Below are 144,179 nucleotides of genomic sequence, written 5' to 3' on the forward strand. Positions count from 1 at the left end.
AAGGGATAAATCAAGAGATTGCAGGTTTGCGTCAAATGTCAAAATGAATACTACTTATAATTCAAAACATACAATATACACCATAAAAATCATCAGGAACTTTTACAAGCACATTACCTGAAACTCAATGTGTCTAGGATTTTGGATGTACTTTTCCAAATAAACTCCATCATTTCCAAAAGCAGCTGCAGCCTCACTCTTTGCTTGCTGCAAACAATCAAATTGAAGCAAAACAATAAGCCGATGGAAACAGCAATGTAATACAAAAATATAATGCTCATTTAAGGATAACAAGACCAACTAAACTAAGAGCCCAACCATACAAATTTATAGTGAAATTTATCTGACACAAAACTTAAACAATATCTCCAAAAATGATCAACGAAACACTTTCGGAGAAGACAAACAATAAAAGAAGGCATCAGCAAAGCAACAAAGTAAGAAGACAATGCATTGGGTACAGTACCTGCAACAACTTCACAAACTCCTCAGGTTCTTTAGCAAGACGCATGCCACGTCCTCCACCTCCTGCTGTGGCCTTCAATAGCAAAACATGCTTATCTTTTAACAGAAACAATAACAGACAAAAATCTATATTGGCTTTCCTTAACTCAGTTTTTGAAAAAAAATATTCGAGTTTATATGTAACACACTTATAATTGAAATCGTTTAGAATTGTTTCTGCCAAATGATGAAACTCATCCAAAGATCAGAGATAACAGTTAGAACTCATTATAGTTAGTAGTTACTAGGAACTAAGCTGCAAACTTAAATTTCTGTAAGGAACTGCATGCTTGACTGAAACTCAAAATTAAAACCTACAAAACTTTTATTCTAGCTTCATTGAGTTGGTACATCTTCATAGCTTAGCATTATAGCAAGGAAATTGGGTAGCGTACTAGCATCAAACAGATACAATTCATGAGCAGCTATTCTATGCAATAGGCATGTGTTCCTCTAAATTAATTTTCTATGTTAACACTAAAAGGTCTGCACTGTAAATTCTAGGACATAGAGGGGTATAATGAGTTTTAATTATCATGAGACATAATAAGACAAGATACTTTACCTTGATCATTACAGGAAAACCAATCTCATCTGCAAGCCTGATTCCTTCCTCTGTGCTCTGTAAAGGAAAAAAAGAGAGTACAATCAAGGAAATATTAATTTTTATGACCACCTAGTTCAGGAGGCGTTGAAACTTATAATACCTAAGGTTAAAGTACATACCTGTAGTAATCCATCACTTCCAGGTACAGTTGGGACACCTGCTTTCTTCATTGTGTCTCTGGCAGTCGATTTATCACCCATAACACGGATGCTCTCGGGCTGCAAATTGTAATCATAATTTCAAACATTTGTCCCACATGAGAACATGAATTAACTAATAAGTGACTAAATATAGAGCCAAGTGCTTCATTACTATTCACTCTAAGATGTATGGAACAAGTGCAATATAATGTATAAAACCAAATAAAATTAACTAATAAATGATTAAGGGGAGGGATCCCCATTTTTTCAAAAAAAATGAGGACACGCTCCCCACCGTTAGATTGACTTTAATGAAATTGTGTGGTTGAGATTAAAACACAGGCCATAGAATCTCAACCACAGGATTTCATTTAATTCAAATCCAACGGTGGGGAGCGTGTCCCCATTTTTTTGAAAAAATGGGGATCCCTCCCCTTAAGCAATTCCTTTATATATATATATATGTGTGTGTGTGTGTGTGTGTGTGTATCATTTCTGTCTAAGGGAAAAAATAATTTTTTCCAAGTTGAAAATTATATTCATTAATCACCAAAAAGCTAGCTAATAAATCAATCTAATATATCGCATGAACTTATCACAGAAATGTTCTCTTGGTCACTAACCCTTGGAATTGATATCAAGGGTTGAGATTAAAACATTAAAAGCACATCCAATTTATTATCCACCCTTGATATATAGTCCATTGGTAGGTGACCATAAATTCTTGGTCACCAGGTTAGCAATAGAATTGGACTCAAGCTTATCATGTTCACATGGCACGGACCCAGGACTTCACAATGTGGTGGGCTGAGCCTTGGAACTAAATAAGAGAATGGAAGAGAGAGGGCTGAAATGAGAGGCAAAACGAAAAAGAAATTTCCTTGAAATGGGATGGGACTATCACACACCCAAGCCACCGCCTTTGACCATGCCTCGTTTACATCTAAAAATTAGAATTAAGAGAATAGCAAAAAACTTACTAGCTTGAAGTTTTTAACGTGTTATTTTTATTTTAATTGAAGTACTTACCTTAGGCCCAATAAAATTGATTCCATGTTCTTTGCACATTTCAACAAATGATGCATTCTCAGAAAGGAAACCATATCCTGGATGCAACATTGTACATTTCCGACTGATGGCAGCAGATAAAACATTTGGAACAACTAAGTACCTGCAGAAAGACATATCAAAATGGCCAAGCTTAATCATTATCATCTGTAACAGAAGCTGGGACAAAAATTTATTATCGTATTAACATAAAGAATGTAGTTCACAGGTAGAGTAGTAAAACAAGGCAGGCCGGCTTGAGCATGGCACAATTCAAATGGGCATGGAAGGGCTAGGTCACATCCTATGTTGTGCCATGCCAAGCAAAAGGCATGAGGCATTTAAAACCATTAGTCCATTACTGCAAGAATCTTTGTTTTCAGTTTCTTTATTTCACATCTTTACAAACAATGATTATCTATCCGTGATGTTACTATGTGTTTTACTTTCACATCTTTATAAGCAATGATTATCTATCCGTGATGTTATTATGTGTTTTACTTTCATCCTCGACTTCTTTCCAACAGAAAAAAAATAATAATAATCACATATTTGTAATCTTGCTAGCCACATCTTAGTAATTAAGATAACTTTATAATTGGTACTAAGTGAGATACAAAAAGAATTGTAATGAATGATCAGATCACTCTTCCGTAATTACTGTACATTGAATAATTAAAAAAAGATATCATGGTTCCTTTCGGATTCCTAACTCATAAACTTAAATGGTTTTCAGAAAGGATTCATTTGTGATAGTTACAATGTTGGTTTTTGGGGGGGGGGGAGACAAAGAACAACGTAACAAAATTTAACTGATCGACCACTTACGATTGACTGCTTGCTGCTTCACCAATACAAACTGATTCGTCAGCCAATTTCACATGAAGTGCATCCTTGTCTATTGTTGAGTAAACAGCCACACAAGGTATTCCCATCTCATGGGCTGTTCGAATAACGCGAACAGCAATTTCCCCTCTATTTGCCACCAGAATTTTTTCAGCATGACATGTAGCATGAAGAGCTCCCCCATGCTTTCTGGATTTAACACTAACTTGAGCACCCTGAACTCTCTGCCTTAAAAAGTTGACTTTATTTCCCACCATAAAGCTACATTGAGAACTGCGGATCTCTCTAGTTCTCCCAAAAAATAAGCCCTTTCATTGACAGAAGAAAACGAAAACCAAATGTAAAGGAAAATGTGAATAAACAACAAATTAAGTATGGAGATTATAACAGAAGCATTAAGGTACAGGATTCTGAAGACATTAAACAAGCAGACCTTTGTTTTGTAATGCTATTTATCTAGGAATTCCAATACGTTAACCTAATTAGTTAGAATCTTTCACTTAATATCTGTTTTACTGCATTGAACAAACAAAGGTAAAGTTTTGAGCTTTTCTACAAAACTGAAGATATAAAAGGTAATTATCTACCAAGACATGTTCTTCAGTCCATATAAGAACCTAAACCAAACCTCAAGCTAAGTAAAACACATTTGAAAAGTCGATCCGTTTCAACATATAGAAAGCTTGCATCAACCTTGAATAATTCACTATCACACCAATCATATCGGGATTAAGATCAATTGATTAGCCACTCTAATTCCAACAAATTAGAACACCACATGGCATATGAAACCCAGACCCAATTCAAAAAAATGAAATAAGCAAAGGGTAACAGCGGTACTCACCGGAGTTGGCGTGACAGTCTTGCAGATGGGCATTGTGGCGTCCATTTTCGAAACAAAGCGACCTGAGTTACACCAAATAAACAAAACCAAATACCTCAGTCACCGCCATTGCAGAACAACAACAAAAAACAGTATAATTTGTTAGAAATTGTAAAACTCTTTCGACAAAATCGAGCAGAAGCTAAGGAGGAATCAACCATTCGCAATTTCGCATGATTGTAATTCTATCATAGAAAGAGACCACAATCCAAAAAATGGGAAGTTGCTGCCATTTCGAAACGATTCAAATGCTATAAATTTGAAACTGGTACAGGGAAATACCTTGCTGAATTGGCCCAGATCAGGATCAGATTGAATGAAGAAGAAGAAAAGGAAGCCTCTTTGGTACCCCCAAGAGAGAGAGAGAGAGAGAGAGAGAGAGAGAGAGAGAGAGAGAGAGAGAGAGAGAGATGAGAAGGTGGGAAGGTCCGAGGGTAGATATAAAGAGAGTAGAGTTGTCGATAAAAACGAGGGGAGCGAGTGATTGAAATCTCCGCCCACAAGGAAATGGGAAAAGTACCGCCAGCCCTGACAGCCGCCGCCCTCCCCCTTCCCCGGCGGCCACTCCACTCTCTATCCATAATCCTCAAAACGAGATATAAAACGAAAAGCAAAACATTAAATCGAATTCACAGACTAACCTTACAATGAGTTTAGGTTACTGTTGTTGCTGTTGACAATGCCAAATTGCCAATGAAGAAGAAGGAGTGTGGGCCGAGCTGGGCGGTGAAGGGAGGAAGAGGAGTGGAGGACGGCTGACGGAGGAGAGCTAGTTAGATTGCACGGCTACTACACAGCCACTGCGGTGGCGGTGTTCCGATGCCGTGAAGGTGTACTTAAAACACTTACTAGTAAGTCCACACAACAATCACTAACAAGTGGATTAGCAAGTCATGTGTAATGTGTTACAAGATATAAAATATCGATGATATCGTAGTCCAAAAACACGGAAATATCAATGGAAATATCGGGATTTTATCGATATCCATAAAAATAATATGGAAACCACGGAAATTGTAAGAAAAACTTGGAAATTTTTATTGAAACTTTGCAGGATGTTTATTTAGTCAATTATCTATTAGTTTATCACAAAAAATTGGAAGGAAATGCATTGCATGATGAATTTAACTGATTTAAGTTGATTATATAGCGAGCTAGCAAACATTATGAGTATAGAAAATATGTAGTAATTAATGAAAGAAGTTTAAACACACCATAATCATTTGTATATAATGAATTAGTAAAAAAAGAATTCAAAACAAAACCATATATATAAATATTTTAGCATATTTTCACAAAAACATAAGTGATATTTTAGCATATTTTAGCATATTTTCATAATAAAAGAATGATAAAATGCAAAAAAAGTATCCAACAAACAAGTCCAAAATTTAAAAACACATAATTTTGAGATAATTGATTTTACATCCTACTTTAACAAAAACGAACGCCTAAGACAAAGAAACTAAAAGAAAGGAAAAACATAAAAGAAACAAATAAATTAAAATAAACAAATAATAAAACAAAAAGAAAAAAAAAAGAAAAAGGAAAGGGCTCACCTGGATTCGAAATCAAGACCTAGAGCCATGGAAAAAACGCATCAAAAAGAAAGAAAAATTTGATGGGCACAAGGGTTCGAATTGGAGAACTTGGGGATTGTGAGGACATGTTGACCAACACGTCCAAGCCCACACCGGTGTCAATTTTTAGCAACAACTATAATATATGCGAATTTAGCAGCTTATGTTCATTTCAGAAAAAAAAAACCCTAGCACTTTCTGTCTTGCCTCGAGCCCAGAGCCCCAAATGGCTCTTTGTCTTTCCGTGTCAGACTTTTCCCATTCAACAAACATGGCATGCACACATGTCATGCATCCATGTGGTGAACTTCTTAGGATTCCAAAATAAAGGCTAAGATGTGCCCCATTTTTCCCATTTCTGATTACCTTTTAGAAATCCTAGGCCTCTCTCAGAGATATCTCTCAATAATTCAAGGACCTCCTTTCATTTCACTCGGCCCTCTCTTCCCATTTCTCTCAGACCTCTCTCTCTTTAAGATCAAAAAAAAAAAACAAATAGCTCTCGTCGGCGCCGTCTCTCTCTCGAAACTCTCATCTCTCTCCTTTCTCTCTGCACCGAGACCCACATACACACACGCACACCATCGCACCTGTTTGAGGAAGACACCCATCGTCATCAGCAACCTTGTCTTTCTCCCTCTCATTCTCGTCTTTGCAATTCGGCGACACAGGAACCCTCCGGCGAGTTTCTTGAATTTCTCCGGTTAGGTAAGCTTTGGTTTTACCTCATTCTGTTCTAGATTGAAGCTTAGATGTGAAATTTAAGTTTTATCTCGTGTTTTTGCAAGGTTTTTGGGACGAAATCGGCTCGGGAATAGGCACACCCATCTCCGGCAAGGCCGTGGGTGTCAACGAACTTTCCGAACACCTCCGACCGTTTCACGGCAAACGGAAGTTATAAAAACATTCCTCTCGTCTTGTATTTCATTTTGATACCTAGATCGGAGTCTAGGGTGCTCTTTTACAGTCGGCCGGAGCTGTAGAAGCTCCGGCGTTCTTCTCCGATTCGCACATCTCCAAAATATCGCGATATTGTCGATATTATCGATAATGTCGCGATATTTTGACGAAAGCTCAGTGGATAAGTATTAAAATATCGGTAACTCAAAAAACTGATATTATCGATGAAATATCGCCGATAATATCGGCATTTCATACCTTGTGTGTTACCATATAAGTGAACGACATGTGTCGCAATGTAAAATGGGCACGTAGAGTATATATCATATTAACAAAACAAAATTATTATATACAAATTATCTATTCTAAAATTGAGGAAGGCTTTGACTGTAGCTTAGCTACAGTCAAAATTTTCCCCCTTGATTTTGCTGTATTTACACACTGCTGCCACCAAATCTGTGTTGGGCTGGGGTAATTACTAAAAGTTAAGAGGGTAATATTGTCCGTAGGTGCCCTAGGCCTATTTTGGGTTGCTGGTTTTGGGCCAGGTGTGGGCTTCGGAAGTGGGTTGTCCAATGTGTTGGGCTGCGTTGCACAGAAAGAGTCAAAATGACTCTTTTGCCCTCTTCAAACCAGATCTAACGGACAGGATCTGGAGGCACTTTAGTCATTCTGTGTTTAGGGGTGGTTGCTGTCGATGTCGTCAGAGGCATGGTTGTCAGAGGGGTTGATGGGTTGCAGGTAGAAAGAGAGTTGACGAGAGGGGTTCCGGGTGGACAGAGTAGGGTTTGGGTGCGGGATTACAGGGAGAGAAGGTGAGAGGGTGGGTGCGATCATGTTCGATTTGGGGGTAAGGTTTTGGGAAAGGGACGCGTGTTTGCTGCAGAGAGAGGGGGAGGTATGGTTTGCCCAAGGGGTGGGGTTGTGGGGAAGGAGGTGTAGGTTGAGGTGCGGGTGTAGGGTTGGTTATTTCCACACCAAAAATCATCATCCTCTTTTCAGTAAATAGAATTAGTACTAGCTGAACAGAGTTCCTCTCTGCAACTCCTCCTCCATTACTGCATTCGAATTTTCTACAATGGTGAGTAATTCAAACGCTTCTTTTGTTCGATCGTGTTTATTTAATTTAATTTGAATTCTTTCCGATTTTGTTTTCGGTGTATGGTTTATGAATTTCCATGTTTTCGGTATTTATATGCAGCTGATTGCTTTCCTCGCTTTTTATCCATACCGTTTGGTTCAAAGAATGAAAACACGCATTGACCTGAGAAATCTTAAGAGTTGTTTACAAATTAGTAATTAACTTTGTAGTGTGGATTGCTGGTGTTTTGTTATACTCTATACAAAGGCTCTTGATTGTTCCTAATGGTTCTCTTGCCTAATAATCAGGTGAACATAAAGGTTTATGTGGATTTACGTGTTGGTGATGTTATCCGTTTTGGGCTGTGTGAGTATCTCCTTATCTTAACTCTCACTCTGCAACGCGATTGACCATTTCTTCGATCTCTGTTTCGTTTTCTCTTCAATCCTGCTTTGCAATCTCCTTTGTTCACCCCACCTTCTCATCTCCGTTGGTATTTCCACCAACCAATGAAGAGCCCGGAGTTTGAACATGAAATGGCCAGGAGGCCGCCCAGTGCAAGGTAGCTTTTCTTTTTTTTACTTTTCTGGCTGAAATGTCTATGTGGGTTTGACCTAATTACTGCAATTGATAAATTATTGGTTTTGGTTGATGGTTTACCTTGCGTTGGGTTTTTCTTATGGGTTTTGCTTGCATTTGGTTTTGGCAGGTATATTTGATCTCCCTTGCACACCTCGCCTTCTCATCGTCGACGCACACCTTACCAGAACTTGAATCAATGGTAACATATAAATTGTATAAATTGTATGGATTGCAGGCCTATTTTAATCTTCGTTAACGAAATTAGCGTTTAAGTTGAATAATTCATACTCTTTTGATATTGGAAATTAGGATCTGATTTCTCAATCCTATGCTTCTTTGCTGTATAAGATGAGTTTGGTTATATTACTAAAAAACGGGATATTTTTTTTTCAGTGAGAAAGTGAAAATCCCTAGCCTTTAGATTTTCAAGTATTTTGTCAGCAATAATAATTTGTTTTTTCAGCTTTATATGTGTGTCTGTCTCCAAATATGAGGATCTCTTAATTTGCTTATGTAGCTTTTGTGATATGATGATCTCTTAATTTGCTTTTGCATATCTTCTTTGCTTCCTCTGCTAGCTCTATATGTGATTCTATCTCCAAAAAATTATTCCATATTTCCTATTTTTATAGGAACCAAATCATTGAATACACATGGAAAATTAAAAGGGTTTTAGTTTTTGGATTGGTTTAAATTTTGTTGTTGTTATTGGTTGTATTGCTGTCAAATATTTGATGGGAAGTTTGAAATGGAGAACTTGGTTGATTGGGACAGAGAGAATCCGAGAGCTGTAGACTCTGATTTACTGGCTTCGCAATGGAGAAGTTATTTCTCGGTTCACTTCCCCAGCGTAAACCAACTTCTCTGTTCAGTTCTCAGATATGAGGTTTCTGAGCTACCTCTTTTCTGGAATGAAACATTTGAATAGTACCCACGGGGATATCCCATTAATTAGGTCAGTTTTTGTTTAATTGGGATTCTTAAATTTGATATTAGAGATTTTAATTTGATTGGGTTTTGGATTGCATTGTACACTGTTTCGGGTATCTTTAGCAAAATAGGATCTTTTTTTGGGGATTCTAGAAGTTCAGTTGAACGCTAATATTAAAATTCTAACCCCGGTGGTGCCTCTCTCTATTTGAGTTTGAGTTGGGGATGGTGGACAATGAGCAATTTGGAGATTTATCGTAGTGCAATTTGTCATTTCCACGGACCACCTATAATACTGGCTTACATTTTTCTTCTTTTTTCTTTGCCTATAGTAATATTATTGTTTATTTCCAAGATTTGAGTTTGTCATTCAGAAGAGATGCTTCATTCAGAAAATTGAAATTTCCCAAATATTTGTTAATAGTTGTATCCCTTGCAGAAGGATTTAATTTTCTTGGATGTCTACTTTTGAGCTTTAAGTTTTCATGTATCCAGCATTACTAGACCAAAAAAAGCGCAGTGTCGTGGAGTAATTAGGACTGTTTATGTTCCTTTTTTATTTTATTTTTTATGTTGAATTGACAAGTGGTTTTAAATAATGGATAATTTTTTTACTGGATTTAGTTTCTGTGTTTGGCTTGAGAGTAAATTCAGAGAGCTAAAATGCTGTAAAGTTTGAATATTTACGTTTAATGTTGTATTGGGTTTGGATTAATTTTGTTTGTTTGATATTAGAAATTGAGTGATAGGGAATTTGCGCTCTTCTCCCTTTTGAATAGGGTTTAACTCATTTCTCATTTTCTGTTTGGTTTTCGAGAAAATCGAGGGAAAAAAGATAGAAGATTAATGAATTCACTGAATTGAGTGCTTTAAGTCCATTTATGATTGAAGTTATTCCGTTTGCTTTCATTTCTGTTTTTGTTCTTTTGGGTTTCGAGCACATTGAGGATGGTAAAATCAATTATTTTGATTTTGGAAGTCTACTTTGTTTTTCAGCTTTAGTGCTTGGGAGAAGCAAAAATGTGATTTCATGTATGGTGGTTGTATTTGTCTGTTATTTGAAAGGAATTCAAACAGAGATAGAAGGGAGAGGGTAGGTTTGTTGTCAGTGAAATTGAAGGATGGTCTGATGTATCCTTGCAAGTGAACTATATGCTTGCACACCCTCATCCAATGGAACCTGTAACTGATAACTGCAGGTTTATCCTAATTCTCACTAAACTGGAGCATATCTTTATTGGACTCGTGTTAAAACATCATGCGCCTACATTACTCTCAATAAGATTCCTTTACATTAAGTTTATTGAGCAGTATAATCTTATTTAAGTTTTAATTGTGCATTTTGATTTGTATCTAGGGTGACTGAATGTTACTTGTTTTGCAGATATTTTGTTCTACGTGTAGAGGGGAACATTGGTGGGCTTATATACTTTCTAACCGTTGCAATCTCTAATGATTTAGTGAATCCTATTATCCTATTGTTGGAACAATTCAAAGAGTGTTTTAGCTTGTATTTCCCTTCGTTATTGGCTCCTAAGATAGATTTCCCCCCTTACCCAGTTCACTGTTGTGCATTTGACCTATAATCATACATGGGAGATATTGGGTGAAAAATTGTAAAAGGATGTTTTGAGAATCATCTAGAGAATACCTCTTTAATTCTCACTTTCTCCTTAAGAGTTGTAGTTTTGGGCAGTGCGATGGTGAGATATTTTTAAATTCGTTCCAATTATAGTAAAAGGTAGCATGCTTTTCTTCCCGTGGTTCACCCATCTCTTGGTTATTTAAATTCTCATCAGCTCGGTTCACCCATCTCTTGGTTATTTAAATACTTATCAGCTCGATTCCCTCATCTTTTGGTCATTCAAATTCTTTAGAGATGCCTGTATTGATTTGTGATTTTGTTGGATTTACTCTGGTGAAATGTGTGTTATCTGCATTGGTGCATTTTAGGGCGTGACTCCATTCGTACCATCTTTGTAGTGCATCTTTCTGTGCAAATTATTCATACCTGTTGTGGCTAAGGTTTTAAAACCCGCAGCAAAGCGCGGGCAATTTTTCTAGTATCACACTAGACTATTATATTCACAATAGAACGTAGGGGTGGAAAAAATTCCCCAAAATCCCAAACCAAACCGAAAAAATCCTGATCCCAAACCAAAAATTTCCCAAACCGAAATTTCGGTATGGGATTCAGGATTGGCTTCTCGATATTTCGGGAATCCCATACCGAACCGAAAATATATAATATTAATTATTATATATATATATATATATTATTCTTTTATAATTGATGCTAGTAGTTTCTAATTCATACTCCGCAACCTGGAATGTCCTACATCTTGCATATTTTTCATGTTCTGTTTGATATTCATTTGGATTTTATTATTGTTGCTGCCATGACTGATGATTTCAGAAGGCTTGATTCTTTTGTCTCTTAACAGATTGCAAAAAGGATTAAATTAATTTGAATTTTGACTCTGATAAAAACAGTAAGGCATGCCAGTTTTAGATTAAATGGTAGTGTGAATGAAATGACATTCCTAGTTCATGAATGTGTTCTTGAATTATATATTTGAACAACAATTCATAATTTCATATTTCAATTTGGGATTCCCGATTTGTCCCGAAATCCCGAAAATTTGGTTTGGGATTGGTTTTTAAATTCCCGTCCCGAAAAATTTTGGTTTGGGATTCGGGATACTAGTTTCGGTATGGTATCCCATACTGAACCACCCTAATAGAACGTAAGATATTCTGAGTTGAAGAATAATTTAATAAAAACCAAAGCAAAATCGAGAATAGTTTAACCATATGGTTGATACCGTATACACCTAGAATAACACAATACATTTTATCTTAATCATTTTTTTCTATTTGACAAGACATTATTCTAACTGAGTCTAATTTAGATGGACAAAGAATTTTAATTTTGATGCAAGAGGGTAGACTTACATGAAGGAGACAAAGAAAGTATGAAATAAAAGTGCTTTTGTCACAAGCATTTTAGATTTTACCTGGCAAATTCAAAGGCTTATTTGTTTTCTGCTAATCAGGTACGCTTAAAATAAAAGAAGATATTTGAAACGTTCACAAAGCATGAAAACATTCCCCATGATGCATAAACCCCTCTATGTTTATATTTTCCTTTCGATATATATATATTGTATATGTTCATATATTTGTCCATATATATATATTTGTTTCATGCATCGCACAATTAAATTGTTATGTGGAATTTGTGAGTCAAATTATATAAAATAAATTAGAAGCAAATATGGGTTTCCTAAACCCTAGAGGATTTTGAAAAAAAAAATGGATTGGAACTTGGGATTTTGCGGCACCACTGCCGTGGCAACACCACTGCATCACCGTGGATTGCATTGACGAGATGGACCACTTGCGCAACCCTATTTGGGTCTGCTACTACCTCGGATAGCACCAAGCCTTAGCTTGGGTCCATGTCACACGGGCCTGCAGCCCTGCCCTCTTGTCTTGGCCCACAGCATGCATGTTGCAACTTTTATGGTTGCTAGGCTTTGCAGATGCTCTGCGCTCGTATCACATGTATCCAGCCCTTGCGGCTGGGCTCTTTGTGCCACACCTACAGGCCAGCTCTTGCTGGGCCTTGCTCCCGTGCCTACCCCCTTGGTCCAACACGTCAGCCTTAATGGCTGGGCCTTTACCCCCTTACCCAGTGACCTGAAGATCACACCCGAGGCTTTTTGGGTCATGCCTTTTTACTCAAGGCACCCAACCTGAGCCCAAATTATTTTTGGGGCTATATTTTCGACCCATAATATTATTTAGCTTCTACAATCAACCTCGTATGGCCCGATTTATTGAATTAATTAAAAGTGACCTGCAGTCCATTAATCTGATAATGAATCCAAAATTATTGGCCTGAAGATCACTTTTGGTCATTAACGATTCAATAATTTATTTTTATACTTTGAACCGTCGCATACTTTCGTAGTAATGAAGTTCTCACACTTGAGTTCTTGAAGAACCTCAAATCCACTATATTCAAATTAGTATATTGCATTCTGTGTTTCTTGCAGGAACCTCTCATTATGAACTAATTGTTCATAAAACTAAATTGAACCTGTAGTTTCAAATTTAGTGCCTTTGAAACCCGAAGTTTTCATTCAAAACATACCACATGAAACCTGCAGTTTTCATGCATAAGTTAAACCAATACATGTCTATAGAACCTGTATGTTCTACGATATATGTCTATGGCTTACCATATGACTACTCATGTTTTTCCCTCTTTTTTAGGGACATGTCGAACTTGAACAAACTCAATTTCTCTGTTTTAGAAGTCTATGGAAGAAACTATCTAAAGTGGGTTTAAGACGTGAAGCTCCATCTGACTGTAAAGGGTATTAGAGCCACCATCTAGGCACCTATCGTCGACAAACCTGTTGACAAAGCTCAGAAGGTTACTGCAATGATCTTCATTCGAAGACAAATCCATGATGCACTGCAGACTGAGTATCTCACTGAGGAAGACCCACACACCCTCTAGCTTGCTCTGGCCGACCGTTTCGATCACCAGAAAGACATATACTTACTTGAAGCAAGACACGAGTGGCAGCATCTTCGCTTCCAGGACTTTTAAGTCCGTCAATGAATACAACTCTGAAGTTTGTAGAATCCGTTCATTGTTGAAATTCTGCAAATTGGAACTCACCAAATTAGATCTCCTGGAGAAGACATATTCAACCTTCCATGCCACCAATATTGTCCTGCAACAACAATATAGGGCATATAAATTCACCAAGTTTTCGGATTTGATCTCTATTTTACTTTTCGCTGAAAAGTAGAACCAGCTTTTGATGAAGAATCATCAAGCTCGACCCATTGGCTCGAACGCCGTTCCTAAAGCGCATGCGACCTATTTTAGGAGCCATAAATGACGAAAGAATCGTCGTGGAGGTGGCAATGGGCGGCAAGCCCAACCACGGGCCTAAGGTCAACAGAATGCTGCACCTAAGGGAAGAAATGTGACCCAGCAGCGTCCACCACTCACCCCTAAGGCCCCAAACTTCAAGAACAAGGGCAAAGCTCCCGTTCAACCAGTTTCTACTGAATTGGGCATGTACTATCGTTGTGGATCAAAGGATCATTGGTCACGAGTATGCCGAGCTTCCCTTGAGGCTATTGCCAAGTATCATTCTCGTCGTGAGTCTAACTTTGCACATGTGGATCATCTGGAAGATGCAACTATATCAATGGAGATATCAGATTTTTAGGAGGCGTCAGCGCCTATGGTGAATAAATTAGACATGTTTTTAGGGTGTTTACCCCTAGTGGCCGAACCCACTAGGAGTGGCCGGCCCTACCCCCTATTTTTCTAGGTTTATGGTTTAATTTTGAACAACTTTTCTAAGTATTTGGAATAATTTGTTTGGTTTTGGTTTGTTTTGAATTATGGATTGTTCTTTGAATGGATATTATTTTCTCGAATTGCTTAATTGAATGAATGGACTTATATTTATACATATGACCAATTCAATCAATTTATTTCTAGGTGTGTCTAGTGGGGAAGTTAGTTGTATGGCAGATAGTGCAACCACTCGCACCATCTTGCATGAATGACACTATTTTACTAACTTAATACCCAAGAAAGCTCTTTTGACAACTCTCTCAGGCTCATCCAACCTGATTGAAGGATACGGAAAGGCACATATCATGTTGTCTAATGATACAATCTTGACCATTAAGGAGGCACTCTATTTTCCACGTTCCAGAAGAACGTTGTTGAGTTTTAGAGATATTCAAGATAATCAGTATCATATTGAAACCACTGAAGATAATGGTTCTAAATTTCTTTGTATCACTTCATACGAATATGGCCAGAAGCGTATTCACGAGAAGTTGGAACGTCTGCCAAGTAGGTTGTACATCACAACCGTTCACGGCGTAGAAGCCCACAGTGTGGCCGACCCTATGCTTGAGTTCTAGGACACTTTGTTGCTTTGGCATGACTGTTTGGTACATCCTGGACGTGATATGATGAGCCGTATCCTTAAATCTTCATACGGGCATAGGTTACATCCCTATGTTGGACTCCCGCCATGCAAAGCGTGTTCTTTAAGGAAGTTGAATACTCAACCTTCATATACAAAGATTATTCACGACCCCCCTAAGTTTCTTTAGAGGATTCAATGGGACATTTATAGACCTATCCAACCAACCTACGGACCATTTCAATACTTTATGGTGTTGGTTGATGCATCGACAAGATGGTCACATGTTTGCTTGTTGTCCACACGCAACGCCGAGTTTACTAAACTCCTAGCTCAAATAATTAAGCTAAGGGCTCACCACCTTAATTATCTGATTAAGTTGATTCGACCGGATAACGCTGGAGAGTTTACGTCACAGACTTTTGACGATTATTGCATGTTAGTAGGGATTAATGTGGAACATTATGTGCCCCATGTTCGCACCCAAAACGGCCTGGCAGAAGCTTTCATAAAGCGCCTTCAATTGATAGCTCGGACTTTGGTTATGAGAACCAAATTGCCAGTATCTGCCTGGGCTATGTAATATTGCACGCATCTATGTTGGTCCGCCTAAGGCTTACCGCTACTCAACCACATTCACCATTATAGTTGGTCATTGGATACGAGCCTGACGTCTCGCATTTAAGGGTGCTTGGGTGCGCCATTTATGTGCCAATAGCGCCGCCACTACGTACCAAAATGGGTCATCAGAGAAAAATGGGAATCTATGTCGGTTATGATTTGCCATCAATTGTTTGATACTTAGAACCCTTGACATGAGATCTCTTTACCACACGTTTTACGGATTGTCACTTTGATGAGACAGTCTTCCCGTCGTTAGGGGGAGATAAGCATGCTAACGTTCCCGTAGAACACCATGAATTGTTGTGGTATGCTCCCACTATGTCTTATTTAGATCCCCGCACTGCCTAGTCTGAAACTGAGGTGCGACGAATTATAGATCTTCAGAGCATTGCTCAAAACATGCTGGATGCTTTTAATGATCTAGCAAAGGTGACAAAATCACATATACCCACTGCAAACACACCTGCAAGGATATATGTACCTCATCTACGTTAACAACCCGCCTGGGAAGGTCGGACCATCTCCGAAGGTGGGGTGGCCGCACCCTCTACGCGGCAAGGTACATTGGCGACTAGCCAATCATTTGCTCTGACCCTGAAGTGTGGTAGATCCTTTGGTTCAAAGGATTCACAACCCCGGAAGAGGAAAATGGCACCAACTAGTGACCTTAGTTTGAATCCGATCATCGCTCACTCATCTGTTCCAATGCATGAGGTTATTCTAGATTACGGTGATGCTTTAGATGAAACATGTTGGCCTCCTGAGAATTATGAGATTTCGATCCACTACGCAGTATTGGATGAGGTTTGGAATAGGAATGAGATGATCGTCGACAATATATTCGCATACTCAATAGCTACTGACATCATGCTTAGCAATGACATTGAACCACGTTCCGTCGATGAATGACGTTGTAAAACCGATTGGTCAAACTGGAAACAAGCAATCCAGGTCGAACTTGATTCGTTCGCGAAACGTAAAGTGTTTGGACCTATCATTCCTACACCACCACGTGTGAAGCTCATTGGCTACAAGTGGATTTTTGTGAGGAAGCGTAATGAGAATAATGAAATAGTGCGATACAAAGCAAGCCTCATAGCGTAAGGCTTCTCTCAGCGCCCTGGGATTGATTACGAGGAGACGTATTCCCTAGTAATGGACGTAATAACGTCCCGCTACCTAATCAGTTTGGTAGTTTCTGAAAAACTGAATATGCAGCTTATGGACTTGGTAACCGCGTATCTCTATGGGGATCTAGATATGGAAATATACATGAAAGATCTAGAAAGACTTCCATTGACTGGTTCAAATAGTTCTAGACCACAAAACACTCTTTCAAGTAGGTTGAGGAGGTCACTCTACGGATTGAAACAATCCGGGCGGATATGGTATAACAATCTAAGTGAATATTTGACAAGTCAGGGTTATGTGTGATGTGAAATTTTACTGACACACAAATTAAACCCTATTAAACACATAATTGTAGTATTAAGCAAGTAGGGATCGTTATAACCGAGGATTAACTAGGGATGCTAATCAACACAAATAAGACTAAAAAACACTAAACTAGACTCTATAAACTTCAAACTGACTTAAATGACTCAAAACAACAACAAACAATAAAAAAAGACTCAATTCTAGACCTAACAAGTGATTTTGACGAAAATAAACTTAACTTGACTCAAAAGATTAAAAGAAAACAGATTATGACTCAACTAATAAGACTTAATGAATGGGGGGTTGTTTTTGACGAATTTAAAACTTAAAACAAGAAACTTTGCAGAAACAAACAATGAAAACGAATTTAAGGTGAATTGAAAAGGGTGAAAGGCTAGTTAGAGGGTCCTTCTCCACACATGACATATGCATACAAACCAATTTCCAATTATTATTCCTTTAGACTATGAATGACAACACCCCAAGTTAACCGTGATAGCACAAATTAACCATCAGATTTTCCTTAATTCATTGAATTGGATGGAATACGCATCGCAACCAAATTATCCTTATCAAGTTCCCTAACTATGAAAAACATGATAGAAAGACATATCAAAGGTCATTAAGTTCTTTGAAAACCATAAGCATTGATGAAGCATTCGTAACTATGAAAAGCATGATACTCCTGCCTAGAATTTACTTAACACAATCATGACTAATGACACCCACTACTTGTGAATATAAGTTCATAACGATTAGGTGAAACTCCCTTATACTCTGGCATCAAATTCATGCATGTAAATTAAGTATGCATCCTCAATCAACATACATAAACAAGTTTTGATAACTCAGATAAGTAAATCGCATTCAAGACTCAAGAAACAATAACTGGATGTAATCAATTCATATAAAACATATAATCATGGCTTCAGATTCACCTCTAACTAAAACGAAATTAGTTCTACATGTTTGCAAAAATTAACAACGAAATCAACATAATTGTAAAACTAAAACAAGGATAGAAGACAACCTAGAGACGCTCTAGCACTCCCAAAAGCTTGGGCACATGCACGGCACAAAGGCTTCTCCCTTCCTTCCTTCCCCTTGCTGCGGCACACCTTTGAAACTCTCTGAAACTCTCTCAATTGCTCTCTTGTATGTGGTGTATGGTGGTGTAGAAATATATAGGGGTGGTGTGTTGAATTGTGCCACATAAAATATGTATATATAGGCCTAGGGAACTCGACACAAATCCTGAGATGAAAAGGATAAATTTTGACACAATTCTTGAAGGAAAAGGACTAGGGTTTGGCACAAAGTAATGGAGGAAAAGGATTACACAATCCTAGAGAAAAAGGACTAGGAAATTTGGCCAAAGCTTCTAGAATGGAATATATGGTAGATTTCTAGAAGAAAAGCAATATAAGGTGCGGCACCAATCTAGGGCAGGTGATAAAGCTTCTAGAAAGGGGTATTTAGGTGATTTAATGTGTAATTGATCCCCCTTTGCAGCTGGAATTAAGGTATGATAAGATTAGGATAGGATAAGATAAGATAAGGTTAGTTTGGATAAGATAAGGTTGGATAAGGTTTTGGATAAGATAAGGCAGTTTGGATAATGTCTCATTCTTTTGAGCTGATTCCTTATCTTCAATGTCTTGAATTAATTTCTTCAACTCTTTAGCACATTCCTAGCCTCTCTTGAACTTCAAATTCGTCCATGCCTTGTGATGTGAAAAATAAGTTAACACACAAATTAACCCTCTTGTTGACAATTGTAGTATGGATAAGTAGGGATCGTTCTTAAACCGGGGATTAGGAGGGATTGCTAAAACACTCTAAACTGACTTGAAAACGTAAAAACAAAGTTTAAAACACTAAACTAGACTCAAAGAATGCAAAACTAAACTCTAAAACACTAAAACGAACCAAAAGAATCAAAACAGCAACCAAACACTCAAAACTGCCTAAAAACCACTTTCTGGGCAGTTTTAAACACCAAGCATCAAATTGGACGAATTTGGGTTTTAACTTGTACCAAAACACTTAAAAACATAAACCAACACACTTTCCAATTAATCTAGGAATTCAAAATAATTGGGGACTTGATTTGGACGAAAATAAACTTAAATGGCAGATTGTAAGAAAAACAGATTGTAATACAAAGTTATGTAGAATCAATGGATGATGGAATGGCTAAGGGGTTCTTCTCCACACATGAAATATATGCAACGTAAATCAATTTCCAGTTATCAATTCAATAAGTTATGAACCTCAACACTCCAAGTTAATTAGGTCCGCTTAAATTAACCTTCAGATTTCCCTAGGATCATTGAATTGGATGAATATGCATCGCGAACAAATTATTCCTAACAAGTTCTTTATATGAACAGCATGATAAAGACACAAGTTAGAATCATTACGTTCTTTGGAAATCATAAGCATCGACAAGGCATTCGCAACTATGAAAAGCATGATACTCTTGCCAGGAATCTACTTAACACGATCGTGACTAGCGACCTTCACTACTTACGAATATAAATTCATAACGATTAGGTGAAACAAATTTATATCCTAGCATCAAATTCAAGCATGCAAATTAAGTGTGCACTCTCAATCAACATACAAGAATAAGTTCTAAATCAAATGGTTAAGCAAATTGTATTCACGACTTATGTAACAATAACTGGAAGTAATCAACTCATTTCACATATATAATCATGGTTTTGAATACACCCTTATCCAAAAACGAAATTAGCCAATCATACTTAAAGCAAAACAAAGATTACATGAATTAAACATTAAAATACAAAGAAAGAAAACACCTAGAATGCTCCAACTTGGCAGCAAGTGCATCCAAGATTCCTCATTTCCCTTGCTTGCGGCAGATTGGGTTATGGACAAGTTTTGGGTAGTTTTATGGTGTAGAATGGATGGGGAATGGTATGGAAAGGTTTAGGGTGAGTGTGGAGGAGTGTTTGATGGTTGGAGGGTGGTAGAGAACTCGGCAAAGATGGTGGAATAAGGTGGAGTGGCTGTTATGTTTTCTAGGCACTAGAATGATGTTTTTAGGGTGTTTTGCTGCCTAGGGTGAGTATGGACGAATTTTCTGCATGAATGATGAATATGGGAGGTTCAACCCTTTGCCAAGGGTTGTAAACATGTATATATAGGCCCCAAAAAACCTAGAGAATCAGATTAGGCAGTGGGGAAATGCACAGCAAGGAGGGTGAATTTGTGGTGTGCAATGGTCCAAGGATGAAAATGGAGCAATGATGCAAAGTATGGAGGGTAAAATGGAGTGGTATTTCAGCTAGGGAGCATGAATGATTGTGTTCATTGCATGGAAATGAAAAGGGGAGGTGAAATGTTTCAGAAATTAGTTAAAGGTGCAGCAACATGTGTTGCACAAGGCATTGGATCCCAAATGTGGATTATGGTGCATCAATTGGTGCATGGAATGGTTGTGAAATCTGATGGGTGAAGGGAACAAGAGGTATGCAGCAATTGAGTGTGATAATTGAGTGTATTGAGGCATGAAATCAGAAATATTTTAGGGGACAAGGATGATTAAGCATGCATGGGAATCCAAAGGGAATGCTATGTGGATTGCATGGCAAGGATGTGTGTCCTTTTGTGGCTGAGTTCTTGATCATTTGTACATTAATTCTTCATATTCTTAGCCTCTTTAAGTCTTCAATTTCGTCCAAACCTTGGTTCCAAATATGTGACATGCATTCCAAGCTCCATTTTGCTCCAAAATGCTCCAAAATGCATCTTTTTGCCTACTTTGTCCTTAAAATCTGAAAACACACGAAAATGACTTTAAACATTAAAATAACTAAGGAAACACGACATAAATGCACAAGAACAAGCCAACTAAGTCGCATAAATATGCTCCTATCACCTTGTGCTCCATATGTAAGCTATCCATTCCAGCCCAAAACTGCTCTAAAATGCTCCAAAACGCACTTTCTTGCCAACTTTGTCATTTAGACCTACAAACACACGAAAATGGCTTATATCACTATAATAAACAGAAACTAACTATGAAAATGCAAGAAAACAAGCTAACTAAGTTGCATAAATATGCTCATATCAATGTGAACAACGAATTATGCCCATGCGTGTTCATAAAGAAGTCACATTTTGGATTTGCAATCGTTGCAGTTTATGTCGATGACATAAACCTCATTGGGACTCCCACAGAGCTTGAGGAAATTGCTGCACACTTGAAATCAGAATTTCAGATGAATGATCTTGGGAAAATTCGATACTGTCTCGGCCTGGTGATCGAGCATTGCTCGGATGGAATCTTAGTACATCAATCGAACTATACCCAAAAGGTGTTGCATCGTTTTAGTGAGGATAAAGTCAAGCCTTTGAGTACACCCATGGTCGTTCGGACTCTAGATGCTAAACGAGATCCTTTCCGTCCAAAGGAGGATAAGGAAGAGATTTTGGAACCCGAAGTTCCTTACTTAAGTGCAATTGGGGCTTTATTATACTTGGCTCAATGCACTAAACCCGACATCTCCTTCGCTGTGAATCTATTGGCAAGATACAACAATGCGCCCACTTGCAGACACTGGAATGGTGTTAAAGACGCTTTTCGCTACCTCAAAGGTACAACGGATTTGGGCTTGTTCTATACCTGCGAATCTCCAAGTGTTGTTGCCCCCTATGGTACTCGGATTGATGCTCACCTTGTTGGTTACGCAGATGCTGGATATCTGTTTGACCCACATAGAGCACGTTCTCAAATGGGTTATGTCTTTACCGTTGGAGACACCGCTATATCTTGGAGGTCTACCAAGCAAACGCTAGTTGTGACTTCGTCTAACCATGCTGAGATTCTCGCCCTACATGAAGCATCACGTGAGTGCTTTTGGCTGAGAGAAGTTATGGGACATATTCGAAGCACTAGAGGTCTTACATCAGTCGTTGACTTTCCTATGACGATCTTTGAAGATAATGCAGCATGTATCGAGTAGTTGAAGAAGGGATACATCAAGGAAGACAACATCAAGCACATAGCGCCAAAGTTCTTTTACTCACACCAGCAGCAGCAGCATCCGAACATTAAAGTCAAGCAAATATGTTCCCAGGACAACCTGGCTGATCTCTTCACCAAGTTATTGCCCAAGTCTACTTTTCAGAAGCTCGTCCAAGGAATCTGTATGCGTAAATTATCTGAGTTGAATCGTTTGTAGTTCTTTTTTTTAGAAGTTATGTCTAACTCAGGGGAAGTATCTAGAAGCATACTCACATGATCTTAATATACTCTTTTTCCTACGATTAGGAGCATTTTCCCACTAGGTTTTTGCTACCTAACGAGGTTTTAATGAGGCACCCATCTTAGGATGATCATACTCCGTTGAGTTCACTACCTTCGTCTAGTTTGACGTTTGTTTAAGACATTATGCATACTTCTCACTTTTATCCTTAGTCTATGGGTTTTTCCCATGCCTTGGGTTTTACCATAGCGAGGTTTTGTAAGTTGTACTAAAAATGCATACTTCAAATAAATTTGAGACTCGCGATCACCCGTTATGCCGATGACTTCATCAACTATTCTACCTTATCTGCTAAAGATCTGATGCGATGGTTTGTTGAGTACTTACACACTCAAGGGGGAGTGTTGCAATCATATTTAGAATAGGAATGTGATTGTGTAAATCCTAATAGATATGGGAATGTATCTTATATTCCTATTAGGAGTAGATTACCTATTAAATGTTGTAATCCTAAAGGGAAAGGTTTTTACCTATCCTACTACTATAAATAAAGACACAATGGGGTGAATCAAACACACCTCACAATTAAATCAATCTCTTTTCTCTCTAACCATAGTCGGCCCCCTCTCTCTCTCTAAACCCTAGATTGTTCAATCAAATAGACCTACAACACTTTATGTAATTTCTTATTTATTTTTAGAACTTTATGCAATTTCAAATTTATTTTTTGTACTTTATTTAAACACATCAAATAAGATTACATAAACTCACCAAATAAAATTGCATAACCTCACCATATAAACTTAAAAAAAAAACACACTAAATAAGATTACTTAAACTCACCAAATAAACTTAAAAATAAAAAACACCAATTAAATTTACATAACCTCACCAAATAAATTAAAAAAAAAACACACTAAATAAAATTACATAAACTTAAAAAAAACACTTTATTCTTCAACCACAAGCTCAGTTTAATTATCTTCACCTTCTTGCAATCCCCACTGGTGCTCAATCAAGTCATTATGGCAGGTTATGTGCCAATATGGCTCTTGCACTGAAGTGTACCATTGAACGATCAATTCATTGTAACGTCCATCCCGTTCCAATGGCTCGTGTTGCACGGGATCTTTGGTCTGATCATGAGCACAGTAGATACATGTTCTTGAGTTGTTCATCGGATCCGGCTCGTAGTCATCGACAGCATCATAATCATACTCATCTTCCACAATCATGTTGTGAAGAATAATACACGTCATCATGATGGATCGAAGAGTCTCAACATCAAACATTCTAGCAACAACCTTGACAATCACCCAACGAGCTTGCATGATATCAAAACAACGCTCGACATCCTTCCTACACCCCTCTTGACATTTTTCGAAGTGTTTTTCTTTTTCACTCTGTGGATGTGACATTGTTTTGACAAACGTTGACCACCTTGGGTAAATGCCATTTGCAAGGTAGTATGGTCCCTCGTATTTATGACCATTAACCCAATATGTGCATCTCGGCGATTTTCCTTGCAGAAGTTCATCGAACACTGGAGATTAGGTAAGGACATTTAGGTCATTCATCGAACACTGGAGATTAGGTAAGGACATTTAGGTCATTCTGAGCTCCTGGAACACCAAAAAAAGCATGTCAAATCCATGTATCAAATGAAGCCACCGCTTCTAAAATGATACTTTTGGCTTATTTTCTGTCGCCATAAGCTCCTTGCCATGCACTTGGACAGTTTTTCCAAGTCCAGTGCATGCAGTCGATGCTTCTAATCATGTCAGGGAAGCCTCGCATCTCACCCTTCCTCAGAAGCCTTCGCATGTCCTTTGGCATGGGTTTCCGGAGGTACTCATTAGTGTAGAAGGCTTCAATTGCAGAGCAAAACCGCATCAGGGACTCCATAACAGTTGTTTTTCCCATCCTCGTGATCTCATCCACTTGATCTGTAGATGCTCCATATGCAAGCATTCACAAGGCAGCCGTAATTTTTTGCTCAGGAAAAAGACCTAGAACATGAAAAGCATCCTCTTTTTGCACAAAGTATGGATCATGCTTGCAAATAGCACTCATGATTTTGTCGAACAAACTTCTTTGCATTCTAAAACGACGTCTAAAAACATGATAAGGGAATACGCTATTAGGAATAAAATAATCTTCCAAGAGATCTTTACCTCGTATTTCCCTTTTTCTATCGAAGTTTGCGGTACGTCTAGGTTTGACTATCTGACCCACAGCTTCCATGACACGGCGGGAGGCCCTCTGCCTTCTATGGTTATCATCCTCATCCTCCTCCATTGCGAAAGCCTCATCTCCACCTTCCTTGAGATTGACCAGTTCTTCCTGTTGTGCCAACAACCTTTTCTGTTGCTCCTTAAGCTGTTTATACACTCTCCTTGAAGAAGACATTGTAAGAACTTAAGATTTGAAAACGATGAAGAAGGATTCTGAGCTAAAAATAAGGATTGAGTTTGGTGTGAGGATGGATGTAGGGATGTAGGGTTTATATGGACAAAAAAAAAGAAAGGATGAGGTTCTGGACAATGCCATATGGCACTACGTGATTGGTTGAAAATCTTATCGGAAATCTATCCACAAAATAGTACGTTCGGATAATGACACGTGGCGTGATAAGATTGGTTGAAAATCTTATCGTAATCTTGGCTAAATTATTGTAAACAGATAGCGACACATGGCGTGTCGGGATTGGTTGAAAATCTTAGTGGAAATCTATTCACAAAATAGTACGTTCGGATAATGACACGTGCCGTGATGAGATTGGTTAAAAATCTTATCCGAAATTAAAACTATTTTATTTATTTATTCTTTTAAAAAAAATTAAAATATTTTAAATGGGCTGGGTGCCAGCGCATTTTGTTGGGGTGGAGATCGTTTGTGCCAGCGCATTTTTTTAGGGATGGAGATGCATTTGGCCTATTACTGTTCATTGGGGTCTATCATTGTTCACTGAATGAATTAAATAGGTTGGGTGCTAACGCATTTTTTTAGGGGTGGAATTGCTCTGATAAACTCGTCTGCAGCCTAAAAATTTAACAAACCAAAGCATCAATCACGTTAAATTATAAATACCCATGAGCAAAAGTTGACCTTCATTATCAAGAATCTTTCATTATTTTTTGGACTGCTGGGTTTTGGCTCCCAGTACAAAGTAAAATCAAAGCAACTTTACATAGCGAATGATTTATAAACAAACGACTGCAAACTGCAATTTCTTTTTGCTTTCGTGTGAACAATGAAAGACTGATGGAAAGCAAAGACATACTTATTCACGAAGGCATCAAGATTAATTAATTAATTCAAAACATTTATTTATTTTATAGAAAAACATATAAATATATATATATATATATATACATATCTCTATTTTTTTTGTCAAAAAAAAATATATATATATATATATGTTATATATAATAAAGCCCTAACATTGTTCATAAGAACAGTATAATGACGGCATTGCCCCCGTTTTTCTGTTTAAATTGTTTTGTCTTTTTCTTTCTTGCACAGTGAAATGACCAAAAAGGCAGAACATACGTGCTGCTTTTATACGATAATGCGTTGTCATCTACTGTGCGTGTCGTCTCCCTTTTTCTCTAGTTCACAGCGATCGCAACCCCCCCCCCACTGTGCGTGTCGTCTCCTCTCTATTTGGTTTACCTTTTCACTGCCCGATAACTCTCGCTGCCTTTTTCTCTAGCTCACAGCGATCACCCCCCCCCCCCCAAAAAAAACCTTCAAACCTTCAAACCAACAAATTCAATTTCGCACCTCTCACACCTAATCTAAACCCTCACACCTATCCCTCGTGACTTCACTATCAAGTATTCGAGGTATGGAACTCTGAATCTTCCTTGACAAATCTTTTCACCTTTTCATTTGGGTTTTTTTGAATTTCAGAAAATATTCTCTTCCCAGGGTTCGATTTTTTTATTTTTATTTTTAATTTTAGTTGTTTTGTCCTAATTTTGATGAGAGCAATTTCACCTCTAAAAAAATACGCTAGCATCCAGCCCATTTAATCTACTAAGTGAACATTGATAGACCCCAATGAACAATAATAGGCCAAATGCATCTCCACCTCTAAAAAAATACGTTGGCACCCAGCCCATTTAAAATATTTAATTTTTTTAAAAGAATAAATAAATAAAATAGTTTTAATTTCGGATAGGATTTTTAACCAATCTCGTCATGCCACGCGTCATTATCCGAACGTACTATTTTGTGAATAGATTTCCGCTAAGATTTTCAACCAATCCCGACACGCCACATGTCATTATTTGTTTACAATAATTTAGCCAAGATTACGATAAGATTTTCAACCAATCTTGTCACGACACGTGTCATTATTCGAACGTACTATTTTGTGGATAGATTTCCAATAAGATTTTCAACCAATCCCGATGTGTCACGTGTCACTTCCTGTTTACAATAATTTAGCAAGATTTTGATAAGATTTTCAAACAATCACATAGTGCCATGTGGCATTGTCCAGAACCTCATCTTTTCTTTTTTGTCCATATAAACCCTACATCCCTACATCCATCCTCACACCAAACTCAATCCTTCTTTTTAGCTCCGAATCCTTCTTTATCGTTTTCAAATCTTGAGTTCTTATAATGTCTTCTTCAAGGAGAGTGTATAAACAGTTTGAGGAGTAACAGAAAGGGTTGTTGGCACAACAGGAATAATTGGTCAATCTCGAGGAAGGTGGAGATGAGGCTTTCACAATGGAGGAGGATGGGGATGATGACCATAGAAGGCAGAGGGCCTCATATTCCCTCCATGTCATGGAAGTTGTGGGTCAGATAGCCAAACCCAGAAGTGCCACAAACTTCGATAGAAAAAGGGAAATACGAGGTAAAGATCTCTTGGAAGATTATTTTATTCCTAACAGCGTATTCCTTGATCATGTTTTAGACGTCATTTTAGAATGCAACGAAGTTTGTTTGACAAAATCATGAGTGCTATTTGCAACCATGATCCATAGTTTGTGCAAAAAGATGACATTTTTCATGTTCTAGGTCTTTTTCCTGAGCAAAAAATTATGGTTGCCTTGCGAATGCTTGCATCTGGAGCATATGCAGATCAAGTGGATGAGATCGTGAGGATGGGAAAAACAACTGTTCTAGAGTCATTGATATGGTTTTGCTCTGCAATTGAAGCCCTCTACACCAATGAGTACCTCCGAAAACCCACACCAAAGGACATGCGAAGGCTTCTAAGGAATGGTGAGATACGAGGCTTCCTTGACATGATTGGAAGCGTCGACTACATGCACTGGACTTGAAAAAACTGTAAGTGAGTGGCAATGAGCTTATGGCGACAGAAAGTGAGCCAAAAGTATCATTTTGGAAGCGGTGGCTTCATTTGATACATGGATTTGGCATGCTTTTTTTGGTGTTCCAGGAGCTCAAAATGACCTAAATATCTTTGCCCAATCTCCACTGTTCGACGAACTGCTGCAAGGAAAATCACCAAGATGCACATATTGGGTTAATGGTCATAAATGCAAGGGACTATACTACCTTGCAGATGGCATTTACCCAAGGTGGTCAACATTTGTCAAAACAGTGCCACATTCACAGAGTGAAAAAGAAAAACACTTTGTAAAGAGGGGTGTAGGAAGGATGTCGAGCTTTGTTTTGGTATCCTGTAAGCTCGTTGGGCGATTGTCAGGGTTGCTACTAGAATGTTTAATGTCGAGGCTCTTCGATCCATCATGATGACGTGTATTATTCTCCACAACATTGTTGTGGAAGATGAGTATGATTATGATGTCATCGATGAACACGAGCCGGATCCAATGAACAACTCAAGAGCATGTATCTATTAATAAAAATAAATAAGAAATTACATAAAGTACTAAAAATAAAGACGAAATTACATAAGAAATTAAATAAAGTACTACATATAAATACGAAATTATACAAAGTCTCTGGAGTTAGGATATGTGGTGCTAGGATCTTCGTTGCTAGGATTTGTGTAGCTAGAACCCCCTCAACTTGTTTCCGCATCTCTTGCACGCCTCATTTGCACGATGTCTCTTTTTTCCAATGTCTAAAAATATTTTGAATTCGGAGACAGTCTTACTAAAGGCTTGTTCATAGTGTCACGATCTGCTTAAGCCATCCTTTATTCTCTAAACATCTCATTTTCTCGATTAAGTGCTTCTCTAATCATCTCGTTCTCTCAATTAACTATTTCTCTTTGTCTCTCAGCCGCCGTATCACGTCTCTCAGTAGTTGCTAATATTGCTGCCATAGCAGCAGCTTTTTCCTCATTTCTAGCCGTTTCCCACGCCATGCTCAGTTCACCTTGGCGAGCAAGTTTGTCCATATATTTAGTGTAGTCATTTTGGGAAGAACTACTTTTTTTCTTTAATGCCTTTTTACCTTGAGGCCTGAGGGACTGACGAGTCGGTTGGGTATCCGACACTTCTTCAACCGTCTTTTCCGTGTCTTCAAATGTGTCGCCTTTTTGTTCGGCTGTGTCTGCTTCTGGCGAACTGTGTAGACCCATGCCGTGCATGACAACTTCTGGACCAGTTGCCACAATTTTGTATTTGGGGCAATCTTTGACAATTTGCCAACATTCCCATCTGCTGAATGATTTGTTCTGGTTCTTTGCATTGTAGAATGCTTGTGCTTGTAGGGTCTATAAATGTGGGATAAGACAGCATTAAAAAATGCGGGTGTAACACAAATAAATAAATTGAAATATTGATGCGGGTGGAATGCATATAACTAAATAAAAATATTGTCACCTAATCCGCTAAACTTGTCCCACTATGCATATTACTGGAAGCATGAGAGATGACGTTTTTCCAACAAGTAAAGGATGCGTTGAGTTTTTTCCAACAACCTTGAAGACCTTGACTACTTCTGGCATGTTTTCCATGTACATCGCAAAACGCTTTCGTAATTTTACTCCACATTTCTCGCTTATCTATCTCATTACCTGTAATCGGGTCATGAGTAGTGTGAACCCAACATTCACATAGCATAACATCTTCAATGAGCTTCCACGAAGTAATTTTTTTCTCTAAAAGTGTAGAAAATATTGAAATGTAGAAAGTGTAGAATGTGTAGAAAATATTGAAATGTGGTGTAAGGTGGAAGATGAGGGTTAGGTATTTATAGAAATTTTTTTTCTTCATAATTTTTAATAATTTTTAATTTAGTTAATTAATTTGGACCGTTGGATTTGAAAAATATTCAAATCCAACAACCTATAAGGTGCCACGTGGCCAACGGTCATAATTCCAACCGTTATGTTTTTTTTTTAATTTTTGGGGGAAAAACGTGGACCGTTAATCTGTGATCGGACGGTCCAGATCAAAATTCAAATTCAAATTTTTTTGACCGTTGGTAATCCAACGGCCCAGGCCGGGCCATATAGCCTCCCCATCTGATGGTTGAGTGCGCCTGCGCATGCGAGACCCTGTCTAATTCCTTGTCGGCTACTCGCGCCCAGTCGGGCTTGCTTGCCACGCGCCTGGCGCAAAATAAAATTGAACTTCCGTCCAACGCCACGTTGGCGTCAGCATGGCATCATATAGGTTGATCCATGCATCTATCGATTTTGGGCTGGCCTAAAGACTAGCTTGTGTTGGGTGCCAGCCTATCTGTTGGGCTGGAGTGGAAAGCCTGGGTGCCTGGCCATTATTTTGGCTGGGTGCTGGCGTATCAGTTCCCTGGTGGAACTGCTCTGATTAGATTTTGAAATTTCTTTTTTCCCAAATCCACATCGACATGGGTTTATGGTTGTTTTAAGGAAGTGGAAGAAGACAATGGCATCTGCTTAACTCAAATCTTTTCTTTCAATGGTAAATTAAAAATAAGCAAGCGTATGCGAAGTTGGAGGAATCAGCAGTTGAAGTTGAGCACTTGCCTTTGAAGGCACAAAAAGGGGGTGTCTGGTAAAGGATCACCTCACCTCACCTTTATATATATTTTATGTTGAAATTTGGTTTTATTTTCTTATTTGGATTTTCAGATTGAGTAAAGTTTGATGCTTTATGTGTTTAAGTGGGCGTGTGATTTTTTTTCAAGTCATATTTTAAGCGATTTGTTTTTGTACACGGTATGAGTCAGTAAACATAATGACAGGAAGAAGACTATGGTTTAGATAAAACAAGTTAATTTGCAGTCTTCTGTTAAGATCATATGTATTTATAGTGTTCTGAAAAGATTATTTGTGTTCCTATTCTTTGCTAGAATGCTTTTGCATAAATTTCTTACATTTCTACACATCTATTCTAATCTCATGTATATTTGCTTGCAATTTTGTAGCGGAATGAAGATAGATCCTATCCGAAGTTTATTACCTTTTCAGTCGATTGAAGGGTTGATAACATCCATAAAGGTTAGAGATGAAGCGTTTGATGAAGGCAAGCCATCTTTGTAGACTTTTCAGCTCATGCAAGTTCCTTGGCTCAAGCACGCTTTGAATGGCCTTGATCTTTGACTGGTCCACTTCAATGCCATGGTGCTTGACAATGAAATCGAGGAACTTCCCAAAAATGACGCCAAATGCACGCTTCAACGGGTTCATTTTGAGGTTGTAGTGTCGTAGTTTGACGAACAACATTCATAAATCCTTCAAGTGATCGGATCTTTTCTTGGTCTTGACAACTACGTCATCTACGTAACATTCTACGTTTTTGCGTAGCATGTCATTGAAGATTTTTTGCATTGCACGTTGATATGTAGCCCCAACGTTTTTCAAGCCAAATGGCATTACCTTGTAGCAGTAAATACCTTTTGGAGTACGGAAGGCTATTAGTTCCTCGTCTTCGGTAGCCATGCGGATTTGATTGTATCCATATGAGCTATCCTTGAATGATAGTGCCTCATGGCTAGTGGTCGCATCCACTATGATTTCGATGATTGGCAAAGGAAAGTCATCATTCGAGCAAGCATCGTTGAGGTCTCGGAAGTCTACGTAAACATGTATTTGTCCAGATTTTTTAAGGAAAATGACGATGTTGGAGATCCATTTAAGGTATTGTACCTCTCGAATGAAGCTAAGGATCAATAACGTCTTTGAGTTTACTTTATCGGCTGTGTTCCAGGCTTAACTGCAAGACGATGCACAGCGATGGTAGGGTTAAGGCCGGGCATTTCTTTGTAGGTCCAAGTAAAGACGTCTTTGTACTCCAAGAGCAGTTGGTAGTAATCCTCGATCTCATTCGCACTTAGCAGTGCACTTACGAAGATAGGCTTCGGTTTCTTGCTTGTGCCTAGATTGAGCTCCTTAAGATCATCAACCATGGCTTGCCCCCCATCCTCGAGTTGTGGTGGCACCTCAGTGATGTCCTCCTCGTGATGTGGAAGACGTCTTGGACCTCTTCTTAAGTGTCATCCTATTGAGCTTGTTGGCGTGAAGATTGGCTAGTGTGGATGATGGTGCGTCTCATTACCTTCAGTGGACCTTTTGTGTCAACCTCCAAGGTTGCTTGGCGTTTCATCTTTGAAGGAATCGAGCTTCGAACGTTACCTTTTCTACTAGACTGTCAAGCTTTTCTTCATTTGGCTTTGTCTTCCTCTTTCTAGAAGGCTTCTTGGTTTCTTTAAGTGCTTTCAAGGCCGACCGTCATGGAGGAGAGCTAGTTGTGTTGCTTTGTTTCTTGGGTTTTGACAACCTTTTGAATACAGAGATTTGAGGTGTTGGCATGTTAAGCCGTTTGAAGATAGAAGTTTCGTCTTGACCACCAATACGATCAAGTGCCAAAATTCTGGGTTTTGAACGACTCAACCTATCGAAGACTGACATTCGAGGGGTGAGTTCAGGCTTCTCTTGATCTTTTTCAACACTTACACTGATGTGTTGAGTGCTAGCATTTTTCACTTTGCTTGAAATCTTCACGGGTGTATTTGGTGTGAAGCCAAGCCTAACTTTATTGTTGTCAACTTCGTAACCATGCTCCTTCAACATCTTTAGAGCCTCGGTAAGGTCATGTTCTTTGTTGTTGACGGTATTTGCATTCTTTTTTCCAAGATTTGAAGAGGAGGCGAAATCGTACCCAGCCTTTGACATGAGTTTGTAGGCTTTTGGGTCAAAACCTTCTTCAGTCCTTTTGGTTGGAAGAGATTTTGGTTCTGCCCCATTTGGCAGGGGTTTTACAAAACCTTATGATGGTTTTGAAACTTTAGCGTTGCCTAGCTGTGTAAGAGGTAAAACTTCATTTATCTTGAGCAACTTTACATCATCCTTGTGTAGCTGTTTGTTGGCTTTGCTTGCTCCAGTTTCAAATGGGAATTGCCCATTCTTTCTTCTCGACATGGGGATGTATCGGAAGACAAGTGTGTTTGATCATTTTGAGGGTGTCACACTCCCTTTGGTTGTTGTGGGTTTGGCAGGCTCATCATCGTCTTTGTTTGAAGATGGCACGGCTTCCCCTTCTTACTTCTTGGGCACGACTTTCCACTCTTGCTTTTTGGGTGCGGCTTTGCCAGTGGATTTGATCTCCTTTGGAGGAGCTTCGGGCACTGATAGGAGCATATTTATGCGACTTAGTTAGCTTGTCTTCTTGCATTTTCATAGCTCGTTTCTACTTATTATAGTGTTTTAAGCTATTTTAGTGTGTTTGTAGGTCTAATTGGTAAAGTTGGCAAGAATGTGTAATTTGATGCATTTTGAAGCACTTTTGGGCTGAATTGGATTGCATGCATGTGGAGCACAAGGAATGGACGTTTTTGAAGATCAAATGAAGTTATGAACGTGCTAAAGAGATGGAGAAATCGATTCAAGACTTGGAAGATGAATACTCAGCTGTAAGGGCACCTAAATCCCTTCTAGAAGGCCTATCCCTTCACTTAAACACATGCCGCACCACCCTTTCTAGAAGCCCTAGAAAGGTGGCGCCCCAAAGCTTTCTAGAAGCTTAAGAACCTGCCACAAGACTTCATTTCTAGAAACCCTAAATAGGTGCCGCACCTTATACTTTTATAAGCCTAAAAATCTGCCACAAACCCTAGTTCTTTTCCACCTTGGATTGGGCCAAGCCTTTTTCTACAAAACCCTAGCCTTTTCCCATCAGGATTTGTGAAAACCCTAGCCTATAAATATAAGTTTTTTAGCCAAAATTCGTACACCATCCCCTTACCATCAAAACACATCTTGCCGCACCCTTCATTCACCATTCTTGCGATCCATACAATTCCATACACATTCAGCCGCAACATTTCACCCTCATCAACCATCATTCATCATCCTACACAAGAATACACAATCCATCATCCCCAAAACCACCAACCACACCTTATGCCGCAGCAAGGAAGAAGGAGGAGAGCCCTTGGACGTGCTTGCCATTCGAGTTAGAGTTGCTGGAACATTTTAGGTGTAATCTTTCTTTTGTTTTCAATTTTTAAATTCAATAATCTTTGTTTTGTGAGTATGAGGAACTAAACCCCTCTTAGGTAGGGGGAATTTTGAAACCATGGCTATATTTGCAATATGATTTGATTACATCCAGTTGTGATTTCATGAATTGTGAATTCAATTTACTTATCTGTTTGAATTAAAACTTGTTTGTGTATGTGGGTTGAGAGTGCACACTTAATTTGCATGCATAAATATGATGCTAGGATATAAGGGAGTTTCACCTAATCGTTATGAGCTTATATTCATAAGTAGTAAATGTTGTTAGTCACAATCATGTTAAGTAAATTCCTGGCATAAGTATCATGCGCTTTCATAGTTACGAATGCCTTGTCAACACTTATGATTTTCATAGAACTTAATGATCTTTGATTGTTTCTCTATTATGCGCTTTCATGTAGGGAACTTTTGAGGAATAATTTAATTGCGATGCGCTATTTCCATTCAATTCAATGACTTAAGGAAAATCTGAGGGTTAATTTAAGCGTACCTAATTAACTTGGGGTGTTAAGGTTCATGGTTCATTGAAAAAGCAACTGGAAATTGTTTTGTATGCAAGTGTGTCATGTGTGGAGAAAGACCTTCTAGCTAGCCCTTCATCCATAGTTTTTCCCAAATTCGTGCAAGTCTGCCTAGTTTTAATTTATGCTTAGTTTTACTTTATTTTCGTCCAAAACCAAATTCCCCTTTACTTTAGTGTGTCTAATTAATTAGAATCTGTCCTAATTGTGTTTTTAAGTGTTTGGAGTTAAGTTAAAACCAATTTTCGTCCAAAATTATGTTTAGAGTCAGAAACTGCCCAGTTTGTGTTTTTAGGCAGTTTTGAGTGTTTTTAGCTTATTTTGAGTCTTGTGAACTTGTTTTGAGTCTTTTAAGTCTAGTTAAGTGTTTTAAAGCTTAGTTTTATCTATTTGAGTCAGTTTAAAGTGTTTTAGCAATCCCTCATAATCCCCGGTTTAAGAACGATCCCTACTTACATATATACTACAATTGTCAAAAGAGGGTTTAATTTGTGTGTTAAGTTAATTTTCGCATCAGGCACCATTTCTTTATCCATGTAGAACTTGGTGTTCCTGAAGTGTGATTCAGCTTCAGTGAATGGCTTGGTGTCGCCTTGTATCACCTTCCCTCATTCTCGATGGAATTTTAAGAATTGGCGGAGGATGGATGGCATTACTCCATTTTATGGATCCAAGGCTTTCCTAAGGGCAAGCTGTAGGAAGTTCGTGCATCAATTATGTGAAATAGCGTGCTTGACTTGAGTTCGCCAGTGGTCATCTCGGCTCGGATCATACCCATCGCTCTTTGTCCTCCTTGGTTAAAACCTTATATTAGGAGGGGGTTTCAGGATAGTTCATCTACCTTAATACCGATTATGGTCATTGTTGATTTTGGCATGATGTTTATGGCTAATCCACCATCCACAAGCATGCGGTTGACTTTATGCTCTCTCACGTACCCAGAGATGAAAATAAGACGGTTGTGAGGCTTTGACCCTAGTAGTAAGTCTTCGTCAGTGAAGTTGATTGTGTCATTGGTGGCACAGCATGTGGCATATTCATGTGGCCAAAGTTTTATGCCTTCGTCCTTACTTTCTTCCACCTCGTGGTCGTCGGGACTCGCCAAGATCGCTACTAGTGCTCTTCGTATCTCCTTGGGCAATCGCAGCGCTTCATCGATTCTAAAGTGTGTTGACAAGCCTTCTTTGGGCGTGAAGGTCTTCTCTTCCTTGATGGTGATAGCTTTGCCTTTCGAGGGCTCTTCTATCTTTATTTCAACCATGTGGCAAGCAACGGTAGTGCACTATCGGAAGAAACCCTTCAGGAAGTACCCATGCAAGGAGACGGGAATGCATGGCTCTTACTCCATAGGTTCCCTAGTGTACGTTGGCTTAGCAACTCTTACATTTCTTTTAGGCTTCCTAATGTTGTGGCGGCGGTGCATTCTCCCTTGCTCCACCTTTGGCCATGTGACTTGTGGTCTTGGCTTCCTTGTCTTTTTGTAGGTCACCAGCGTCTAACCTTTTTCATCGTCGATAGGTGCATCTTGGTCCTTTACCCCCAGCGATGGTTGTGCAGAAATTGTCGGGCAGCTTGAGCATGGACGAGAGTGGGCATGCATCACTTGGAGAGGCACGAGATCGAATGATCCAAACACAATCGTAGTAGCGTAAGGATTAAGCGTTTGCTAACCGGATGACTCATGATACGATGGTATTTGCAGTACCTAGGATCGTTAACGCGATTCATCTCTTCAAGGCGCTTACATTTAGGTAGCTCGATTACTTTCTTCTCCAAAAGTTCGTCTAGCATTGCGGCCACGTTAGAGTCCGAAAAAGGGTACGTCTTCTACTCATGTTCCCTCAAGGTTTTTTTGTACCTATCTTGGGTGCGAGAAGGCTCACCTCTCCTCATCTCCTTCGTTTTGTTTCTGAATGAGATCTTAACGGGTGCGGATGAGGGCTTGATGGGGGTAGCATTGACAGTAAAAGCTTCATTGGTGGGCTTCTTCCTAGTCTTGTCCATCTTCGGAATAAACACCTTGTCCTTTTTTAAGTCGGTGATTGGCTCTTTTTCCCATGATTGGCGATACTCAACTCCATGTTGTGGGATCGAGTTGCCAACTCCTCAAACGTTCTTGGTTTTATACCTTGGAGGATGTAATGTAACCCCTAGTGCATGCCTTGAACACACATCTCAATGGCGGAGGTTTCAGAAAGCCGATCTTTACAATCTAGACTTAATGAACGTCATCTGTTGATGTAGTCGAAGACAGGTTCGTCCTTCCACTGCTTTGTACTTGTCAGCTCCAGCATGCTTACTGTGCAGCGAGTACTGTAGAAGCGGTTGAGGAATTCTCTTTCAAGCTGATCCTAGTTGTTGATAGATTCGGGCATAAGGTCGATGTACCAGTCAAATGCTTTACCTTTCAGTGAGCGCACAAATTGCTTGACGAGGTAGTCTCCCTTCGTCCCAGCATTGTTGCAAGTTTCGATGAAATGGGCAATATGTTGTTTGGGATTGCCCTTTCCATTGAATTGCATGAATTTTGGCGGCTGATAACCCTTTAGCATCCTCAAGGTGTCAATCTTCTTAGAGTAAGGCTTTGAATACAACAAAGAGTCATGTGAGCTCCCTTCATAGTGCGTCTTGATGGTGCTAGCGATCATCTCCTACAGCTGCTCGATAAAGAGATATCCTATGAGCGTCGTTGCTTGGTCCAGCTTCTCCTCGGCTTTTTCTATTGGAGGCTCATCATCTTCTTCAGTTTGCTTCTTTTGTAGGTCAACCTTTGGGTCACGGTCAACTTTTTCGTCATGTTGCACCTCTAGTCAGCTAACGAGTATGGCAATTTGCAAGTTCTTTTCCTCTATGGTTGCAGTTGCTTTATTCATTTAAGCATGCTGCTCCTCGATGGAAGTTGCACCTGTAGTCATGACTTGCATGGCTACGGGATATGAGCTGCTACTTGAGTCGGCATCAGAAGTCAATGACTCGGAGTACCTCCTTAGGCTTTCTTCCTTTGGCGCCCTTAGCGAGGCTAGGGTGATCACAGGCTCATGCCTTGGGTGCTCTTATTCATTCGGTAGAGTTGATGTAGGGGTGGAAGGCACGGCAGAGAGAGCTCTTGCCTTACTTCTCGTTATGACACCCAAAGAGCCACCACTTGCGGCAAGGATGTTCTTGTTCTTTGCATTGGTTGCAAGAACAGCTTGATCATTTCTTGATGCCATGTATTTTTCTTATGGATTTGAAGACAGAGATGTCCTACTGGGCGTGCCAAATTTGTAAACACGAAAATTATGTAACAAATGAAACGAAAACATGTGTACAAAATATATTTGTATTGATTTGAATTTGTAGGTTACAATCTCTGTTTACAATTTTGCTTTAATTCAGTCTTCAAATTTGACGTAGATGCGTAGGTTTCCAAGGATCGCCATGACTTGATCTTGGACGAACGATCAAACGGTTGCTTCAAGTTTTGAGCTTTAAACGATGCATGGATGGTTTTCACCTCAAAGCTATGGCAAAGGTAGTGTTGGTGTAGTATTTCGTTGATTTAAGGGTCTTGGTGACTTGATCTTGAAACAAACGTTGTTACAAGTTTTGAGCTTACAACAAAATCTTAAAGAAGTCGGCATAAGTGCTTGTTGATTCTTCAAGGAGAGTGCTTCGGCTTTGCTCAAAAGAAAGCTTCGGCTTTGGTTGTACGTTTTTTGAAGAGAGCTTTGGCAGCGTATTTGTCTTCAAAAATTTGTGCAGAGGTTCTCCTTGTGTGCATTTTTCAACCCCCTTGTGTGTCTTGGGTCCTTGTATGTATAGACTTCCGAAGCCATGCCTTTGGATGGATTTGGCCTTGATTTGTGTCTTGATTCGTCCATGGGAGAATTTGTGTCTTAATTTCAGCCACCTTCCTCATATTGGCCGAAATTTATAGGCTTTGTTGCCTATTTGTGAGCAATCTTCAATTCTTGCTTGTTTTGTGAAGATGCTTTGGCTTTATTTCTGGTTTTGAGAGATTTTGGGCCCCTTGCCGATTTTAAGGGGGATTTTCTCATTTTTGCCTAATTTTGGGAATGTTTTACACTTCCTTTGCTTGATTTGTGCCACATGTCATTGATGACTTGTTCATTTGTGATGAGTCATATGCCACATGGAGCTTTGTAATGCATCATTTGTATGCAACGAAATTTACATGTCTGCACATTCATAGTAATTATTTAAATAAATATTGAATTACATACAGTAACAATTATAATTATAATTTAATATTTAAATAACTATGAATATATAACTATTATGTTGTAATAAATATTTAAATATTTAAATTATTGGTAAATATTCATATAACTATTATTAATATGTAGTAATATGCAAGCGTATACGAGGTTGGAGGAATCGGCAGTTGAAGTTAAGCATTGGCCTTTGAAGGCACAAAGAGGGGGTGTCTAGTAAAGGATCACCTCACATCACCTTTTTCTCTTCTTCTTTTTTTTTTTTTTTTTTTTTTTTTTGTTTAAATTTGGTTTTATTTTTTTATTTGGATTTTCAGATTGAGTAAAGTTTGATGCTTTATGTGTTTAAGTAGGTGTGTGATTTTTTTTCAATTCATATTTTAAGCGATTAGTTTTTGTACACAGTATGAGTCTGTAAACATAATGATAGGAAAAAGGCTATGGTTTAGATAAAACATGTTAATTTGTAGTCTTCTGTTAAAATCATCTCTATTTATAGTGTTCTAAAAAGATTATTTGTGTTCCTATTCTTTGCTAGAATGTTTTTGCATAAATTTTCATACATTTCATACATTTCTACACATATATTCTAATCCCACGTATATTCTTTTGCAGTTTTGTAGTGGAATGAAGATAGGTCATATCCAAAGTTCATTACCTTTTCAGTCTAATAAAAAGATCAGAGTCCGTGTATGCAAAATTTGGAGACCTAAAGTTATAGGAAAGGATATTATGTTTGGCAATCTTCAATGTATATTGGTTGATGAAATGGTAAGAATTTTGTTTTTTTAGGTTTTTAATTTTGATAATACCATGATCCATGAATTTATCAATAATGTTGACCTAAATTTGGCAGAAAAAGGTATATATATTTTAGTTATTCGCAAACATATAGGTGACCTTTCCTAAGAAATGGAAGAAATTAGATATCTACATTAAATGGTTATTAATTAAAAAATAAGTAATAAAGCAAATTTGAAAATATATGTTGAATAGGTTTAAAATTATGATCGTTACCAAAAAATTTTGAATGAGATTTAGAGGAAGACCAGATAGATTGTTCTCCACTCTTCTTCTTATCTCCCAAATAAGAAATGTCATCACTCCGTCTTAAAAACATCTTCCTGGTCATCATTGCCAATGCTTGAATTAGATAAGAAGGAAGGCCTACTAGATTTCTCTTCAAACCTCATATCACCAAAATGACTTTACACCAGTGTTGCTCGACTGTCTCTTCACACGCACTTCACCCATAGGATTGCATTTGGAAGGCCTACTTGATTTATCATCTGATCTCATATAACCCAAATAAGGTGTTTTATCAGGTTTCGTTCCAGTTTGCACCAAACTTACATACACATTAGTGTTGCTGGACTCTCTTTTCGTACTCACTTCACTTAAAGAGTCATGATTTTATTAACTGTTGTATGATATGTTTGTCTAGATTATACTTCTCAACTATTGTGTAACAATATATTAATCATTATTAATAGCTTGCAGATTCTTAAATTCTCTTATAAATGAATAAGAAAATCATTTTATTGGATTATATATATATATATATATTTTTTTTACTTTAAATGATGTATTGTTCATATTTATCTTCCTAATTTTTTTAATTTATTTTTAATCATGTAGAAATATGCAATTCAAGCCTCTGCAAAAGAAATGGATTATGAGTACGTTGCTCCAAAAATTAAATCTAATCATATTTATGAGATCACACACTTTTCTATCAGTCATTGTAAACCATCTTACAAAATTGTCCCCCATGACGCGCAAGTGTGCTTCAATACAAAAACAAAATTTGAAGAGTTACCAGATGTTCATCCACACATTCCCTCACATTAGTTTTACTTACTTGATTATTCTCAGTTGTCTTCTCGTATCGATCGATATGATATTCTCACAAGTAATTGTACGTGTGTGTGTGTGTGTATATATATATATCAGTTTAGTATCATTTTGTCAATATCTTTTTAAGCATTTTGAGATCTGACTACAATCTTTGGACAAATTTTGAGATGTTCTGGGACGCATCATTGCAATAAAGCCTTTGGAGGACAGAATGATCGGTAATGAGAGAATCGAGAAAATATGCGAAGTTAAGTTGCAAAATATCAGGTAAATAATATATCAAGACATCAAAATTTCTTAAAATAGCTGCACATCTTATTCAAAATGCTATTTTTTTTTCTTAATATCCATTCACTTAGGAAAGAAGATGTTAACCTGACGCTGTGGTGACACTGCAAGGACCTTTGATTTCAAAGCTCTGGAACACTTGACACCACCAGTTTTAGGTGTTTTTACAAGCCTTAAGGCTAAACGATTCAAAGGTATGAAAATTTTCGATTCTATTTTCAATTGTTCATATTTATTGTATAAAATAATGATTTAATTCCTCATCTATAAACAACTAGAAAACATTGTGCTGAATAACAGTATTTTCACAATGATTTTCATCAATCAAGACATTCATGAGGTAGCCCCTTACAAAACAATGTTAGTTCCTAAGTTTTAAATAATTTAAAATATTTTTTTCATGTTGAAATTGAGTATGAGGGGAAAAATATGGATATACCTATTTACTAATGATATGCATATAAATATGAAATTGTTATTTCAAGTAAGCACATCTGGAAATACAACGTTTATATATTTATTTTTAGTTTACATGTTTCTAAAATTAAAAAGGCTATGATCTAGCTTTTTTTAGTTTAAGTCTTACCAAATACTTCGCTACAACTACCTAAAATTGTATGTTACAAACTAGCAGACTTTTTTTTTTTAATATTGTAAACTTATGCAAGCTATGTGCAAACTTGGCAAGGTTTGTCTGGTTGACTAGAATTGTTTAAAAAAAAGATGTATACTACATATTGTTGTTGTTGCTGTACAGTAGATGAAGTGGAATTTGTTTTCCTTTAAGGTCAAAATAGATTAGTTTATTAAAATTCATGATATTTTTTTTTCTTATTTGCAAAAAAAAGTCTCTCATAAGAATGTGTCCATTTTAGTCTGCCATAACAGCATTTGCATATACATTTGGACAAACTTTTGAGAGCCCACACTTCAGAATCACAAGCTGACATACCCCGACCAAGATCAAGGCATGCTGGCCGTCACGTGAGGGTGACGTAGCCATGTGCACAGTGCGGAAGCAATAAAGATAAGAAATATATGAATATTTAAAACCAAATCTACCTAGAGTGCACTACTAAACAAGAAGTGATAGGAGTAAGATACAAAAGTAAATACTCCTAATCAGTGCATAAAAAGTCTAGGTGCAGTCCAGTAGGACAAGTACTAATTATACAGTACCATAAGATGTCCTACAATTATTTTGATAGGTCAGAACCGCCGAAATCCTCAAGGCCACCGATAGCAAGCTTACCTAAAACCTGGAGGGGCGCAAAACAGAAAACGTGAGTGGGCAAAAACAAATGTTTTACAAAACCATTTCATTTATCAACATTTATAACCCCTCGCTGTAAAACATGTATAATTTTTCCCAGAATCAGAATATAAGCATATACATAAATATATATGTAAATATATTAATTCAAATCATGCTTCACAATATCATATTCATATGTATGTCATGCCAAGATATAACAGAGTAAGCAATTCAGGTGAGAATAATTTCATATAAATATAACATGTTAGCCGGAACCCCTGTGGTAGTCTGTACGGCTGAATTCATAGCTCAAAAGTCAATCTAGCCGTAGTCACTACAATGACCTATACGGCATTATACTGCACAAGAGTCGGAACCAAATGAAAAGGTCTGTACGACAATAATGGGTGTAATATAATTATGCTCAATACTACTCACACATAATAGCTGGGCGATAAATCGCTAGTCACCTACGAGTCGGAACCATTTAAGATGGTCTGTACGACAGGACTGTGCACCTAAATTGGATCCAATATGAGCATATGGTGTGGGAGGTGACATAATAAACAGGCATGTGCCATATCTCTGGCTAAATCACAATCACCCTAGGTGCAGTTCTATGAGCTCAACATTATTCAATCACATATCGCACCATTGATAATTCACATAACCAAACATAACTCACCTGAGCTTACCTGAGCGTCCATAGCACCACAATTATATATATAATGCATCATATATCAATTCATATACGAATTATAAATTTATACGCATGGCATTCAAGGCATACTCTCATTTAAACATATTTTCTGGGAAAATATCAAGTATATTAATATATACTAAAAACCAAAAGCCCACTCACTGGTATGTCGAAGGGTCGTAGCCCCCGAGTCACCCTTGAACGTGCTCGTCCTCGGGATAAGTCTCACCAGTTTTAGGACCTAAATCCTACGAGATTCGCTGGAAAGCTCCTCGATAATCCGGCCAAAACCTACAACTCGCCGTTCTCGCTATTCCGACGTCCAAATTCTTCCAACGAACCACTCCTAGCCTCGTGGGAACCTCCTTAAGCTATCTATAAGCTCCAAATTCCTTAAAACCTCTTTGACGTCGATCCGTGAAGTTTGAAAGGGTTTTGGGTGTCATCCGTACTTGAGGGAAGAAGAGAGAGTGAGTCCGAGGGTGAGAGAGTATGGGAGAGAAAAAAAAGAGGGATAGTGTGTGTGTGTGTCCCACGTGGTCACCCACAAAACCAACAACCAAGTCCTTTTTAGTTCCAAATAATAAGGACTTAAAAAATTAGTCCACTCCCAAACTTAAATCACATAATCACACAACACGTCCAAGGGCAAAATAGTCACTTCACATCGTCGAAATTAAATATTCGGGACGGGCTGTGACACAAGCCATGTTTGTATATGCATTAGATAGTGATGCAATAAATTTATAAAAGTATGAAAGTTATTCTTTCAAATTTCTGATGGTATAATATTTTAATTTTTTTTTTTCAATTGATCAATGCTTAATGAACATGTTGTTAGTATCCCTTCATGGTTTAGATTTTTATTCTATTTTATTTGAATACAAAAATATATGCAGCTTTGTTTGTCCGACTCATTATGTAAAATGTTGTCAACATCAGCAAGGCAACTAATGGGATCAGAACAATTAGAAAATGTTGAAAAAATATTTGTTCAGGATCTGAATGTTTTGGATCCAGATTTGTACAAGGTAAACAAACTTTTCTCAATGTTTTAGAATTTTAAAAGTAAAGTATTTCCCACATGAATTTAAATAAAAATCTAAATCTAAATAGAAATTAGTATATACATGTAGGAATTGTTTAGAATACAAGTTAAATGATACTAATCTAAATAATAAAAGTATAGTTATTGAATTTAAATAAAAGTATTGTTTAGAATACATGGGGAAGACGATCTGGGTTTTGCATTTTATATTTTTTTTAACTTTTCTTTAAATAATTATTTTTTTTGAATTTTTAATTTTCATTTAGATCCCTTAATAACACGTGGCGTCTAGTCATTGTCCACATAAGCACCACATCATTAATTAACGGCAGAGTTAACAGTTTGACTAACGGATGTATAAGACTATTTCAAAATTAACACTTTAAATATGACTCTGGGACGAAAAAAACTTCATGTATCAAATGTTGAAAACCACGAAATTTGAGGGTAGTAAACTGATATTTACCAAAAAAAAAATTATGTGCTTTAAGCACCTGCTTTTTTATTTTAAAAAAAATGTGCTTCTAACATAAACGCATTTACTAAAAACGTTTTTAAGCATAAGTGCTTTTTAAAGAAGCATTTCCACATGAGCCCTACAACTCCTTTTTTTTTTTTTTTTCCTTTTTCTCCCAGGCTCACCATTTGGGATGATTTTCTTTCTACTTTGCGAAATGAAAGTTTCAAAGTTCATCTGCAAAAAAGTATTGTATTGAAAAGAATGATTTCATTCCATTAATGCATTCTAAGAACATCATTCCGCATAGGTCTCCCGAATTTGGATGTATACAAAGAAAAGAGAGACAGATAAATTATAGGCCAATGGAATCAACTTGATACAATAGCAAAAATTATAGGGAACAAATAGAAACTTAACTTATCATGTCAGCCTAGAGAACTAAAGATAACTCACATGGCAACCAGTCATCACGACCGTGAAGGGAACCTTTGTCTCCACCATGCCTGAGATGGCCTGCAGGAAGAAATCTACAAATACAGGGAATTTGCAAACATGATACCTCGCCGGAGGCTTTCGCTTGCTCCAGTGAATTTCTCTTCCAAAGTAACTTCCCCCACAGCATGAGCAGCGGCACGCAACTGAAAATAAAACCCAGTCAGTTAAAATCACTAGATAATTTAAGTGCTACCTCAAGTACTCAAGCAATTAATATTTGGCATATTTCTCAGAACTAGAAATAAGTCGTTCACAAATTTCCATGCATATCTAATCTGCACTCTAAATTGAACTAAACCTAGCAGAAGCAATTTTCAGGATACAAAAATTAATCAAAAGGGCAGAACAAGTTTAAGCTACAATCCCCTTTTTCAGTGTTCAGCATGCACTTTCCAACTTGGGATTTGAGAGAAGGTAGAGATGCAATTTGAGATCAGAACAAAAACGTGATATTTAAGCAAAGGTGTTTAGGAATCTCACATACATGTTAGTAAAATATTTACCACGTAAAACTCATGCAAATGATAGTGCAACATTGCAGTGCACACGCTAATTGCTTACTGACTTCCTAAATGTTCAGAAAGACAACAAAGATCAACAATATCTCATTTATTCCATAGCTATTGAAGTCATGTGCCAACCCCTAGTAGTGAAAACTAAAGAATCAATGGAACAAAAATTTGCCATGCAGTTCATACATGCATTTTCTATGAACATTTGTTTTTGCTACAGATTTTTGTTCTCTGTAGGTTGTGAAGAGATTTTTCCAGAGGTAAGACAAATGGCTTTGGCAAGGGTCATTTCTGATCATTGTCCAATCCAGCTAGATACTAACAAGGTGAAATGGGGGCCAAGTCATTTCAGATTTGAAAACATGCGGCTACAACACCCAGATTTCAGGAACAATTTCAAAAAATGGTGGCAATCTGAGCAGGTGGAGGGTTGGGAGGGTTATAAATTTTTGAGCAAGTTAAAAGCTATCAAAAGAAAGTTGCAAAGATGGAGTAAGGAGATTTTCGGTGATGTCGAGAAAGACATTAAGGAAGGTAAGGCTAGCATAGAGGATTTAGATAGGAGAGAAGGGATGGAAGGGCTAGATGTTGCTGCTAAAAGAAAGAGGGAAGAGTTATTTTTCCTTATGGAAGATCTGGCTTATAAGGAAGAAGTGAAGTGGAGGCAAAGAGGTAAAATGGAATGGGCTAAAGAATGGGACGGTAATACTAAATTTTTCCATAGAATAGCAAGTGGGAGAAGGAAGAGAAACTATATAGAAAGGTTGGAAGCGGATGACAGGGGAGTGGAAGAGGATGCAGAAGAGATAGAAAAACATATCGTTAACTTTTTCAAGTCCCTGTTTAGTAGCAACGAAGAGGCATGTTGGGGCTTGGAAGGCATCAATTGGGCCTCAATAAGTGAATCTGAGGCAGCTTGGCTTGAGAGGCCTTTTGAGGAATCAGAAGTTCAAAGAGCAGTTTTTGATTGTGGAAGGGATAAATCGCCAGGACCAGATGGTTATTCCTTGCAAATGTTTCAACATTGTTGGGAAATCTTCAAAGTGGATATTTTGAAGGTCATGGAGGAGTTCTTTGAGACAGGGATAATAAATGCGGTGACAAATGAAACATTTATTTGTCTAATTCCGAAAAAGTCAGATTCTTTGAAAGTTACGGACTTCAGGCCTATAAGCCTAATTACTGGTTTATATAAAATTGTGGTGAAAACCCTGGCTTCAAAATTATGGGATGTTATGGGCAGCACAATCTCTCCACATCAAGGAGCTTTTGTTAAAGGTCGACAAATTTTGGATGCTGTCCTTATTGCAAATGAGGTGGTAGAAGAGGTGAGGCAGAAGAAAGAGGAAGGATTGGTGTTCAAAATCGATTTTGAAAAGGCTTATGATCATGTAGAGTGGAGATTTTTGGACGAAGTCTTACAAAGAAAAGGCTTTGGCAATAGATGGAGGAAATGGGTGTAGGGATGTCTAAGTTCTGCAAATTTCTCCGTTTTGATCAATGGAAGACCTAGGTGAAAATTTCAAGCTTCAAGAGGTTTGAGACAAGGCGACCCACTATCACCTTTTCTTTTTACCTTAGTAGTCAATGTTTAATAGAGAAGGCTCAAGAAAATCATCTGATCAAAGGTTTATGCATTGGACAAGAAAGGGTGGAGATTTCTCATCTTCAATTTGCTGATGACACCATTTTCTTCTTGGCGGAAGATGAGGAAGTTTGGAACAATTTATTAGAGGTGCTCAAATTATTTTGTACTATTTCAGGGTTGAAAATCAACAAAGCAAAGTGTTCTTTGGCTGGAATAAACTCAGATTGTGAGAAATTAAAAAGGATGGCAGATTCTTGGGGTTGTGAGGTGGGTAGTTGGCCAATAAAGTACTTGGGTCTCCCTCTTGGGGGTAGGCCAAGAGCACTTATGTTTTGGGATCCAGTGGTAGAAAAAATGGAAAAAAGACTTCAAAGTTGGAAGAAGGCCTTCTTATCCAGAGAAGGTAGATTAACTTTGATTCAATCTGTTTTGGGAAGCTTGCCAATCTACTACATGTCCTTGTTCAAAATTCCTTGCGGGGTGATTGGACGCCTTGAAAAACTAATGAAAGGGTTTCTTTGGGAAGGGGTGGAGGAAGGAAAGAAAAACCACCTGGTGAAATGGTGTTGAAAAAACGCCCACACTAGACCTTGTTCTTTGATGTAACCAACGGCAATAGACTAAACTAGCAAATATAGAAAAACTTAGAAACACACAAGAATTATACTGGTTCGGCAGTACTTATGCCTACGTCCAGTTGTGATTTCTCTATGTAGAGAAATCACCGCTCTTTTGATTAATAATAGAGATTACAGAACTTTTGCAAACCCTAGAACTAATCTCTCTCTCTTGTCTTTGCTGTCACAGTTTTTCTCTCTCCCAATTTAAGACTTGCCGCACCCTATTTATAGGCATAGGGTGCAGTTTACATGTCCTTTACAGATTATAATTCCTATTCTAAGTGGAATAGGAAATTAGACTTCCTTTCCAATTCCAAATAGACTTCTAGGATTTCTAATCTAAATTGAATAAGGAAACTAAGATTCTTTCCTAGCCCTTTTAGGAGAAGAATTGGTGCACCTTTTTTATTCCCTAAAACAATCCTAAACAGAAAAGGACATTAATTGACGAGCCAAAACCTAACAATCTCCACCTTGGTGAGTCAAACCAAGTCTTGATCGTTGCACCCCAGAGTATCTTTGAACCTTCTTGAAGCAGCTCTGGAAATCTTCAAGAGTCTACACCTTGGCAATCTTCTTCTTGCCTCATTGCACCTCAAGTGAGGAGGTGCTCCACTTTAATCAATCAACGAGATTGATCAAGTTCAAGCAATGCTTGAACTTCTTGGCCGGCACTATCTTTGTAAGGAAATCTGCGGCATTGTCATCCGTATGAACCTTTTCAATCCAAATTTCCTTAGACTCCACCCAATCTCTGATTCTGTGATACCTTGCTTCAATGTGCTTTGATCTTCCAGATGTGCTTTGATCTTCCAGAAAAAACCTGATTCTTTGCCAAGTGAATGGCACTTTGACTATCACACTTCAGCTTCACACAATCTTGAGTGATTCCCATTTGACTTACCAAGCCACTAAGCCAAATCGCTTCCTTTCCAGCTTCGACCAATGCAATATACTCTGCCTCTGTGGTCGACAAAGCTGTAATTGGTTGCAGTAGTGCCCTCCAACTGATTGGTCCTCCTGCACATGTAAACACATAACCAGAAGTTGACCTTCTCTTGTCCAAGTCCCCTGCATAATCGGCATCCACATATCCTAACACCCCTGCACTTTCCTTTTGCCTCTCAAACATAATCCTTTGTCGCCAAGAACCCTTCAAATAACGCAAAATCCACTTGACTGCATCCCAATGTTGCTTTCCTGGATTTGCCATGTATCTAGAAACGACACTGATTGCTTGAGCTATGTCGGGACGTGTGCATACCATTGCATACATGAGGCAGCCCACTGCATTAGCATAAGGCACATTCTTCATTACTTGTTGCTCTTCCTCGGACGTAGGACACTGTTGCCCACTTAACCTGAAGTGAGCCGCCAAAGGAGTCGAAACTACCTTTGCTTCTTGCATGTTGAACTTCTCAAGAACCTTCTGGATATACTTGGCTTGTGATATCCAAATCCTTCCAGCGGTCCTATCTCTCTGAATTTCCATGCCAAGAATCTTCTGTGCAGCACCTAGATCCTTCATGTCAAACTCCTCGCTCAACATCTTCTTCAAGTCTTGAATTCTAGACTTGTCTTGACAAGCAATTAGCATGTCATCCACATATAGCAATAGCAATATGATCATCCCATCTTGGAACACATGATAGTACACACAACAGTCATATAAACATCTTCTAAAATTGATTTTCAGCATGAATGAATCAAACCTCTTGTACCACTGTCTTGGAGACTGTTTCAGGCCATACAAGGACTTCCTTAGCTGACATACTAGGTTCTCTTTCCCATATTCAACAAACCCTTCTGGTTGAGCCATGAAAATCGTCTCCTCTAGATCCCCATGAAGAAATGCTGTCTTCACATCCATCTGCTCAATCTCCATGTCATGCTGAGCTGCCAATGCTAAAAGCAATCTGATAGAAGTATGCTTGACTACAGGTGAAAAAATCTCATCATAATCCACCCCTTCCTTTTGTGAGTACCCCTTAGCCACGAGCCTTGCTTTGAATCTCACGGCATCTTGTTCATGTAGTCCTTCCTTTTTCCTAAATACCCACTTGCATCCAACTAGCTTTCTGTCTTTAGGCTTAGGAACCAACTCCCAAACAGAGTTCTTGTAAAGAGACTCCATTTCTTCTGTCATAGCACTTATCCAACTATCTTGCTCATCACTAGCTATAGCTTCTCGATAAGTAGTCGGATCTCCTTGACTAATGTTTAGAGCATAATTAACTTTGTCTTGGTCAAACCCAAATCTGTCAGGCTTCTTCTTGTTCCGATTAGGTTTGTCTAGTGCTATGCATCTCTGGAATGCAGGTGGATTGTTGGTTGGAATTCGAACCCTTTGGGATGTCTGGCGGATTGGAGTGCCTTCAATCTGCCCTATTTCTTGCTCCACCTGATTCCTAACTGGTGAACGATGTTGATGCTCCTCTTCTTCCTCAAAACCATCAGATTCGGCCTCTTGCTCAATTTGCTCCACCTGAGCTTCTTCTTCATCTGAACTGATTAATGGAATCTTTGTTGCTTCAATTTCAGCATCGTCCGTCTTCTCCCTACTGCTCTCGACTTTATTAAGAGGCATGGTTGTCTCATCAAAGACAACATCTCGACTGACAACCTTTTTTCTCTTGTTGAAATCCCAAAGCTTGAAACCCTTAACTCCTTTCTCAAAACCTAAGAATATGCAATGTGTAGACTTCGGTTTGAGCTTGGACCTTTCATCACTTGGAATATGTGCATAAGCACTACAGCCGAACACCCTGAGCTTGGAATAGTCCACCGGCTTCTCAGACCATACCTCTTCTGCACTTTTAAAACCGAGAACTGTAGATGGTGACCTGTTAATCAAATAACTTGCATGATTAACAGCTTCTGCCCAAAAACTATCGGGCAATCCTGCATGAAATCGCATGCTCCTCTCTCTCTCCATGAGAGTTCGGTTCATCCTCTCAGCAGCTCCATTTTGTTGGGGATTCTTCTTTACTGTGAAGTGCCTTATGATGCCTTCTTGCTTGCAGTAATCGGTGAACTCATTACTTGTATATTCACCTCCATTGTCACTTCTCAGGTACTTGATCTTTCTTCCAGTTTGATTCTCGGTTTCTGTTTTCCATTCCTTGAACTTTGCAAAAACCTCAGATTTCTGCTTCATGAAATAAACCCAAACCTTCCTAGAAAAATCATCCATAAAAGTAACAAAATACCTGGCTCCACCATTTGATTTAGTTGGTGTAGGGCCCCAAACATTTGAGTGAATATAGCTGAGTTGCTCTTTGCTTCGGTTATCTACACTGCTACTTACGAATGATACCTTTCTTTGCTTTCCGAGAACACAGTATTCACAAAAGTCCAGTTTGCAAGATGACACGCCTTCCAAGAGGCCTTGCTTGTGTAATTCTTGCAACCCTTTCTGGCTTATATGCCCGAGCCTATGATGCCAGAGTTCAGTCTTGTCTTCTACACTCTGATTTATAGAAACAGCTGCTCCCCCGACTATAGTGGTCCCAATTAACTTATACAACTTATTGGGTTGTAGGTCACCCCGCATTACCACTAGCGATCCTTTGGTTACCCTGAGTCTTCCTTTTTTAGACTTGTACTCATAACCGGCCTCATCTAAAGTACCCAAGGAAATCAAATTCTTTCTTAGTCTAGGAACATACCTAACGTTCCCTAAAGCTCGTATCATCCCATCGAACATTCTGATTCGAACAGTGCCGCTTCCTCTTACAGGACATGAAGAATCATCCCCCATTAAGACTTCCCCGCTGCTGACTTCTTTGTAAGTATCGAACCATTCCCTTACTGCACACATATGAAAAGTGCATCCGGTATCCAAAATCCAATTGGTGAAAGCCTTGGAGCCTGATGTTACTGAAAGAAGCTCCCCGTCACTCTCATGCTCGGTGACTGCACTAGCTGAACCTGAGCTTCCTTCCATCTTGGCTTTCTTCTCTTTCCAAATCTTGCAGTTCCTCTTCCAATGATCGGCTGAACCACATTCGAAGCAACCTTCCTTCTTTTCCTTTTTCTTTTTGGATTTTGACCTACCTCTATTGCCGATTTTCTCTTCCTTTGTCTTTTCCCGCCCCCTCTCCTTGCCTTTGGCATAAAGGCCTTGAGAGCTTTCAGTTATATCATCCAGTTTAGCATATGACTGAAGAGCTTGAATTACATCTTCAAGCTTCACGGACTCTTTTCCAAACATTAGAGTTGTTCGAAAGTGCTTGAAAGACGAAGGTAGAGACCTCAGCAAGATGATAGCCATATCATCATCTTTGTAAGTTTCTTCGACCTTCTGAAGATTAGCTATGCAATTCTGGAACCTGCATACATGATCTTCAATATCACCTCTTTCTTCTAGTCGAAGCCCGAATAGTTCGTCTTTTAGAAAAAGTTTATTGGACACGGTTTTGCCCATATAAACATTCTCCAACTTTTCCCATGCTTCCTGGGCAGTCATCTTTTCGGTGATGTGTGACCGAACTGATCTTGTGAGATGGATCTCGATGGAACTCTTGGCCTTCTTGAGAACCTTAATCCATGCTGCCTCTGTCATGTTTTCCGGCTTCTTACCATCGAGTGCATCATCTAAGTCCTGCTGTATCAGTACGTTCTTCATCATCCTTTGCCAGTCCGTGAAGTCATCCTTGCCGTCAAAGGGCTTTAACGCAGGTCCTTGATCCGCATTCATCTTCCCTTTTGACATCGTAGAACACCTTGATCCTAGCTCTTGATACCAATTGTTGAAAAAACGCCCACACTAGACCTTGTTCTTTGATGTAACCAACGGCAATAGACTAAACTAGCAAATATAGAAAAACTTAGAACACACAAGAATTATACTGGTTCGGCAGTACTTATGCCTACGTCCAGTTGTGATTTCTCTATGTAGAGAAATCACCGCTCTTTTGATTAATAATAGAGATTACAGAACTTTTGCAAACCCTAGAACTAATCTCTCTCTCTTGTCTTTGCTGTCACAGTTTTTCTCTCTCCCAATTTAAGACTTGCCGCACCCTATTTATAGGCATAGGGTGCAGTTTACATGTCCTTTACAGATTATAATTCCTATTCTAAGTGGAATAGGAAATTAGACTTCCTTTCCAATTCCAAATAGACTTCTAGGATTTCTAATCTAAATTGAATAAGGAAACTAAGATTCTTTCCTAGCCCTTTTAGGAGAAGAATTGGTGCACCTTTTTTATTCCCTAAAACAATCCTAAACAGAAAAGGACATTAATTGACGAGCCAAAACCTAACAAATGGGAGATAGTTATTAAAAGTAAGGAGGAAGGGGGTTTAGGTGTGGGGAATTTGAGGAAACGGAATGAAGCGTTTCTGGCTAAGTGGTTGTGGAGATTCCCAAAGAAACCAAATTCTCTCTGGCACAAGGTGATAAGAAGCAAGTATGGGCTGCAGGATAATGGGTGGAATGCAAATCCTCCATTGTGGGGTTCAAGTCGCAGCCCCTGGAAAGATATTTCGTGTGGTTTCCAATTGTTTCTACAATGCTGCAATTTTGAGGTGGGCAACGGGGACAGGGTGAGGTTTTGGGAGGATGGTTGGTTGGAAGGGGGACCATTGAAAGAGCAATATCCTAGATTATTCTTGCTATCGAGAATGCACAATCAGAACATCTCAAGTTTTGTGGATCTTTCTATCAATTCTTTGAGCTAGAATTTTGATTTAAGGAAAAATTTGAATGAGGTGGAGATAGAAGAGGCGGCTAGATTATTACAAAAAGTGGAAAATGTTCGCTTGTCCCAATCAAGAGCGGATAACAGAAGGTGGAAACTGGACTTATCAGGATTGTTCACTTGCAAATCCTATCGCTCTTTCTTGAGCAACAATGGGATTGTGCAACATTTTCCACCCTCTTCTCAGATTTGGAAATCAAAAGTTCCTCTGAAGGTCAAAGTTCTTGTGTGGCTAGTGGCTAATGGGAAGCTCAACACTTGTGATTAAATTCAAAGGAGAAGCCCTTTTATTTGTTTATCTCACCATTGGTGCAGTTTGTGTAAAGCTAAGGAGGAGAGTGTTAACCACATTTTTCTCCATTGTTCTTACACGATTCAACTGTGGTGGAAATTGTTTCAGGAGGTTAGAGTTAGTTGGGTCATTCCAAAGGGTTGTTTCAAGCTTCTAAGCACCAATTTTGAGGCTCTAGGAATTGGGAGGAAAGCTAAAACTTTGTGGGGTTGTCTGGTGTCAGCAGTTTTTTGGAACATTTGGTTGGAGCGTAACAAAAGAATTTTTGAGGATTATACTGGTGTGGGGGTAGCAGATCTATGGGGAAGAGTAAGACATTGGGCAGCCCTCTGGGCTTCAGTTTCGAATGATTTTAAGAATTACTCTCTTTCTCACATATTGTGGGATATGTTAGCAGCTGTAAAGTGATTTTGGTTGAGGTTTTGCTACTTGTAATCAGATCCTCTCGAGAGATTTTCTTGTTTTGTTCTTGGTGGATTTCTTATCCACTTCTGTGTAATTCCACTTTTCTATTTTAATAAAATGTTATAGTTTCTTCTCAAAAAAAAAAAACAATTCTTCAAGAAGAACAGGAACTTGAATTGGAAAAGAAATTGAAAACCTCCAGCAGGAAGCATCCAAGCAAAAAAAAATAAAAAAATTAGTAAATACCTGGTTCAAAAATTCATCAAGTCTTCTAGCAGCTCTAATGATACTACCCTCAAATATATCTGTCATTTGTGTAACTTCCGCGAAACTTGCACCCTGATAGAATATTTATTAGAGAAAGAAATATGGAAATATTAGTCCTTAGTACTTACTAAAACAACCCAAAAGTTTTCTTTTATTTTTATTTGGTTGAAAAAGTCAAAGGTTACAAGGTGAAACCTCTAATGAAAAAACACTACCAATGTTGAACCCTCCAGACATTACAACTTCCAGTAAACCAATATATTACAGTAGACAAACCAGTACAGAGAGAAAAAAAAGAAAAAGTTGGACACCGATAGTAAAGTGCCTTAAACAATATCCAAATTTAGTTAAATTGGAGCAGTATGATCAACAGACAAATAAATAACTTGTAGATGCAAAAACAAAATGGTAGAAATGAGATGATAGAAGAAACTTTTAAACCCATCTTACATGAGTAAAGATGACAAAAGCTGAATGTTCTATCTTGTTAAACACTCCCGAATTTGGCAAATTATAGTTTTAGCATCTACACCAACATGCACAGATTACACACAAAAAATAATACACTAACCTTTGACCAACAATAGATCACATCCATCAAGAATGGTCTCACTGTTGATTCAACGTACTCTTCAATGTTTACATCTAATTTGCATTCATGTTGTATCTGCAATCATGTAGCAACAGTTACACAATTGAAAAAAATAAAATTGGTACATATGAACAGTGTGTGAAGCCAAACATTATAACACCTCTGCTATTCTTCTTGCACTCGCTTGGAGTTGTTGTAATGGTCTAGCAAGCTCCGTCCTCAATTGTATCTGCTCATTTGATTTATCTACTGGAATAAAACAACTTGCAATTGCTGCAATTTGATGATGATCCAAATCGTTGAATGTACCTGAACACATATAGCATTTATGCTTACAGAAAGCTGAACAATATTTATGCGAGGGCTGAAGAGCAAAGGTGTTCTGAATTGATAATACGACCAGCTTCACTGGCCCAGTGGGCTTGGCTATGCCCAAAATCAACTTTATTAGCTTTCAGGAGTTCTTTATCTTATCATATCTTTCTACTGTTATTGCATTGGCCACATTCAGTCCAACAGCCTGCCTTATAACAGGTCGTAAGTGATAAAAGCTTTTGCAGGCCCGGGAAAAGAAAAGTGCATGATTATCACCATTAAACATCAGTTCAGTAACAAGGAGTTCATCTCCTGTGTCTATCAAGCAGGCTGCCCGCCCCTTTAATTGGACAACACCCTCGGCATCGATATGACCAAGCTTCTTCAAGACCCGTGAACGGTTCTTAAGTTCATCACGAAATTTTTGAAGCTGCAGAATCAATTAAAGTCAACTGATAAATAAATACATAAATAAAACCGTGTAAACAGCAAAGTTGAGTATGTATATCTTTTGCAAATTTCTTTACATGCGACATCAGAAGGTTGTCACACATGTAGCGTAACATTGACTCATCATCCCATGAGTCATGGTTCTACTTCTACCAAACATCACAACTGCTTAAGACATAAGTATACAGACGAGGCATACCTGGGACTCACGCATTTTGGACTTAAGTTGTTGAATTTCATGATCCACCTCTGCTTTCCTTTGAAAGCATTTAATCTGGTTCACATCTTGAGACTGCAGTGAACCAAACAATAAGCAGAGTGATAGTGAGGTAAATTCCTTGAAGAAAAGATATTTTTCTCCAGACAGTAGAGTCCCTTAATAATTTGTTTATAGAACGAAAGTAGTTTAAACAAATGACAAACCTTATGCAGTGGATGTTCGTATAATTTCTGCTCAAGAGCCTCTATTTGATTGACTAACTCAACAATTTCAGGATCTTCAATGCCCATATCCTAAAATCAATATCAACTTTGTGAAAAACATATAGGAAAAATAGAAAAGGTGGTATTATTGCAGATATCGACACGAATAAAGGGTTTAGTGAAAAAGGTATAATCATTTTTTATTTTAAAAAATGCAAGGAGATAGGGCCTTAAATAGAACAGGTTGCTAATTCACGGACCTGCAAATTAAATCCTTACCATTCCCTGTGTTAAGTTAAAGTGTTACCACCCAAACATTACAGTTTGACAACAGGAAACTGTCGTAATAATATGGTAGACAGAAAGTCTTTTGCCCCAATGTACCAAAGACAGTTGATCATTATTACCTTTACAGGATTCAGCTTTGGAAGGCCTTGTGGAAAACGAGTTCCCAGCTCCTGAACTGCTAGAAGAATACTTTGCCTTGCCTCCAACGGCCGCAAATCAGAAGGGATTGATATTCTGAGTTTGCTTAGAGCAGAAATCAGGGGCAATTGTACAGGGACCTAAAACAAAGGGAAAGAAATATCAGGAACCCCAGAAAAACCAATTCATTTACTTGAAAACTTAATGAACCACATCTGAACTTTACAATTCAGTTGCTTCAAGTGCATGAACTTACTACATGCATTTCACCCTTTTCTCCAGGACGAGGAGGACAAGGTTTTGGCTGTGAACTGTTCTCACTTGAACCAGGAGAACAGTGGAGCAAAGTATCCACTATATACCCACCACCGCGCGAGGACAGTGTGCCTAACCCAGATGATGGCTTTTTAACCACATTAACTACAACTCCCCAGCCCCAATCTGTACCACCTTCCCTAATCTTGACCTGCGTAAAGAAAAACACCTTTTGAAGAACAGGCAAAAACATGACCTACAACCCTTGTAGTGGAAAATTAACATCTGCATTTCTAAGTTTTACAAGCTATCAAGGTGACGCAGCCATACGCCTTAAGCTAGTGTATATACTGTATAATTGAAGTGAACATAGAAGCTTAAAGACAGGGCATAAAATGAAAAATTAATATCAATAAATGATTAGGTAAGACATCAGTGCGACAAGAAAAAAAGTAAATATTTTCTTGTTGTGTCTGACAGAATAGCACTTCAACAAGAAACACATATCTAAGCATCAAACAGAAATTAGAAGAAAAAACTTTAGACCGCATTTTTCAATTCCAAAGCTATTAAATATGCATCTATACAAAGTAAAGGTTAAATTTCAACCAAGAGACTACATTATCCAATTTAAATGCTATTAGAAAACAACTGCGAGTTTGCAAAATTTCAAATAGCTTAACCATTCTCAGCACATACCAGGCGGCCAGGAAGAAGAAAATACAGAACTCTTTCAGGTCTTGTTATCTCTGACATCATTTTCTTCTCAAGTTGAGCTATATCAAGTTTTATCTTATGATACTCAGCAACTTCAGCCTGCACATAAAACGTTAATCCATAAGCATGCAACAATAACAAACAAAAAAAAACAAATTTGAAATTGAGGCAGAAAGACAACCTCTCCTGATGCATCAAGCAATGCCGCTTCCTCCTCAAGCTTTGAGACCTTTTCCCCTATACCAGGTAAAGCCTAAATAAGAGAGAAAGATCCGTAGTGGTTAGTCATTATGCACCAGATTCTGGTGCAGAACAAATAAAATATGTGATTCCGTAGAAACCTTTTCATACTGAAATTGGTGGAATGAATTCTTTATCACGTGTTCAGCTGTGAATTGGCCTTCCGCACGGCTCAACAAATTTAAAATTGAGTAATAGCTGAGTCTGAAAGTACTAACTAAAGGAGCTGGTTTACCCAAAACCATATCCTTGAGTGTGTTCATTTCCATCTGCAAAAAGTAACAAGGTAAGAATTCATTTCATGACTTATGAAAGTAAATGGCTTTCTTGCTTGTTCAAGTCACACTGGGCTGTGATAGAATTCATGCGATATAACCAAACATAAATAAATAAAAGGGATCTTTCTCATTTTACCCTTTATAAATATTAATTTAGCTCCGAAAATATAGGACAATAAAACATAACAAAGCAAAGGAACAGTTAAACTCAAGGTGACTAAATGGAAGACCTCAACATATGGAAGGACTTCCAATGATTGATGTATAATGTTAAATTTATCAATTTTGACTCTATACAGAAATTAGTGAGTAGCACTTGTATTCTACGGAAAGATGACTACTAGTATAATCACCTGTTCATCAATCATTATGATACAAATACCCCGCTCATCTTTGCCACGACGCCCAGCCCTTCCACTCATCTAGAGCAATGAAGATAATAGTTAATAATCAGAAAAAGAAAATAATCATGAAGCACGTACAAATATACAAACAGATGTCTTTTTCACTTATTATTTCTCCTAAAGAAAAGCAAAAAAATCTTCACTTACCTGGATATACTCACCAGATCCGATATACCGGTGACTATCACCATCCCACTTCTTAACAGCTGTGAAAACAACAGTTTTTGCTGGCATATTTAAGCCCATTGCAAACTATTCACAAAGTACAGATATCGAAAAGTTATTATCTTAACATCTAAGATAGAAAGAAACTAATTATTATCTTCACATCTAAGACAGAAAGAAACTAAGTAAGGTACAGCTCTAAACTAAATATATGAAAAAGGAGACCGAAACAGAAAGAAAAAGGTGCTTAAGAAAGATTCTTACTGTCTCAGTAGCAAAAAGGGCTTTTACAAGGCCTTCTTGGAAAAGAAGTTCTACCAGTTCCTTGATAACAGGAAGAAGGCCGGAATGATGAACAGCAATTCCTCGCTGAAGGAGTGGTAGCATTAACTCAATAGCAGGCAACTCCCTGTCTTCCTCGTTTAAGCAGAGTATTGCATTACGAAAAACCTGTTCAACAGCATCCTTTTCGTCTTGGCTGTTAAAATCAAGCTTAGACATGGACATCGCATGTTGTTCACACTCTCTTCTACTGAAGCTGAAAATTATAACTGGCTGAAACTTCCGTTCCATAATCATCTGAAAATTTATGGCATAAAAGTGGTATGAAATAAGTAAATGAGTGAATGAACGAAGAAAGATAGGCATATGAGTGATGTCAATTGAATAAAGGACCAAAATTTGTTGGATCAATATAGAAGTATTTGCTCTAAGAGCCTTGAATGTGGGGAGCAGCCTCATTTCTAACAGTCCATGTGATAACCCAGCCTTTAGGCAACTTGCCAAACAGGCTACTAAAGAAAACATTACGCTCTGAGATCATTTTATACTCTACTTTTCTTTTTTCTTTCTTTCTCCTTGTTCTTATAACTATAACCTTTAGATGTCCTACTAAATACCCTAAACAGTGACCAAATTACTTTTCGGACAAGAGGTAAATAGATGTAATATTTTTTGGACAATAATAATTATACTTATTAGAACTAATAACAGGTAAAAAGATGTAATATTTTTTTTCAAATACTAGAAAAACCACCTTTGGAAGGAAGAGCAAACCTTCAAGAGGGAAGAACGAAGGTTAAAGTTTAAGAGCACACCTTCACAATTTTGAATATGTCTGAACCCCCAGATGCATTCCCACCTTTTGCAAGTCTCCCACTAGCCTTGTTATTTCTGTGACCATCACCCAACTTCTGCTTTGAGAAAGTATCATGAAGCTTCACAAAATTTTCCTCCCTGAATTGTTCATTCTCATCTACCACAAGATACAACCCGTTCCCACCCACTGGAAAAATGTAATGCTGCAGAGGAGTTGGTCGAAAATCTGTGTAAACCACATGACAAGGTTGTTTGTGCAAATTACAAATCCACTCTGCAAACTCAGTCGCGTTCGACATTGTGGCTGAAAGAAAAACCATTTTAACAGCTGGAGGCATAAATATAATACTCTCTTCCCAAACAACCCCTCTTTCACGATCCTTCATGTAATGAATTTCATCGAAGATAACCCAGGCGACTTCCTTTAAAACCTCTGAACCCCTGTAAAGCATTCCCCTAAGGATCTCAGTAGTCATAACCAAACAACTAGCATTAGGTGAGAGTGTAACATCTCCAGTCATCAATCCAACATCATCAAACTCCTGGCTGAGCTCTCTATACTTCTGGTTGCTCAAAGCCTTCAATGGCGAAGTATATATAACCCTCTGCTTGTCTCTAAAAGCCATGGCAATCGCATACTCAGCGACTGCAGTCTTACCAGCTGAAGTATGGGCGGAGACCAAAACTGACTCCTTCCGTTCTAAGCATGCCACAGAAATTTGCTGAAAGGGATCAAGGGTAAATTGGTATGTCTTGGCCGCCTCGCCATTATACACAGGATTCGAAAGGGTTCCATAAACCGACTCATCCTTGGTCGAAGCGTAGTCACTGGGAACTGCAACCTCATGCACACATGTTCGAGTCAAATGGCGTCGCTTCAGGGGAAATTCATCGGTGGGAGTTTCTGTGATCTCTGACGCTTCAGGTTCTTTTCGCTTCGCAGGTGTTGGAGATTCTTCCATCACTAAAACCATATCCACTTCTAAGCTAAATCCAACAAATTCTCCTACTAATAATATTGGGTTTTCCTTCTGCAGATGAAACAAAATGTCGTTTGATCAACACAAAAGTAATTTACTTTGTCTTTTTTTGGAGGAAAATCAATAAGACCCAATACTTGGAGGAATATAATCGTCACAAATATTCCATAAATTACACAAAAAGTTTGATTTTTTATATTTTATTAAAAAAACTGCTTTTGGATTTCAGGTATGAACAGCCATTGCACCTATGACCAGCGTCAGCTAGGTTACCCTAAGGAAGATTCAGATTAATTAAGTTAACCCAAATTCCACCAAAATTGTGAGAACTTGGACGAAAATGGGAAGAGAGAGAGAGAGAGAGATGAGAGCAATTTCTGCTCTGAAATTGGCGTACCTGAATGCTGAAACCGAGCTTTCCCCTGTGAGAGCCAAGGCCCTAGCTTGACATATAGTGTACGGTACTATAGGACAAGTGTTCAAATCAAAGTTAGGGTTTTATCGGAAGAGCCAATTCCTGGCAATTAGGGTTTTACTGTCTGTTGCAGAGCTATCCAAATAACGGCGCTTAGTTTTTACCAAATAGGATACCCTACTTTTAACGTGACTCTCATGGAAAAAGAATTGTAACTAAATTCTTGTGATGAGCCCGTTAAGGATTGGATTTCAAACATAACCTTTTGTTAATTCTCCGTTAAATAAACACATGTGAATTTTACGTGAAGAGATTAAAATTCTACTATCAAACCAAATTAAAAAACTCAGAGCATGTGAACCCTAAGTAAGATTCACTATGAGATAAAATTTAACTGAAATTCGATTCCACTGAAAAGAAGCTTGAAGTTTCGCATATAAGAATAAAAATTCATTGAGATTAGTCAATGCATATATAAAAACGTCATTTTACCAACACGAAAACGTCATAAAGATGGACCAAAAGCAAAGAATGCAGTTTGCGCAGGATTCATCGCCATGTGATGGAGGAGAGAAGAAAAAGGCCCTCCATATTTCCGCGGGATCCATCACCAAATCAAATGGCTGATATGTTGGGACTTAGTTTTGTTCAAACATTTATAGGCAAAGTGAACATCCATGCAATCAAGAGGAATGGTTCAGACTATGATTTCTCTTATTCGGACATGATTCTTCAAAAACATTCCCATTTTACCCAATAAACTTTGCTCAACAAGTTACCATGAGTAATAACGTGCAAACATTATCAACATCCAATCCCCGTGTGAACGAGTTAATTTTTTTATCCCTACGGCCTCTTTGCAGCAAATAAATAGCTTTAGCTTATGTGGGGTTTTAATCTTTATGTATCCTCTTCTGTTATGTGATCTATCTACATTATGAACACGTTTACTGGTTACACCACAACATCAAGTATCAATAAATATTCCTTCATATTACAACACGTGAATTACTTATATTTCGTGATGTGTAACCATATCAATATCACTCTACTCTTGTACGCTAGTCACCCATGCGCATAGTAGCCACACAACAGAAATTTATGTTCTAGTAAACTTCCACTAGTAAACGATATTGTATGTGTAAATTTTAACTACTTAAAACACAAGCCACTTGTATACCGAAAAAAGTTTTTATAATCATAGACTAGCCTAAATCCACACACTTTGTGTGTGAGACCAGATTTTTTTTGTTTTTCAAGAGGGGGTTTGTGCAATTAAGAAGAGATAGGGAAGGGTGGAATGTTTTGATAATATGTTGGTGAAGAAAAAGAGAAAAAACGGTAAAATTCTTTTTGTGCGAAATTATCTTAATGCTCATGATTTATTTTAATATTTTTGTTGAATTATAAATAGAGGACAGAATTGTTTTTCTACTATCTTTTGGTTGACATAGAGAGTTTGATGGTAGATAGCGATTGATTTATACTATTCACTATGTGTAAACTACTTTTATTTAAGACCATTTCCTACAAAGTAACAACAAAGGGCATTTGGTCTAGTGGTATGATTCTCGCTTAGGGTGCGAGAGGTCCCGAGTTCAATTCTCGGAATGCCCCCACATTTTTTAATTCTTTTCCTCCTTTTGTGTTTTTTTTTTAATCCCTTTATTTTTTTTATGTTTTCCTCCCGTACAAGAAAGCAAAGCAGCAGGAGCAGTATTTGGTCTCTCCGACTTGTGCAGCTCTCTCTCTGCTGCTACCTATCTGTGAGACTGTGACCCTCTTCCCTTCCCCACTAGGCGTTGCGATTTTCCTCAAGGATGGATCAGTCGATACAGAATGACCTTAATGCCCCTCACTCCATGGGCACCACCATCATCGGCGTCACCTACAATGGCGGCGTCGTCCTCGGCGCCGATTCTCGTACCAGCACTGGTAAAATACCATCATACCATCCCTCTCTCCTCTCTCTTTTAGTTTTTGTAGGGCGAAGCACTTGAGCTCCTTTTCCTTTCCCCAATTTTATTTTATTTTTGGGCGGAATTTGGTTGATTTTTGTTGATGATTTTAGGTGTTTATGTTGCAAATCGAGCATCCGACAAGATCACTCAGCTCACTGATAATGTCTACTTGTGCCGCTCCGGATCGGTATCTATTTCTCTCTGCTTCCTTTTTTTTTTATTCCTACTTACTGAACAAATTTGATGTTTTTTTTTTTTTTTTTTTTTGTGTGAATGCTTGTGATTTCTGTTGTTTGCATACATGTGTGAGGATTAAATGGTGTTCCGCCGCTCAAGCTGTTGGCCTTAGGCAAGAGAAAGAGGAAATTTAATAAGTTATTGATGGTAAAATAATTAAACTATCTAAATTAGTTATACACAAAACCAAGTTGATTATAAGATTTCGGAGATGTAGTTGACGCAATCCTAACAACAAAATTACTTAGGAAAGTTCTGTAATAGCCTTCTGGATGTCCTCCGTTAAGATCTCGTAACTCTTGTTTGTTTAGAACCTTACGTTTTCCAGATTTTAGGCAAACTGAGCGATTGTTTGGTGGCTGGTTAGATCTTTTGGGCTCTAGCATGTCATAGTAAAAAGAATAATTCGATTCCACACACCTTTAAACCTTATTTGGGGTTGGCCACATGGATTTTCGTAGGAAACCAAGTGCAATAGACCCCACGAATTCTCTTATGTTTCCTAGTCGTATCTAGACCTAATATCTTCCACAACATCTTTTGCAGACGCAGCTTCGTAACCGCTTCTACCTATTTCATTCTTTATTTCCCTTTACTATTGTTTTGTTATTTTGTTTTTGAATCATTCAATATCTCAGGAACATTGTTCTATAGTTAAATAACAAGGCCTTTTCTGTAAAAGACTCTGTAGTTTCTGTATTCTGTCATTAATCTGTCTACTATTTTATTCCCAGGCTGCAGATTCTCAAATTGTGTCTGATTACGTGCGTCACTTTCTCCATCAGCACACGTAAGTGACAGAGCAACTTCTGGTTTTAAACTAACTGTTTTTTGTCTTCCCCTTTGTATAAGAATTTTGCATATTTTTTTCTTATTTTCGTAGGTGTTTTCAGTGGCTTTCAACTATATAATTTTGACATGCTGAATTTTGGCAATAACTCTTAAAGACATAATTCCAAGCAGACTGAAGTACCTTTGGGAAGCATTTTGTTGCACCCAACCTACGATGATTTTCAAAGATTTTTTGTTCATCTAATGGACTTCATTTTGTGTGATCACGTCGAATCCTTATGAAAATGAATCCAGAACAAAATCGCGCTAAAGCTAGGGCGTCACCCGTAAGTGGCGCGCTGTGTGGCCTGAGCACAGTGATAAGTGAGCAAGGGTCGCTGTATCTCCATCGGCACCCGGATGCAGTGTTAAATGAGCAAGGGGGCCATAGAAACTTCTTTTCGAACGACTCCACTCAAAGTTGTTTGGGAGCATATGCTCCTATCAACTTTACCCGGGACACACAAAAGAAGTACTTTGATCCTATTAGACGGGGGATGGTGAAGAAGCTAGGACAGAAGGGTAGAGTTCAAGAGAGCAAAATGCGTTTAGGAACGTGGAATATAGGAACCTTAACGGGAAAATCTATGGAAGTAGTGGAAGTTATGGTGAGGAGAAGGATAAATATTATGTGCCTACAAGAAACTAAGTGGGTTGGTAGTAAGGCAAAGGATCTAGAAAACTCAGGGTTTAAACTTTGGTATTCGGGCACAAATAGAACGAGAAACGGTGTTGGCATCATCGTGGACAAGACCTCGGTACAAGATGTTGTAGATGTCAAGAGGGTAGGAGATAGAATCATGGCAATCAAGATTGTAATAGGACAAGAACTTATCAATGTGATTAGTGCGTACGCACCTCAAGTAGGGTTGGATACGAGTTCGAAGGAGAAATTTTGGGAAGATCTTGGAGACTTGGTGCAAGGAATTGCTCAAACGGAGAAGTTATTTATAGGAGGAGATTTAAATGGACACGTGGGCAGGGAGACAGGCAACTATGGAGGTTTTCATGGTGGCCATGGTTTTGGGGAGAGAAACGAGGATGGGGAAGCTATCTTGGATTTTGCAATGGCATATGATCTCTTCTTAGCCAACACCTTCTTTAAGAAGAGAGAAGAACATGTGATCACCTACAAGAGTGGGTCGTCAAAAACACAAATAGATTTTCTTCTAATGAGGAAAGGGGATCGTATAACTTGTAAGGATTGCAAAGTTATACCAGGAGAGAGCGTGGCTAATCAACATCGCTTGTTGGTGATGGATGTACATATCAAAAGAGTAAGACAAAAGAACAAGACTTGGAAGTGCCCAAGGACTAGATGGTGGAATCTAAAAGAAGAAAAACAAGCCATTTTCAAAGAGAAGGTAATCACCCAATGTGTGTGGGATAGAGAGGGGGAAGCTAGCCAAATGTGGGATTCCATGGCTAGTTGTATCCGAAAAGTAGCAAAAGAGGTATTAGGAGAGTCCAAGGGCTTTGCCCCACACCAAAAGGAATCTTGGTGGTGGAATGAGGAGGTACAAACGAAGGTGAAGGCTAAGAAGGAATGTTGTAAAGCCTTATACAAGGAGAGGACCGATGAAAATGGTGAAAGGTATAGAAAAGCGAAGCAAGAGGCGAAGAAAGCTGTCAGAGAAGCTAAGTTAGCGGCTTACGACGATATGTATAAACGACTAGATACCAAAGAAGGAGAGTTGGATATCTATAAACTATCTAGAGCAAGGGAAAAGAAGACAAGGGACCTAAACCAAGTGAGGTGCATCAAGGATAAGGATGGAAAGGTTCTTGCTACAGAGAACGCGGTTAAAGACAGATGGAGAGGTTATTTTCATAATCTTTTCAATGAAGGACATGAAATGAGTGCTTCTTTAGGGGAGTTGAGTAACTCAGAAGAGTGTAGAAACTACTCTTTTTATCGTCGAATTCGGAAGGAAGAAGTGATTGTAGCTTTGAAGAAGATGAAGCATAAAAAAGCAATAGGCCCAGACGATATACCAATCGAAGTGTGGAAACTTTTGGGAGAGACAGGTATAACATGGCTCACTGACCTTTTCAATAGGATTTTGAAAACGAAGAAGATGCCAAATGAGTGGCGAACGAGCACTTTGGTGCCTATCTACAAGAATAAGGGCGACGTACAAAATTGCATGAACTATAGGGGTATTAAGCTAATGAGTCATACAATGAAGCTCTGGGAGAGAGTCATTGAGCATAGATTGAGGCAAGAGACACGGGTTTCGGACAACCAATTCGGGTTCATGCCAGGGCGCTCAACCATGGAGGCAATCTATCTCTTACGAAGATTGATGGAAAGATATAGAGATGGGAAAAAGGATTTACACATGGTCTTTATAGATTTGGAAAAAGCGTATGATAGGGTCCCAAGAGACATTCTTTGGAGGATTTTAGAGAAGAAAGGAGTACGAGTAGCATATATCCAAGCTATAAAGGATATGTATGAAGGAGCAAAGACTGCCGTAAGAACTCATGAAGGACAGACCGAAAGCTTTCCCATAACTGTAGGATTACATCAAGGCTCATCCTTAAGTCCTTACCTTTTTGCGTTGGTAATGGATGAGTTAACAGGACATATTCAAGATGATATTCCTTGGTGTATGCTTTTCGCAGACGATATAGTGTTGATAGATGAAACTCAGGAAGGGGTAAATGCAAAGCTTAACCTTTGGAGAGAAGTGTTGGAATCTAAAGGTCTTCGCCTAAGCCGATCAAAGACAGAATATATGGAGTGCAAGTTCAGTGCAAATGGAGGCCAAAACGAGTTAGGGGTGAGGATCGGAGATCAAGAAATGCCAAAGAGCGACCGTTTTCGTTACCTAGGATCTATCTTGCAAAAGAACGGAGAATTAGATGGAGATCTCAACCATAGAATACAAGCTGGATGGATGAAGTGGAAGAGTGCATCCGGCGTGTTGTGTGACCGCCGTATGCCACTGAAGCTCAAGGGAAAATTTTATAGGACGGCAATAAGGCCGGCGATGCTGTATGGCACAGAATGTTGGGCGGTGAAACATCAACACGTACACAAAATGGGTGTAGCGGAGATGAGGATGCTTCGTTGGATGTGTGGGCACACGAGAAAGGATAAGATTAGGAATGAGGATATCCGGGGTAAAGTAGGAGTAGCCGAAATTGAAGGAAAAATGAGAGAAAATCGGTTACGGTGGTTTGGACATGTGCAAAGAAGGCCTACTGACGCTCCAATTAGAAGATGCGACTATGGGACAGAGGTTCAGGGCCGAAGGGGTAGAGGAAGACCTAGGAAAACTTTGGAAGAGACTCTAAGAAAAGACTTAGAGTACTTGGATCTAACGAAGGACATGACACAGGATCGAGCACAATGGCGTTCTAAGATTCATATAGCCGATCCCACTCAGTGACTTGGATTTTCCAAGTCTCCAACCGAGAAGTTTTCCTCACTCGGGAAATTAAGGGAACACTACCCCAACCTACATGCTCCACTCAGAAAGCTTCAACATACAAGCTTCAACAAAAGAAAATTCAAAGAACTTAGCGAAGAAGGCTTTGGTGTATTTAATACAATACGTTGAAATGAAGGAAAGCTTATTTATTGATATCCCCGATAAGCTACAAATATGTACATATACATGAGTCAAAATAAACACACAAGAGGGAGCCTTCACAAAGGTTGCTTAGGAGAAGTCTCAGCAGTCGGTAGAGCCCCAGAAAGAGAAGGCACCGGAGGGGGATCATTTGGAGCCTCAGTACTGGACAGAACCCTAGAAGGAGGAGGCATCAGAGGTTGATCATTTGGAGCTTCATTACGCGGTACAGCCCCAGAAGACGAAGGCAATAAATGCCTTTGGAACAAACCCACAAATCTCTGATGATCAAGTAAAACCTGACCATCAGTTTCCTTCATCTGGTCAAGCTTCCTCTTCATGTTTGTAGCATAGTCATGTGCGAGCCGGTGCAACTGTTTATTCTCATGCTTGAGCCCTCTAATCTCCTGTTTGAGACTCATCACTTCAGCCGCCAATGATTCAACTTGGCGGGTTCGAGCAAATAGGCGTTGGGCCATATTAGACACAGAACCTGCACACTGAACACTGAGAGCCAGCGAATCCTTAACAGCTAACTCATCAGACCGTTTGGAAAGTAGTCTGTTATCTTTGGGAGTGAGAAGGTTCCTGGCCACCACCGCAGCGGTCATATCATTCTTCATCACGGAATCCCCAACGGTAAGAGGACCAGTAGGGGAGACGAAGGATGGGCGCCATATGTTGTCTGGAGAAGGCGGGGCTGCCTCTTCAACAAGGTTCAAGTCAAAACGACGGTCGGAGGGGCCAGACATTTTCAAAGGTGTTGAAGAGAGAAGAGGTCGGACAAATCAAGATCTTAGAAGTGCAAGAATGAAGCTTCTACTGGTGGAGATTCAAGTGTGCTTTAGAACTTAATGCCAGCCCCTATAAAAATCTGCACTCGACGGAGCTTCAGAAATCGAAGAGGCGCCTGCTCAGAAATCGAAGAGGCGTTTGCTTTCTCAAAAGCTGAGCTGCTTAGAGATCACGAGGGTTGATCTCAGAAATCGAAGAGGCTTTTGCTTTCTCAAAAGTTGGGCTGCTCAAAGACCACGAAGGCCGATCTCAGAAATCGAAGAGGCGCTCGCTTTCTCAAAAGCTGGGCTCCCCAGAGACCACGAGGGCCGATCTCAGAAATCGAAGAGGCACCTATTTTTCCAGCCTTGTCAGCACCTGTCACACGCACACTCAGCTTTGTGGAAATTATGGACATTCTGTCGAAGACTTCTGGGGAAGTAGAAAACACATGAATCTTACTGTTCAATCACCCACTTCCCACACGCAACAATAGCTCATGGGTACCACAGATAACTTTGCCAAAGTTCTCTGCCAAAGTTGAGCACGTGAAGCTTGCAGCTCCCACTACATCGCTCTGACCAAGAAGGGTAAAAGAATAGCAAAGAAACAGCACTAACAAAGTTTAGACCCATAAATTTTGAAGGTCTAGCTACCATATTATTACCCACAAGGGTAAAGGAACAGTACCACTGCTGGATAATTGGAAAGTCCCTGTGTGTCAACCTCTGTGCTTCGTGGCAAGGTAGACTAGCAAACATGCCCAACCTTTACTCACATTCGAGAAAACACTCCCAACATGATTGCTTGCTCCAAAATCGAAGAGGCACCGCCTTCCGAATCTCGAGAGCCAGACTCCCAACATGATTACTTTCTCAAAAATCGAAGAGACACTGCTCCCCGAATCTTCGAGAGCCAAACCCCCAGCATGATTGTTTTCTCAAAAATCGATGAGGCATCGTTCTCCGAATCAATCGAAGAGGCGCTCGCTTTCTCAAAAGCTGGGCTGCTCAGAGACCACGAGGGCCGATCTCAGAAATCGAAGAGGCACCTACTTTTCTAGCCTTGTCAGCACCTGTCACACGCACACTCAGCTTTGCAGAAATTATGGGCATTCTGTCGAAGATTTCTAGTGAAGTAGAAAGCACATGAATCTTACTGTTCAATTACCCACTTCCCACACGCAACAATAGCTCATGGGTACCACATATAACTTTGTCAAAGTTCTCTGCCAAAGTTGAGCACGTGAAGCTTGCAGCTCCCACTACATCGCTCTGACCAAGAAAGGTAAAAGAATAGCAAAGAAACAGCACTAACAAAGTTTAGACACATAAATTTTGAAGGTCTAGCTACCATAATATTACCCACAAGGGTAAAGGAACAGTACCACTGCTGGATAATTGGAAAGTCCCTGTGTGTCAACCTCTGTGCTTCGTGGCAAGGTAGACTAGCAAACATGCCCAACCTTTACTCACATTCGAGAAAACACTCCCAACAAGATTGCTTGCTCCAAAATCGAAGAGGCACCGTCCTCCGAATCTCGAGAGCCAGACTCCCAACATGACTACTTTCTCAAAATCGAAGAGAGGGTAAAGGAACAGTACCATTGCTGGATAATTGGAAAGTCCCTGTGTGTCAACCTTTGTGCTTCGTGGCAAGGTAGACTAGCAAACATGCCCAACCTTTACTCAAATTCGAGACAACACTCCCAACAAGATTGCTTGCTCCAAAATCGAAGAGGCACCGCCCTCCGAATCTCGAGAGCCAGACTCCCAACATGATTACTTACTCAAAAATCAAAGAGACACTGCCCTCCGAATCTCGAGAGCCAGACCCCCAGCATGATTGCTTTCTCAAAAATCGAAGAGGCATCGTTCTCCGAATCTCGAGAGCCAGATACCACAGACCACTTTTTCAAAGTGCTCTGACAGAGTTAAAACATGTGAAACTGACAGCTCCCACTACCGTGCTATGACCAAGCAGGGTAAAGGAATAGCATTACTACTTGTTGTTAGGGAGACGCCTATATATGTCAACCTCCATCCCCAACGGACAGGCAGACCTGCAAAAATGCTCAACCCTTCATCATATCTGAGAGGGCACTCCCAACGAAGCCTTTCGAAATATTCAGCTTTCTTTCCCCCCGATAATACCTCTGCAAACAAGCTATACTAGAGCAAGAATATCTCATATCATCAGGGTTAAAAGCAAGAGTATCCCATATCATGCTTTTTCCCTATCTTTTCCTTTGGCCTTGTTTTTACCTGCAAGACAAGGAGAAAGAGAGCAATCAGTCAGCACTTGGAATCAAGCTTCCAGCCAGGAACTGACTGCCTGGAACCCCTTACCTGATTACTTACCTGGCATTGCTCTCGAGTACTCATCTTCAACATCTTATGTTTCCAAGGAAGATTCCGCATCTGCTTGAGGAACAGATAGGGCAAGTGCGAAGGATACAAGGAAGCATGTGGAGACAAGCGTAACAGCACACGTGCCGATACATCCATTACTCTGTCAAAAGCAAAAGTATCCCATATCAGCAGGGTGGAACGTACTCTAGATTTGATGGACTTGTTTTGACCCTCAAATTCTTCAGTCGGCCTTATACTCTGGAGGAAACCAGAAAACCCTCCAGCTCAGTTCAAGAATAAGCCTGTGGAAAGTTACTTCTTCAAAAGCAAAAGTATCTCATATCATCTCTTCTCATTTTTCTTCTCTTTATCCTTCATGCTGTTGCAAGATGGGGAGAAGGTGAACAATCAGTCGGAGCTCTGATTGCTTACCTTGTCTGTCACCTCTTTCAGCAGACCCCCTAGCTCGGCGACTTGGGGGACTCCTACTACATGGTTTGTATCGCGCTTGACCAAGCCTGAAACTACAAGTAAGCTTCAAGTGAAATTGATACATTACCTTGTGCATCTCCACCAGTTAAAGATACCACCCCTGGATGGAGGAAAAGTACTTCCAGAGAAGATGTCACATCTACCTATGAGACAGATAAGGCAAGTCAAGACGACACCACACTCCGATACTTAGAAGTTTCGTGATTACGAGATCATTCTCCCACAATATTTCCTAATGTCATTTGTACTAAATCATTCACTTGTACTCACTAAAGGAGAGCTTGAACCTATGTACTTGTGTAAACCCTTCACAATTAATGAGAACTCTTCTATTCCGTGGACGTAGCCAATCTGGGTGAACCACGTACATCTTGTGTTTGCTTTCCTATCTCTATCCATTTATATACTTATCCACACTAATGACCGGAGCAATCTAGCGAAGATCACAAAAAGCGACCGTTTTCGCTACCTAGGATCTATCTTGCAAGAGAACGGAGAATTAGATGGAAATCTCAACCATAGAATACGAGCTGGATGGATGAAGTGTAAGAGCGCATCCGGCGTGTTGTGTGACCGTCGTAGGCCACTGAAGCTCAAGGGAAAATTTTATAGGATGGCAATAAGGCCAGCGATGTTGTATGGCACAGAATGTTGGGCGGTGAAGCATCAACACGTACACAAAATGGGTGTAGCGGAGATGAGGATGCTTCGTGGGATGTGTGGGCACACGAGAAAGGATAAGATTGGGAATGAGGATATCCGAGGTAAAGTAGGAGTAGCCGAAATTGTAGGAAAGATGAGAGAAAATCGGCTCCGGTGATTTGGACATGTGCAAAGAAGGCCGACTGACACTCCGGTTCGAAGATGTGACTACGGGACAGAGGTTCAGGGCCGAAGGGGTAGAGGAAGACCTAGGAAAACTTTGGAAGAGACTCTAAGAAAAGACTTAGAGTACTTGGATCTAACGGATGACATGACACAAAACCGAGCGCAATGGCGTTCTAGGATTCATATAGCCGACCCCACTTAGTGGGAAAAGGCTTTGTTGTTGTTGTTGTTGTTTGAGTTTTCTTGCTGAAAATTAGATGAAACATTAAACATTGTGCAGCCTGATAAATAGTTTTCAAAGTTATGCTTTAGAGGTTGAAGTTGTAAACATTTGAAACTTGTGGTAAGAATTTTTTATTTTTTGTTTGCAATTATCAGTCAAAAGTTTCGATTTGTGTAGGATACAGCTGGGCCAGCCTGCAACAGTCAAGGTTGCCGCAAACCTTATCAGGTTGTTCTCATACAATAACAAGGTTTGTTTCTGGTATTCCTTTTCCTTACACAACCCTTGCATCAGGCTGTGCTTTAGTTTGTTTTCCCTCCTAATGAATTAAATCTTTTCTATTGTGTGAAACCCCTCTTCAAGAATATGGCATCTGATTGTAATTTAAAAGTATTCTGGAAATATTTTATAATATAAAATTCTAATGATATATGTAGTAATCTTTTCCTTTCAGATATTGTTTGTGATTTCATCATTTGTATAAGTCATGATTGCGGCTTCATGTGTAACTATTTGCTAGTATATTTCGTATTCCTTATGTATTCTTTCTATATTTGGTAGAATATGCTACAAACTGGCATGATTATTGGTGGTTGGGACAAGTATGAAGGAGGTAAAATATATGGAGTACCACTCGGAGGGACAATTTTAGAGCAGCCTTTTGCTATTGGAGGTGTGTTTTTATAACTCACATATGTTCTTTATAAAGATCTTCTATTTTGTTTTCTATATTTCTCTTGTTGGTTTCCTTGTCATGGTTGAAATGGTTTTCCCTGCAATTATTTTTTTTCTCCTTTATTTCATATGAAACTTTTCTGCATTTGCTTATGAGTTGGTGTAAATTTCTATATTACTCTTTGTTAGTAGGCTGCTTTCTCGTTGAGCATAGTAAGACCATCTCCAGTGGAGAGGCTTAAAGTTCCAAAAGCCAAAAAATGGCCTAATTTGTCCAAAAATTCATCTCCAACCGAAGGCTTGGCTATAATTCCAAGGAGCCCACCAGGCTATTATTTGGCCAAAGAGGCATCAGGTTGGCCAAATGTAACCCCCCTCTTAGCCCTTTTTCTAAGGCCCAACTACTCAGTCGCAATAATTGATTCAAATTTAACGACTAGATTTGAAAACATTAAAAGGTAGTTTAATGAAATTAACTAATAAATTTAAAATATGAACTTGAAACTAATAAATTATTGAGGAGGCTATGTTTAGCCCCTTCGGTTGGAAATGGTATATTAATATGGCCTGACACTGGGCATTTAAAAATAATATTTTGCAAGGCTATAATTCTGGACGGGGCTATATTTAGCCCTTTCAGTTGGAGATGACCTAAGGTTATATTTTAGCATTCATAGAAAATTCTTTCTAACAAGGTATCATCATACGGTGTAAAATAATTTGAACTTTCAACTCTACTTGAATTTTTATAGTTGAGTAAATGCACATGTCCTCTAATTTTTCTTGCCACTTAATGCTATTGAATTACCATAAACTAGTGGCTTGAAGTACTCAAGATCTTTGTGTCATCCAGGATCTGGCTCCACTTATCTGTATGGTTTCTTTGATCAAGAGTGGAAGGAAGGAATGACCAAAGAGGAAGCTGAGGTATGTAGTCTTTATGTTTCTGACATTTTCTTGTACTTCTTCAATGCTGGCTTCCTTGATATTTCTGATTAATAATGTGCCAAGGTTTGATTCATTCATCATTGTGACAATGAGAAATAAATTAGTGAGATCCAAAATTGCTTGTAGTATTGTGTACGATGTTTACTTTGTTGTATGGTGTTTTAGTTAGGGTTATAGGGAAGTGGGGTGGCTGGTCTTGTGGTGGTAATTGGTTTACTTGGACTGCTATTTTGGTGTTTTGGAAGGAACATAGGTTTTTTTTTTTCTTTTTTCTTTGAAGGAAATGTGGAGGCCAAAATGAGTTAAGGGTGAGGATCGGAGATCAGGAAGTACCAAAGAGGGACCGCTTTCGCTACCTAGGATCTATCTTGCAATAGAATGGAGAATTAGATGGAGATCTCAACCATAGAATACAAGTTGGATGGATGAAGTGGAAGAGTGCATCCGGCGTGTTGTGTGACCGTCGTATGCCACTAAAGCTCAAGGGAAAATTTTATAGGACGACAATAAGGCCGGCGATGCTGTATGGCACGGAATGTTGGGCGGTGAAGCATCAACACGTACATAAAATGGGTGTAGCGGAGATGAGGATGCTTCGTTGGATGTGTGGGCACACAAGAAAGGATAAGATTAGGAATGAGGATATCTGAGGTAAAGTAGGAGTAGCCGAAATTGAAGGAAAGATGAGAGAAAATCGGTTACGGTGGTCTGGACATGTGCAAAGAAGGCCTACTGATGCTCCGGTTAGAAGATGCGACTACGGGACAAAGGTCCAGGGCCAAATGGGGTAGAGGAAGACCTAGGAAAACTTGGAAGAGACTCTAAGAAAAGACTTAGAGTACTTGGATCTAACGGAAGACATGACACAGAACCGAGCGCAATGGCGTTCTAGGATTCATATAGCCGACCCCACTTAGTGGGAAAAGACTTTGTTGTTGTTGTTGTTGTTGTTGTCTTTGAAGGAAATGTGGAAGTCATTGTGCAGTGTGCGCTCTTTAGGAGGGCCACCTGCTGGAGAAGATTTTGACTATAAATTAGTATTTGATGTTACACGGGATGATTTTGCGCCTTGTGGCTAAAGATCTGCACAAGATGATAGAAGAGTCTGACTCATATTTTGCACGCATTGTCCACTAGCTTGATCAATATGAGTTTGTGTTATTTCGTAGTTTGTGGTTATATATGAGTTATGCCAAGGTCTCTGTTAATTTTTCACAGACGATTTTGAGGTTGCACGGCAAGTTTTTCTAGAAATTTAACAAAGTTTGGAATTTGGAAGCTTTGTGTAGTCTGTAGTATTTGTGGCCTGAGAGAAGTAGCAGAGCCTTTGAAGGAACACACTTATGATATAATTGAGGGATCAGTTGTTAAGATGGTTTTTTGAGTGAATCAGAGGACTTCAACACTCCTTTTGAAAACTCTGATTCTGTTTTTCCTGGAATCTTATTTTGCTTATGTTACACAGGTACTCCCTGTGTACTATAGGAGTCAGTTTTCAGTAAATTATTAAAATAAAAAAAATGAGATTATTTTGGTAAAGGTGTATGCATGTAATTGTTTGTGTCTATTGTTAAATGATGGATTACTTGATTGCTTAATAGTTAATACTAAGAAATGCAACATGAACTGTTTTTCTTACTATTGTTTAATCTCTGTTATTCTTTCTTAAAGTTATATTACGTAGACTTGCTCAAATTCCTTTTGGTTCCAGCTGAATGTTCTCTCATTCTTACACTACGGTCGAGGGAAATAAACTTGGACTTTGTGTAAAAATCAGAATTTATAAATGGACATGTACTAATTCCCTTGTTTGTTTGGATTCATAAACATAGAAATAATTCTTATCTTTGAATAATTATGAAATACAGAAATAATTAAAATATTTATGCTATTATATTACTAATGGGTACCAATATCAAGATAAAAATGTATCCCAATATTTTGTTTTCTGTTTTTCCATTCAAAAGTTTGGTTATACACAACCTAATTTCTTTCAACATCAATCTTTAACTGATATATTTCTGCATCTTCAAAATATTCATTTGTATCAGTATTTAGTTCCTTGATTGCATCCACCTTGTCCATTGAAACTAATTTCTTCCTTGGTGAGAGAATACTTTGTAGAATTTTTTCACTTAAAGCAACTGCTATTAATTTGCTGCAGCAATTGGTGGTGAAAGCAGTTTCCCTCGCTATTGCTCGAGATGGTGCTAGTGGTGGTGTCGTTCGAACTGTCATTGTGAGTTTTTCTTTTATTCTACTGTAGTCTGCAATTACTTTATGGTTTTGGGAATAGAAATATCTAGTTCCACACTGATGTACCTGCAGCCATAGTCTGCCGAGCATGTGTTTTCTATCTGTAGACTGTCTAATTAGTTCAAAACACAAAGGAAATTGCGTAATGCTTGTTATTTCAGTGACATGGTCTTCTTATGAGTTTGAAATTAAGCTGTATAGCTATTAACTTATTTAGCATACAATCTGTTGCGTTCTTATACGGTAGTGAAAAGCTGTTATTTCCGTTCGATGAATGTGTTGGTTCTGTTTAATCAAGGTTGTGAGGATTGAACTAAAACCTTTCAGGTTTTTTCGTCCCAAAATTGCAATGTTCCCATTGACTAAGTATGTTTTTCATTTTTTATGGCCTTTCTATCTTATATTCTCTTGCGATTGTATGCTCTGTTTGCAGATAAATTCAGAGGGGGTGACGAGAAACTATTATCCAGGTGACACCCTTCCGCTCTGGCATGAGGAGCTCGAACCCCAGAATTCTTTGCTGGATATCTTGTCATCATCATCATCTGGTCCGGACATGATGATAAGTTGAAGATCGTGGTCTCCCGTAAGACTAGGTAAACCCCAGCGATACCATGAATGATACGCTTCCTCTTGCCCTAGTCTTCACTGCGGGGATTTCAGTCTGTACTCCGAAAGTTGTACTTGACAGTTTGAAATTACCATCTCATATTTGATTGAACTTATCTTGCTGCCTGCTCGATAAGTAGTTTATGAAAGAATTTGACTGGATCCCCTTGAATTTGTTACTGTTACATTTGTAGGATCATTTGATCTCAAATTTGAAGTGACTTGTTCCATATTACTTTTGTATGTTCATATTTCGAATTGCTAGACGAAAGAGAGATCTTATACGCAGGTAAATCGAAACATAAACATACGGGGTTGAGGTCCTGCAGAACAACTCACCTGCAACGCTTGATTTATACCACCGTTGCAGGGAAGTTCTCCTTGAGGTCCAGAATCCAACGGTTTGAGGTCTCGTGCTTGGTATCTGGTTCGACGATCCCAAGTTCGGCAGTCAGATTTGAATCAATCTAATCCAATTCAAACGTTGATGCATGCAAATCCGGAGAAAAAACAAGAACTCACTTATCTTTTTAGGCTTCTTTTGGTGTCAAAGATTGGATCGGAATTGATAAACCATAATTCACTCGATTCAATTATTTATTGAAGGAAAAATGGACGCCTCAACTCCCAAACTCCCAGCTGAGACATGTTTCTTCATAACTAATCCATTTTTCACCTTCAACTACAAAAATTTCGACAATTTGGAATTGACGTCTATTTTTATTCTTTAACATACATTGAATCAAGTGGATTATCAATTCTGATCCAATCATTGACACCAAACGAGGCCTTAGGTTATGCTGCTACATTGATCTTAACGTGTTTTGGAACATTATTCCATCACCGTTAATCAGTCAAAATTTTGCAAAATTTATTTAAGAAAGTTCATTTCATGCTGCTGATTTTTACAATGTACTTGAGTGGGAGAATTTCAATCTGAAAAGCAAAATGGCAAATGAATTTTAAAATTGACTTCAGACATCATCGTTGTATCCGCGAATATAAAACATGCCGTACCAGATTGTTCACTAGGCCGGAAATTTGCCCTCCCTTGAACAGAACTCGGGACCAACTAGAACCACAAGAAATTTCGGACTAGGATCCTCTGTTCAGAACTTCAGCTTCTCTCCCGTGCTTATGTAAGAGCTCGGCCAGAAAGTTAGATGCCAACCTTAACCATGAAATACCACTTCTCAAACTGCTTGCTCCAGCAACTAGTAACGGCTAAGTCACCGGAAAGGTCAAACTTTGATCTTTATGCCATGCTGATTACCGTGAAAGATTTTCCTATAAGCATCTAAAGCTCCTACTAGGGAGAAAACTGTCAGCGTATTGGCATGCTACATTAGGCATTCCCACCATCCGAGCTGCTGCAAGCTTGGTTTGGGAGCACAGCGTTGCCGCCAAAATCTCCATCCAAACTCATCTGCTGGACTTCTTGCGGGGAAAGGATCTTGATGCAGCGAACACAGTTCACAAACTCCCTGGAATAGGCAAAACAAATAGTTAAGAAACATGTTTCGATGACAAATGAAGACTCCTATGCTTTTGGCCTGCAATTTTGCAAACAGGAATGAGATTGAAAGACTTACTCCCAAGGGTCATCTCCAACTAGCAGAACATCATTCTCATGATCTACATACACAAGTTTCCAGCCCACCCTCCCTCGGTCCTCTAACTGTCCCTCTATACCAAACCGTCGAGCCAGATCTTGTTTAAGCTCGTCATAATTTGAATAGCGTGTCATATCTATGGATCTCCCTACAGCTCCGCGTTTGTACACCTATACATAAACATTAACCAAGTTAGAGCAAAAGACATAATCTGAAAAGCTTGAAATAGAGAGCATCACAATTCTCTTTTTGTTTTGAATTTAAAATATCAAACCTTGGTGTATGTCCGCATCCGCTGAAATGGCGGAGCAGGTGCCCATGGGCCGCTGTCCAGAAAGCTGCTATCGTTTATCGCTGAGTCAATCGAATTGAATGTCATATCAGGAACTCCAAAGGACTGGGAAACCATTGAAGTTGAAAGTTCCACCTGAGCATCTTTCGAATTTTCATAGTTGCCAAGCATGCCACCCGAAGAGAGAGTATTTGAAAAATCCTTTGCTAACCTCACCACGCCTTTGGCCAACATAGGATCAGGATTCAAAGGTATCCCTATTTGACCATCAATGTTAGAACCATACGGAACATTGCTTCTCTGATCTACCAGAACTTCCACTTCTTGACTGGCTTCTCTGAATAACATTGATTGTGGATGGAAAGGCAACGGGGCGTTATTCTGCTGTAAATGGACATCATTCTGAGAGAGGCCAACTGAAGTTGTTGAAGATGATGTGTCCAAGTAATCTGTCTGGGCCGCTGCACTGTTCATGTATGCTTGCGGTGTAAGAATTCCTTGACTTTGATTCCTAGCAATGTTCACTGACGGCTTAACTTCAGACTTATGTTGGAAATCTTTCATCAAGTTACCATGAGATGGCATTCTGTCTATGGCACCAGAACTCAATATTGTGGTGGCAGACTGAGCCATGTCCTCCCCTATTGATGAGTTTCGGTGTGATCTGTTGTTCATCAACGGTTGAATTACAATCGGGCCGTTGTTTGTGGATGGTGAAGTTGAACAAGATGGAACCTCATCTGTAATCCCAGACTGCCCAGCTCCTGCAACCGCTGTCATAATATTACTACCCACTGTAGAGAGCTGATTGGTGGTTGTGTTCGGGAGTCCCATGTGCCCGGACATTTCAGGCAGCATACCAGATTGCTGCTGTTGAAGCTTTGGCTGCTGAGGTGGTTGAGAAAACCGAACATTAGCTTGGCTGTGACTATTCTTTGTCATCTGCTGTGGCATTGTTCTTGACTGAGGATGCGCGGTTGGTGCCATTTGAGGCATATCTAACATTTGGGTGGGAGAAGGCCTCGAGAAGCTCTGGGACATATCAAACATTTGCCTCTGCTGGTCCTGGAGTTGGACTTGCTGGGCGGGATGTTGCTGTGCCTGCTGTGCTAAAAGTGACTGCTGTTGCTGTTGAAGCTTCTGTAACAGTTGAAACTGAAGCTGATTATCCGAAAGATGTTGTAACTGTTGGTTCATTTGATCTGGCGGTTGAGACTGAATAAAACTCTGCTGTTGATTTTGACCCATAATTTGTTGTTGATGCTGCTGCTGCTGATGCTGTTGTAGGTTCTGAGGTATGTTTCTTTGAAGATGGTTTTGAGCAGACGATTGCTGCTGAAGAACACCACTGTTATTTTGGGCAAGGGTCTGAGGTTGCAGAAGCTGGGACTGAACTTGGCTCAAGGGCAGAGTTTGATTGACCAAATTTTGCCGGGGTGGTTGAGAATTATCTCCCAACTGTTGCTGACGTTGTATCATGGGTGCTAACGGGCTCAATGAGGATGGCTGCTTTGGGAGCTGATCAAGCACTTGCTGAGGTGGCCTCTGGCCATTGAATTGTAAATTGTTCATTTGAGGTATTTGAGGAGCCGACAAGCCCAACTGCCGAGAAAGATCTGCTCCAGCAAGGTTTTGCATAGCTGAACCAGAATACGAATGCATATAATTTGGCTGCATGGAGTTGCCTGTGGAAGAATTTTGCTGCATGTTCATCCACTGGACTAAGCTTAGGCCAGGTAGAACCTGGGGATCCTTCATGGACATATCATCACCAAGCCAAGGCATTGTTCTCTTGAAAAGATTATCCATATCATAGTCCTCATCTGCGAAAGAAAAATCAAAGTTATTGATGTCTTTTCACCAAAAATCCAAATTCAAAATGCGGTTAAGTTTCTAACAGCACGTTTGGCCGACTCAAAACGAGGGAATAAAACATGCAAGGAAAAGGATAATGAAGCCTCCAAATGATTCAAGTCATAGTTTGTTGTAGCATACAAAAGATCACAAAAAAGATACCCTTGAAGTCCAAAGGTCAAACATTTATCATAGGAGGAGGAAGAACTAGTATAATTCATCCTTCAATATATATTATATCTTTTACCTGGCATTCCTGGTTGCCTGGGACGCTTTGATCTGAAGAATGGTGGGGGGCAGATGAAAAATGGAGCAGTAACAGGCTCAATTTCCCAAATTGAAACCCGATTACGCCTTTCCCCAGCAGTTGATTCGTCCCAACCAACCTATTCAAAGAAATGTGAGGCATTAGGGGTTATTTTCAATGACCGACAAGATGACTGTAAGTACCAAGGGAAGAGATGCAACGAGAAGTTGCCATCACATTTACCTGCAAATTACGCCATTGTGAGTGCTTCCATCTAACAGGATCAAGATCACTAATTCCTGTAATTGTACCCATGTACCTGCACAACAAAATTTCTTATGTTCAACTCCTACACTACCATAAGGTTTTCAAATGATCATATTCAGCAGGCCATTTCTAGTTTGTTAAGTATATTTTGTGAATTACGTACCAGATCACTGATGCCAAGATTACTAAAATTCTACATAGAACTTAAAGATACAAGTATACAACTACCTTCTTGTCCCTGACTCTTCAGTTTCGAACATCATACGAAAACGCATGCCTAGTGATAGTTGGTTGCCACATGCTGCCTTGTAGTACTTGGCTAAAGGGATAACAAACTCTGATGGACTAGCCCTGCATTTGGAAAAGTATATTTTAAAAATAATATATAGTGAAATCATTCGAAGAGTAATAACAAAGGTGAGTCGCTCCCACAATTAGGATTCTATAGTCGTAAAATAAAGATGATACATTTGGAATAAAAAATTGATAGATGTTAACCTTGGATTGTAGAATACTGTGAAGGGGCTATTATTAGCGGCAGCATGAGCTGCAGCTGCTAAAATTCCAATATGCATACTGTCACTTGACAATACTGAAGATGATAGGTTGGTGGGTTGCCTGTTTGCTCGTCTAATTCCCAAAAGAAGCTGCTGTTTTTCATCCCTGATCATGAAAAGTGTGACCGTCAGAAGAAGTTGCTTATTTTCCAGTCCAAAATAGGGAAGAGGAAACTAAAATATACATCCGTATAACTTGAAAGAGGCACTTTTACCAACAAATCATACTTACGGTAAAAATTCAATACTCCAAAATAGAATATCCCAAGATTTCCATTTCATCCTGATTACCTGATGAACAAGACGGAATCACCAGCAAAAAGCCTCTTCCCACTAACAAATAGGCTCCATCCTGTTGTAAGCAAGTGGCGTTTTGGTTGCCCTGAATCAAGCAAATCAAGGAATGACATGAGATGTTTAGAAATAGGATATTAATGGTTCATCCATATATGTACATTCAAATGGCTAAAGAGATAACATACCACGATAGATATGGCGGAAGGTCCAAACAGTATCATGCAAATCCCGGGCAACAAGTTCTTGGGCAGGTGGTTGCATGGAGAAGTCCTATGTAGAAGATGAAACACTATAAAACTTTGCAATTATCGTGGAAAACCTTGGGAATGATGTAAACTTGCTTACGAGAGGAGGGAAAATCTTTTCTGCTGCACGTCGGGGCACTGAGAAACCTCCATGAGTGCTTGTATCACTTGCTGTCAATGTTTTGCAGAAAAATTCTGGTTGGGGCTTATTTGTCTTGAGCGCAAGATCTGATCTCAATAGTGCATCCTTGTCAAACTACACGACAACGAATTGATGAATCAGGTTCCAGAAACTTTTACCTTCTAAAGAACAATGGAAAATGATCAAGTGACAGAAGGGCATGTCCATAGTACTATAAGAACGTAATAATCGTCAGGTCATTTTGAACATAGTCCTTACCGATGACACGGGCAGAAGTGTCATCTGCGCATAAACTTCGTCTGTTTCGGGGTCCGCCTTGTAAATCAAACATAAATGAGAAAATCAATTAGAAATGATCAAGAATACAAATCTGTTGACAAAGTAAGACTTAAAGAAGATAAAATCACCCATACATGCAAGGTGACATTGTGAAGGAGACATAGTAGCTTGGATGGAAGATTCGGGTAGTTGGGTATTTGACCATCCACATCCTTTTTCATAGAAGCCGCAACCTGGAATCGGAAATTTCAGGTACAAATCAGTACAGACCGCCTCCAAAAACAAGCAAGAATAATAAACGTATTTACTTAAATCCAAATAAAAACTTAGCTACAAGAGTAATTGTTGAACAAAAACAGTAACAATAAATGACGCGCATCCACACTTTCTCTTTCTGTAAATCCTAAATGCTTCAAAACCCATCAACACCAATTGCTTTATTCGGAAAATAAAGTAGCTCTAGACCACAATATTTCTATGTTTTAATATATATGTTTTGGGAAAATTTAAAAACGGAAGGCCACCAACAGATTGCTATTAACAAATGAACTCAAAAAACACATGAGTTCATAAAAATGGCAGAGCAGAGTGTGACGGATAGATAAGCAGAAACACTGATGCGGCGCATGATAGCAACATCCATAATAAAAAAACACACCCACCCACCTGTTCGCTGTGGCCTTGAGGGAAGTACACCACGTGGGTCCCCGCCGGCGGCAAGTTCACCAGCGGCCCGGCGCACGCTTGCCATAGCTCCGGGTTTATGCTCTTTACATTCTCTCCCCCTGCGCATGTGTCGGCCACCCATTCGTCAGAAACCACCACAGCACAAAACCCCCGTCTTTTCCGTTTGTTTTCCGAGAAAACGCAAACGGGGGAAAGAAAATTAAAGACCAACTCAAAGGTTGTAAGAATCTGGATTCTGGGAATCTCAGAACGTAACTGCCGAGTCCCGTATATAAAACTTGTAACGAACAAAACGATATAAACAGACAAATCAAATAAATCCACAGCAATTGTATCGATCCACCGATCCATCCGCTGCTTTTTTTAACATCGTGTTTTTAGAGAGAGGGAGACTAAATCGATTTAAGTGTTCTAGAGAGAGAAAGCACCGACCTGGGCATGAATTGGATGCGCAGTTGGCGACGGAAGCTCCGGCGCCGTTCGCCGGCGGCTTCATTGTTTGCTCCGGCGACTTGGGTTTTTACGAAAATTGTATAAATCGCCGAGAGTCTCACTTGCGCATATCGCCGGCGATATATTGGCGAGGAATTGGACCTGCTTTCCGAGCTCGTCTCAGCTCCCGGACGACGCACTCGGACCAAGTTCTCTATCAGCTGAGCTCAGATCAGCTCGGCAGAATCTGCAGCACCCGAAACAAACTGAAAAAAAAATGGAAAAGAAAAACTTTCCCGGAAAAAGTTTGTAGCTTTCGCGGGAAAGGGTAGGGGCTTTTCCGGCGAGGTAAAGGGGGGGAAACGGCGAAGTAAAAGGAGGGAACAGAGGGGCAGAGAAAAAGGAGGGCTTGCTGAGACTAAGAGAGACCAAATGCTGAAGCTTTGCCCCCTATCTTCCCCTACACCACCCAGACACTGCCTTTCGTCTCTCTCTCTCTCTCTCTCTTCTTCCCAATGCTCAATTGCTCCCTTTTTCTTTTCTTTCACTTTCTCTCTTTCTACATCAAAATAAACAATTCTTTTATAATTTCTCTCTCTCTCTTTCTCTCTTTCTCTCTATTGTTCCTTGAAAATGGCACTCACTAAAATGGGGCTTTGGCTCTAAGTTGACCTTATGGAGTAAAGTTACGGAAAAGAGTAATGCTATCCTAATATTTTTTTTTGGATTATATTTATGAATTAGATGATTTATTATAAATAGAAAATAAACACATTAATTAATATTTAATAATTAAATTATCAATAATCACATTATATGATTTAAATTTATTACAAACTTATCAATTAAAAATGGCCTTGCCCTAAGTTAATAATCTCTAGTAGCTTTTTTTTTTTTTAAACACCTTTTAGGAAAAGGGTGTGCTATCCACATGTCCATTTTTATTTCTTACACATCGCTTGTTTATTTTTGTCCTTTAATTTTTTTCAATTATCCGATTTAACAACTGAAAATTAAAAGGATGTGTGAGAAGTCAAAAGGATCCCCTTAGGAAATGAATAGTTCATTTTCTATCTCATTGTTGGCACGTCGAGAGAACCAATAAGGCTTTTCAACTCCCTCTTAACGGCATCTCGATTGAATCATGACATCTCAAAGGAATAAAATTGAATCTCGACGGCATCTCAACTCGACGTCTCTAGCATCTATTGGACGATATTAATATTTAGGATTATTTTACTGTTTGGGTTTTAAGCCAACCCATTAGAATTAGGTATGTGTTTCCTTGCTTATTGGGGATTGGGCTAGTTTATTATAAATAAACTGTCATGTTGTTATTTAGTAGCGAACAAGTCAGTCAAGATGTAGCCTTTAGTTTGTAGCCGTCTTAGCATTCTTATTTATTGTTTTCTGTTAATATATTCGTAGTTTATAGTTTGTTTGTTCGTATTGATGCTCTGATTTTCAACTTGGTATCAAAGTAGGTTTGATCCTTTGTGTGTGATATGCTCTAGATGGGTATCAGTTTGCTTGTGTCGTTTGTTTGTTTTAGTTTTGATCTGTGGAAATTTTTGTTTTCTGGTTTGGATTTTTGTTTGTCGTTCATACTACAAAAAAAAGTAGGTTCCCGCCCCTAGTCCCTCGCTTGGCAATACCTGCATCGCTGCCTAATCTGCCCGATCCAAGACCTCCATCTGCCTTGACCTGACTTGGCTGCATCTACCAGCTACAACACATCCTAACCAAACCTGTTGCCCCACATGTTAGTAGAGATTGGTGTGTGCATCTCAAACAGCCTAACTAAATGAGGTTTTTGACTATTTTAACAACAGCAAAAAAATCTAGCTAAATAACTAGCTATCTTAACTTTGTGAATAATAACTAGCTAGATTTAGCTAGGAGGAGAGAAAGTTAAATTTTTGCTAAACATTAAACATTATAAAATTGTATTGTTTATGGGCTTTAAGAGAAAAAAGGGCTTGGGTTGTTGTGTTTAATATAAAATATTACTTAGAAGTGTGTAGGAGTATTAGTGTAGAATAATCAGAGTACTTTCATTCTTTTCTCAAGGAGGTATGTATAGGATTACAAGTAGGGTTACAAGACTATACAATCTAATCAATTTACACCCATGACTCATGCAACACCCTTTCAAGGTGGAGCATAGCTATCATCGATGGCCATCTTTACAAGTGAGTCACGAAAGCTGCTCCGTACTCTTCATATACAGAATTAGCACGATTTGTCCTTCAATTTCTCATCAACAAAATTACGATTAATCTCCACATGCTTTGATCTATCATGTTGCACCAGATTCTTAGTAATCTTAATTGCTGACTGATTATCGCAATAAAGTTTTATTACACTTTGCCTATCAAATCCCCAACTCCCCCATAAGTCGTCTTATGCATAATAGCTCACATAAGCCTTTCACCATCACTCTATATTCTGCCTTAGCACTCGATAAGCTACAACTTTCAGCCTTTTACTTCGCCAAGTAACAAGATTACCTCCCACAAATGAAGTAACCAAAAATAGATCGTCACCTTATACCCTTTGTACCCCAGTCAACATCTATATATCCCATCCCATCACATCTATATGCACATGCTTTGAAAACATAAGACCTTTTCCAGGTGCATAATTCAAGTACCGAAGAATTCTAACAATGACATTCATGTGAACTTCACTGAATTTGCGGAAACTGACTAACTACACTCACACCATATGCAATGTCGGGTCTTGTTTGTGACAAATATACCTTTGATACCTTTCCTTATTAGCTGGAACTTGATAAGGAAGCTCCTCCATTCCATGAGTTTGTCCTATAGGTGTATATATCAGTTGGCACCTTAACATGCCTATTTCATTTAGCAAATCTACACATACTTATGTTGTGACAAAAATATTCCCTATTCGAATCGAGTAACTTCAATTCCAAAAAAATATTGCAAACCACCAAGATTCTTCTTTTCGAACTCAAATGCCAAATAAACTTTTAGATTCTTCATTTCTTCAATATCATGATCATTCATAATCATGCCATCCACATGAATGATAATTGTGATCTACATCGCTCTGCACATAACCAAATTTCTTCATAACTGAACGAAATTAGTCAAACCACGCTCTTGGTGATTGTTTCAGTCCATACAGAGCCTTCTTTAATTTGCATACAACACCCGTCCTCCTTGAGATGCTATATCCAGGTGGCAAACTCATATAGAATTCCTTCTGCAGATCATCAGTAAGAAAGTATTTTTCATATCATATTGTTGCAAGGACTAATCAAGGCATGTAACAAGCAATAACAATATTTGAGCAGTGTTAATATTTGCCACATAAGAAAATGTCTCTTGATAATTAATTCCATTCTATGTAAAACCTTTTTGCAACCAATCGTGCTTTGTATCTATCAATAGTACCATCTGGTTTATGTTTAACAGTATAAATCCATTTGCAACCAACAAGCTTATTTCCCAATGGAAGTGGTATTAAGTCCCATGTCTAATTCTTCTCAAGAGCTTTCATCTCTTCAGTAATTGCATCAGCCCATTTCGAATTGACAAAGCATCTTGCACCTTGGTAAGAATAACAATGGTAAACAATTCACAAAATATTTACTAGCATGAGTTAAACTTTGTGTAGATACATAGTTTGCAATTGGATACTTCACCTTCTTGAAATTTTCTGGAAAGCATTTGTCTAGAGCTTCCCCGTGTATCCTTTGGTGGCAACCTAAATTGTCCATCATATGCGGCAGTCAAATTTTCATGAGTACTATTAATAATATTTTTTATGCTTACCTCATAAGTATCAACGGAAGGAGTATCTCGAACAGTTACTATATGTGTAAGAGAAAACTGGGGGTTGACATCACTTTCTTCACCATTTTCAGGCAAGTTCCTATGCCATCAATAGATTTGGTAGTAGCCATCATGGTATATATGTGGTATTGGCAGCATTATCATGAACAATAGAGAAGAGATTATGATTTAAAAGCAGCAACTTCACGATTGTCGTAACATCTCTGGTATTATGGCATGAGGCTAGTAAGGTTAGGGTAGATAAGAGAACTAGCTAGGTCTCAATCCTAGGATCGTGGCTCTTATACCAACTTAAAAGTGTATAAGAGTATTAGGGTAAAATAATCATACCCTAATATAGTCAGAGTAATTTCATCATTCTCCCAAGGATGTATATATATAATTACAAGTAGCGTTGTAAGACTATACAATCAAATCAAATAAGGCCTTTTTGAAAGAGATGGCAGTGTTTTGTTTTGCTGACGCCTTAAATCAAGTCAGAAGTATATGCCCACAGCCACCCAACCCAATGGGTCAGAGGTGGGCCGACCATAGGTTCGAATCCTGCCACCTTTCTTGTCGTCTTTGTTCACAGCTACTCGGTCAATGAAGCCGAAATTTGGGCTTTGCGACCTCATCACTTCAATTCAAGCACAAACCAATTTCTTTAATATGGTAGTTCTTTATTACAAGGATTATATTAAATTTACACCCATGACTCATGCAACTGTAATATTAAAATATTTTAACTTAAACTAAAATAGCTAGTATTGTAGAAGTAGTGGCTAGTCAAATTAACATTTACCTCATTTGACTAGCTACGATAACAAAAAATTTAGCTTGTATTATTGAGATGCTCACCAATTACCCTAAAGTTAATTAGGAGATTACCTCAAATTACCCCTTTGTACCTTTCACAATATAAACTAACACATGAATATTTGTTATTGGCTACAAAACCAAACATGATTATGTGTTAATTGACCAATATCTTGACCGTCACCATCACTGTCCGTTGTGCACATGATGAAAGTTATTGTATATTGGTTCTTTGTGTTTCCTTGTTCTTTTCATCTTCAACATGATGTTTACGGGTTGGATGTGTTAAATTTCCGATTTTAGTTTTTTTAATTATAAATTATTGTTTATTGTAAAAACCTAGAAAGTTAATAAAAAATTAACTGCACAACCAAAACAAAATAAAATTTGTAACAGACTCAAGCAACAAGTCGACGACTTCACCAATATTGATGCAAGATCTATCATATAAATAGGGTTGTAAATCAGTTCGATATAGTTCGAGTTTGTGGCTTGAATTTGGGTCGTCGGATATCAAATCATGATAGAAACAAATCAGGCTTGAGGTATACCACATTTAGCTTACAAAGTTCGTGAGCAACTCGTTCACAAGAAATTTTAAAATCAAAGATTTTTTTTTTTTTTTTTTAACTTTGAAGTTTTAAGTACCTTTTAGATATTGAATACCAAATCATTTTGCAGTTAATTCTTAGTTGTTAATTTTTGTACTTATGACTTTAAACTGGTTTGGTACAACTAAAGTTCGGGTAGTATAAAACAAGACGAGCAAGTGGCAGTATGACAACCCGTCCCTAACTTTACGATTGTATTAATTTTAAATGAGTGAATTGACGAAAATGCCTAGAGGTGAGATTGTTGACTTTTATTGACTGTCTCTTCATGATGTGTACAAGCTACTATTGTATAGTATTCTCGAAGAACTTGACGATAGGCACAAACGGAACTTAATTTGGAGTTATAACAAAGGAGTTATTAATGAACGAAGTTATGGGCGACATGGTCATTTGACCATAATCTAGAATGCTCTAGAAAATATGGAAACGCCACGTGGATGGCTGTGATGGAGAAAGGAAAAAGATGGATGACTGGAATTGAAAGGAAAAAAAGAGAGAATGAGGGATTGAGGGCTGCCTAATCAGAAATAAAGGAGGAGGTGGGAGGCCAATCGGAAGGAAGAAAGAGGAGAGAAAGGAGAGAGGTGAAGAGCACCCAAACCGGACCAAAACTGTTTCCAACCGTGACCCAGTTTGATTTCCAGCCAATTTCTGCAATTTTTCAAGCGAAATTCACCCAACCATCACCTGCAATCACCACCATACTTCTTCTCCTTCATTTTTCACCCAAGATTCGACGAAAATTGGGCCAATTTCGTGGTGTTTAGTGACGGTGACATCAACGGTTTCTTGGCGGCGATCCGCCGATCCGGTGAGTTGCACCACCCATCATCATCCTTAATCAACTCCCCTTGGACCCAGAAACAAGACCCAACCAGTTGTAAGGGCGTCGGAACACTGAGGAAGGATAATCGAAGCTCACCCAGTCTAGGGTTTCTGGCTAGTTCGAGGGAAATTGGAGCTTTTCCCGGCCAAATTGGACTTGGCCACAGGTATAAAACTTGCTCTACTCATTGAGATCTTCATTTCTATGAAATTTGGTAATTTTTTGAAATAGTTGATTTTTCCGGCGAGTCGGGGCAACCGGCGACCGCGTGGGCCGAGACCCCACCTGACCATCATAGGCTAATTTGATGCTCCAATTCCATAATTGACATCCGTTTAGTGAAATCCTGATGTTTTAATATAGTTTCGTAGTGGATTGCCTAGTTGGCCGCTACTTGGTTATTATATGAATGGACAATCCGACCGTTGGATCGGCATCAAACTTTAATACGTGATAGTACGTAATATTTGTGGACATTAGCAACTTATGAATTAGGAATCCAACGTACGGATCTTTCCGAATTGAATTTCTAAAGTTTGTAAAATCCAATGTTGACCGCCACTTGAATTTGTGATTAGCAAAGATCCAACCGTTGGATCGTAAAGAAGTTTTAGTATGTTGTTCTAGCTGCATAGTGTGGACTTTAGGAAGTTACGGGGGTGGATGTTCCAAATTGACTTATGTAGGGTTATGGACCTCACCTTTGATAGAGACTTGACTTTTGTAAAATTTGACGGGGACCCTCCTTAGCATATTTCGACTTACTGATTCCGAATCCGCGGTCCATTTTTTGAAATTCGACCATTTTAGGATAGTTCATTTATTAGCCGTACTTTGTACGAAAATGCGTAATTTCATTAGCACGTTATATTTACCTAAATGGTTTCGTTTCTAGGCAAAATGGATCGCAATGACTCTCGATGCTAAGAGCTGGGTTCGACTCGGCGACAGGATTTGTGAGTGGGTCTTTTCTTAATATATATATTGGTTAGTTTCCATATATACAAGCATTAATAAATTCTTTATGCAATTGCCATGGTTAAATTAATGTTTATAAGAAATACCTTATTGTTGGGAAATGATGAAATAATCCTATGGGATGCACATGTAAGCTTACTATAAGGAGATGCCTTGATTATATTTATGGTCATGAATAGTACGATATTGATTAGAATGGTTGAATGGTTGTGGCATGGCTATATTGATGTTATTTGCTCATCGTTTGCTACACTAGTGTTGGTACTCGCTCGGGTCAGGGCCAGTCTTTTACGTGTATGTGCACATTGCACCGTACGCTCACTTTGGATACATTTTAGGTGCCAGTCCTGTGGTATAGGTTGCCATAGGCAACTCCGACTCATATGTGCTGCGCATAGCACCAGTCTTTACATGATTGTAATACTAGAGTGTATATTATTATTCAAGGTTCTAAAAAATGCTACGCGCTAGTCAGGTGGCGGGCTAGCGCCTAGGCGGATTTAGGTAAATTTCTTGTATATCTTATAAATAAGTGCATATTGACACCTAAAAAAAAACTATACTTGTATGGATAATAAAATAATGATAAAATGCAACTTAGGTACACTATTTCCATAAGTATTGGATGAACTTGTAGTAAATCCATCATTTGTAAATTAGATACACCATTTCCATAAGTATACCACAATGAAACCAAAAAAGAAAAAAAGCACGCAATTAATAAATAAATAAATAAATAAAACCTCCTAGGACCTCCTAGGGCCTTCTAGCCTGCCTAGCCCGCCTAGGCGCCGCCTAGGCCCAACCCGATTTTTCCAAGTGATTTGGCCAAAAACGCGTCGGTTGCTAGGCGCCCAGCGCCTAGGCGGCTGTCTAGGGCATTTTTTAGAACACTGTTATTATTACACCCGGTCATGTTCATGTCAGAATACCTTTGCATAAACTCGTGTGTCAACATGTGTCGATGAGCACCCGATATGATATGTTGCTTATGTGAGATTTTGTGATTATGGATGTCATGCCCTTATTTACGAGATATTGTGCCGTAATGAATTCTTGAAATTTTGCAGGCTACAGTAAGTATTTTCTTACTATACGTAGTATGTATATTTTGGAAATATACTAGTTTTACAGCAACGGGTAATAATGTTTTCAAAAAGGTTTTTATAAAGCTTTTATTTTTAGGTCCACTCACTCTTATTTTTCACCCCCTCCAGGTTTTAATAGTTGAGCTTTCATGTCGACGAAGATTCTTAGCAAATCTTGGTGTAGACGATTACCTTTGATGATATAATTCTCACCCTATCTTACTGTGCTATACTTATGCTTTGACATCACGTGTGAAATGGGTTCATTCCCACTCACAACGCACTCTTATATTTAGGCACTTCTAGGTTTAAATTTATTCACAATTTCCACTACACTACACTTTAAGGCTTCGTTACCTTCCAGGTGTCGGCTAGCACAGCTCGATTCAGAATCCAAGTGGGCATTCCGGGTCGGGGTGTGTCAGGCGGATTGCGCTGCTAACTAGGATCTTTCTCTTCGATTCATTGCATTTTGGATTAACTCTTTCCTTCCCTTAGTGTAAATTGAAGTGGTAATATTGTCGCCTGTATAAGAAAGAGACAAGACAAAACATGCCAAACCAAAACTCAAAGAACAATGCTAGTAACCTTCTTGTTCTACCTTCATGCAATGTTGCATGATGATCTAAACTGTCTATTTTATAAGTTACTTTTTAAGCGTCAAGTCTGCAAAAAGAAAAAGGAAAGAACAACTAATGTTTTTGTCATCTAATTGCTTTTTAATAAATAAACGAACTATGATTCTCACTTAATACTGAAAGCACAATTATAAGATTTATGATTTGGTTGATATTTTGCATGGTTGTTTTTTTAAAAGGTGACTTGAAAAATAGACGGTTCAAATTATTAAGCAACAATTGATAGGATCAAATATGAGTGTGCATGAAGAAACAGAATTATGAGTTTATCATCTCTTATAATGTTCATACAGAGTTAATGTGAAAGCCTTTTTAATTAAATTGTGGATAATTGTATATTTAAAAGTCAACCAAATTAAAAAGCTCATTATGTGGTTTAACCGAACTCTCATATTCTTAGTGTAAAAATATCGATGTACTCAAATCAAGAAAAAAAAAAGTCAATGTCAATGCCGTGTTCTCGTTCTAACTAAAGTAACTAAGCTTTGTTCATATAAAGGTAGTTGCGTCCGTTAATTGCTCTATGTATTTTCAAGGAATGTTGCTTTCCTAGACTCACCTACCCCTAATCGCCATTAGAAATTGGGGCAAGTAGTTGTGGTTCAGAAATCATTGAACCTTGTATAAATAAAAGAGAACTTTAACGAAAAGTTTCTGGTACTGTTTATTTTAACGAAAAATCACATTTTACACTAAAAAATCAATTATTATAATTCACTTTACTTTTTATTTTGTTCTTATTGTTAAAACTAAAAGTTTTCAAACCCTTTTCATTAGTTTTCCTTAAATAAAATGCGATGCATGAACTAATTGAACTACACTTTTTTTTTGTTTGTAGGGAATGTAATCCTGTGGAGAAAATTAGAAAAAGAGGAAGTAATTTGAAGAAAAAAAAAAGTTACTTATGTAGACATTTTGCTTGTTTATATCAAGACTGTGGATGCAAATTTCTTCCTCCTTGATCTTGGACAAAATTGCACCTATAAAACAATTAACACCTTAGGTCAACGCCAAGAGCTTCACGCGCCCACGATGAATGGGGGGGCTTTGTCCGAAGAACCTCCGATGCCAAAGTTAGAATTTTAAGAGAAAAGTGTTTGAGAGCTTTGGAGAATTTTAGCAAGAGTCAGGACCTAGCTTTTTGGTGAGAATGAGAGCCTATTTATAGGGATAGGGTTCTTGATTTAGGTTGAATTTAGGAGTTATGGGAATAATTGACTAATTAATTTAGCAAATAAAATTATTGCCAAATTAACTAGCTAATTAATGTGATAAAATAGGTGAATATGATGAGATCAACAAGGGTGGCCGGCCATTTGGGATTTTTGGGTAGTGGGTTATGTAATGGGGGATTAATTGGCATAATGAGTCATTTAATTGGTGATTGAATGGATTAATTAGGAAATAAATCCATTAATTCACCAATTAATCTAATTTAAATGGAATGTTTGGAATGGTTACCTTGTGGAGTATATGGATGAAATAACTTTTATTTGTTACCTTCTTTAAGCATTTTTGACTTGGTTAACGGATGATTGCCCGCTGCTCGTGCGTAGGAATCTCGGTATGTCTCAAGAGTATTTTTGTCCTCTTTTATCCAAAAATCCACGTGTCGCCTTGTGAATATTTTTGGCTCCACACAGACCATTTCTGAATTCTTACATGTAAAATATAGATACCTAGATTTTATTTATTTATTTCCTTTTTTTTTTTTGTCAAACGATAATTTTTTTAGATTAGATGTTAAATTAGCTCCCGACGAAGTTCGAACCCACGTCGTTATGTAAGGGCTCAAAACATTTTCACTACTATGGTAAAAGGCCACTTGCATATTTAGAAAGCTTTTAGTACAACATGATAACTACGTAGATTAAGCATAATTAAGTATCAAAACTCTTCAAAAATAGAGTAGCTACTAGTTAGTTATTATAGTGATGTTAAACCTAAGACCTCTACTGGTTAATTATTAATTTTTTATTAAGCCAAATTAAAAAATGAGTCCATAGAGACCTGACATTAATGTCGTGTTTCCCATGTTTGTGTCGTTTTTGTGTCATACCCAATATCTTAACGGGTCGTGTCGTGTAATACTCGTTAAAATAAAAGGGTAAAATGACCCGACCCGAAATCGACCTGATAATATTAACAAGTAATATGACCCGACCTGTTACCCGTTAAGGAAAATGTATTTTAAACCAATAAATAATCAAATGAAAAACATAATACTAAATAAGTATATACATATCATATTATCACATTCAAAACATAAAAAAGCATTTGTCTTTCAAGTATTACATATTTACATATCCAAAATAAGAGCATAATAAAAAATAAAAAAACATTAGAACATTACAAAATATCAAATGTTCAAAAGATTTGCAAAATTAAGGGAGTTATGTTTCAAGGTTTGGAACTTGCACATTTTCTTACAATCAAACTCTTCAATTTTCATCAATCACCATGGGAAATGGTATTGGAACTTTGGTTTGATATATTGATGATATTTTCAATGAGGCTTTCTACATTAGCACTCTCTTCTCATTTATCCTATGGCTATTGTTTAAGTAAAGTCTTTAATAGTTTTTCAATTAATATAGAAGTGTGAAAAATATAGAAAAAATATATAAATGCTCGTAATGACAAGCTTTACAACTTTCGTGAAGGGCTTAACTATGAAATGTGCCACTATAATCATATAAATCATAAATCAAAATTTAACCGTCGATTGTTGTTTACATTTATACTTCATTTTTCTCACTAAATTTTGTTTTTTCGAATTTTCTTTTTTGAAAACATGATTTATTAGAGGATACAAGGAGATGAACATTCGGATCATTGATATTATGTTCAGAGTTTTACTGTTAGTGAAAATATTGCTTGGTGTTTATAAAATTTCTATAAACTATATAACATTGACTCATATTTCAATTAACCGTAAATATCGGGACGTGAAATCAAAGATCCGAACTGTTCATCTTCCTACATCCCCCAGAAGATCATGTTTTCAAAAAAGAAAATTTTAAAAATGAAATTCAATATAAAGAATAAAGCCTAAACGACAATCGACGATTAAATACAAATTTAAGTTTTATGGATTATAGTGTCGGATTTCGAAGTTGCCCCTTCACGAAAATTGTAAAGCTTGTCACTACGAGTGATTGTATGTGTGTGTGTATATATATATATATATATATATATTTTTTTACATTTCTTACACTTCTACAATAATTATTATTAATTTTATTACTTTTACACTCAAATAAAAAACACCATTCATGACGGTTTGGAGGGTTTTAAAAATCTAAACGATAATGTAAGTGTAACCATTGTCTACTCGTGGAGGAATGATGAATCACGAGTGTTTATATATTCTTTCACATTTTTCATACTTGTAGGGATGTCTTATTGCCTATACTAATACTATACTAGTTGATTTTAATTTTGGACAACATGTTAAGTAAAATTTATCCTATTAATGATAATAAGAAACTCTCATAATAAAAATAAATAAATGAATAAAACTTAATTTTTTTAACTTATATAGAATAATAATACAAAAATATATATTTTATATAGAATATACCAATACATACAATATGGCTATTGTATTTTATAATAATTTTTTTAGTAATTAAACTTTAAAATTATAATATTTTTTTTTAACAGATCAAAACAGGTTACTCATGTATTACTAGCGTGTATACCCGTTATTAACGGGTTCTTAACGGGTCACCCGATAATGACCCGATTAGTTATCGTGTTGACCCGAAACCTGTTATTTTCGTATTATTTTCGTGTCGTGCCACCTAATTATTATCCATCTATTATTGCTTATTGGCGTTGAGATCCAAGATTGCATGCTACTGAGTACTGACCGATCTCTTATTAATCTCACATGCAATTACACGGAATGGTCGCGTCCATAAGTGAAAATTAAGAAACTTTGGTTTTGCTTTGGTTGCTTTCTAATTGTTAGTTGACTTGTTGCAAACCTTTTACTTTATTTGTCCTAACAAATCTTTTACTTGTCCAAATAACTACTTGTTGATGTAGTAAAGCTAGCCTAAATTATTTTCTCATCCCAGTTTAATTAGGTAATATTTTTTTATGTGCTTTCATTTTGGTTTTTAAAAAGAGGACAATTAGTGGCAAACCACAATCATTCACCCCTTTCGGACCCGAAGAAGACTAGTTGGGAAGGAGAACTCAAAAATTTAGCATGCAGTAGCATTGCCCTCATGCTTTTTCCTAACAAAAGAAATTCCAAATGACCATAACCTTGAAGTAAGTAAGATATGCAATTGCATAACTACTAATAATAACAATATGTTGTAACACATGTGGACGCAAATTTCTTCCTCCTTGTTCTTGGACAAAATTGCACCTACAAAACAAATAACACCTTAGGTCAAGGCCAAGAGCCTCACGTGCCCACGATGAATTGGGGGGGGGGTGCCGAAAAACCTCCGATGTCAAAGTTAGAATTTTGAGGGCAAAGTGTTTGGAGAATTTAGAGAATTTAGCAAGAAAATTGGAATTGGGTTTTGGAGAGATTAAGGTAGTATTTATAAGGGTGCGGCTGGCCCCTTTAGGAGGAGGAAGACCAGCCACTTGGTTGGTATTTTGGGTGAGGTTCATGATTTGTAGCTAATAATTAGGAATAATTGAATAATAAATCAATTAATTAGCTAATTAATATAATTAAAAAGGAATGATTTGGGGGTTACCTTGTGGAGAGGATTTGGTGAGGATGGATGAAATAAGTTTAAAAATAAATACCTATTTCGGCGTTTTTGATTTGATTGTGGGATGATTGTCTACTACTTGCGTGTAGGAATTATGGTGTGCCTCGAGGGTAATTTTGTTCTTTTTACCCAAAAATCCACGTGTCGCCTCTTGATTAATTTTAACTCCACAAATGCCCCCACACCTATTGGGCTGCTCGTAGGAAAGGGCAGTAGGGGTAAAGATCTTCTTGCTTTAAGAAACATAGGATTGTTTTCTATATTGATGTTGATTCCCTCTTTAATAGGAAATTAGATCCTTCTAGGAAAGGAAATAAGTTTCTCTCAAAGCCTATTTAAATCCACCTTAAGTGGGTTATTAAATCAAATTTGGAGAGCGATTTATTCTACCTTACAAAAGAGAGAGAGCTTAGAGGATATTTGTTCCCCCTTTTCTAGGAATCTTCTACATCTTGTCTGTATAAATAACCGTCTTTCGTTGCTTTCTTCGTCTTCTCCGTGCTATACCGAGGTAAGAAAAATTCAATTTTCCTTGTCTTCTTCTTGGATAGTGCTGTTGCGGGGTAACCGTCGGGGTGGTGCGGTACGTCGGCTAGCAGGGGCTAGGAGTTTTCTCGGCATGGGCCAATGAGGTGTTGTGGCAAGGACCATTGCTTGGGCTACTCGACTTGGCTAGAGCCAAGGGCAGCTTGCATGGCTGGGGCTACGGATTGAGGCGCTGGGGCGCAATGCTAGGCAAGCCGCATGGCTTATGTCCTTTGGGCTCTTGGACCTAACGGGGGCAAAGCCGGAGATTGAGAGAGATAAGGAGGTCGTGGGCCCCATGGGTTGCTGGAATGCTAGGCATGCAGGCCTTCTGCCTGCTGGTTTGAGAGAAAAAATAAGGGAAAAGCCAGTATGGGTTGAGCTCCCCTATTGAGTACCGTGAATGACGTTGGCTACTTAATCATCTTCATCTGGAAAAATGTGGGTTGCTCCCGATGGAGAAGGTAAAGAGGATCAAGGCGGATGCATTGGCTCGTCTGATCGCTGTCGTAGAGCCTATTATGAATGAAAATGGAAAGAAGAGATTTTCCCCTCCTGCTTAAAAGATGTCGGTTGAGGAAAAACTGAAGACTTCCTCCGCTACTCGTGAGGGTCCACCTGCTGCCGAGAGGCATGTGATTGACATAACTTCTTCTAATGAGAAGAAAAATGAGGCTGCTAGTTCTGAGCCTATGGCACCTGCAATGTCGAGAATGGATAGTACAACTGCTAATAGGATTGCTCAGCGTAGAGGTCATATTATGCCCCTAGTGACAAAGTTTGTACCAAGATGTCCGTTGGGAGCTAAGTATGGTTCACCTTTAGAAAGGCTTGCTATTATGAAGAGAAATAAGGTGGACTTTGCTACTAAAACGGCACCAAGGCCCACTCCCCTTGCTGCTGAGACTAATTCACCTGCTGGAAAGAAGAAGACTACTTGCGTAGGTAGCTGTTAGAAATCCACTAAGCCTGTTTTTTGGGAAGCTGCTGAGATTTGTGCACTTTTGAAACCAGATTTGTTTGAAGACATGGGCGCTTGTACCAAGTTTGTCGATGGTGTAGAGGGGTTGTTTGCCCAAGTTTCTTTGCGAAGTATACGACCGAGCATAAGAAGACTGCGTTACTTGCCATGTGTAGAAGATGACTATTCTGGCAGTCGAGTATATACTCCTTAACCAAAAGGATACCAAGGTTGCCAAGGAGGTGGCAAAGGTTGTGGCAGCTGAAGCTTATTCTTCAGCCGAGAAGATCAAAAGGTTGGAATCTAAGCTCGTCGTTTTGAAGGGGTATAATATTTCTGCCCTCATTCTTTACAACTTGAGACCTCTCACTAAGAGATCGTTGACTTGAAGACTAGGCTTGACGTGATCCAAGTTAAGTATGAAAGTGCATAGAATGAGATCAGATGTCAAATACCTCAGATTCAAGATCTTGAGCATGCCGTTTCTTAGCTTCGTTTCGCTGCTTATGTAAATGATAAAGAGTTGATTGCTGCTTATAACCAAGTGATCCACTTCAAGAAGGTCATTGATGGGCTTGAACCTGCTTATGTAAATGATGAAGAGTTGATTGCTGCTTATAACCAAGTGATCCACTTCAAGAAGGTCATTGATAGGCTTGAACCCTAAGTGTTGGAACTCTAAGGTGCACTGAAGATCAACAAAAGTTTGAAGAAAGAAGTGGATGAGCTACAACGCGTCCGTGTTGGTCTGCTTGAGGATATCAGGCAATTGAAAGGTGAGAAGGCTAGGCTCGAGGCTCTGTTTGTTTAGAGTCAGACCAATTTCTACAAGCTGGGTTATGTAGATCATTTCTTTGGTAAGCCGTCTGACTTCGAGTTTGTTGGGAGAAACTTCAAAACCTTCTCTATTTCTCCGGAAGACTTGCTTACCTTTACTTTTGAGGCCTCCATTGGTGAAGTAGTCGGAGATGTTGGTGCCCAGGCTGGAGCAGCTAGGGGTGAAGCACCGGATGGTGTTGCTGTTGAGAATATCGTGGTTGCTGAAGGTCTGGCGACCGAGTAGTCATGAAGTGTACAACCTGTTGAAGAGTAGTATTCTAAATAGTCTTTAGGATTTTCTTTGTTTCCCTCGTTTCTTTTTGCTTTGCTTGAACTCATTCGGTATTTGCTAGTTATTTATCAATTTTGCTAGAAAATTTAATAAACTTGCTTCCTTCACTTTTCTTCATCTTTGCTTCTTTTGTTCATGCCCTAACCTTTAGACTTTATAGACCAGTGGCAGGTGTGCTACTTTTCTATAAACAGATAGGCCCTCGTAGCCGATGCAGCCGTAAGTGTTGGTGTAGAACTTTGCAAAGTTGTTAGCCATAGGGTCAGTAGCCAGACGCCTTACTTACAAAAGTAGACAAGTCCGCGTGACCACTAGGCTGTTAACCTTGGCTTTCTCCAATTTCGTAGGTTGCATAGCAGGTATCAAAACACTTTAGGACTTGGTGTAAGTCGTTCCGTGCTTGGCAGTGGTTAAGCTTATCGACTACGTAGCATGTCGACAATGAATAAAGCTTCGTATATGCATGCTAGCTTGTTTAACCTTTCACAAGAATGTGCGGTTATGTAAGTCTAGTGTGGCTTTACTGCTCGAAGGGCAAGCCGTAGGCAGTTTTCTGGAAATTGTAAGCTACCTTAGTGCACTCGGTAGCAGCTTTAGGGTTCTAAGGCAGCTGTTTATAGGGCTTACTGTGTTATGTGCCCCTTTTGTCTCTAAGGCCCGCTTCCCTCGAATTAGGCCAAGAGACCCAAAATCCTTCAGCTAGCTAAGCCTTGAAAAAGGCCATTGTGGCTACTTCTAGGAATCCCAATGCAAGCCATCGTGCACATAGTTATATCAGGGCAGCCCGGCTCATCCACGTCTGGATATTCGGAGTGTAAGTTTATCCTCCCACCTTGGAGAGCAAACCCATGTGGGTGTCGAAAAATTGGTTTACCCTCTCGCACTGGAAAGCATGGTTGGTCTCTCGGGGGGCGCAATTCCTGCGATAAGTCTCTAAGAAGGGCGCGGTCTTCTTTTGAAGTGCAAGAGTGATCAGTTGTTGTAAGCATGCAATCGAGCCAAGTTGTAGATTACTTCTGAATTCCTCATTGAAAAACGAGTCAAACGAACGAATAACTTAGCTGTAAGGGATCACATTACAACTAAATAGTTCTTGGTTTGCGAGGTAGTGCCCGTCAAGATGCTTGAGTCTTCGAGCTTTGATATAACGGAAGGTTACATATGGTACTTCCTCATATTGTAGGTGTTCCACTACTTTTCAATCTCTTTGTTGTTCATAGTGGCGAAGGTGTAATTTTCTTTACCACCTACTCTGCTGATCTTGTATGGACCTTCCCAAATGGGATTCATCTTTTTAGAGCCATCTCTGCTGGTAATAATGAAGGTTTTCCTTAGGACTAAATCTCCAGCCTGGAACTACCGGATCTTGGCCCTTTTGTTATAATTGGAGAGGAGTTACTGCTGGTAAGCTGCGATGCGGGTGATTGTCTGCTTGCGTTTCTCTTATGCCAGATCTAAGTTTGTGGCCATCTCTTTACTATTCGGCTCGATGCTTGGCAGTTGAGTGCTGATACTTGGCACGATGACATTAGGAAGAATGATCGCTTATGAACCAAATGTTAAAGAGAAAAGAGTCTTACCGGTGACTCGTTGTTTAGTGGTGTGATATGCCCTCAGATATCTAGGGAATTCATCTAGCCATTTTCCCTTCTTGTCGGAGAGAGACTTCTTGAGGCAGTCGAAGATTGTTTTATGGGATGCTTCGGCCTCCCCATTGCCTTGAGGATATCTCAGCATGGACATGTGCTATTTGATGCCATACTTTTGGAAGAACTTCGCCAAATCTTTGCCTACGAATTACGGGGCGTTGTTTGTGAAGGTGGATTAAGGGATGCCAAATTGGCAAATGATGTTCCTCCATATGAAGCGCTCTATGTCGGTCTGTATCGTGGTAGTAATGGGTTCTGCTTTTACCTATTTGGTGAAGTAATCAATTGTCACAATCATCATGCCTTTTCCCCAAATAGCGGGCGGCATTGACCCTACCAAGTTGATTGTCCACTGCATGAACGGCCAGTGACTCGTCTGAAGGTGTGGCTGGCAGGGCAGTGCTGGTACCAGCTTGTAGCGTTGGCAGTGGTCGTACTTTTGTATTAACTCCTTATTGTCTTGGTGCATGGTAGGCCAGTAGTGGCCTGCATTTAGAACCTTTTGTACTAAGGATTGACCTCTGAAGTGATTTCCACAAGCGACTTCATGGATTGAGCTTGGAACCTTTAGGTCGTCAGAAGGCGCTAGGCAGTGGAGATATGGTCCAATGTAGGATCTTTAAACGAGAATGTTGTTCCACATGTAGTAGTGTGCTGCCTTTATTTGGAGCTTTCTAGACTCCAACCTTTCCGTGGGGGATGTGTCATTGACCAGGTAGTCTATAATAGAACTTTGCCAGTTTGGAGTTGTACTAACCTGTGACACTTGGCAGCTGGCTCTGCCTTTATGTTTGGCTTGTCTAGATACTCCACCAGAATATAGCGTTTAAGTTGGTGGTCGAGAGAGGAGCTTAGGCCGGTTAATGCTTCCGTGTGAATGTTGTTTGCATGTAGAACTTAAGTAAGGGTGTAATTCTAAAAGGCCTCAAGTAGTCTGGCTAGTGATTAGCTGGAAATCAGAATGAATTGCGAGCTTTTTCACCACCAAGTCTTTTGCCATTCGGAGGCATGCTAGTAAGGCCTTGCACTCTGCTTCGTTGTTGGATGCTTTGAAGCCTAAAGTGATCACCTGCTTGAGCATCGAATCGTCTAGGGTGACAAGGACTACGCCTGTTTTCGAACCTTTGTAGTTGGATGTGCTGTCGACATGCAAATGCTAGAAGTCTCCATCGGGTGGAGTAGGCGCAGCTAGGGCGTGCTCGGCTACCTCTGGGCGTCGTTTGGCCATTATGTTGTGTCACCTAGGCTAGGCGTGAAGGCATGCTAGGGACTCGTAGAGCTGGGGCCATGATACACGCATAATGAGATGCTCAATTGCCGGTATTGGGCCACTCTAGAGTTGAATTATGGAGCAAGGGTCGGCTAAGGTCGTGTGACACGTAACAGGAGGTGATGTTCGACTGTCGGTACATGTTACTCAAATTTAGAATCTGTTGGGGCGACGAGGACAAAACTTGCTTCCGAGTGTATCCTTTTATTGTTCGTCTGCCCTTGGCACGCCTTTGGGCGGAGTTGTTGTGTTTGTCAGAAAAGTTTGCATCCGCTAATGTCTACACCTTTATCATTGCACATCTGGATTGGGTGGAATAGTGCGTCATGAGGATGACTGCTTGCATCTAAAGGTAAAACTTGAGTTTCCGGGTTGTAACAACTATCACCAAAGTTAGCTTTTGAATTTCTAGTAGCATCGAGGAGAGCTTTTGAATTGTGGAATATAGGTAGTTTAGCCCCTAGCTCTTTTCGTGTGATGGTAGAGCTTATTATTGCTTCCGATACTGTCAAACATATGAATAGGTTATCCACTACTTTTGGTTTAGATAGTAGGAAGGTGATGTTGAGTACTTCTTCAAGTCCTTGAATGTGCATCGGCGAGCCTAATCCTAAAGTGCATGTTTCTCTGCCAGAGCGAAAGAGTCTTCCAGAGTTAGATCTTCTTTCATGATCAATTTTCCGAACAACAGGTGATCTGCTGGAAGTACTTTTTGGAAGGCTGCTCTAGCTATCGAGTCATTACATCTGACTATCCTTGCCTTCTCTACTTTGAACCTCTTCACATAGTCACGAAGCGACTCCTTTGGGTTCTTCTTGATGTTGAACAAGTGGTCGGACTTCTTCTTGATCGAGCAATATGATGAATATTCTTTGGTGAAAACCAAAGAAAGTTCGTCGAAACTCCGGATGGATTATGACGGCAGGGTGTAGAACCAATCTTCTGTCTCGCCTTGTAGAGTGGTGGTGAATATCTTGCATATGAGATCGTTGTTGTTTCAATAGAGGATCATTAGCTTCGGTAGTGCTTTAGGTGTCTCTCCGGGTCGTCATCTCTTTTAAATGATGTGAAATGTGGCATGCTGAACTTGCATGGAGGCTCTGCCTGCTCGATCTTGTCCGTGAAGGGTGACCTTCTTATGTTGGTTATGTTCCATCATAGTGCCTCGTCGGTGACCTCGTTGAGTTGGAAATCGCACAATCGATTGGTCAAAAGTCTTTCTACTTCTTCTTGAATTTTCCTTTGTTGAGGGTAGCGAAGCTCTCGGCTACCCCCAATCGTGACCTGCTGGTCTAGGCTACTCTTCCATGTATTCTACTCATCTATGTTGCGGCTGCGGTGTATATGGTACATTCTTAGCAGACGAGCGAATTTCTCATAGGCTACCGATTGAACTTGAACTGGATTAAGTGACTGCTTCTCTCCGTCTGTTGTGCTGCCTACTTTGATGTAAGGTGGATGATGCTCCTTGCGGGCTTAGTCACGAATGAACATTTCGCTTGGAAGGTTGCTCATGTTGACTATCAGAGTGTGACCCCAACCGTGAATGTATGCTCGTCCGTAGACCTAATCGAGAGTGCATGCTCATTTACGTACTAAGACGAGAGTATACGCTATCTCGAGGGCCAGTTGGGAGTGTACACTGCCCGAATGCTTGGTTTGTGGCTGGTCGAGTGGTTGCTTGCCGGGATGTTGCTGGAGAGGTTTTTCATCTACCGTTGTCCTACTTCGGGACACCTCATCTTGAGCACGTTGCATCTCGGTGCGCTACAAGAGTTGGTTAACCAATGTCGTCTATTGTGCGAGGGCGCTCGTCAACTCTATGACTTGTCAAGACAAGTGTTGTTCTCCATTTGGGTTGGAAGAGCTTGGAATGAATGTATCTCCTTGGGCAGTGGAAGTGTGGTAGACTCCGAGCCCAAGATTTGAGTTGGGAAATGTCAAATTCGTAGAAAATTATGGTGAAAATGCTTCTAGTTCGATCGTTGGTCTGAAAATTTGGAGCCGAGACAGTTGAACTAATCTTGGACCAATTTGGGCTGCTTAGAAGGCCACGGGAGCAGGCTGGGCCGTGAAAGTGGGCTACTCGGCGGGAGCAGGTTGGGCCACGGGTGCAGGCTAGGCCGCGGAAGCAGGCTGGGCCACGAGAATGGGCTGCTCGGCGGTAACAGGCTAGGCCACATGAGTGGGATGCTCGACATGTGACGCATGTGGGTGCTAGGCTAGGGCTAGGCTTGGCAATGTGTTGGGTTCGCGACGGGTTTGAGTGTCACGGGCCGGTTTGCCTTGGGCTTAGAGTGACACGACTTGGGCCGTGGCCTTGGTGCCGTGGGCTTTGGATGGCACGACAAGCTTGGATGACACGGCTTGGGCCGTGGTGGCCACCGTAATGGTTGCCATGGTAGAGCCTTATGGTGGTGGTGTCCATTTATTGTCATGTTTAACCTCATGGTCCCATCTCTTGAACATTAGAATTTTTGTTCGTTAAAGTTTCCAAATTTTTTGTCATTGTACTTTTCTTTTACGTTTTACCAAAGAATTTTTGCAAATAAAAAACATTGGATGCGAGAGTCTTCTACGAGTGTGGGACTCAACTCTCAATGAAAGCACCAATTTGTGGATGCAAATTTCTTCCTCCTTGTTCTTGGATAAAATTGCACCTACAAAACAAATAACACCTTAGGTTAAGGCTAAGAGCCTCACGCACCCACGATGAATGGGGGGGCCTTTGGCCGAAGAACCTCCGATGCCAAAGTTAGAATTTTGAGGGAAAAATGTTTGGAGAATTTTGAGAATTTTGCAAGAGAATTGGAATTGGGTTTTGGAGAGATTAATGTAGTATTTATAGGGGTGTGGCTAGCCCCCTTTGGAGGAGGAAAACTGGCCACTTGGTTGGTATTTTGGGTGAGGTTCATGATTTGTAGCTAATTAGGAATAATTGAATAATAAATCAATTAATTAGCTAATTAATATTATTAAAAAGGAATGATTTGGGGGTTACCTTGTGGAGAGAATTTGATGAGGATTGATGAAATGGGTTTAAAAATAAATACCTATTTGGGCGTTTTTGACTTAATTGTGGGATGATTGTCTACTGCTTGCGCGTAGGAATTCCGGTGTGCCTCGAGGGTAATTTTGTCATTTTCACCCAAAATCCACATGTCGCCTCTTGATTATTTTTGGCTCCACAACACTAATAGTAGTGAAATTGCACAAAAACCATCTTAAATACTGCAGGTGTGCTCAAATATCACATAAACTAAATCTTGCCAATTTATCACTCAAATTTATGCTTAAGAGTGAATGTTACAACCTCCATATGTAAGTTTTCGTTAAAACTTTAGTCAAAACGTATCATTTGCAATATATGTGGAAACTCTTTCCAAGGATTGTTTTTCCCACTACCTAGCTGACTGAATAAGAATTCAGTTGACTAAACTTTGATGGACATATCTTTCGCTCCTCGAAGGCTAGTTGTAGCCAACAAGTTTTTACCCCAAGTCGCCTAGAAGTTTTATAGTGATGAAATACGCATGAATAAGTACTCACAAGTGCAACACATGATGAGTTTGATGAGTTAACAAGATTTTTAATTTTAAGTGATATTTGCGCACCCCTAATAATCCTATTGTGTTAGGGGAAACCTTGCTTCTAAACTAGGAGGTTTAGAAGAGAGTAGATGGTTGAATGAGATATGCCACGTGCTGATGCATAAAAGCCGTCTCCCTTCTAAACAAGGAGAGAAACCTTGCTCTAATCAACTATAATAAGTAACAAGATTCGTGGTTGAGGCCACTTAGCACTACGATCTAATAATATTCATTACTTGTAAGTAAGAAGTTTTAAGTTCAATTATCACTAAAGGCGAATTTGAATCATATTATTGCTAGCATATTATGAGGCTTATCCCACTTCCCCACCCGTTTAGTGTAAATAATAAGGAAAACTAATGAAAAGGGCTTGAAAACTTTGAGTTGTAATGATAAGGACAAAATAAAGGGTAAAATGAATAGTACCAGGATTGACTTTTTAGTGTAAAAATGTGGTTTTTTGTTAAAGTGAACAGTACCGGGTGTTTTTCGTTAAAGTTCCCTAAATAATATCGTTTGTTAAAAAATAAATGTGTAGTTCAACATCTTGTATGTAGGAATTGCTTAAGGGGAGGGATCCCCATTTTTTCAAAAAAATGGGGACACGCTCCTCACCGTTGGATTTGAATTAAATGAAATCCTGTGGTTGAGATTCTATGGCCTGTGTTTTAATCTCAACCACACAATTTCATTAAAGTCAATCTAACGGTGGGGAGCGTGTCCCCATTTTTTTTGAAAAAATGGGAATCCCTTCCCTTAAGCTCCCTGCTTGTTGTGATTTGCTTCCTATTTTGTAAAGAAATATATGTAGCACGTCACCTTTACGGTTTTCCCTTTCTCTCACTATGAAAAGGTGGCTTGTATTGACCTTGTTTTGGTGATGCTATAGTGTTTTTTGGTGATTGGATTTGGCGGTCGTCATTTTAGTGTTTTTGAAACTATATTCGTTTGTTTTTTTTTTTTTTTTTTTTTTGCCGCAATTAGACACATTTATAGTTTCAAATTTATCTAATTTTGCAATATAATTTATGAATGAAAACTTGAAAAATAGGTAATTCAGATTGTTAAAATATGTGTCCAATAAGATGTCATTCAAATAAATTTAGTCGAAAGATCGCTCAATAGAAGATATATATATATATATATATATATATATATATATATAACTCATACAAATATATACATAATATATATATATATATATATATATATATAACTCATACAAATATATACATAAGTGACAAGTTGTCAATGCTTCTACGGATGCAATGAGGATATGAAGTTAAAGTCCTACGTCATTAAGAAACCTTAAATAAGCCTATATAAAGAGTTTGTTCACTACGCCACTTCAAATTTAAATGTTCACTGGACCAATTTGACATATTCAACTATGTCTATATATCTACAATATTGCTCAAAGAAAGATTTACAGTAAAATCTATATAAATGAATAATGTTGAGACTAAGAAAAAATATCATTTTCTAAAGGTTACTGTTATATAGGTGAATTTATTAATTTATCAACAAATAAATACTTATTAATTTGTAAAGAATTTTATGCCTTTTTTTTATTTATAAAAATACGTGTATCTTATTAAAAACAAAAATACATGTATCTTACTGAAAAACTAAGATATATGTACATAAAAAATCCTAGCCATCAACCCCATAGTTGCCGGCCTCTGGCTATGGTTGGGGGCCGGTTGCAGCCTCTCCCCTTCCTCTCATAGCTCTTCCTCCCTCTCTAACCCTCCTCTTCCCCATCACAGCCATCCTCCACCCCCGCCATACTCGAGTTTCTTCCCAATCCCAACCCCTCCTTCCCGGCCTCTACCAACCTCCCCTCCCCTCCCTTGCTTCTCTCCCACCATTTTAGGTGTAGTCCTCCATGGATCTATGCCCCATATCTTGACCCGAGCCATGCCCTTTCAAGATTTTCTTTAATTTGGCGCTTGTATTCTTGGTGTGGGTTTTAGATCTGTGCTGCAGGTGGGTTGGATCTCGTTCGCTAACTAGGTTCCATGGTGGTGTCACCTTTCCTGATGGCTTCGGTGGATGCACTGACTGTGCTCCTGGCAACTGCTCTTGTAGTCTTTGGTGTGTGGAAGCCAGCATTCCCACTGGGCGGATGTGCCAGATTATGGTTCCCTTCTCGATTCTTTCCTTTTGTTCACTTTGGGCGAGTTTTATTTAATTTAGTTTATTTTAGTTTTCTTAGTTTAGTCATGGTCTTCTAGGAAAATTACTCTCTAGTAGACTTGATATTCGTGTCGTGTTTTCCGTGTTCGTGTTATTTTCGTGTCATATCCGATATCTTAACGGGTCGTGTCATGTAATACCCGTTAAAATAAATAGGCAAAATGACCTGACCCCAAATAGACCCGATAATATTAACAGGTAATATGACCCGACCCGTTACCCGTTAAGGAAAATATATTTTAAAACAATAAATAATCAAATGAAAAACATAATACTAAATAAGTATATAAATATATATATATATATATCATATTGTCACATCCAAAACATAAAAACACAATTTTCTTTTAAGTATATTTCACTTACCTAAAGTCTTTAATAGTTTTTCAATTGATGTAGAAGTGTAAAAAAAATATAGAAAAAATATATAAATGCTCGTAATGACAAGCTTTATTGTCACAGCCCGTCCCGGGAACGTACATTGTTTTATTATAATGGATGTGAAAAGACAAAACTGCCTTTGAGCATTGGAGCATCGTGTGGCTATGTGTGGTTGAGGGCCAATGTGTTAAGTCACTATTATTTTGGACCCAATTGGAATTTAGAAAATTTTGAGATGTGGTTGGTGACTTGAGGACCACACACATACACACATCATCCTTCTCTCTCTCTCTCCCCCGTACTCTCTCCCGTACTCTCTCTCGGTTTCACTCTCCCTCCTTGCCATTCGTACGGACAAGCTTCAAGACCACCCCAAACTCCACAGATCGAAGGTTTTGGGTGCACCATTGTGTTCCTCGTGGTGCTACGAGTTGATTGGTACCCATTTTAGGTAAGGAATCCTTCGAAAACTCGTGAACCCATAACCCAATTTTCATGCATTGTTCATACTCACTTAAAACCTTGTGTTTTAGGGAAATCTAAGCTCATAGGGAGCTTAATGAGGTCCATATGCAGCTCGGAGTACTTCGTTTGAAGATTTTGGACGTCGGAATAGTGAGAACGAGGAGTTCCAAATTTGGCTGGAATTATAGAGGCTTTTTCTGGCCAATTCCCGGCGAGTTGGAGGTCAAGTCAGGTATGGTTGTGTTCATCTTTGTGAGATCTTCATTTTGGTATAAAGTACGTGGAAAATGGTGTAGAAACGAGTGAGAAATCGTCGATTACAGGGTTGCCCAGTTTTCCGGCACCGGCGAGTTTTCCGGCGTCTGGACAAAGAAGATGATGCGCGTGGGTCCTAGGAAAATTATTTTAAAAATATATCGACATCTGTGACGTCGAGTAGATTACTGTGGTATATTCATATACCCATTTTGAGCAATATATGAGAAGTTATTAGCTAGTTTTGTATATGTGCTTAAAAATAATGTTTTTATAGTTAATTCGCATATAGGTGAAACCTATCCCGAGGACGAGCGTATCCACGGGTGACTCGAGGGCTACGACCCTTCGACTTTTCAGTGAGTGGGCTTTTGTTTTCAGTATATAATCATATACTTGATATATTTCCCAGAAATGTGCTTTAAATGCAAGTATGCTTTGAAATAATATGCCAAATGCCTTGTGTTTTAGGGAAATCTAAGCTTATAGGGAACTTAATAAGGTCCATATGAAGCTCGGAGTACTTCGTTTGAAGATTTTGGACGTCAGAATAGTGAGAACGAGGAGTTCCAAATTTGACCGGAATTATCGAGGCTTTTTCCGGCCAATTCCAGGCAAGTTGGAGGTCAAGTCAGGTATGGTTGTGTTCATCTTTGTGAGATCTTCATTTTGGTATAAAGTATGTGGAAAATGGTGTAGAAACGAGTGAGAAATCGTCGATTACAGGGTTGCCCAATTTTCCGGCGTCGTCGAGTTTTTCAACGTATAGACGAAAAAGATGATGCGTGCGAGAGGCGCGTGGCACCGTGGCCTCCCCTGCGCGTAAAGGCGCGTGGGCCCTAGGAAAATTATTTTAAAAATATCTCGACGTCTGCGAGGTCGAGTAGATCACTGTGGTATATTCATATACCCATTTTGAGCAATATATGAGAAGTTATTAGCTAGTTTTGTATATGTGCTTAAAAATAACGTTTTTATAGTTAATTCTCATATAGGTGAAACCTATCCCGAGGACGAGCGTATCCACGGGCGGGGGCTACGACCCTTCGACTTATCAGTGAGTGGGTTTTTGTTTTCAGTATATAATCATATACTTGATATATTTCCCAGAAATGTGCTTTAAATGCAAGTATGCTTTGAAATAATATGCCAAATGCCTTTATATTCTGAATATACATTTCATGGTTGTGTATATATATATATATATATATAATTGTGGTGCTGTGGAGGCACAAGTAAGTACAGGTAAGTTATGTTTGGTCTAGGTGAACTACAAACAGCTTGATCCCTGTTTAGGGTACGTAGGCAGTCTAACAAGAGATTAGATGCAGCCATTCAATAAATGAGATGAACATGTTGATTGTCTATATGAGATGTGATTAAGACAAAGGCCGTAGTTGTGAATAGAATGATTATAAATGTATTGATGAACGATGAGCTCATAAACCTGCACCCCGGGTGATTGCGATCTAGCCAAAGAGAGCTAGCACAGGCCTGTATATTATGTCACCTCCCGCACCATATGCTCACATTGGATCCAATTAGGTGCACAGTCTTGTCATACAGACCACTATACGTGGTTCCGACTCGTAGGTGACTAACGTATTATCACACAGCTAGTATTGAGAGAGTAAATTGAGCATAATTATATTACACCTAACCTTGTCGTATAGACCCTTTCCAGGGGTTTCGACGTATGTGCAGTATATTGCCGTATAGGTCATAGTAGTGACTCCGGCTAGATTGAGTTTGAGCTATGAATTCAGCCGTACATACTACAGTAGGAGTTCCGGCTAACATATCACACTTTTATGAAATTATTCTTACCTGGATTGTTACTTTGTTATATTTTAGCATGGCATACATATGAAAATGATATTGTGAAGCATGAATTGGATGGTTATGATTTTAGATATATATACGTATATGCTTACATCTTGATTCTAGGAAATTAATATATGCTTTACAGCGAGGGGTTAGTATGTTGATAAATGAAATTATTTTGTAAAACATTTGCTTTTGCCCACTCACGTTTTCTGTTTTGCGCTCCTTCAGGTTTTAAGTAAGATTGTTGTTGGTGGCTAGAGGACGTTGGCAGTTTTGACTTATCCATATTATAGTAGGACATTCCTGGTATTGTATAACTAGTACTTGTCCTACTGGACTGCACCTAGACTTTATGCTCTGAAATATGAGTGTTTACTGTTGTAATTAACTTCTATCACCTTCTGTTTAGTAGTGCATTCTTGTAATGTGGTTTTTAATTATTCGTATATTTGCTATCTTTTTCGCTTCCGCACTGTGCACATGACTACGTCACTCTCACGTGACGGCCAGCATGCTTTGACTTCGGTCGGGGTGTGTCATTTACAACTTTCATGAAGAGCTTAACTTCGAAATTCGCCACGATAATCATATAAATCATAGATCAAAATTTAACCGTTGATTGTTGTTTACATTTAAACTTCATTGTTCTCATCAAATTTTGTTTTTTGAAAACTTGATCTATTAGAGGATGCAGGAAGATGAACAGTTTGGATCGTTGATATTATATTTAGAGTTTTATGGTTAGTGAAAATATTGCTCGATGTTTATAAAGTTTGTCACTATGAGTGATTGTATATATTATTTTTTTTTTACATTTTTTACACTTCTACAATAATTATTATTAATTTTATTAATTTTTCCCTCAAATAAAAAACATTATTCGTGAAGGTTTGGAGGATTTTAAAAATCTAAACGATAATGTAAGTGTAATCATTATCTACTAGTGGAGGAATAATGATGAATCACGAGTGTTTATATATTCTTTCACATTTTTCATACTTGTATGTATGTCTTCTTAGTTCTTGCCTATACAAATACTATATTAGTTTATTTTAATATTGGACAACAACATGTTAAGTAAAATTTATCCTAGTAATGATAATAAGGAACTCTCATAATAAAAATAAATAATGACTAAAACTTAAAAAAAAAAAACTTATATAGAATAATAATACAAAACATATATTTAATATAGAATATATTGTATATATTAATATGGCTATTGTATTTTATAATAAATCTTTTAGTAATTAAACTTTAAAATTATCAAAATAAATGTTTTCTTAACGGGTCGAAATGAGTTACCCACGTGTTACCCGCATGTATACCCGTTAAGAACCTGTTATTAACAGGTTCTTAACGGGTCACCCGATAATAACTCGATAAGTTATCGTGTTGACTTGAAATCCGTTATTTTCGTGTCGTTTTCGTTTCGTGCCAGAAACTGTCGGGTTTACTCTCTAGGGTTCCTAGGTCTTCTTGGATTTCACTAGGAGAGAGTCTGCACGATGTTCGTATACGGCGATTTGCGTCGAGTGACCTTGATCTTGTGTTCGTAGTTCTACGGGCATAGGTAAGTGGTTGTTTGGTCCAACTAATCCACTTTGTTGGAGACATTTTCAGCTGATGGTTCAGGCTGGTTTTGCAGCGTGTGGAAGTCATGGTCGCATGCTTTGCTGCACGGTTGACGCTCATTGCACATCAATGGTTGAATGCTAACAAGTTTGAGGGCGGAAGATCCCCCTGATTTGCTTAGGGTATTTTGTAATTTGCTTATGTATTGACATTTGAGGATAGGTCATTTCGTCGTGCGGGACACTCTTTTTCCTTCGACCGAGTTGAAAGCTTCGGCAAGGTTTTATTGAGGACCACTGTGCACACTCCTCAGTTTGTTCTCAAATTGTACTTGTTCTGTGTTGTTTGAAATGGATATTGAATATCGTCTTTCTCTAAAAAAAAAAGAAGAGAAAGATATATGTACATAGAACATAATCTCTCTCTCTCTCTCTCTCTCTCTCTCTCTCTCTCTCTCTCTCTCTCTCTCTCTCTCTCTCTCTCTCTCTCTCTCTCTCTCTCTCTCTCTCTATAGACACACACACACACGTAATCTCTTAAACTCCAAATCATTATAATTATCATTTCTTGTTTCTCCATGGAATCTAATTTGAAAGGAGTAGAAAAATCTGCATTGACTGATGAGATAAGGTTTAGGAAAAGCAAAATTTGGAGATGAGATAAGGATTTTGAGAAAGAGCTGAATTGAGAAAATAGAAGTTGTTAAGTAAAAAATTTCTATGTATTATGAACTTTCTGCCTGATTTCTTTCGTGTATTTCATCAGTTATTATTTTCTACACTCGTTGGCCTTGAAGGATTATAAGAAACATTTGGTAGTTATTATCTTGGTACACTGGCCCACGTTGGGATTGACCGTTCATTTATTGAGGTTTTACTATATGTTACATTAACTTTTTTCAGGGAAATATGAGAATAACTTAATTCAAATGAACAGTGTTAATTCGTTTTTATTTCTTTTCTTAATCCCAACAAGCAAATGCCATTGGTGTCACGGTGTGGATCCACACCTCATGTTTCCTGGAGAGGTGGGTTGTAGGGTCTGATGGTTTGGCTAAAAGCCTATCTAATTCATATATATAAATTAATATCATCACCAACTGCAAGCTTCATAAAAAAAACCTTAGCTGGCGTTGCATGTGCACGACCTCTATATAATGACTTTCCTACAAGTGATTGATTATTTTAAAAAAGATAATTAGTTGTGATGATTTTTCTCGTTATTTAAGACACGAAAAAAAAACTTTAAATCTTGAAAATTAAAGATTCAATATAATTCGGTATAAAATAAAATGTAGTGGTGGTAACATGATCATCCTAAGACCGTAGATGTGTTATCATCCTCACTCATGGCCAAAGAACTTGAATATATTGAACAACGCAACACCATTACACCAATGATTGATTAGTGTTAGTCTATTTTCGTGTTTATATTCCCTTCTCACCCAAAAGTTTGTATAACCATAAGGTGGATCATCTTACAAGAGGACTATTTCTTTGACAGTTCGTGTTTATCTAAGAAGGTGCATCTTACAAGGGGGACTATTTCTTGACACTTCGCGTACATAGGCTATTTAATTGTACAAATAATATGCTACATGTAGGCTGTAGCTAGTAAAAGAATATGATTAATGCAATATGCTGAGGTCCCTTGCTAGTTTTTGAAAACCATTGCAAAGCGTTTAGAATACGCAACATATGTAATATTGTTCTCTTGTCAAACATTTTTACACGTAAGCTCTTTAGAACGTTAATAAAAGTCGTACATTGAATTAAATATTCTTCATTAGTAGTTACTCACAATTTGGCGTTGAAGATCCAGATTGTTGCACTTTTACGTTTTGGCATCATACTCAAACAAATTGTTTTTTGAACAAATGATATTATCTACACTAAGGGGGTGATGGAGTGGGCTAAGCCTCACAATTGGCCAGCAATAATGCGGTTCAAATTCGCTTTGGGCAAGAATCGAATTTAAAAGCTCTCACTTACAAGTGAAGAGGAATACCACTAAACCGTAGTACGAGATGACTATTCAAACAAATTGTTAAATACTAAGTATCATTGAATCTTAATTGGATTTCTCTTCTTATAAATATTAGAAGAGGTCTAACTAAAACATTTGATATTTCTAAGTTTTACTTGTTTCACACTCCTCATGAGAAACAAAATATAATATATTTGAGGAATATAATGTCCCTATCCGGTTATCCTTTCTTGACAGTGATTACAGTGGCCGCGAGCGTGCATGCAAGCAGCCGGAAACCCGGCAGGTTTAACGGACTCACAGAATCCGACGTTAGTGGCGCGCAGGAGTCACCGCCCTATTGATAGAATGCCACGTGTACTGAAAGAATCATATAAATCAGAAATTAGGGTTAACGTAGAAGTAGAGGGAAAGGGCTTTGAGCCAGTAGGGACCACAGTAACATCAAATCTCTGGAAAAAGTGGGATTTCGAGAAGGAGCGAGAAGGAGCGAGAATGGTGGTGGAACTTTGGGACTGTGCTTTTGGAGCAGAGAGCACGCACGCCTGCATTTTTTGTCTTTTAGTGCAATTGGGAGCCTCTTCGAATTAGCGTTCCAAAACTTCTCTCTTCTATTCTTTATTTTTTTTATCTCACTTTTTGTGAGGCCAAAGCCAAAGGACAAGGTTTGTCTGTCCTTTTTTTTCCATGCTCTTTTATGTCTTTCTATTTGTGTGGTTACGGTTAAATTACGTCAATATTTTATTTTACTATTTATTTTTATCTTATTATCTTTATAAAAAAAAATATATAAAATGTTAACGTGACTTAATCGTGATAACACAAAACAGAAAAGCATAGAAAAACATGAAAAATAGGAGGGCAGACAATCCTTGTCTTGATAACCCTAGCCCTTGCTAGGTTTGGGGCATTAGCTTTGGGTGAAGGATTTCCTAGTACTCCAACACTGATACCAAAGCTAATATGTGACAGATTATGGAACAACTTTCTGTTTGAATTCTTTTTGTGAGGATTTTAGTGTTTAGTTTATCTTATCAGTTCATTTGTCATTTTGCAATTAAAAATTATTTTTTTGTTTAAAATTAAACATAAATAGCACGTAACGAAAGATAAAAGGATCTAAAGAGGATTCCTGCAAAGGCAATCCAAAAAAAAAATCCTCATTCACAAATTATAAGGAGTTAGATGAGAGGATTAGACATTTATAAATTCTTTATTCTAAGTAGTAATTAAAAAATTTCACGTGCATATTTTTATAATGCTTATAAGACATTTATAATATATCAATGATTCATATTTAACTTTTGTGATCACTTTCTCACGAACTTAACATTTATCTCTGAATTTGGAAATATATCGTCGAAACATAGCCTAACAATGTCAAAATCCTTCATATCTCCGGCCCTATGTTACATATTTTTATCCCTAGTTCATTTATAAATTTTGTATTCTAAGTAGTAATTAAAAAATTTCATGTGCATACTTTTATAATGCTTATATAAGACATTTATAATCTATCATATGATTCATATTTAGCTGTTGTGATCAATTTCTCAAAAACTTAACATTTATCTTTGAATTTGGAAATACATCGTCAAAACATAGCCTAAAATGCCAAAATCCTTCATATTTCCGGCCCTATGTCACATATTTTTTATCCCTAGTTCACCGGGAATATCCTAAAAAGAAACATGGAATCTCTATTCTCATCATAAGAACGATCACATGACATGTTTTGGTGACAATATGACATGTTTCATTTCTTGTTTTATTCGAAGAGAAAGTATTATTTGCGGACAAAATACTGACATCTCTTTAACGATAATGAAGCATGCTCATCGAAAAGAAAAAGAAGACAGATTGAAGATAAATATTTCATCGTAACAAAAAAAATATCATTTGAACAGAAAAGTACTTTACTGTATGTAGTTATGAAATAAGTTAGATGTTTTATCATCAAATTAATTAGTAATATAAAAAGTAACTTAATTTCTATAAGTCCATGCAAGCTTTGGTACATTTTTTATGTGCGATATTTCTTTACATTTTCATGTGCCTCTTCACGTGTGGTTAATTTAAGCCTAACTTGTGGACAACAAAAATTAAGTGTTGTAGAGAGCGTTTGGCTATTGGCTTTTCATGTCGGCCAGCTGGCTCTAATGACACACCCTGACCCAGGATGTCCACTAAAGTTTGAGTAGTTCGTTTTAGATTAATCATTAGTCTAAGGGTGAACTGTGGTACTAGACAAAAACTCAGTACTCATAACCTTAAAAAAGGCTTCCCAAAACTTGGAAATAAAACGTGTATCACAGAGAGATGCAATCATGATATACACACCAAATGGTCAAACAATGAAGTTCACGATGTCTTAGCGAGCAGTTTCATGTTGAATTCTTCTCGAATTTAGCGAAAGACTAAGTCGAGAATGCTAAAAGAACACTCAAGAATTTGAGGGTCAAAACAAGTCCATCAAATTTAAAGTTTAAGATATCTAGATTGATTGCCTGCCATCACCCTAAAAAAACAACTTCCGGAATATTCAATCACCAACGGTAACGATCTATTCGACGGAGTATTTGACGGGTGATTGAAGAATTAATTATCACAACTAGATTTCAATATCCAAGCAATTCTTCTGAATAGTTTACCTGTCTTCAAATTAATACGAACTGCAGTATAGTAGACACGTACCCAAAGTTGACTAGAATGTCTTTCCAACATAAAAGAGTGAATATGGAGTCACAATCAGAAAAGATGATGATCGAAATGCCAGAAAATCTGATAAATTCAAGAATGGGTAATTTTACCAAGTGGTAAAAAATGTAGTCCTTCTGGACGAATGAAAAATGGGTTGACTTGTCAAGTCAATCTATAAACATCGAAACATCATCATACTTGCAGGCGCGCAGTGCGCGTGAGCTTATGAGTGTGATGCCGGCGCATGTGGCGGCGCTAGGAGGAACCCGAGGTCCCTCCTTAGGTTCCTCGACATGCCAAACCCGAATCCATGCTCCGTTTTCTGAAATTTCCATTGTTTGGTTGTATTTCCGTTAATGGTTGCCACTTGGTTAGTAAATGAATCGACAATCCGACCGTTGGATTGTCACCAAACTTTGATACGTTATAGTACGTAATATTTGAGGATATTAGAAACTTACGGATCCGGAATCCGACATACGGATCTTCCCAAATTGGATATGTAAGTTACGTGTTCTATTAATAAGAATTCTGAGACATGATTTGATAATTGTTCTAGGCGCCGATCGTTCGTGATGCCTCGATATTCGTGCTAAGGAGTTGTAGCGCAGACTTAGGTGAGTGGGTCTTTTCCCTTTTTATAATATGTTTGTGCCATATGCTACTGCACCTTGATACTCGAAAGGGAGGCGATTACTCAGTGACTTGGATTTTTCAAGTCTCAAACCGAAAAGTTTTCCTCACTCGGAAAATTAAGGGAACACTACCTCAACATACTTGCTTCACTCTCAAAGCTTCAACAAAAGAAAAAATTCAAAGAACTTAGTAAAGAAGGCCTTGGTGTATTTAACATAATACGTTGAAATGAAGCAAAGCTTGTTTATTGATATCTCCGATAAGTTACAACCATGTACATATACATGAATCAAAATAAATAAACAAGAGGGAGCCTTCACAAATGTTGCTCAAGAGAAGTCTCGACAGTCAGCAGAGCACCAGAAAGAGGATGCACCAGAGGGTGATTATTCGGAGCCTCAGTACTAGGCAGAACCCCAGAAGGAGGAGGAACCGAAGGTTGATCATTTGGAGCTTCATTACGCGGTACAGCCCCAGAAGACGAAGACAATAAATGCCTTTGGAACAAACCCACAAACCTCTAATGATCAAGTAAAACCTGACCATCAGATTCCTGCAGCTGGTAGAGCTTTATCTTCATGTTTGTAGCATAATCATATGCGAGCCTGTGCAACTGTTTATTCTCATGCTTGAGCCTTCTGATCTCCTGTTTGAGACTTATCACTTCAGCCGCCAATAATTCAACTTGACGAGTTCGAGCAAATAGGCGTTGGGTCATATTAAACACAGAACCTGCACACTGAACATTGAGAGCTAGAGAATCCTTAACAGCCAACTCATCAGACTGTTTGGAAAATAGTATGTTATCTTTGGGAGTGAGAAGGTTCCTGGCCACCACCGCAGTTGTCATATCATTCTTCATCACATAGTCCCCAACGGTAAGAGGACAGTAGGGGATAAGAAGGATGAGCGCTATATGTTGTCTTGAGAGGGCATGGCTGCCTCTTCACCAAAGTTCAAGTCAAAATGACGGTCATATGGGCCAGACATTCTCAGAAATGATAAAGGAGAAATGAAGTGCAATAAATCTCTGAAGTACAAAAATAAGGGGAAAATTCCTACAAGCAATAGCAAATTTTCCTGAGTAAAATATGTCGACAATCCCCACACGCAACATTAGCTCATCGGGTACCACAGATAACTTTGCCAAAGATCTCTGACAAAGTTTAGACATAAATTTTGAAGGTCCAGCTACCCTACTATTACCCACAAGGGTAAAGGAACATCATCACTGCTTGATAACTGGAAAGTCCTTATGTGTGTCAACCTCCGTGTTCTATGGCAAGGCAGACTAGCAAAAATGCCTAACCTTCACTCACATTCGAGAAAACACTCCCAACAAGATTGCTTGCTCAAAAATCGAAGAGGCACCGCTTTTTGAATCTCGAGAGCCAGACTCCCAACATGATTACTTGCTAAAAAAATTGAAGAGGCACCACCCTTCAAACCTTGAGAGCCAGACTCCCAATATGATCACTTGCTTAAAAATCGAAGAGGCACATCTCTCCGAATCTCGAGAGTCAGACTCCCAACAAGATTACTTGCTCAAAAATCAAAGAGGCACCGCTCTCCTAATCTCAAGAGCCAAACTCTTAACAGGATTGCTTTCTCAAAAATCGAAGAGGTATCGTTCTTCGAATCTCGAAAACCAGATCCCCGACATGATTGCTTGTTTGAAAACCGAAGAGGCACCGCTTTCCGAACTTCGAGAGCTACATTTCCTTGGATAAAGCTTGTCTGCAATCTTCACACGCAACATCAGCTTTCCAGATACCACATACCACTTTTTCAAAGTGCTCTGACAAAGTTAAAACAAGTGAATATTGCAGCTCCCACTACATTGCTATGACCGAGAAGGGTAAGGAACAACGTTACCATTCGCTGTTGGGACAATTCCTATATATGTCGACCTTCATCCTCCACAGCTAGGCATACCTGCAAATAAAAAAAAGCTCAACTTTTCTTCACATCCAAGAGGGCACTCTCAGCAGAGTCTCTTGAAATACTCAGCTTCTTTTCCCTCGATAATACCTCTGCAAACAAGCCATATTAGAGCAAGAGTATCTCATATCATCAAGGTTAAAAGCAATAGTATCCCATATCATGTTTTTTCCCTGTCTTTTTTTTTGGCCTTGTTCTTACCTGCAAGATAAGAAGAAAGAGAGCAATCAGTCAGCATTTGGAATCAAGCTTCCAATCAGGAACTGATTGCCTGGAACCCCTTGCCTGATTACTTACCTGGCATTGCTCTCGAGTACTCATCTTCAACATCTTATGCTTCCAAAGAAGATACCACATCTGCCTGAAGAACAGATAGGGTAAGTGAGAATGATACAAGGAAGCACGTGGAGACAAGCATAACAGAACACGTGCCAATACATCCACTACTTTGTTAACAGCAAAAGTATCTCATATCATCAGGGTTGAACGTACTCTAGATTTGATGAACTTGTTTTGACCCTCAAATTCTTGAGTCGGCCTCATACGCTGGAGGAAACCAAAAAACCCTCCAGCCCAGTTCAAGAATAAGCCTGTGGAAAGTTACTTCTTCAAAAGCAAAAGTATCTCATATCATCTCTTTTCTATTTGCTTCTCCTTATCCTTGTTGCTGTTTACGACACAACGAAAAAGAGAACAATTAACCGGAAGTTGAAGTCGAACCTCCGATCCAGGTTGCTTACTTGGAAGTCTGATTGCTTACCTTGTCTGTTACCTCCTTCGGCAAATCTCCTAACTCGGCGACTTAGGGGACTCCTAATATAGGGGTTGTATCGCACTTGACCAAGCCCAAAACTACAAGTAAGCTTCAAGTGAAATTGATACATTACCTTGTGCATCTTTATCTGTTAAAGATAACACCCTTGGATGGAATAATAGTACTTCCAGAGAAGATGCCACATCTACATATGAGACAGATAAGGCAAGTGGAAATGATGCCACACTTCAGTACTTAGAAGTTTCGTGATTACTCAATGGCTTGGATCTTGCAAGTCACCAACCGAGGAGATTTCCTCACTCGAGAACTTAGGGGAGCACTGTTTGTACCATACTTGACCAATCCCAAAACTACTGAGCACCGGTCAACGTTATACAGTCAAGGACCTAGAAGAGTTTCCCTCAAATCAAGAGTCCAATCATAGCGCGACACGTGTCGACATCAAAAGCCAATTATAGCGCGACACATGTCAACATCAGAAGTCAATCACAACACGACACGTGTCAATGTCAGAATGAAACTAGAAATTCTCTTCTATAAATAGAGATCATTCTCTCATGATATTTCCTAATGTCATTTGTACTAAATCATTCACTAGTACTCATAAAATGAGAGCTTGAACATATGTACTTGTGTACATCCTTCACAATTAATGAGAACTCCTCTACTCCGTGGATGTAGCCAATCTGGGTGAACCACGTACATCTTGTGTTTGCTTCCCTGTCTTTATCCATTTACATACTTATCCACCATAGTGACCGGAGCAATCTAGCGAAGGTCACAAACTTAACACTTTCTGTTGTACCAAAGTCCTCACTGATTTTGTGCATCAACATAATATATATATATATATATATATATATTAGCTTTATAATTTCCACAAATGCTTTGAACTGAGTTATGCATATCATGCCATGATTAAATAATGTTATATTTAAAATGTTACATTGTTATGAAAATGTGAAAATGCGCAGGTAAGTTCAGGTGAGTTTACTTTATGATTGGAATTGTTGCATCATATTGGCATACATATATTCATTTAGAGTTCATCATTGCTGCACCCCATTGTTAGTGCTCCTGCCCTGGGCCAGTGCACAGGCTTCACGTGTATGTTCACCTTCCGCACGGCACGCTCGCCTTGGATCCAAATAGGTGCTAGCCTGTCGTATAGACTGCATTAGGCAGTTCTGACTCGTAGGTGACCTGCGATTTATCGCTAGCCATCACGTGATCATAGCACTAGAGCGTACATATTTACACCCAGCCCTGTCGTACAGGTCACACTAGGTGACTCCAACTTGTGTGCAAGCATAGTTTGATGAGCAGTAGGTCCAGTCGTACATGTCACATTAGGTGACTCCGACTAGCATGTTAATTTAGACAGATTTCACACCTAGCTTACATTTATTATTGCTGAGATGTTGTGACATAGCATGCTTCTGTTTTCACTGCACTTGTGCATTCATTTTCGTACTTACGTAGTATTATTATTTTCTGGAAACTATACAGGTTTTACGACAAGGGATTATAATGTTTTCAAAAGGTTTTTATTAAAACTTTATTTTCAGGCCCACTCACCCTTGTTTTTCTCCCCTCCAAGTTCTAGTAGCAGAGTTTTCGTACCGACGAGGATTATTGGCAAATCTTGGTGTAGACGATTACCATCAATGGTATAATTCTCACCTTATTTTACTGTACTGTATTTATGCTCTGTCATCACGTGTGAAATGGGTTCATACCCACTCAACGCACACTCTTGTATTTAGGCATTTTTAGGTTTAAATTTATTCACATCTTCCACATCACTACACTTTATGGCCTTGTCACCTTCCAAGTGTCGGCCAACACAGTTGGATTTGAAGTCCTAGTGTACGTCCTGGGTCGGGGTGTGTCATCTAATATATATATATATATATATAAGAGTAATGCTAAAGAGACTAAATTTTTTAAATCAAATTTGTAAACTAAATAATGTGGTTGGAGATTATTGGATTATTAATTAAGTGTTGATTAGCGTGCTTGTTTCTTATTAATGACACATCATTTGGTTTAAAAATCTCTCTCTCTCTCTCTCTCTCTCTATATATATATATATATATTTTTTTTTTTTTTCCTCACATCCTCATAAAAAACAAACCTAAGATATATGAAATTGCTTTTGGTTATATGACATTGACATGGCCAATGAGAATGAGAATGGAATGATATCAAGTAATCAAACAATTCTAAGATATGAAGTTGCTTTTGGTTGAGCTAGGGTTTGGTTTTTCTCTTACGGGTCAGACTCTGAGGTTTTAGATCATGAGCTTCGGCTTTCTAACTAGGGTTAGGTCTAGGACTCAAGGCTCAGTTATGGCGCTTGAGCTCTAAGAGCATTTCTCATTAAAATGCAATTCTTACGTGGGTTTGAAGGCATTATTAAGGATAATGTTAAAGTTAACATCGTATTTATAAGCTTGATATCAAATATTACCTAACATTTGTTGTTCCTGATCCCGCAAATTATCATATATATGTCCATGAGCGCATATGTGGTTAAACTTTTTTCGTATGTCCCGCGTTTAATCATAGAAGCTAAAATAATAATGTTTAGAGAGACCTCATTTTCACATCACATATATCATAATTAATATGAACAAGTCATATCAAATAATGACTTGTCACATTATAAATATTGAATATGGTATAAAAACGTCTTCCCAAGTAATAAAATGAGCTGTTGGAAAAAAAAAATGAAAGAGTTGTCAATATTCTTTCATTCAAACAACTCTTCTTAATTATATATAAAACCAGCTAGCATCGCTTGTTAAAATAGTAAATTGTACACGGATATCAGTAAGATTTTAAAGATACTAGGCTAGTTGGGTTGCAGATGTATAAATATTGTATAATAATGCCTATTTATACTTTGGAAAACACATAGTTGTATAGAAATACATAAAATGCAAAACAAAAATGACATGTAGATTATAAAGTATTAGGACATATATATTGAAAACATGGGAAAGAAGCATATAATGAGTGTTCATCCAAGTATTCAACAAGTCTCATACATTTTATTGACAAATAAAATGCAAAATGCAAGTTATTGATTTTATGTCTAAGTGAGAGTCACGATCTAAGTGGGTACCTAGGCGGGTTTAGGTGAGCTAGGCGGACGCCTAAGCGGGTCTAGGCACACTTTCTTAATTTTCAAACGCCTAGAAACTAATCGAGGCGGAGACCAACCACCTAGAATTTTAGAACAGTGAATATCAGTATACTAATAAATAATTGGTTTTATTTTCCTTTATTTTCAAAGAAAATCGGATACTTTACCTCATTTTTTACGAATTAAGTTGTACTTTTTACTTGTTCTATTGTTTATTATGTATCTGTTTATATAGAGTTTTCCTTTTCTTTCTTTTATAAATTTCACTCTAATTCTCTATATAATTATTATACAGCATGTGCATGCCTTGAAATGTCATTTTGCTCGTTAATTAGGTAGGTTTTCTTTGGTTTCCCAGAAAAAAAAAAAAACAAAGGTAGGTTTTCTTTGAGTTGTGATCATGTATGAATGGAGCTTCCTCCCTGGTATGAGCTTGCTAATTATTGCTAATTTATTAATCACTACATTATTTTTTCTCTAAAATCTGAATATAAGTTATTTTCTTCCAAGAAAAATTAATGAAAATAGCTTAAAAACTTTGAGTTTTAACGAGAAAGACAAAATAAAGGGTAAAGTGAATAGTACCAGGATTGATTTTTTAGTGTAAAAGTGAACAGTGCCGCAGACTTTTCGTTAAAACTCCCTTATTTTTCCCTTTGAAATCTGAATATAAGTTACTTTCTTCCAAATAAAAAATAAAAAAAAATAATTGTGGGGCTTCACTTATGCGAAAAATTATGGAAGAGTATAACTGATATATACACATTCTCTACATATCCCAACTTTAATTTGTTAAGTTACAACTTTTTTTGTATCCTCTGGACACTAAGATCTCAATCATACGACCTCATAATTTGATCACCACCTATACATTTTGTTTACTTTTGTTGGGTATGTGAACATTATTCTTCTTTACACAATAATATATTTAAAAGGGTGTGTTTTTTTGTCACATCCCGATCCGGGCCCCCACCATATCTCGGGCTTGACTCCACCGTAGCACGATATTGTCCTCTTTGGGCTCTGACTACGCCCTCACGGTTTTGTTTCTGGGAACTCACACAAGAACTTCCCAATAGGTCACCCATCATGGGATTGCTCTCGCACGAACTCGTTTAACTTCGGAGTTTCGTTGGAACTTGAAGCCAGTAAGCTCCCAAAAGGCCTTGTGCTAGGTAGAGATGGGAATATACATATAAGGCTTACATGATCCACTCCCCTGGACGATGTGGGATGTTACAATCCACCCCCCTTAGGGGCCCGACGTCCTCATCGGCACACTTCCGGCCAGGGATTGGCTTTGATACCAAATTGACACACCCTGACCCAGAATGTCCACTAGGACTTCGAATCAAACTATGTTGGCTGACACCTAGAAGGTGACGAAGCCATAAAGTATAGTGATGTGGAAAATGTGAATAAATTTAAACCTAATAATGTCTAAAGACAAGAGTGCGCTGTGAGTGGAAATGAACCCATTTCACACGCGACGTCAAAGCATAAGTAAAGTACATTAATGTGGGTAAGGAACATACCCTCAAAGATAGCCACCTATACTGAGATTCACCAAGAATCCTCGTCGATACGAACTTTTAGCAGCTAAAACCTGGAGGGGCGCAAAACAGAAAACGTGAGTGGGCAAAAACAAAGTTTTTTAAAACCATTTCTCTTTCCAAAAATAATAAGCCCTCACCGTAAAACCCGTATAATTTCCCAGAAAATAGTAATACGTACGTATATAGAAATCATGCTCGAGAGTAGTGAAAACCAAGTATATGCCATGTCAAGTGTCTCAGCAATGAAATAGGTGAGTCAGATAAAATAAATCAATGTAAAATGATATGCCAGTCGGAGTCACCTAACGTGACATGTACGGCTGAGCCTATAGCTCATCTACTAAATCGTGCACACGAGTTGGAACTACCTAATATGGTCTGTACAACAGGTTGGGTGTAAATAAGTACGCTTAAGTGCTACGATCATGTGAAGGCTGTATGAAGTATCGCAAGTCACCTACGAGTGGGAACCACCTAATGTGGTTTATACGACAGGCTGGCACCTACCTTGGATCCAAGGTGAGCGTGTGGTGCGGAAGGTGAACGATCACGTGAAAGCTAAGCCTGGCCTCGGGTGGAGCACTAACACCGGGGTGCAGGATAATGAGCACTAAATGCATATAAACATAACCATACACACTGCAATCACTATCATCAATATGTACTCACATGAAGCTTACCTGGGCGTCCGTAGCGTCATGCAATAATAGCATATCTATACTAATGCATATATTAAAATAAAATGCAAGTATGACATGGCACTTAAAATATAATTCCATTTAAATAAGAATATGGGCAAATGTAAAACATGTATATGTGTGTGTGTATATATATATATATGTTGATGCACAAAACCGGAGGTCTTGGAACAACGTAAATCTGACCGTGAATCTGCAAGAAAGTAAATAACACAAGATGTATCGTGGTTCACCCCAATGTTTGGGCTACGTCCACACTGATTATTGTATTTCTCTGTTTGTGAGCCTTGTGGCTTTGTATGTGAGGAAGAGAGCTTCTGAGGGTGAGAGAGCTCTCTCTCATGGCCTAAGAGTTGGCCTCCCTTAATGAGGAGAGTGAGGAGTCCTTTTATAGAATAAGGGCTCCTCACTTATTACATATTTGTCCCTTCATTTATTACATAATTACATTTAAGTCCCCCGAATATTTATACGACATCTAAATACAGAGGCCCTAAGTATGGCACAAACAATATATATATATATATATATATATATATATATATATATATATATAACCAAAAGGCCACTTACCTGGAGTCCGCGCTACAACTCCCTAGCACGAATATCGAGACGTCACGAACGATTGGCGCCTAGAACAATTATCAAATCACATCTCATAATTCTTATCAATAGAACATGTAACTTATGTAAAACACATCCCTAAGGGCGTTCTAGAATGATTTGTGACACATTGGCCAAAAGTCAACCTTCGATCAAAGATCGATAGTAGGGTCCACAAACCTACGTAACTTGATCCGGAAGACCTGCATCTCAGATTTATGGTTAGTATCTTCCAAAGATCCACATTATGCTTCTAAAACATCATCCTAAAATTTCATTACGGTCCAACGGTTGGATCTCCACCAATTGCAAATTCAAGTGGTGGTTAATGTTTTATTCTATGAACTTACAAATCCCATTTGGGAAGATCCGTACTTCGGATTCCCGATCCGTAAGTTCCTATGATCTCAAATATTACAGACCATAACGTATTGAATTTTGGTGACAATCCAATGGTCAGATCGTCGATTCATATAATTATCAAGTAACGCACCTTAAGCAAACTAGATTCACACCAATCAAATCACATCATACAGATATGAAATCTGAGATCAATATATCGATTTAGCGTAAAATATCATCGGCGGCCCATTGGCCATGCGCCACCGCACGCGCAGCCGCCGGTGGCAGTCGGCCGCCCCAACTCGTCGGAAATTTCAACTATTTCTAAAATTACCAAATTTTACAGGGAAGTAGATCTCAGTGAGTGGAGCAACTTTCATACATGTGACTAAGGCCAATTTGGTCAGAAAAAGCCCTAATTTCACGAAAACCCGCCGGAAACCCTAAAGAGGGTGTGCTTCGATTCGACCTCCATACTCACTTCGACGCCTCTACCACTGCTTGGGCTTTGTTGAGGTTGAGGGAAGTCTAATGGTGGTGGTAATTGAATGAAATCATTTTAGATTTGGAGGATTTCGGCCAAGAGTCTTCGCAGCACCCGCGGCTCCCTTGGTTTCGATTCTTTACAAAATCAAGGTTATACTCAATGGAGTTTGGTTGAAAATGGAAGAGGGAAGGATGATGGCCAGTTTGCAGGTGGTGACAAGGTTTGGATTACCCGAAAATTGATGGGAAGCGTCGGAAAACCCACGGCACGGGTCGGATCCGACGGGATAAATGGGTCAAAGGGAAATAAAATGCCCATTTGGTGCTTCTTACTTCCCTCATTTCTCTCCTTGCTTTGCCTTCTCATTGGTCCTTTTCTCTCCCCCTTTCACTGATTGGTCCGCAACCCTCCTTATCCTCATTTCCTTCCCATCACAGCCACACACGTGGCATCACTAGATAATGCTCCAAAAATCTGGAGCATTCCAGAAAATAAAGATTTTACAATTTTGCCCTCAATTTCAATCGTTAATAACTCCTTCGTTATAACTCCAAATCACGTTCCGTTTGTGCCCACGCGTTCGTAGCGACGAGTACTACGAGGATATGCCAAGAAAATGAGTCTTACGTGACACGCCAAGACGGTTAATAAAAATCAATGTATTTGCCTTAAAGGGCATTTTTGTAATTTCTTATTTTTAAATTATAAAAATCGTAATAATTGGGGACGGGTTGTTACATTTTTTGTTTGGCGCAAGCTCACCATAATCGAACCTAAGAGTGAGAATAAATCGATTGCAAACTCGCTAGAATCGAAACTAAGATTTCTCACTTACAAGTGAATAAGAGTACGAATCGTAGTACAAAGCATTTGAAAACATTCTATTTAAAAGATGTTAATTACTGATAATTTAGGTACTTCTGAGTAAGAACATGGTTCAGGTAGTATTATGTATTTATTAAAGAGAAGCAACAATAATATAGTGAATAATGCACTAAAAAGGACATTTGCCAACTAGATCATCATCTCTAAAATGTCAACATCTTCATACCATTCCTCGCTGTGACAATGGTTTTTTTAATTCCCTCCCCATGTGCGGTTGATTGAGGCAAAAAAAAAAGCAGTTATTCCGCTCAATTTGTCATAATTATTATTAATTTTAGGAAACCTAAAAGAGGTGTGAAGGTGACCTGTGCAAATGATATTTCAAACCACTTTTTTAAGAGGCATTAGAAAATATCATAATAAAAATTACAGTGATGCGTGCAACCAAATTGTTAATTCAGGGATCTGATTCATTAGGCGGAGCTGGAGAGATGGGAGATCTTCAATTATTGTATAATTTATGTTTATTAGGGTTTGTTGAAAGGAAATGGGTGTTCAAATGAAAACCCCATTTTTCGATTTGGCATTAGGTTTTCAGGTAGATGATATGCATGATTACATTCCATTGGTGCTGGGAAACCCTCCGATTTATTTTGTTTAACAAGAACATCCCAGCCAAGATCCTCTTAATGTTATATTAAGGGTTTGTTTAAGGTACTTCTAGAAATGCTAAGACCTCCAGACTGATAAAAAAGGTCTTTCGCATGGCATTTGGTAGAGCTAATTAAACATTGTTATATACCAACTATTTGTTTTTTGGTGAACATTTATATACCAGTATTTTTTAGTGCTTCCAATGCATTTTCAATAGTTAAAGCACTTGGAGTTTTAATTAGGTATTGATGTGCTATCATAAAACCACTTCTAAAAAAAAACTTTAATTTGTAGGTGGAAATACTTCCTACAAAAAGACTCCCAAACAAGATATATATGTAAACACATGCCACTATGAGATGTGAAAAAATGCCCTAACCTTGCATGTCTTTGTAGGAATTGATCTACTCCCTATATCGCTAATTGATTTTGTTATGAAATCATAACTTTTTTTTATGGTATTTGAATAGCTTCAAGTTTGAAGCCCAACAATTATATGTGTTTCATGTTACCTAGTTTTTATGTTTACATGTAGAACTTCAATTTCTTTCAACTACTTATGGATTTGTTTTTTATAGTGCTTCTAGTATCTTATGTTCCAAGCTTTTTAACCATTAGATATTTGGTCAAAAAACACAAAAATTAATATCTAACGCCTAAAATACCTAAAGTATCGTATACCATGAAACACCATATAATTTTTGCAACTACATATATGCTTGTGTTTTACAAACAAGTAGTCTTTTACATTTTTAGTGCCCTAGAAGGAGGCACTGTGCATGATTAATGTTTCCTTAAATGATACCTCCTTCAAGTGACTTAAAAGAAGCGTATATATACTCTCAGAAGGGTTTGACCAAAAAAAAGATATATATACTCAGAAGGAGGTTGCCAAGTTTGGAAGGAACTATAGATATTTCAATGTCTACATTACTAGTACCACCAGCAGAAGAAGAAAAGTGTGGGTAGAGAAGAAAGGCCAACAGTGCAATATGTGTTGGTATTTGGTTGTTACAAGTGGTAGGGCCAATTATCGTGACTTGTCCTACCATTAGGGGTCCCATGGTCCTACATGTCTTTGACAAATGTTGGGTAAAGGAAGCACATAGTTGGCAAAGAGCCAATAGGGTTTCGACATGTAAGGTGTGACTGTACCTAGGGTTCAGAAAATGGAGTGGTTGATTGGTGTTTGCACCAGAGGAAAAAACCATGGGTGGACATGTGCGACAAGTTGACAAGTATATGGTTCTGGTGTCGCCAGCCAGCCCCTTTGGAATAATATTGGACTTTAGCTTTGATGTGTGGAATATAACGTGGATTTCACATGCATGATGAATATGACCACATATATATATATATATATATATATATATATATATATATATGAAGTTGCGATGCGTCTTGAAATATTGAAAAAGGTAGGTAGAGAATCTGAGAAAATGGGATGTATTTGGCCAAAAAAGAAAGAAGGGAAAAAGGAGATGTGTAGATATCAATGAAATTCGGCAAGGTTCTACCAGCATTCATTGTCGATGGGCTTTTGTGTTTATTCCATTACGACTTTATTAAGGATTCAAAATTGTGCTTCGATTCTGCACTTATCTTATTTTTCACTTGACTTTTAGATTATTCTCCTTAGATCATCTCTAATCTTGGGCTAAAAGCCAAATTACCCTCCAAATTACTTCCCCAAACACTCTCCAACCCATGCTAAAATTTTAGGCTAAATGCCAAATGCTATTTCTGGGCCAAATACCCCCCAGCTTTCCCCCCGGGCTAAATGCGAAATGTTTATCGGAATTTAAATTTTTTTAGATTAAAATGTTCATAAAATTAATTTACAATAATCTACATATTTATTTAAAAAAAAATTGATTTAAGAAAAAAATTTAGGCTAATTTCATTCTTTAATAATTCCGGGCTAAAATTTTAGGGTAGAAGGGTTGGAGCAGAAAAAATGTTTTTGGGCTAAAAGCTAAACTTTCCGGGCTAAAAAATTTGGCTTTTAGCCCAAGGGTTAGAGATGGTCTTAGATTTGTTTGTTTATTTATCTTTTATGATTATATTAGTAAACATTGTTCTAAACTCCAGTCTAGCCTCGACTAGATGATAAGCGGCCGACCACTATTCCCAATTAATCTATAGACGTTTGAAAATTAAGAAATAGTGATTATACCTCTTTAGGTGTCTGCATAGCTCGCCTAGGTGCCCACTTAACCCGCTTAGGCACCCTTACAAGGCGCAACTCTCACTTGAATAGGAAATTGATAATTTCACTTTAAATTTTATTTTTGCTCAATAAATTGTAAGAGACATGTTGCATACTTGAATGAACATTCATTATATGTTTGTTCCCCATATTTTTCAGTATGTTATAATATTTTAATTTGTATGTCATTTTTTTTTTTTTGCAATTTATGTATCCTAACACAATTAGTATTCTTCTAAGTATAAATAGGCATGTATTTATACGATAGATAATAAATGTACTTAAATCCGCTTATGTCCTCGCCTAGGTCCCGCCCAGACACGCACATAGGCGCTAGGCCTCAGTCCACCATCCGACTAGCGCCTAACTTCTTTTAGAATTTTGGTAAACATTAATCCATAAGAGGAGAATCTTTCAAAAACGGAGGAAAAACAAAACAAGTACAAAATAATATTTCTTCACAAATATTGCACCGTAGGGTAACAATTTCCTCATTAGTTGTGTATTTTCCATTTCATCGATAATAAAATTATATTTTCCCTTGACTAATGGAAAAATGTTTTATCGCATAATGTCAAACAACATACAAACATATGACTAGAAATAAAATACTATCAAATCAAGAACTTAATCATGAAACATCGATTCACATCTAAGAACTATTTTAGAGAAACAAATGTAATTACAATGTGTGTATATAATATATAATGGGTGGTGCTATTCACACACCTCATTTTACCTTCCTCACACACTTCTCAATTTTCGATCCTTGGATCAAATGAATTAAAGAAGATAAAATGACACAAATTAACATATGGGTGTGAGAGCTAAAAAGAAATGTGTGGATGGAAGTACCCTATATAATATAGAAAGGTGCGGATTCGGAGATGGTTAAGAGTATGGTACACCTTCCCTATAACCATATTCAAAATTGCTTTGAAAAATTTGACTGACGATTATAACGTTCATTTCTCCATTGTTATTCATTGTGTAGCACTTATCAAAAGTGAGTGAGTTTATCTCTGTGGTAGAAAAAACATAGTAAATTCGCTTCACCTCATTCTAATTGAATACGTTTTGCAAGTAGATGGTAAATTTTAACAAATTAAATATCAAAACAAACAAACCATAATATTATAGAAAAATTAATGAAAAATGCTTGAAAACTTTAAATTTTTACAATAAAGACAAAATAAAGGGTAAAGTGAATATAACCAAAATTGACTTTTTAGTGTAAAAATATGATTTTTCGTTAAAATAAACAGTATCATGAATTTTTTATTAAAATTCCTTATTATTATTGATATGACGTATATATGACATGGACACCACACATATCTATGTATCGAATAATATAAAAAGAAAGATCCAATCAGTAAGGGAGACGAACCAAAAAACATTAAATGCAAAACAAAGTCCATGTCATTGTGTCTTTTCATGCTCGATCGATCCCACATGCCGACTGATCACACTAAACACATTCAATAATGCTAAGTGAATTCAGAGGCAGCACTTGCAAGTGATGAAAGGTGCAGAAACTCATGCCTCTCTTTTCTTCTCTTGTGGAGAGGGACTCATGTCATGTCACGTATCAATCTAAAATATGCATTCGACTACTTCTACTACGTGTGTTCATAATGATTGTCACATGAAATAGAAATACTATCTTCTTTTTTATTTAAGGGTTAAATTATGATTGCGGTCTTTATTGAAATGTTTGAGCGAAGTTTCACTTTAATCTTGTTTTAATTTTCGTAATTTTATTAGTGTAAATTGAAATTGCATTGGTTAAAGTATAATTTCATTTGAATGGCAAGTAACTTGCTTCATAGAGTTCAACTCGCGTATTTTCTTCCTAAAGAACAAAATGAATTGTCACGCAATGTAATAGTATTCCTCTCAGGTTCGACTCTCGTAAATGGTGAGTTTGACACTTAATTATGACTGACTCATTGTGCATGAGTTCAAATTGGATAATACTTGCATCATCCCATAGGGAATACACATATCTCTTCCCAACGTATCGTCATCATATAAATTTTATAATCAGAACATCTTCATTAAAGGTCATCTCTATAGAAAATCAATCAAATCGAAGATAGTTTGGTCATCCAAATGTATCAATTAAATGGACAATTTATATATGATAACACACCAAAGACTTGTTCCAAACATTGAGTTCCAATTCGAATACTGTTCTATAAAGATGATCTTCAAATGAAGCCAAGATTTGATCGATTTTAATTATAAAATTTAAACGATAAGTTATTCGCAATAAGTGAGTGCAATTTTTTATTTTAAGAGAAGGAATTAGTTGCGTTTCATATATAGTCTTGTAGTTGGACCATTGGGCTTTAGTGAATGATCCCAATTTCCATATCCCTCTTTGTTTGTAGCCCACATGGAAGCCACAAGAAAACTTGGAATATATTAAGAGGACAACAGAATAATTGACACTATATCACTGGCAGATCAACATTGTTTTAGTGTTTAGATACAAATTAAGCAGCATTATTTAGGATAATCCTCCAACTAAATCCCTTTTCAAATGTCAAAATCTTGACAAGGACAGACAGAACCACTTTCTTGGTTGTAAAGATTCCTTTATTTGTTTATTTATCTAAATTATTGTATTGTTATGGCCTACGTACATATATCATATTTCTCAATTGTCGCGGCACCGGCACCGGCACCGGCACCCCCACAATCCATGGGCAACTGCATTCTATACATTAAATGTGAATACGGCTTACCAACTCTTGCTAACTTTACGTAGAAACGGAGCCATTATTTTATGTGTGAGAGGAAGTCTCACATATATAGGTAATTTAAATTGGGTAATTTAAATGTAGAATATGAGACGTTAAAGTAATTTGCATAGAAATTGAAAGATTCTGAACTTAATAGAGAGAATTAAAAATATTAAACCAACCTAGAAACTTGAACATGAGATAAAGAGTAAGCAATAATATTTTTAAAACATAAGTTAGAGCCAAAGAAGGAGGGGAAGTGAAGAGTGCACTGCAATAAAAGGGATAGACAAAAAAATAAGACTGACCTAGAATAGAAAAGAATTTAGATTGAGAGCAAACTAGAAGGGGTGAAGCTATATAAGGGCAAGGAGGGGCGATGCCCCTCCTCTTGTCGGAAAATAAGCCTAGGAGCATGTAGCCGCCCTTCTCGTCAGTCGGAAAACTTGTAAGAATGTTCTGCAACTTCTATTGCTGCCATGGGCGGACACACGTTATGGAAAGAGTGGGAAGTTGCCCATTTGGCTCCCGAAAAATCCCTTCACCGAAGCCATATTACCCACCCAGACTGCCTGAAACTGTGTTGTGAGGAAGGACAAAACTCGAGCAGCAACTGCTGCTAGGTCAAGAGGAGGAAGAAGAAGCAATATTATAAAAGGAAAAACAATGTCGTTTGGCTGAGGACTTAAAGTGGGCGATGACGTTTTATTCAAATAGAACTAATCCTTTGACCTTTATTCGTTCTGTTTGATGTTTTATTTGTTTTTTTTCCCTTTTATGAACTAGGTATACTTATCTATTTTTTATATAAAACATTTATCATACTTATCTAAAAATAATAACTATGCACATTGTTTGACGACTATAATACCTACAATTTGTAAGTGGTGTTTTGCATTAGTTGTGTTTGTACCATACTTGACCAATTCCAAAACTACTGAGCACCAGTCAACGTTATACCGTCAAGGACCCAGAAGAGTTTCCCTCCAACCAGGAGGCCAATTACAGCGCGACACGTGTCCATATCAGAAGCCAATCATAGCGCGACACGTGTCAACATCAGAAGCCAATCACAACACGACATGTGTCAATGTCAGAATGAAACTAGAAACCCTCTTCTATAAATAGAGATCATTCTCTCACAATATATTCTAATATCATTTGTACTAAATGATTCACTAGTACTCACTAAAGGAGAGCTTGAACCTATGTACTTGTGTAAACCCTTCACAATTAATGAGAACTCTTCTACTCCGTGGACGTAGCCAATCTGGGTGAACCATGTACATCTTGTGTTTGCTTCCCTGTCTCTATCCATTTACATACTTATCCACACTAGTGACCGGAACAATCTAGCGAAGGTCACAAACTTAACACTTTCTGTTGTACCAAAGTCCTCACTAATTTTGTGTATCAACATTTGGTGCCGTCTAAGGGAACGACACTTATTCCCACTCTCTTCAGCTTTGTCAAGCTGGTTTCCACCATTCGTACACTCTCTTTTGACCATGCATCCCTCTCTAACATAGGGAGCGAAGGAAGCCACAGCACACAGAATGACACCCTTCTTGCACCTAGTGCGAAGCAACGAAAAAAGGAAAGAAAGAGGGTTGCTCTTCAAGCTAAAGTCGATGAGCTAGAAGCTCAAAACAACAAGATAGCAATGAAGAATGAGGTCCTCCAGGAGCTGTATGAGAAACTTTTTAAGACGCTCCACGAAACTATGCGTACTCAAACACGCGAGCTTGTTGCCCTTGTGGACATCAACCATCATCTGGGTGCCCCCCAGCACGGAAGGTCACCTTCATTCGACATGGGTATCCCTGATGAGGAGTGAGCTAATCATCAAAACATTGATCCACATGAGACTTCTCTCGACCCAGCTGCTTCGACCCGAAGCAGGAGAAGTGGAGGAAGACACATCCTTGCAGAAGGGTTAGAAGGATCGAAAACCGTTTATCGTGACTGCTGAGACTTCCTAAAGCAACGTCGAGAGAATCCCCTCCATATATGCTTGATGATCAATGACCCAAGGGTTTCTGAAAGACCCGGTCCCCTCCCACAACCTAGGCCAACTGCCAATCTAGGGAAGGAACGACATGTCTTAGAGGAACATGAAGGTACGGGGGATTCTGAGGTATTCCGATAGACTCACCCTAAAAGTCAGTACGACGAGTCCAAGGAAAAATCACACGCATTTGCTCAAACTTTCCTACTTTCAAGAGACGATGAAGACTTACGAAAGAAAAAACCAATGGTATATGACTCAACTCAGAACCCCCTTGTCCTACAGCTCTTTGAGGAAGTAAACAAGTTGAAAGCCGAACGTCAGGCCGAGATACCTGACTGGAACTAACCCAGGCCTGGCCCTCTCATAAGAAGGATCCTTGACACCCCCCTTCAAGCAAAGACAAAACAAAAGCTTGGTTTACAACTTTATACTGGAATGGAAGACCCAATTGAACACTTTAGCCTCTTTGAGTCCACCATGGCATATCGGATGCATACCGACGAAGAGCGATGTCTTCTCTTCCCCTCCACCCTCTCTGGCGGAGCTCTAAACTGGTATAGTCGTCTTCCACCTGAGACAGTAGACTCATTTGAGGAACTGAGGAAACTGTTTGTCTCTCAACACATCTTCCAGACCAATCGCTTGCATTCTACAGATGACTTGTACACTATTTTTCAGAAGCCGGACGAGTCACTACGAGAGTATGCTGGTCATTTCAGCCATGAGTATTCTCGCTGCGCTGATGCAGATGACAAGACCGCCCTCAAGGCCTTCACGGCAGGCCTACGTGATTGTTTCTTCAAGTACATGATCAATGCCAACACTTGGAAGACTTACTCTGAGGTGATGGCACATGCTTATAAACATGCCTCCGTCGAGGCAAGGACATATCAAGGGAAACCCCCCACAACCACCCCTTATCAGCAAGTAGGGAGTAGAAGCTAGATCCAACCAAATGAGAAGACCTCGACCTTCCAAACAGCAGCGGTGCCTTCCCCTACCTTACTTAATACTTTGCCAAGTCAACAGACATATCAATCTCAAGGCAAAAGGAAAGATTTCCATCCTCACCAGTCTCATTTTAGTAAAAGGAGTAAGGGACACTACCACGATAACCAAGGGTATCGCCATGATAATCCCCGACCCCAGGCAGTCAACACAGTGGGTCAAGCACGTGTCAGGACAACCCTTACCCCAAGGTATGAGGCATACACACCTTTGAATGCCACATACGTGGCCATTTACCCCAACATAGCACCTCTGATACCGAAGCAAAAGCCGAGGCACCCGGATTACAAGCCCACGAAGAACACGGACACTTTTTGCTGCTACCATGAGCATAACGGCCATGACGGCGACAAGTGTATCACCCTTCGTGATCATATTGAAGCTTTGGCACGTGAAGGAAAAATTGATCAATTCCTTTTTCACCCTCCAAGGGGTAACCGTAACCAACGCTAGGTGAATGTGACATATTCCATAAGTGGTGGCACACCCATATCTAAATCTTCCAACAGGGCCATGAAAAATAGTGAACGAGCTTTAAGGTCTGGCCACCAAGTGTTTCACGTGGAAGACATCAGGGGAGGTAAGTATCAAGACATAACTGGGATCCAATATGTTTCTACCCTGAGGAAGAAAGAGGTATCATCTACCCTCACAACGACCCACTGATTGTGGAAGCTCACATAGCCAACTTTGAAGTATGACGAATCCTGGTAGACACGGGGGCTTCGGTCAATGTCATGTTTGCTGAAGCTTTCAGGGCACTTAATGTAGCTGAACACTTGCTCGATTGCTCGATTTACCCTCTGATAAGCTTTTCCGGTGATATCGTGCAACCTTTGGGGAGCATACACTTACCTTTCACCATTGGTACAGGCACTTACACAGCTACCATTACCACTAACTTCCTGGTGGTTGATTGCCCAACGGCATACAATGTCACCTTCGGACGCACAAACATCAATGATCTCAAGGCCATGGTATCCACACATATGTTGTTGATGAAATTTCCAACCCCCTATGGCAATGGTTACATCAGAGGAGATCAACTTAGTGCGCGATCATGTTACAACACTTCGGTCAAGCAACAGCACATGCCTGTGCCCAAGGAAACCCTTTCTATACATGACCAAGTCATAAATACCAGCCCAGACGAAGCCAACTTGGATCTTCACTGCGGCAATAGTCAACCCGACGATCTTTGAGATGACTCTTTCACCCAGCAAGCACAACCCGCTGAAGAGTTGGAGAAGGTCTCTATCTCAAAAGATTGTCCGTATCGCATGGTGAAGATTGGCACCACCTTGTCACCACCAATTCGGTTGGCATTGACCTCGTTTTTGCAAGAGAACACTGAGGTCTTTGCCTGGTCATACGAGGACATGCCAGGCATCTCTCCCGATATCATATGTCATCGCTTAAGTATTGACCCCAAGACCAAGCCAATGAGACAGAAGCGAAGATCTTATGACGCTGAACGGTACGAGGTAATGAAGGCAGAAGTTGAAAAACTCAAAGGCGTAGGCTTCGTCTGCGAAGTCAATTATCCAACGTGGGTAGCAAATGTTGTCCTTGTTAAGAAGAATCCGACCAAGGAAAGTCTCCTGCTCCAAAAGGTCTTGTGGAGAATGTGTGTCGATTACACCGACCTAAACAAAGGATGCCCGAATGATAGCTTTCCTCTTCCTCTCATAGACAGACTTATAGACTTTACGGAAGGGTGTGAACTCCTAAGCTTTATGGATGCTTACTCAGGATACAACCAATTCCTCATGAACCCTCCGGACCAAGAACACACAGTCTTCACTACTGACAGGGGACTATATTGCTATAAAGTCATGCCCTTCGGCCTAAAGAATGCAGGAACGACTTATCTGAGACTAGTCAATTCAATGTTCGCCGAACATATTGGGAAGAGCATGGAAGTTTACGTTGATGATATGCTAGTCAAGAGCAAATATGCTGACCAACACATCACCAACTTATCTGAAACTTTCACCATTCTGAAGAGGTATCGAATGAGGTTGAACCCCAACAAATGTGCCTTCGGCGTAGGCTCTGGCAAATTCTTAGGCTTTATGATAAGCGAACGAGGCATTGAGGCTAATCCCGAGAAGATTAAAGCAATCCTCGACGTAAAGGAACCGGTAACTTCAAAAGACATCCAGAGCCTTACTGGCAAGGTGGCAGCCTTAACTAGGTTCATCTCTAAGGCCACAGATAAATGTGCTCATTTCTTCAAAGCACTTAAGGGAAGTAAGAAGTACATTACATGGACTGATGAATGTGCTGAGGCATCCAAGAACCTCAAAGACTACATGAGTAAAGCCCTTCTGTTCTCCAAACTTGAGGTTGGCGACACTCTCATTATCTATCTGTCGGTATCGGCTTTAGCAGTAAGTTCCGTTCTCATTCGAAAGGATGGTAATGTCGAACGACTTGTCTACTATGCTAGCAAGGCCTTACAAGATGTAGAGACACGATACTCCAACATTGAGAAATTGGCTCTAGCATTAGTCATGTCTGCTCGAAAACTTCGCCCTTACTTCCAAGCACACTCCATCATCGTGCTTACCAATCATCCTCTTCGACAGATACTCCAAAGTCCTGACACTTCTGGGCGAATGATTAAATGGGTGATAGCATGGGGTGAGTTTGACATCTCCTACCAACCAAAGCTAGCTGAGAAGGGCCAAGCAGTGGCAGACTTCATCGCCGACTTCATATATCCTGTTGACATTGTTTCTACGTCTAAAGAAGTGGTTTCATTACCCTCGGAAGCTCAGAAAATAGAACCAACAGCCCCAACATGGAGTCTATATGTTGATGGCTTGTCCAACCAACAAGGTTGTGGAGCAGGACTAGTCCTTACGACCCCTGACAAAGTGGCGATGGAGTATGCTCTTCGTTTCAAATTCAAGGTGTCGAATAATGAGGCCAAATATGAAGCCCTCCTAGCAGGCTTACGTTTGGCTAATCACCTTGGGGTTAAACGATTTGATTATCCTCAGTGACTCCCAATTGGTGGTTAACCAGGTTACCAACAACTTTGATGCTAAAGATAGCTCCATGGCAGCCTATCTGGCACAAACATAATTGTTGCTCAAGCACTTCCACTACCAGATCACCAAATTCCTCGAGCAGCAAACAGTCATGCAGATGCTTTGGCTCACTTCGCCTCAGTGGTGGAAAACAAGATTGGGAGAAAAATTCAGGTCGAATTGTTGGCAGTACCAAGCACCATGGTTGCGAAAGTGTGCAACTTACAACAGGGGGATAGTTGGATTACCCTCATTTATAGATTCCTTGCTCATGGCATCCTTCCAAATGACAAAGTCCAAGCTAAGCAGATTCGATACAAGGCTACCCATTACTTGATCATTAATGACCAACTCTACAAACGAGGTTTTAACCTACCATACCTAAGATGCCTTACGCCCGCAGAGGCGAAAACTGTCATTCGGGAAATACATAAAGGAGTCTGCGGAGATCATGCTGGATCTCGATCCCTAGCACACAAGGCTTTTCGCCAAGGATATTACTGGCCAACACTCTACCAAGATGCCATCAGAATATCCCGCTTATGTGATAAGTGTCAACGCTACGCAACTATTCCTCACTCCCATCCCGAGCCGCTCATTCCTATGATCAGCCCTTGGCTCTTCGCCCAATGGGGACTTGATTTGATCGGACCAATGCCTGCAGGAAAGGGTAATGTCCGCTATGCAATCGTTGCAGTTGACTACTTCACAAAGTGGGCTGAAGTAGAACCCTTGGTAACCATTACTGAGGCAAAAATAGAAGACTTCGTATGGAAGAACATCCTTTGCAGATTCGGCATTCCCAATGCGATAGTCACTGACAACGGGCGACAGTTCGACAACAATAAGTTCATGATGTTCTACTCTAAGTTCAACATCAACTTATGTTTTGCCTCCCCAGCTCATCCCCAGTCTAATGGACAAGTTGAAGTCATCAACAAAATAATCAAGCGAACTTTGAAAACCAGCTTGGACAAGGCTAAAGGTTGTTGGTCAGAATTTGTACCCCAAGTTCTTTGGTCATACCAGCACTTCATATCGGACATCAACAGGAGAAACCCCATTCTCACTTGCCTTTGGTATAGAGGCAGTTGTCCCAGTTGAGCTTGAGCAAGCAACGTTCCGAGTCCAGAACTACGTGCAAAGCGAAAATGACAAACAACTTACCTTCAACTTATATATAGTCGAGGAACACAGAAACCATGCTCACTTGAGGAATGTCGCCTACAAGCAGCGCATCTCCAACTACTATGACTCCAGGGTCAAACCTCGTTCTTTCAAAGTGGGGGACTGGGTATTGGAGAAAAGATTACTCTACGACAGAGTCCCGAGTGAAGGAACACTTAATCCAAACTGGGATATATCGTTTGAAGTTGTTGGCATCAGTCGCCCTGACTCCTTCAAGCTTAGAAGCTCTGATGGCAAGACCCTTGGCCATCCATGGAACGCTGATCACTTGAAGTACTATTACAAGTAAACTCACATTGTACAAGTGTTAAGCTTTAGCCGTTCGGCATCCTATGTAACGAAGACTATTTGGCATGAATTCAATAAAGAGGTGATTTAGACAACTTGGTCCTAATCCTCTTACATTCCTAGCAATGAAACACTCAGGTTCAAAGCTTCAACATGAATGCTTTCAACATGAAACAAAGTTTAAGTATATGTCAACAAGACTATACAATAAACAAACAGCTTCACAGTATATTCGTTCAATCATACATTCCAACACATTCATACATAAGCCAACTGTGCTTTGAAAAGGTTCAACATACTTTGTGTCATTCGACACTTGCTACAATGTGCCTAGACACCTTGCCCTTATTCTCACCAACCAGGTGATGAAATGTAAAGAAGGAACTCATCTTTATGCCATCAACCAGGTGATGAAATGTACAACCCGTACTCTCATTCATGCCACCAACCAGGTGATGAAATGTATAACCCGTACTCTAATATCATTTGGCAACTTGCCATTCATGCCACCATCCAGGTGATGAAATGTACAACCCGTACTCTCCTTCATGCCACCAACCAGGTGAAGAAGGAACTCATCCTTATCCCACTAACCAGGTGATGAAATGTACAACCCGTATTCTCCTTCATGCCACCAACTAGGTGATGAAATGTACAACCCGTACTCTAATATCATTTGGCAACTTGCCATTCATGCCACCAACCAGGTGAAGAAGGAGCTCATCCTCGTGCCCCCAATTAGGTGATGAAATGTGATGAAAGGTGATGAAGGAACTCACCTTCGTACCAGTGTACCACCAACCAAGTGATGAAAGCAATTCACCATTCATTACACCTACCAGAAGACGAGTGGTACAACTTGTACATGTGAACTCCTAGCATTCACAAATAATAAAAAACCCTCAAGCTTGACAACTCAACTAGGGGAGCACTTATGCCTAACAAGAGTTATAGTCACCAACAAAGTCTTATTGCAAGCCAATAACAACTTCAGTGCATGGCATACGAAGATCAAGCTATTCAGCCCTCTTGCATTTGCTTCAAACATTTCCCCTCTGTAACAATGCAAACACTACAACTCGTAGAAAGCTTCACACATTCTTAATCAAGACAGTGTGAAGCAAAAGCAATTTATGGTGCCAACAAGAGCTTCATCAAAGGAGTTTAACCACAATTCTCAAAAGCTTCACACACTCTTGATCAAGACAATGTGAAGCAAAGCCAATTTATGGTGTCAACAAGAGCTTCATCAATGGAGGGCAACCACAATTCTCAAAAGCTTCACACACTCTTGATCAAGATAGTGTAAAGCAAAACTAATTTATGGTGCCAACAAAAGCTTCATCGAAGGAGTTCAACCACAATTCTCAAAAGCTTCACACACTCTTGATCAAGACAGTGTGAAGCAAAACCAATTTATGGTGCCAGCAAAAGCTTCATCAATTGAGGGCAACTACAATTCTCAAACCTTCGAAGCAAATTCAAGACTGTTCGAAGCAAATTCAATTTATATGGTTCATCCAAACCTTCGACTACTACAAGGTGTGGCTTGCATCACAATCTCTTGCTCAACAGTGTGGAAGAAAAATTTGTATATGTTGTCTCTCCCACATTTTCAAATTTCTAGTTTCCAAAAAAAAAAAAGAAAAGGAAATTCAACAAAGCTTCATTAATGGATGACAACTACAAATTCTCAAAAGCTTTACACTATCTTGATCAAGATAGTGTGAAGCAAAATCAATTCATGGTACCCAAAAAAAGCTTCAACTCCAAAGCTTCACCTACAAAGCTTCAACACAAAAGCTTCACCAACAAAAGCTTCATCAATGGAGGACAACTACAAATTCTCAAAAACTTCACACAATCTTGATCAAGATAGTGTGAAGCAAAATCAATTCATGGTACCCAACAAAAGCTTCAACTCCAAAGATTCACCTACAAAGCTTCAACTTCAAAGCTTCACCTACAAAAGCTTCAACACAAAAGCTTCACCCACAAAAGCTTCACCCACAAAAGCTTCAACACAAAAGCTTCACCAATAAAAGCTTCATCAATGGAAGACAACTACAAATTCTCAAAAGCTTCACACTATCTTGATCAAGATAGTGTGAAGCAAAATCAATTCATAGTGCCCAACAAAAGCTTTAACTCCAAAGCTTCACCTACAAAGCTTCAACTCCAAAGCTTCACCTACAAAAGCTTGACCCACAAAAGCTTGACCCACAAAACTTCACCCACAAAAGTTCACCTACAAAACTTCACCCACAAAAGCTTCACCTACAAAACTTCAACACAAAAACTTCACACTATCTTGATCAAGATAATGTGAAGCAAAATCAATTCATGGTGCCCAACAAAGCTTGACCTACAAAAGCTTGACCCACAAAAGCTTCACCTATAAAAGCTTGACCCACAAAAGCTTGACCCACAAAAGCTTCACTTACAAAACTTCAACACAAAAACTTCACCTACAAAAGCTTCACACTATCTTGATCAAGATAGTGTGAAGCAAAATCAATTCATGGTGCCTAACAAAGCTTCAACTTCAAAGCTTCACCTACAAAGCTTCAAC

The 144,179-nt window shown here is 38.7% G+C and overlaps 6 protein-coding genes, 2 long non-coding RNA genes and 1 other non-coding gene across 13 annotated transcripts in view; 4 read left to right on the top strand and 5 right to left on the bottom strand.

Moving 5' to 3' along the window:
• Positions 1 to 4,917, bottom strand: part of LOC103453644 (biotin carboxylase 1, chloroplastic) — a 7,026-nt gene extending 2,109 nt beyond the window's left edge. The window contains exons 1-9 of one of the 4 annotated variants that reach the window (XM_070810811.1): positions 4,420 to 4,460; positions 4,310 to 4,381; positions 3,989 to 4,050; positions 3,127 to 3,452; positions 2,281 to 2,422; positions 1,231 to 1,329; positions 1,070 to 1,126; positions 467 to 538; positions 118 to 207 (exon numbers count right to left, since the gene is read on the bottom strand). In XM_070810811.1, coding sequence (XP_070666912.1) covers positions 118 to 207; positions 467 to 538; positions 1,070 to 1,126; positions 1,231 to 1,329; positions 2,281 to 2,422; positions 3,127 to 3,452; positions 3,989 to 4,033 — 831 coding nt within the window. In that variant the 5' untranslated portion in view covers positions 4,034 to 4,050; positions 4,310 to 4,381; positions 4,420 to 4,460. Of the gene's footprint in view, positions 1 to 117; positions 208 to 466; positions 539 to 1,069; positions 1,127 to 1,230; positions 1,330 to 2,280; positions 2,423 to 3,126; positions 3,453 to 3,988; positions 4,051 to 4,309 lie in introns of all 4 variants that reach the window. The other 3 variants (XM_070810812.1, XM_008393197.4, XM_070810810.1) reach the window with 3 other exon arrangements.
• Positions 4,918 to 7,218: 2,301 nt separating this feature from the next.
• LOC103453641 (uncharacterized) lies at positions 7,219 to 10,664 on the top strand. Its single transcript, XR_011574721.1, has 4 exons — positions 7,219 to 7,588; positions 7,897 to 8,150; positions 8,298 to 8,369; positions 10,485 to 10,664. It is a non-coding gene; the product is annotated as an uncharacterized lncRNA (long non-coding RNA).
• A 12,683-nt stretch (positions 10,665 to 23,347) lies between these two features.
• Positions 23,348 to 24,782, bottom strand: LOC139190877 (uncharacterized). The gene is made up of 3 exons (XM_070811368.1): positions 24,548 to 24,782; positions 24,176 to 24,319; positions 23,348 to 23,916 (listed from the first exon to the last, which is right to left on the bottom strand). Exons 1-3 carry the CDS (start codon positions 24,780 to 24,782, stop codon positions 23,348 to 23,350), a joined length of 948 nt encoding a protein of 315 aa, XP_070667469.1.
• Positions 24,783 to 27,118: 2,336 nt separating this feature from the next.
• LOC139190878 (uncharacterized) lies at positions 27,119 to 28,224 on the top strand. The gene is made up of 4 exons (XM_070811369.1): positions 27,119 to 27,248; positions 27,413 to 27,619; positions 27,798 to 27,939; positions 28,068 to 28,224. The coding sequence occupies exons 1-4, from the start codon at positions 27,119 to 27,121 to the stop codon at positions 28,222 to 28,224; spliced, it is 636 nt and encodes a 211-aa protein (XP_070667470.1).
• A 13,369-nt stretch (positions 28,225 to 41,593) lies between these two features.
• LOC139190490 (uncharacterized) lies at positions 41,594 to 43,062 on the bottom strand. Its single transcript, XR_011574722.1, has 2 exons — positions 42,774 to 43,062; positions 41,594 to 41,915 (listed from the first exon to the last, which is right to left on the bottom strand). It is a non-coding gene; the product is annotated as an uncharacterized lncRNA (long non-coding RNA).
• A 1,304-nt stretch (positions 43,063 to 44,366) lies between these two features.
• Positions 44,367 to 60,916, bottom strand: LOC103424165 (DExH-box ATP-dependent RNA helicase DExH10-like). Of its 2 annotated transcripts, none has more exons than XM_070810814.1 (17): positions 60,744 to 60,916; positions 59,366 to 60,397; positions 58,533 to 58,847; positions 58,251 to 58,355; positions 58,053 to 58,121; positions 57,523 to 57,690; positions 57,363 to 57,434; positions 57,164 to 57,280; positions 56,466 to 56,675; positions 56,191 to 56,349; positions 55,784 to 55,873; positions 55,560 to 55,652; positions 55,187 to 55,340; positions 54,756 to 54,904; positions 54,575 to 54,670; positions 53,983 to 54,075; positions 44,367 to 44,757 (listed from the first exon to the last, which is right to left on the bottom strand). In XM_070810814.1, exons 2-17 carry the CDS (start codon positions 60,338 to 60,340, stop codon positions 44,647 to 44,649), a joined length of 2,976 nt encoding a protein of 991 aa, XP_070666915.1. In that variant the 5' UTR covers positions 60,341 to 60,397; positions 60,744 to 60,916; the 3' UTR covers positions 44,367 to 44,646. The 2 variants fall into 2 exon arrangements, with proteins under 2 accessions (XP_070666915.1, XP_028947034.2); XM_029091201.2 differs by having other exon boundaries at positions 59,366 to 60,330; positions 60,744 to 60,915.
• A 1,390-nt stretch (positions 60,917 to 62,306) lies between these two features.
• TRNAP-AGG (transfer RNA proline (anticodon AGG)) lies at positions 62,307 to 62,378 on the top strand. Its single transcript has one exon. It is a non-coding gene; the product is annotated as a tRNA-Pro (tRNA).
• Positions 62,369 to 76,762, top strand: LOC103453639 (proteasome subunit beta type-6-like). Its single transcript, XM_008393194.4, has 8 exons — positions 62,369 to 62,696; positions 62,833 to 62,909; positions 63,694 to 63,749; positions 72,217 to 72,289; positions 72,601 to 72,712; positions 73,568 to 73,641; positions 75,827 to 75,901; positions 76,352 to 76,762. The coding sequence occupies exons 1-8, from the start codon at positions 62,582 to 62,584 to the stop codon at positions 76,487 to 76,489; spliced, it is 720 nt and encodes a 239-aa protein (XP_008391416.1). The 5' UTR covers positions 62,369 to 62,581; the 3' UTR covers positions 76,490 to 76,762.
• Positions 76,763 to 77,397: 635 nt separating this feature from the next.
• Positions 77,398 to 84,127, bottom strand: LOC103453638 (auxin response factor 19-like). The gene is made up of 14 exons (XM_008393192.4): positions 83,440 to 84,127; positions 82,987 to 83,105; positions 82,455 to 82,553; positions 82,300 to 82,356; positions 82,000 to 82,155; positions 81,840 to 81,924; positions 81,649 to 81,739; positions 81,299 to 81,463; positions 81,029 to 81,151; positions 80,777 to 80,852; positions 80,534 to 80,672; positions 78,415 to 80,255; positions 78,120 to 78,310; positions 77,398 to 78,011 (listed from the first exon to the last, which is right to left on the bottom strand). Exons 1-14 carry the CDS (start codon positions 83,501 to 83,503, stop codon positions 77,873 to 77,875), a joined length of 3,345 nt encoding a protein of 1,114 aa, XP_008391414.3. The 5' UTR covers positions 83,504 to 84,127; the 3' UTR covers positions 77,398 to 77,872.
• Positions 84,128 to 144,179: the final 60,052 nt, after the last annotated feature.

Source organism: Malus domestica, chromosome 13, assembly GCF_042453785.1.
Source record: "Malus domestica chromosome 13, GDT2T_hap1".
Classification (NCBI taxonomy): domain Eukaryota; kingdom Viridiplantae; phylum Streptophyta; class Magnoliopsida; order Rosales; family Rosaceae; genus Malus; species Malus domestica.

Bases quoted from the DNA above. Each gene is read 5' to 3' on its own strand.
- LOC139190877 (XM_070811368.1), bottom strand. From the start codon at position 24,782: ATGTCTTCTTCAAGGAGAGTGTATAAACAGCTTAAGGAGCAACAGAAA. The intron at 24,320-24,547 runs GTAAAGATCTCT...GAGCATCTACAG, and splicing joins TAGAAAAAGGGAAATACGAG to ATCAAGTGGATGAGATCACG. The intron at 23,917-24,175 runs GTGAGATGCGAG...CCTAATCTCCAG, and splicing joins GCGAAGGCTTCTGAGGAAGG to TGTTCGATGAACTTCTGCAA.
- LOC103453638 (XM_008393192.4), bottom strand. From the start codon at position 83,503: ATGAAGCCGCCGGCGAACGGCGCCGGAGCTTCCGTCGCCAACTGCGCA. The intron at 81,925-81,999 runs GTAAGCAAGTTT...TCTTCTACATAG, and splicing joins AAAAGATTTTCCCTCCTCTC to GACTTCTCCATGCAACCACC. The intron at 78,012-78,119 runs GTAAGTCTTTCA...TGCCTATTCCAG, and splicing joins GTTGGAGATGACCCTTGGGA to GGAGTTTGTGAACTGTGTTC.
- LOC103453639 (XM_008393194.4), top strand. From the start codon at position 62,582: ATGGATCAGTCGATACAGAATGACCTTAATGCCCCTCACTCCATGGGC. The intron at 62,697-62,832 runs GTAAAATACCAT...TGATGATTTTAG, and splicing joins CGATTCTCGTACCAGCACTG to GTGTTTATGTTGCAAATCGA. The intron at 62,910-63,693 runs GTATCTATTTCT...TTTTATTCCCAG, and splicing joins ACTTGTGCCGCTCCGGATCG to GCTGCAGATTCTCAAATTGT.
- LOC139190878 (XM_070811369.1), top strand. From the start codon at position 27,119: ATGGAGGAGGATGGGGATGATGACCATAGAAGGCAGAGGGCCTCATAT. The intron at 27,249-27,412 runs GTAAAGATCTCT...TTCATGTTCTAG, and splicing joins TAGAAAAAGGGAAATACGAG to GTCTTTTTCCTGAGCAAAAA. The intron at 27,620-27,797 runs GTGAGATACGAG...TTGGTGTTCCAG, and splicing joins GCGAAGGCTTCTAAGGAATG to GAGCTCAAAATGACCTAAAT.
- LOC103424165 (XM_070810814.1), bottom strand. From the start codon at position 60,340: ATGGTTTTAGTGATGGAAGAATCTCCAACACCTGCGAAGCGAAAAGAA. The intron at 58,122-58,250 runs GTAAGTGAAGAT...TCATTGCTCTAG, and splicing joins GATCTGGTGAGTATATCCAG to ATGAGTGGAAGGGCTGGGCG. The intron at 54,671-54,755 runs GTGTTATAATGT...ACATGATTGCAG, and splicing joins GTGCAAGAAGAATAGCAGAG to ATACAACATGAATGCAAATT.